This window comes from Aegilops tauschii, chromosome 6 (genome assembly GCF_002575655.3).
Source record: "Aegilops tauschii subsp. strangulata cultivar AL8/78 chromosome 6, Aet v6.0, whole genome shotgun sequence".
Lineage (NCBI taxonomy): Eukaryota > Viridiplantae > Streptophyta > Magnoliopsida > Poales > Poaceae > Aegilops > Aegilops tauschii.
In genome coordinates, this window is record NC_053040.3 from 39712080 (window position 1) to 39856258 (window position 144179).

General features: G+C 45.2%; 4 protein-coding genes across 6 annotated transcripts; 1 reads left to right on the top strand and 3 right to left on the bottom strand.

The window, feature by feature from the left end:
- The first annotated feature begins 2728 nt into the window (after window positions 1-2728).
- On the top strand, window positions 2729-117706 carry LOC109732056 (putative F-box/FBD/LRR-repeat protein At5g56810). The gene is made up of 5 exons (XM_020291251.4): window positions 2729-3244; window positions 115524-115742; window positions 115939-116859; window positions 116938-117072; window positions 117175-117706. Exons 1-5 carry the CDS (start codon window positions 2729-2731, stop codon window positions 117541-117543), a joined length of 2160 nt encoding a protein of 719 aa, XP_020146840.3. The 3' UTR covers window positions 117544-117706.
- A 6515-nt stretch (window positions 117707-124221) lies between these two features.
- Window positions 124222-126552, bottom strand: LOC109732061 (uncharacterized). The gene is made up of 2 exons (XM_040393341.2): window positions 125454-126552; window positions 124222-124449 (listed from the first exon to the last, which is right to left on the bottom strand). Exons 1-2 carry the CDS (start codon window positions 126550-126552, stop codon window positions 124403-124405), a joined length of 1146 nt encoding a protein of 381 aa, XP_040249275.1. The 3' UTR covers window positions 124222-124402.
- A 6315-nt stretch (window positions 126553-132867) lies between these two features.
- LOC109732070 (putative F-box protein At3g16210) lies at window positions 132868-134013 on the bottom strand. The gene has a single exon (XM_020291266.1). The coding sequence runs from the start codon at window positions 134011-134013 to the stop codon at window positions 132868-132870; it is 1146 nt and encodes a 381-aa protein (XP_020146855.1).
- Window positions 134014-136091: 2078 nt separating this feature from the next.
- LOC109732029 (putative F-box/kelch-repeat protein At3g17280) lies at window positions 136092-140712 on the bottom strand. 3 transcript variants are annotated; one of them, XR_012187095.1, is made up of 3 exons: window positions 139510-140711; window positions 138610-138894; window positions 136092-136416 (listed from the first exon to the last, which is right to left on the bottom strand). XR_012187095.1 is itself a non-coding variant. In XM_020291222.4 (3 exons), exons 1-2 carry the CDS (start codon window positions 140657-140659, stop codon window positions 138848-138850), a joined length of 1203 nt encoding a protein of 400 aa, XP_020146811.1. In that variant the 5' UTR covers window positions 140660-140712; the 3' UTR covers window positions 136092-136416; window positions 138801-138847. The 3 variants fall into 3 exon arrangements, 2 of the variants coding, with proteins under 2 accessions (XP_020146811.1, XP_020146815.1); XM_020291222.4 differs by having other exon boundaries at window positions 138801-138900; window positions 139510-140712; XM_020291226.4 differs by having other exon boundaries at window positions 138801-138894.
- Window positions 140713-144179: the final 3467 nt, after the last annotated feature.

The following is a 144179-nucleotide window of genomic DNA, read 5'->3' on the forward strand; positions in this document are numbered from 1 at the left end:
AGGCACCGGAAGAATCAAGGTGTTGGTTTTGAATGAAAGTTCAATGCCAATGGAGTTGAGTGGGAAGAAGATCAATACCCCAAGACGAAGTTTGTTCCTCAACAAGAGAAGTATGATCCTACTTCTTTCCAAGGGACACAAGCTCAAGACGATCTTCCACCACAGGACCACAAGCAAAAGGGCAAGGACAAGCTTCAAGAGGAGATTAATGCATTTGAAGAAGCTCCTAAGGCCTTGGTCAAGTGGGTTCCCAAGACTACATCAAGTTCTACTTCATCAAGTACGACTACAACTCTAAGGATTCCCATCAAGATGATGTGGATCCCGAAGAAGAAGAACTAGAGAGTTCTTGAGGGTGACTCCGCCAACATACTTCACTCATATCATCTTGGCGAGGACAAGTGCAAACAACTTCCACATCTTGCACTAGTTCAAGGAGTCACAAACCCTCTTCTTGGTAAGACAAGGGACAAGGTAACTTAATGCTTTCATGGACATCATCTTGTGTGAACATTATTGTATGTCTATGGATATCCTTGTTTGTTCCTTGTGGGACTAACCCGTGTAGGTATTGAAAGTTCAACTCACTCCAATGTATTGCTCCAAATGATCTACATCAATATTGAGCATCCACATCTTCGACATCTACATGAAGTCAACATCAACAAACCCAAGGTTAGTTCATCCCTCTTAGGGGGGATATCACATCTAGGGGGAGCTTTACTCTAAATATTGAGCTAAAGCAACTCTAATGGTGTGAACACAACAATGCTTTATGTAGAAGTGGTAACCCTGCTGCGCGAAAATGGGATATGCATTTGAATTGTGCTTAAACGATGAGTATGACCTATGATCAAATGTTCTCATTTGACTCCTAAGTCAATATACTCATATATAGATGACCTAGTCATCGCCAATTGCTTGATAGATGCTAGAGTGTTTGTGCATGCTTTGTCACATATTTCATTTGCCATTTTATTGTGTGAGCATGTTGGCTGCATATTTTACTCATTCGAGGACATCCATTTGTTTCTTTTCTTTTGCCAAATGGATGGACAAGAATGCCTAAGAACCTCCTCTAGCTATCTATGCTTTTCTCGTCTCAAACTCTATTCATGCTACATCACAAAGTTTGATCAAGTTAGATTCGAACCACTCTGTGTGAGGAGCACTCGGAGTCCCCGATTCGTCATAGACTTAAGCTTCCAAAACTTCTCTGTGCATTTCGGTCTGACCGATCCATCCACTTCGGTCAAACCGAGTTCACTGAGTTGATCTAGGTTTTCAATCTCGGTGCAACCCATTAGAACTTTTCGGTCACACCGAGTTGCAGTAACCGCTTGCGATTCTGCATCTCGGTGCTTGGAACAACGAACAGGGTCAGGATATATATACCGACCGGTTGAATTTTGGAAATTTCTCCAAAACCCTTCATCCCGCGCGTGTCCTGCTCTGCCGCCTCAGGTCTCTGGATCGTCTCCTCGTCGCATGTGACCTCCTGCCGCTGGTTTCCATTGCCGTCAACGGATTTCAACGCCGCCGTTGCCGCCATAGCGAACTCACCGCCGAACTAGGGTATGAGTTCGACTTTGTTTGCTAATTCCTTACTCCGATTCTTAGCACAATGCAATGACATGTTCTTTACCACGTATGAAATAAATCTACCCAGAGAAAACATCCCTTAGATTAGGTTTGATTCGAAAATTTAGGGTTAGGTTTCTGCCGAACTCATCTCGGACCGACCGAGTTGTGGAAATCGGTCTAACCGATTTGGCTTAGGCCATTGCACTTGCACTTTTCGGTCTGATCGAAAGTTGCAAATTGCTGTGACCGAGTTCGACTCTCTGTGAAACCCTAGCAATCTCGGAGCCACCGAACTGTGTCTCGGTCTGACCGGTTTCACTAGTTTAGACTCCAAAAGTTGCTTCGGTGTCACCGAGTTTAAGAAATCGGTAGCTCTGAAATGCTTTTTGTGGAAATATAAAACTAAGTTTTTGACTCATTTGTTTTGCAAAACCTCTGCACTTTGTGATGCTCATCCACTCTACCTCATCTATATCTATTCACAGGGTCTGCTGTCAGTTTGCTTTTCAAATATGTCTAACCAGAGTGATAGCCAGAACAAATCAGAAGATCAAGTAAACTTGAGTGAGGGCACTAGTCCCTCTAGCAGTTATGATGAGGGCGGCAGGAGCACTCCAAGAAATTTACCCAAGGCAGCCACTAGATCAAGGAAGAAGAGAACCTCAGACTCTGTGGATGAGGACTATGTGGCCACTGAGGAAGAAGTAAGCTCCAAGAAGAAAGTGCTGAAGAAGGAATATGGAACAGCTGCTGCAACAAAACCTGGATTGCACAAGAAGGCACCTGCCAAGAGAATTCATATGTCAAAAGCAAGAGCCTCCACTCAGGAAACCATGGAGTTCACACTTGAACCAAAGGAGGCTAGTGAAGGCAAGAAGAGGAAGGAGAGGGTCAATAAGACCACTGCTAGAGTTATTGGAAGATCCTCTATGATGAGGGATCCAGCAGAAGAGGAAGAGGAAGAGGATGTTGCACCAGCACCCAAGTCCCAAAAGCTGATGGGGGATGCTATTAAGTCTGGGGCTACCCCTTCAAAGCCCAAGACTGCCCCAAAGCTATTGCTCAAGCTCAAAAGACTTCAAAGCCCAAGAGGAGCACTAGGAACATTCCAGCTGCGGAGAAGAACAAGGCCCCAGTGCCTGAGATGGAAGAAGAAGATGCTGAAGCCCAAGTGCTAAGGAAACTTAAACCAAAGATTACAGATCATGATGACAGCCATCCAGTGGCAGAAGACATGAACATCTGGAAGGATGCAGGTCTAAGACTTTGGAGACAAAGTGACCCTTATGCGGTGAGGAGGAAGACTGTTGTGGACTACAGGTTCCACACCAAAGAGAAACAAGATTTCTATGAAACCATTCTGCTGGACAAGAAGCCTATAGTTTGTGACATGAAGTGGGCTGACTGGGAGTACATTGATGAGAATGAAGATTATTTCCCAGGTGTACATGAGAGCTTCAGAGCATGTGGTGTTGACGAGTTTGTGGGTCAAGAGCTGACCAAATGGAATGATGAACTCATCATGCAATTCTACTCTACAACTCATTTTTATCCAGATGGTAGAATTGTCTGGATGTTTGAGGGTACAAGGTACCAGTCAACTGTTGAGGAGTGGGCAAAGTTGATAAATGCCCCTGAAGAGCATGAAGATGACTTGGATGTCTATGCCAAGAAGAAGAAAGACCACAACTCTATGGCCAACATGTACAAAGAAAGATCCCAGACAAAGCTTTGGAAACACATAAGCTTGGATGTGTACATTACTTGTTGTCTGGTCTAGCTACAATCAACACTATATTGAGGCATACATTGTTGCCCAAATCTGGAGATCACAAGATGATCAGAGGCCATTCAATCAACTTGCTGCAGATATTTGATGTGCCTCGGAAATTCAAGGTCATGAGCCTGATTGTTCAAACAATCAAGAGGATAGCTGCTGATCAGAAGAGATCTTATGGGTATGCTCCACACATTCAGGTGCCCATCAACTCCAAGATGGGCACAGGCACTTATTTGTTGGACAAGGAGCATTTACCTTTGAGACTAGAATTTGAGGACAACACTGTTGTGATGAATGAGGATGATCCCACATCTGTGCAAGCATAAGAAAAGATAGAGAAGGCAAAGGCTGAGAAAGCTGCAAGGATGCCAAGTGTTGAGGAGGCATCTCAAGTATTTCTAAAGTCAAAACAAGATCAACTTGCTTATCTGATTCAAGAAACTTTGAGGATTGAGAAGGGCTTGGCCACCCTGACTCAAAATCAGGAGAGCTTGGAGAGGATCATTGAGACCAAATTCTATGATCTTGATCTTAAAGTGATAGAGATGCAGACAGTCGTTGAGCAGCTCTAGGAGGAAGCAAAGGAGAGGAAAGGGCAAGCTACCACAGATGCTTTTCAGAGAGTGCCTAGCGGTCAGAGGTCTGCTGCAGTGCCCATGGCTGACACTAGAGCAACTACTTCAGCACCAGCAGCAACAACTTCAGTGCCACCTCCAGTTGCCACTCCACCAGCTCCAACAACGTCTACAGATGCTTTCGTCCTTGGAGTCCTCTCTACACCACCTCTGGAAGATCAAGCCTAGAGAGACGCATACCACTATGCATTTCCAAACATTTTGGTAACTTGTTGCCAAAGGGGGGGAAATGTATAGATCTTAGGCTTCGAGAGAGAGTGTTTTTTGCTTCTTTGTCACTCTTGCTATTTGGTTGATACTTTTGTGTGTGCTCGTCTAATACTCTTTATGTCTGTGTGTGAGATACGTGTATGATCATGTGTTTGATCATATTCTACTTTAATGCTTGTTTGGATGATATTATCTTTTATATATGATCATTCACTTTGCTTGGTGATGAGTGCATGTTTTTAATTTCTATCATTTTGAGCGCTCCACCAAGATGTATGTGACATGGAAGAGTAACCCATGATCCTAATTGATTGTGCATTTGCATTCAAAAGCAAATTTTAAATAATGCACAAATTTAGGGGGGGCTCTTGCTTATCACATACTTCTCAAAGAGACGATGTATTTCAATCTTATAACTTTTTGTCGAAGCTTTGATCTATATGTTGTCATCAATTACCAAAAAGGGGGAGATTGAAAGTGCAACTATCCCTAGGTGGTTTTGGTAATTACTAACAACACATAGCTCATTGAACTAATGCTATTTCAAGATGATCATTTCAGAAAGTTCAATGATTGGCATGGCATGGATTAGGAATGTGGACCCCTCAAAATGCTAAGGACACATATTGGCTCAAGCTCAAGACTCTACATTTTCGTTTTAGTGATCCAAGATCACACTGAGTCCATAGCAAAAGCCAATACTATTAAAAGGGGATGAGGTGTTGCTTAATGGCTTGCTTGCTCAAAATGCTTAGTGATATGCTCCAAAAGCCCTCAACCACTTTCTCATATCCACATATGTCCCAAACCAAAAGTCAAACTCGGCCCTACCGAAATCATCTATCCGGCGCCACCGAGTTCACTTGACATAGCCACTGCTAGAAACCCTAGTCATTTCGGTCTCACCGATAGGGATCTCAGTCTAATCGAGATGGGATTGCAAACTCTCTCTTTCCCTTCGTAACGTTACGGTCCAACCGAGATGAGCGACTCAGTCCCACCGAGTTCGCAATGCAAACTCTCAGTTTCCCTTTCGTAACGTTTCGGTCTCACCGAAATGAGCGATCCGGTCCCACAAAGTTTGCCTGACCAACCCTCTGTTTGCCTATTACAGAAATCGGTCCCACCGAGTTTATGTGATCGGTCTCACCGAGATTATGTCATGCCCTAACCCTAATGAAATTGGTCCCACCGAGTTGACATGTCGGTCCCACCGAAAATCTTAACGTTCACATTTTGAACTAAATCGGTCCGACCGAGTTTCATGATTCGGTCCCACCGAGTATGGTAAATTGTGAGTAACGGTTAGATTCTGTGTGGAGGCTATATATACCCCTCCACCCACTCTTCATTCATGGAGAGAGCCATCAGAACATGCCTACACTTCCAACATACATTTTCTGAGAGAGAACCACCTACTCATGTGTTGAGACCAAGATATTCCATTCCAACCACAAGAATATTGATCTCTAGCCTTCCCCAAGTTGATTTCCACTCAAAGCAGCTTTCCACCAAATCCAAATCAGTTAGAGAGAGTGGAGTGTTGGGGAGACTATCATTTGAAGCACAAGAGCAAGGAGTTCATCATCAACACACCATTTATTACCTTCTGGAGAGTGGTGTCTCCTAGATTGGATAGGTGTCACTTGGGAACCTCCGTCAAAATTGTGGAGTTGAACCAAGGAGTTTGTACGGGCAAGGAGATTGCCTACTTCGTGAAGATCTACCCTAGTGAGGCAAGTCCTTCATGGGCGATGGCCACGGTGGGATAGACAAGGTTGCTTCTTTGTGGACCCTTCGTGGGTGGAGCCCTCCGTGGACTCGCGCAACCGTTACCCTTCGTGGGTTGAAGTCTCCATCATCGTGGATGTACGATAGCACCACCTATCGGAACCACGCCAAAAATCTCCGTGTCTACATTGCCTTTGCTCCCTCCAAACTCCTCCCTTTACCTTCATGTGCAATGTTTTACATTCCACTGCTATACTCTTAGACTTGCATGTGTAGGTTGATTGCTTGACTTGTTCTAAGTTGCTAAAATCTGCCAAGACTTAAAATTGGGGAAAGGATAGATTTTTATTTAGTCAAGTAGTCTAATCACCCGACTTGTTCTAAGTTGCTAAAATCTACCAAGACTTAAAATTGGGAAAAGGATAGATTTTTATTTAGTCAAGTAGTCTAATCACCCCCCTCTAGATATAGTTTCGATCCTACAACCAGCTATATCTTCGCACGCAAGGAGGTGCCTCCTTATTACGCACAAAAAAATGAGTACCCTCCTGCTAGCTGGGACCCACCGTAGTTGGAGGCTGACTTGTGGGCCTACTGACGCGGACGGAGGGCTTTATCCACTTAGTCAATATGAATGATTCTAGCTCTAGTGACCGTACGATGTCCATCCAACGGGCATAGTGCTTCTTCAACCTCTGGTCTTCTTGCTCCAGCCGCCCAAACCATCGTCGGTCTTGCCGCCTGCTCCTGCCTCCCGTGGCCGGTTGTACTGCCGCGGAGGCCTCATCGCCCCCTACTACTCCCACCGCTGGCCAGGCCCTGCGGCGACGGCAGCCTCACACCGCAGCCGAACCAGTGAATCCTCGTACTCCTCTCAGCGTGGGCATCCACTGCCGCGTCTTCACCGGCTCCGCGTCGTCCCCTTCCTAGGCCTCGCAGGCATCCACCGCCTTGGTGCTCTCGGCGCGGCATGGTTAATGTGGTCAAGGAACGACTTCCATCGGAAGAGTACTGTATGTGGAGAGGCTGACAGCTGGGTCCACGGCTGCAGCAAGGAAGTGCCTCCTTATTACGCGCAAAATAATGATTCCTCCACCTGACAGCAGGGACCCACCGGACGGGCCACTGTATTTCGCGAAAAAATGTTTCCCCCTGACTGCTGGGAACCACCAGCTACATCTTCGCACGCAAGGAAGTGCCTCCTTATCCTCCCTGATAGTTGGGACCCACCTGGTCGAAGCGTACGTAGCGTTGTCATTCTGGTCGTGAACGTGTACATACATACGATCGGTCTGTGTGTAGGCTGCAACGATGAACCGTGGCCGAGTAAGGAAGGGCACGTGTCATAGTAGAGGCGCGCACGTAGCATGTACACGTACGTGCAGCCAGGGTGCAAGGAAGTAAATATGGCCACGTACGTACATACGGGCGGTGTCTCGAATGCCTACTCGCGCATACATACGGCCAGGGCTCGTGTACATGGCTGGGTCGGAACAGAGAAACTGCGCGTGTTCATCAGGAGCCAACCGGCTTGAACGGAACAGCTGATCGAAGCGAGGCCTGGCGTACCGCAGAACAGAGGAAACGACCTTGTGTTCAACCGACCACGGTCGAAACGGGATCCTGTTCATCAGGAGGGGTCCGGGGTACCGAAAAATGGAGGAAATGGACTTCTCTTGGACCTTCTATGGTCAAAACGAGGTCCTGTTGATCGGGAGGGGTGTGGCGTGCCGCAAAACGGAGGAAACGGACATGTGTTGGAGCGCTACGGTCGAAACGGGGGTCCTATTAATCGGAAGGGGTGTGGCGTACCGCAAAACGGGACTCCACGGGCTACTGTTCATCTCCACCATCGACCTCCCCCAGCCTCCATGGGCTAGTGTTCATCCACCGTCGACCTCCTCCAGCCTCCACCTGCGACTGTTCATCGACGGGCTCCTGTTCATCCAGCCTCCACCGCTCCTCCATCGGCTACTGTTCAACCAGCCCTCTCCACGGGGTCCTGTTAAACCACCCATCCACGGGCTACTGTTCATCCAGCCCTCCACCGGCTACTGTTCAACCAGCCCTCAACGGGGTCCTGTTCATCCACCCCCAACCGGCTCGATCAGGGTCCTGTTCATCCAGCAGCAACGGCCTCTACTACCATGGGGTCCTGTTCATCCAACCCCCCCCCCAACAACGCTCAATGCTCATCAAGGGAAGGAGGCTGCAGATTCGATCGACTTTAATTAGCAGCAGTAGCGAAGGAATCACTCGGGTTCAGTTAACAGCAAGGGATCGATCGGGGTTCAGTTTCGTACCTAGTGCAATCACTCGGGTTCAGTTAGAGCCCAACGCCTCGCTCGGGTTCAGTTAGAGCGCAGCGCCTCGCACACACGCGCGTACGTGTATGAGAGAAACGCGCAAACCTCCGCGCATCGCTCGGCCCCGACCACCCACCGTAACCGGGAACTCCCCGAAATTCTCCTCGCCCACGCTTCTACCACGGTTTTTCCGTCGTGGACGGCCCAAAGAATGTCATCCAGCTGCGTCTCCGGCCCGCCCAGGACCAAAAGCCCATTTTCTGTCATGATTTTTTGCCATACAAGTAGGAGCCCACCACATCTATGATGATACCGGGTTTTGTCACATATATCGTCATAGAAGTGTCATAAGCATGACAGAATTTTTTTTCGTTCGGCCCAAAATGTCACGGATGTGTCTTTTTTTTGTAGTGCATACAATTACACAAGTGACTACACAAATAACATTTCCACACACCAAAGTAAGAAATTACATGCATACTAAACTAGGAGAAACGAGGTTTTCTAATAATCTACTTATTGTTGCGACGACGCTTGCCATTGCTCTGCTTCCGGCTGGATCCCTGGCCGTTTTGGGGAAGGAGCCTCATGTCAACGATCCACCTATACATGTCGTAGCTCGTGTACGCCTCCTTGGGCGCGTACACGACGTAAGCTTTGTCGAGTTTCTCCATCCAGGCCGAGTGCTAGGCATGCTTGTCCTTGTTGCACGAATCCTTCATGTCTCTATAGTAGGGGTCGATGATGGCCTCGGCGAGGTGAACCAGTGAGTCCTTCTCATGCTCCTTGCTGCCCCAGATCTTGTATTGGCCCTAGATGTCGACAAGATTCTAGCAGGCGATGCCCGAATTCTCGATCGCCTTTACATCATTGGTAATGTCCACCGTAGCGAACATGTAGTGGGGGTTGTTGACAAACCTGGCAAAACGCTCGCAAGGCCTTGTGACCAGGAAGTAGTGGTAGACGAGGTGGCGCACGCACATCTGGGCGACGACGACCTTGGGATGAGACCCGGCACGAGCGTGGGTGTACTTCAGGTCGAACCCAACCACCTTGTACTTCTCCTCTGCAAGCAACAGTTCCATGATGTGGATGGAGTGCTCCACCCAGACCGGGTCGTTGGTGTACACCACCGAGAAGTCCATGAACCTTCTGTGGGTGTCCACCAAGGTAGCATAGTGAACTGCTGCTTGTCATCGGCAGCCGCTCCGAGCGCCATTGGAGCCGGGTAGGATACCCTCTAAGAATTTCTCGTGGTGGGTGTGCTTCTTGCAATGGTGTTGCAATGGTGGGGCGCGATTGAAAGGTTAAAGAGACACAAGGGTTAAATGGCCGCTGTAATAAATGGAGGCCGGCCGGCCTGTAATCGTCATGTGTTGTCACGGCGATCATAGCGGAGGATTCTAGTGCACGCTTGACAACACCGCACCGCACGCGTTTCGATTGACCACGCGTGGGCTCAAAGAGGAGCCAAATGTATCATCGGTGAGCCTGTTCCCGCGGTATCACATAGTTTACCACGCAAGCTTCCCGCCCGGCTAGTTTGGCCACGCGTCGTCTAGAAGAGGGACAAATCGTGGGCATTTATCGGCAAAAAGCTTTGTAAAAATGAAGTGTGTGGAATGACTTTGGTCATAAGTTTACCCGTGGGTGATGAGGTCAAAGTTACACAGAAGGGTAATGATGGACATTCGAGTGCGATAACTAATTCTGCACTCTACAGGGCACACGGTGGAAGAAACCAACTATGTGCAATAATGTCGAAGATCGCAGTCGAGTTAGCTTTACAGATCGTGTGTTGTGAGATCGACAAGGTAAACAAATGTGAGAATGGTTAATAAAATGTAAGACCATTGCATATCAAGGTCAAAATAGTGCTACCAATATACGAGTCTCATACGATGCCATTTCAACCATTGTACCACAAAAGCGCGAAATATGACAAGGTTCAAATTCCATAGTTATATGGCTCAAATTCGAAGATTGCAAGGTTCAAACTGATATTAGAAATGAAATTCAGCTCATCAGCTGCAAACGCTCACGCTGATCCACTGAACATGGATATCAGAGAGGTTCAAACTAATATTACCACTTCTAAGTCTGGTTTCAAAACCTCACAATTTTTGCAAAGGGGTCGGCCACTGAGAAGTCATGTATGTGGTTGACACGATGACTTTCGATTACTCTGTCATCTGAAGTTCCAAAATGAAATTCAACATTTTTGGAGCCTATTCCGTTCTGCCACAGGCACCGGCGCTGATCAACAAACCATTCATTTTTGCGAAATAAATGTAGGGCAAACGTCATTACCTTCAGCACCCTTGCTCTGAAAACAAAGAACCTAGCGAATATAATCTCCGTTAAGGTCCCTCGGTAGGAGTTCAAAGTAATTTCCGAGAGATGCAGATCTAGGCATTCGACGTGATTGTTATATTGTATCACATTATCCACCACTGGGCCTAATCTTATCTACAAAAGAAGAAAATGTGTTAGTGCCTACATGCAGGTTTGAACACTACTACAGGCCTATTTGGTTTGCAGGATTTGTAAAATGCACTAATATGCCATCTTCGATCTGACATGATTAACATGGGCATTTGATTACATTCTAGAAAAATGTAGCCTTCTTCACAAGAGGTTGGAGTGGATGAAAAGTTCCCTAAGAAAACTAATATGGATGAATCCAAAGTAGAAATGCTTATTGATTGTAACCATATGGGTCAAGCAACCAATATGGGGGGGGACATGTAGGTACTGAAATCCTCCAAAAGAATCCTTCAGAAATCGTAGTACATTGTCATTGTAAACTTAGAAAAAGGTGTCACAAATTGAACTCCCTTATGGTTAACATTTACAGGAAAGGAACATCACCTCGATATATAGCTTCTCCAGGCACAGAAAGCATCTCAGGAAACTAACAACTTGCTCCAGGTTGGGGCCGATAGATTCTAGTGCCAAGACCTTCACTGTGCGCAGTTTCGGTGTCAAGCTTGTCGGAATCATTTTCTGCATGACAGACGAACAAACATCTTCAAAATTAGAAATAATGTTAATTTGTACAAGGAGAGGTAGAAGGCGGTTGTTGTACCTAAACGTGTGTGGATCCAATAACAAGTTCGGAGTATTTGTCAGACGAGTAGCCCACCACTGTCAATTTTGGCGCAGCAATGACATTGATTCTTGTTGGACCTTCTTGATCAACTACAAGTAATCTCTCAAGTGCAGGTGTGTCCTCAATGACCATACCGTGGTACACATCTTGTGATGTCTTCCTGCCACACCGGCAACACAAATAAATAGTCCAGAGAGTCATGGAGGTGATGTGGAAGGTACTCAACCCATTGATCGCCTGAAGACAAAGGTACTCGAGTGCAGTACAGCCATGGAGCAGGCGCTCCATGTCACCGTTTGAGAGGCAGACGACGACGAGCTCGAGGTGCTTCAGTCGTGGTAGAATAAGAGCGGGTGCGTCAATAAGGGGGGGGCGGAATGGCAGTTTCTGAACTTGGCGACGCGCAGCGTGGGCGCGAGGCGGAGCGTGGACGTCGTTGGCAGCGAGCGCATATGCACATCATCAAAAGTGAGCTCCTCGAGCTGATCTAGGGCGGGGGATCGGAACCAGTCATCAAGCTTGGCTCGGTCCTTGCCGTTGGAACGGAACTTGCCCATTCTTAGGCCCCTTGTTGGGCCAAGGTGAATGCCGAGGATCTTGGAGAATGCATCCAAGCTTTTGCGATAGCCATGGCAGAGCTCGACAGGGCTGGAGTTCCATAAGGGGCGCCACCGCCGGGAAAGGACGGTTGTCCGCGCCCCATATTTGATTGGGAGGAGGGAGATGATGACTGTCAGCATATCATCGGGGAGGCTGCTGATGAAGTCTAGGCCTGCTGGAGTTGCTTGCGGTTCTTGCTCGCCCCGCCTCCGCTTGTTGGTAGCCCCGTTCTCCACCTCTGGAGTCTCCCTGCCAGCGGCACTTTCTGATAGAAATGGGAGTATAGGGAATATTTAGTTAAAATAGGGCAATAGAAAAGTGTCTTGGTAACTAGAAGTTATTAGGTAGGAATATAGTAACAAAAGGGAATAACAGTTGGTTTCTTAAATACTACACAATTCATTTGATATTGCTGGGTATGTCAACATGCAGATAGTTGAAAAGAAAACTTACTTCGAACAAAGTCTGGACGGATGATATCGTCGGGGAAGTTAGCATATATCTCATGACCATGCCCTTTTATGTGCAGTGCAATTCTAGTGCCAGCTTCCAGTTCATAAAACTTAGAAATTTCTTTCTAAAAGACAGTGCAAAAATAGGAGTCACCATGTTCATCAAGTCTTATAGTAGCAACGATTGTAAATCCATTGTTTGTGTGCAGTATGACATCCCTGCAGTCTTGATTTATGTAAAGGGAAAGATTGTGCACTACAGATTCTGTTGCATAGCAAGGGACGCGCTGCAGAAAATGGTAGGATTGTTAAAGAAAATATGGTAACATGCAAATATGGGTCAAAATTGAAAGAACTGTACCGCAGTCGAAATCGAAGGACAAAAATCTATAATTAAACAGATAGGATAAACATGATGTCATGGAAATATGAGAGTAATCGAAAGAACAATACATCATTAATTTGCCCAATATAAAAAGAAGAGGGGAAAAATCCTCTTTGACGTATATGGTTCATGTGGCACCTTTCATCCAAATGTTGTAATATTTAGAATATGTTCAGGAAAGTAGGCCAAGCCAGCCGATTTAGGGTGAGACTAACACATATACCGTGCGTTGCAACGGGAAGATAATTTTTTTGCAACAAGTAGTGGGAGAGATAATTGATGTGTTCATCAAAAACGGTCTTCACGAGGTGGGTGACAGAGCGAGGAGCTGCGCTCTTCACACGGGTCATGTTTGGCCCACGAGATCTTGATAGTGGTGGGGTTGGTCGGTGTGGCGACGACCATCCAGCTGGTACCTTTTTTCCCCTCCGGGTCCACCTCCGTCTCGGAGTTGTGGTTGTGACCCATTTGGATGCTGCGCAACAACCTTCGGGGCAAGGTTGCTTAGACCACTTTCTCCTACGACGTAACCGGATGGATTACTAATTGCAACGCATAAACTATGTTTCATTAGCATAACTAGCGCACAAAACCAGCATATTCTCTTTTATTAGCATGTGCCCATATTTTTTCCATTATAGCCAACGAGCATATTGTCTTTTACTGGCACGTGCAACGTGCAACTTATCTCCGACAATAATTTGTGGAGTCCCTTGTTCTGCTCATAATTCTCAGGAGAACTTCCTTATTCTCACGGAACCTCCTTATTTCCAAACAACTTAGGGACATATAAAAACTGGTTTGGTTTAGTATAAAATTTCAAGCTCGGACGGTTCCTATCATAATTGCAAGCCAGCTGAGCTGGTTTTATCCATCGACACAACAGGGAAGGTCCATAGTTCAATCCCCTCATGCCCTTTATTTTTTGCAGCTCGTTCGTCCGACAGAAAAAAATACGTGGTAGGTCCAGTTTGGCCCACCCAGAGGATAACTGAAAAAAATTGAAGAGCTACGTGTGGAATGGATAGAACACAAACAAATAATTATATTTTTTTACTTTTCTTAGGGCAGCTGCGTGGGAGCTACTATATGACGCTAGTTGCTTCAAATAGCGTGTGAGACGCACAAAAGTTCGCGTCTAGGCCAGCCCACTGGCAGGCGCCAAAATAACATGTGTTTGCAAGGCACGAGGAATAATCCACAAAAAATGACTTGTTGAACGATCAAACACATGACCTTCAAGACCCGACAACGTGCCGCTAGCCACGGCAATAAACGCCCACTACTAACCAATGGCCAGCGCGAATATTTAAGAACGTAGTGCAACGTCGGATTAAAAACATTTTTTGAACTTTTTAAAAAATATGAATATCTGAATATTCTTGGAAACGTGAACATTTTTTAAAAATTACGAACAATGTTTTAAATATTCTGTCCATTTTGGAAAAAAAACATCAACACAATTTGAAACAAAATCATTTTTTGAAGACATGGACCTTTTATCAAAACACAAACATTTTTTAACTTGGGACCGAATTTTGAAAATGGAACATGTTTGAACAATCAGAAATAAAATGTGTTTTTAAAGGTGGACACTATTTTGAATCTGTGAATATTTTACAAAACTAAGAATATATTTCAAACATCAAATATTTTTTAAATACATGTTTTTAAATCACAAACAATTTCGGAATATTTCTGAATTTGAAAAAAAATCGGAACGAGAAAATTAATTAATTTTCCAAACATTTTTTAGAAGGTGAAGACAATATTGTAGTTCGAATATTTTTTGTAAATTTGAAAAAATTGAAATTCTAAACTTTTGTGAAAACTTTGAATTACGAAATAAGGTAAAAGTAAAATAAATTTGGACAAAAAAAACAAAACGGGCCGGCCCAGTATTGGCTGCTTTGTGTGAACTCCCACTATCTACTAGACAGGGCGAGAAATAGGATTTTTGAAGCTACATGGGCAGGCAAATAAGTGGGCTGGCTTCGCTAGGACACAGCATGTGCGGGCCGAGTACGAAATTATGGATTGTAAAAAGGCAGACTGACGCATAAAAATTTAGTATCACATCAGATAGAATAATAAATTTCGACGGTGAACGGATAAAAAAATCAGAGAAACGCACCTTACTTTATTATTAGGTGTAGATATAGATGTAGATATAGAAATAGCGCGCGCACGCACGAAAGTTCACGTCTAGGCCAGCCCACTGGCAGGCATCGAAATAACCTGTGTTTGCATGGCACGAGTAAGAATCCAAAAAAAACGACGTGTTGAACGATCGAACACATAACCTTAAAGACCCGACCACGTGCCGCTAGCCATGGCAACAAACGCCTACTACTAACCAATGTCCAACGCGAATATTTAAGAACATGGTGCAACATCAGATCTAAAACATTTTTTGAACTTTTTTAAGAAATATGAATTTCTGAATATTTTTTGAAACGTGAACATTTTTGAAATTATTAACAATGTTTTTAATATTTTTGTTCATTTTGGAAAAACCATCAACACAATTTGAACCAACATCATTTTTTGAAGACATGAACCTTTTATCAAAAATCCAAACAATTTTTAGTTTGTGACCGACTTTTGAAAATTAGACATGTTTTGAACATTCAGAACAATGAATGTGTCTTTAAAAGCGGACACTATTTTGAATATGTGAACATTTTACTAAAATAAGAATATACTGCAATTTGTTTTTTAAAACATGTTTTTTAAATGACAACCAATTTCGGAATATTTCTGAATTTTAAAAACAGAACCAGAAAATAAATTAGTTTTCCAAACATTTTTGAAAAGGTGAAGACAATATTGTAATTCAAACATTTTTCAGAAATTTGACAAAAATTCAAATTCTGGACGTTTTTGAAAACTTTGAATTGCAAAATAAGATAAAAATAAAAATAAATTTCGATAAAAAAACCCGGGAGAGACGCACAAAAATTTAGTGCCAACTCGGATAGAAAAATAAATTTCAACGGTGAACGGATGAAAAAATCGGAGAATATATATGGGTAGGTATAGGTATACGTATAGTTATAGATATAGAAATAGCGCCTGGGACGCACAAAAGTTCGCTTCTAGGCCAGTCCACCGGCAGGCACCGAAATAACTTGTGTTTGCAAGGCACGAGTAATAATCCATAAAATGACGTGTTGAACGATCGAACACATGATCTTTAAGACCCGACCACGTGCCTCTAGCCACGCCAACAAACGCCTACTACTAACCAATGGTCAGCGCGAATATTTAAGAACATAGTGTAACATTGGATTTCAATTTTTTTTTAAATATCAATTTCCCAATATTCTTAGAAATGTGAACATTTTTGGAATTACAAACAATGTTCTTAATATTCCGTCCATTTTGGAAAAAACATGAACACAATTTGAAACAACATCATTTTTTGAAGACATGAACCATTTATAAAAACCCAAAAAAAAATTAATTTGTGACCGACTTTTGAAAATGGAACATGTTTTCAACATTCAGAACAATTTTATGAAATGTGTTTATAGATGCACACACTATTTTGAATCTGTGAACATTTTACTAAAATAATAATATATTTCAAATTTCTAATATTTTTTAAAATACATCTATTTCAAATTACAAACAATTTCCGAATATTTCTGAATTTCGTAAAAAAAATCTGAATGCCAAATATAATTAATTTTTCAAATATTTATTAAAAGGTGAAGACAATATTGTAATTCGAACATTTTTTGGAAATTCGAGAAAAAAATCAAATTTGGAACTATTTTGAATTACGAAATAAGGTAAAAATAAAACTAAATTTGAACAAAAAAACTAAACGGGTCGGCCCAGTATTGGGTGCCCTGTGCGAACTCCAACTATCTCCGGCACAGGGCAAGAAATAGGCTTCTTGAAGCTACATGGGCAGGCCAATAAGTGGACTGGCTTCGCTGGGCCACAGCGTGTGCGGGCCGAATACGAAATTGTGGATTGTAAAAAAACCGACGGACGCACGAAAATTTTGTACCATCTCAAATAGAAAAATACATTTCGATGGTGAGCGGATGAAAAAAATCGGAGAACCGCACCTTGCTTTATTAGTAGGTATGGATATAGATTGAACATACCGCGCGCATCCTCAAGTCATCTGGTATGGTGAGATGGAATGTCTGGCGGAGGCCGCAAGGTCCTGATGTGTCCGCACATTGTACACTCTATGAACGGCAGAAAACCCTCAAATCAGTTCGAATAAAAATGAATTCACGGCGATTTCTGCCGGGTGATTAAAGGAGGCAGATGAACTGGGATAAGAGATGAGATAATATCTCATTAAATTAGTTAGCTTGTTGTCCATGAGAAAGAACCCTCAGTATGGAGATTCCCCAACCGAGCGAAGCTGGGTCGACCGCGAGCAGCATCGAGAAAGTCGATGGCGATAGGCGGCGGCAAGCGGAAGTGGCGAAATGCGGTGGGCTTTGCCGGCAGCCTGGCGGCGGCGGCAGGCGTCGAGCTAAGTGGTTACCGCCACGATAGGCGGTGCCAAGCATAGACGCGGAGGAGCTTGTGCAGGTGTGAACGGGGACCAAAAGGGGTGGCGGGCGGGGTGATGGTTTTTGTGACGTGGGGATGGTGAGGGTTTTTTTAATTGGGTGGTGAGGGTTTTCTGTCCCACAAAGAATTTTGGAGGGGCGGTTTGCTAGAGCCAACCGTGTGTGATTGACGTAACAGGCAAAATGAAAGTCATTGCACACGGTTCCAATTTTGGGAACCTTGTGTGGTTGACCTACTACCTCTGTCCTGGTTTATTGGTCCCCTTTGTAATTTTTACCAAATTTTGACCAAATATTTAACTAAGAAATGTTTATGCATGTCACAAAATATTATATCATTGAACACTATGCTCAAATACCGATCCAACGATATAATTTTTGCTGACCTGTACTAACATTTTGTCAGTTAAACCTTTGGTTAAAATTTAACACAAATTACAAAGGGGACCAATAAACCAAGACGGAGGTAGATTCCATCAACCGAACTGATTGCATCCATATCCCACGGTTAGACATAAATAAACATAGATTAAACATACTCAGACATAGATAATAAGCGTACACGTACACAAGCATAGTTCAACCGTCATTAAGCGTACTCAAGCGTACATAGTTTGATCCCACATCTCATCTCACATGCCGGCACGATCCTGAAGCTTCTTCAGGTACTCAGCATACGCGTCGTGCGCCACCCTGCGAGAATACTTCTGCTTGAAGGAGCCAATGGCCCGTCCTCTTGCATGCACCGGAACACTTAGATATGCGTCATTAAGCTTGTGGTTGCAAAATGGGCATCGATAGCCGCCGTTCCAGATCCTAATACGCCTGTTATGCTTTCCGGCATAAAGCTCCCTCAGGATTTGCATCTTGTACCTCCTCTGGCCATCATCATCCTCGTTGTCCACATCGTCAGACAACACCTATACAAATAGTAAAACAAATTTGGCATCAAATCAATGTTTACATGCCGTGAAGTAGGATTATGAATTTATGGCTATTTATTTATACATATACAGAGATTATGGTTCGATTTTTAAGCACAGTCATCTATTTACAGACAAATCTTGAAGAAAATAATGGCACAAATATATGTAGGTCATTCAAAATGAATTGTCAAGTCCTGGCTAGGAATTATTAGCACGAACACTAACTCTAGTCGGATTACTAGCAGAAATCATTTGCACAGATGAAACAACTAATCACTTATCACTTGTACCATTCAAACAATCAATACACTACACGGATCTAACGAAACTTACTAAGAATTCATGGATTGGGAGAACATAACCATTGGATTTCTACTCCAAAAAGGGGAGGCAGGAGTAACCAGAGAAACCCTATGATCTATTTGACACATAAATGTGTATAGATGACTAACCAGCTATCCGTCGTCGTCGGAGTCGTTTCCGGAGTGGTCGTCGGAGTCATCACCGGGGTCGTCACCAGAGTCGGTGTGCAACTCCGCCTCCAGCTATGGAAGCTCGACGCCGTCGACGACGTCAGGGTGCAGCGATAACTCGCCGGCGGTGACGGCAACCTCTGTCTCCATCTCCACGCCGTGCTCATGTGCTTTAGTAGGCCCGGCATCGCCACTCCATTCGATGGGGCGCTTCGGCGGCATCCTCATACACTGACGGTTTTGAGGACTGAGAGCGGCGTCGAGGATGCAAGCGGAGAGAGAGGATTGCGTGTGTAGCGAAGATGGGGGGTGCGGCCGCTCGGGCGCACCATTAATATGGAGTAGTGGGAGTAGCGTGAGAGAGGCGGGCGACGGTCAAACAGATGGCTCGCGTCCCGGTGAGCCTGCGCACCGAACTGCTGGCATGCCTACCGTCGATTCAAAAAGCTACTCGCACGCCTCCCAATGGCATTGTGCAGCGAGCACGCCTCCGTCAATTCACACACCTACACGCACGCCTCCCAGTCTGCCTGCGCAGCAGACTGCTCGCATGCGTCCTGTCAACTCACACCTGCTCGCATGACACACGGGTCACACGACGACACATATTGTTTTTCTATTTGGATGATTAATGATGCCGCTTTATTGCTTAACCAAAGCATGACACGTATCCATTGTTGGTCCAACGCTCACGGTTCGAATAAATAATGCATTTAGGATATTGGTTCCCAATTATTAATAATCTCCCGTTTATAATTAGATAATGATTACATCAAAACTGGTCTCAAATTTGACAAAAAAAGTACAATGCCACTTTGTATTGGTGTCCATATGACAACACGATAAGTTTCATGAACTTCAAATAAGTTTTAGATGTATTAGACTTTAAAAATCAAGATTCTCAATGTTTGAAATTTGTTGCACGGTGAGTAAACATGCACCCAGTGAGTACACATGTGTTTTTGCAATCCATTTAGGTGCACTGTCACGTGTGCATGTAGCTCAAATTTGAATTTTGCACATTATACCCGTAGAAAATCAATCAATTAATGTACTAAAATGTCTTAATGATCTCTGTTTATTTTTTGAAATTAAAAAGTCCCTCCTTTGGTAACATATGTTCACCACGGGATAATTAATTTAACATGCATCGCAGTTGCGGTGGATTCGCGGTGTGTGTGTGGGTGTGTGCGTCTGGGGGGTGGCGGGTGGCTCGCAGTACACTACGAGTTGTGGGCTACCATGTGGGTTGGCCGTTTTGTTAGGCAGGCTGGTGCCACATCAGAGTCGTGAATTCGTTATTTAAAACATTACACAACCTTTCATACATACATGTTTTGGCCACATGCAGTCGATGTTGTCCTACGCGACACTTGATACTCGCCTGTGACTGAAGGAAATATGCCCTAGAGGCAATAATAAAGTTATTATTTATTTCCTTATATCATTATAAATGTTTATTATTCATGGTAGAATTGTATTAACCGAAAACATAATACTTGTGTGAATATATAGACAAACAGAGTGTCACTAGTATGCCTCTACTTGACTAGCTCGTTGATCAAAGATGGTTATGTTTCCTAGCCATAGACATGAGTTGTCATTTGATTAACGGGATCACATCATTAGGAGAATGATGTGATTGACTTGACCCATTCCGTTAGCTTAGCACTCGATCGTTTAGTATGTTGCTATTGCTTTCTTCATGACTTATACATGTTCCTATGACTATGAGATTATGCAACTCCCGTTTACCGGAGGAACACTTTGTGTGCTACCAAACGTCACAATGTAACTGGGTGATTATAAAGGTGCTCTACAGGTGTCTCCAAAGGTACTTGTTGGGTTAGCGTATTTCGAGATTAGGATTTGTCACTCCGATTGTCGGAGAGGTATCTCTCGGCCCTCTCGGTAATGCACATCACTTAAGCCTTGCAAGCATTGCAACTAATGAGTTAGTTGTGGGATGATGTATTACGGAACAAGTAAAGAGACTTGCCGGATGATAAGACGATTCCCGAGCTCTTTGCAATGCTAAAGGCTGCGGAGGTAGAAATCAAAAAGGAGCATCAAGTATTGATGGTCAATAAGACCACCAGTTTCAAGAAAAAGGGCAAAGGGAAGAAGAAGGGGAACTTCAAGAAGAACAACAAGCAAGTTGCTGTTCAGGAGAAGAAACCCAAGTCTGGACCTAAGCCTGAGACTGAGTGCTTCTACTGCAAGCAGACTGGTCACTGGAAGCGGAACTGCCCCAGGTATTTGGCGGATAAGAAGGATGGCAAGGTGAACAAAGGTATATGTGATATACATGTTATTGATGTGTACCTTACTAATGCTCGCAGTAGCACCTGGGTATTTGATACTGGTTCTGTTGCTAATATTTGCAACTCGAAATAGGGGCTACGGATTAAGCGAAGATTGGCTAATGACGAGGTGACGGTGCGCGTGAGAAATGGTTCCAAAGTTGATGTAATCGCGGTCGGCACGCTACCTCTACATCTACCTTCGGGATTAGTTTTAGACCTAAATAATTGTTATTTGGTGCTAGCGTTAAGCATGAACATTATATCTGGATCTTGTTTGATGCGAGACGGTTATTCATTTAAATCAGAGAATAATGGTTGTTCTATTTATATGAATAATATCTTTTATGGTCACGCACCCTTGAAGAGTGGTCTATTTTTGTTGAATCTCGATAGTAGTGATACACATATTCATAGTATTGAAGCCAAAAGATGGAGAGTTGATAATGATAGTGCAACTTATTTGTGGCACTGCCGTTTAGGTCATATCTGTGTAAAGCGCATGAAGAAACTCCATACTGATGGACTTTTGGAACCACTTGATTATGAATCACTTGGTACTTGCGAACCGTGCCTCATGGGCAAGATAGCTAAAACGCCGTTCTTCGGAACTATGGAGAGAGCAACAGATTTGTTGGATATCATACATACAGATGTATGTGGTCCAATGAATGTTGAGGCTCGTGGCGGATATCGTTATTTTCTCTCCTTCACAGATGATTTAAGCAGATATGGGTATATCTAGTTAATGAAACATAAGTCTGAAACATTTGAAAAGTTCAAAGAATTTCAGAGTGAAGTTGAAAATCATCATAACAAGAAAATAAAGTTTCTACGATCTAATCGTGGAGGAGAATATTTGAGTTATGAGTTTGGTCTTCATTTGAAACAATGCGGAATAGTTTCGCAACTCACGCCACCCGGAACACCACAGCGTAATGGTGTGTCCGAACGTTGTAATCGTACTCTACTAGATGTGCTATCTATGATGTCTCTTACTGATTTACCGCTATCGTTTTGGGGATATGCTTTAGAGACGGCCGCATTCACATTAAATAGGGCACCATCAAAATCCGTTGAGACGACGCCTTATGAACTGTGGTTTGGCAAGAAACCAAAGTTGTCATTTCGTAAAGTTTGGGGCTGTGATGCTTATGTGAAAAAACTTCAACCTGATAAGCTCGAACCCAAATCGGAGAAATGTGTCTTCATAGGATACCCAAAGGAGACTGTTGGGTACACCTTCTATCACAGATCCGAAGGCAAGACTTTTGTTGCTAAATTCGGAATCTTTCTGGAGAAGGAGTTTCTCTCGAAAGAAGTGAGTGGGAGGAAAGTAGAACTTGATGAGGTAATTGTACCTGCTCCCTTATTGGAAAGTAGTTCATCACAGAAACCGGTTTCTGCGATGCCTACACCAATTAGTGAGGAAGCAAATGATGATGATCATGGAACTTCAGATCAAGTTGTTACTGAACCTCGTAGGTCAACCAGAGTAAGATCCGCACCAGAGTGGTACGGTAATCCTGTTCTGGAGGTTATGTTACTAGACCATGACGAACCTACGAACTATGAAGAAGCGATGGTGAGCCCAGATTCCGCAAAATGGCTTGAGGCCATGAAATCTGAGATGGGATCCATGTATGAGAACAAAGTGTGGACTTTGGTTGACTTGCCCGATGATCGGCAAGCCATTGAGAATAAATGGATCTTCAAGAAGAAGACTGACGCTGACGGTAATGTTACTGTCTATAAAGCTCGACTTGTTGCAAAAGGTTTTCGACAAGTTCAAGGGATTGACTACGATGAGACCTTCTCACCCGTAGCGATGCTTAAGTCTGTCCGAATCATGTAAGCAATTGCCGCATTTTATGATTATGAAATTTGGCAAATCGATGTCAAAACTGCATTCCTGAATGGATTTCTGGAAGAAGAGTTGTATATGATGCAACCGGAAGGTTTTGTCGATCCAAAGGGAGCTAACAAAGTGTGCAAGCTCTAGTGATCCATTTATGGACTGGTGCAAGCCTCTCGGAGTTGGAATAAACGCTTTGATAGTGTGATCAAAGCATTTGGTTTTGTACAGACTTTTGGAGAAGCCTGTATTTACAAGAAAGTGAGTGGGAGCTCTGTAGCATTTCTAATATTATATGTGGATGACATATTGCTGATTGGAAATGATATAGAATTTCTGAATAGCATAAAGGGATACTTGAATAAGTGTTTTTCAATGAAAGACCTTGGAGAAGCTGCGTATATATTGGGCATCAAGATCTATAGAGATAGATCAAGACGCTTAATTGGACTTTCACAAAGCACATACCTTGACAAAGTTTTGAAAAAGTTCAAAATGGATCAAGCAAAGAAAGGGTTCTTGCCTGTGTTACAAGGTGTGAAGTTGAGTAAGACTCAATGCCCGACCACTGCAGAAGATAGAGAGAAGATGAAAGATGTTCCCTATGCTTCAGCCATGGGCTCTATCATGTATGCAATGTTGTGTACCAGACCTGATGTGTGCCTTGCTATAAGTTTGGTAGGGAGGTACCAAAGTAATCCAGGAGTGGATCACTGGACATCGGTCAAGAAAATCCTGAAATACCTGAAAAGGACTAAGGATATGTTTCTCGTTTATGGAGGTGACAAAGAGCTCATCGTAAATGGTTACGTTGATGCAAGCTTTGACGCTGATCTAGACGATTCTAAATCGCAAACCGGATACGTGTTTACATTGAACGGTGGAGCTGTCAGTTGGTGCAGTTCTAAACAAAGCGTCGTGGCGGGATCTACATGTGAAGCGGAGTACATAGCTGCTTCGGAAGCAGCAAATGAAGGAGTCTGGATGAAGGAGTTCATATCCGATCTAGGTGTCATACCTAGTGCGTCGGGTCCAATGAAAATATTTTGTGACAATACTGGTGCAATTGCCTTCGCAAAGGAATCCAGATTTCACAAGAGAACCAAGCACATCAAGAGACGCTTCAATTCCATCCGGGATATAGTCCAGGTCGGAGACATAGAAATTTGCAAGATACATACGGATCTGAATATTGCAGACCCGTTGACTAAGCCTCTTCCACGAGCAAAACATGATTAGCACCAAGGCTCCATGGGTGTTAGAATCATTACTGTGTAATCTAGATTATTGACTCTAGTGCAAGTGGGAGACTGAAGGAAATATGCCATAGAGGAAATAATAAAGTTATTATTTATTTCCTTATGTCATGATAAATGTTTATTATTCATGCTAGAATTGTATTAACCGGAAACATAATACTTGTGTGAATACATAGACAAACAGAGTGTCACTAGTATGCCTCTACTTGACTAGCTCGTTGATCAAAGATGGTTATGTTTCCTAGCCATAGACATGATTTGTCATTTGATTAACGGGATCACATCATTAGGAGAATGATGTGATTGACTTGACCCATTCCGTTAGCTTAGCACTCGATCGTTTAGTATGTTGCTATTGCTTTCTTCATGACTTATACATGTTCCTATGACTATGAGATTATGAACTCCCGTTTACCGGGGGAACACTTTGTGTGCTACCAAACGTCACAACGTAACTGGGTGATTATAAAGGTGCTCTACAGGTGTCTCCAAAGGTACTTGTTGGGTTGGCATATTTCGAGATTAGGATTTGTCACTCCGATTGTCGGGGAGGTATCTCTGGGCCCTCTCGGTAATGCACATCACTTAAGCCTTGCAAGCATTGCAACTAATGACTTAGTTGTGGGATGATGTATTACGGAACGAGTAAGAACTAGGTATTGAGATACCGACGATCGAATCTCGGGCGTAACATACCGATGACAAAGGGAACAACGTATGTTGTTATGTGGTCTGACCGATAAAGATCTTCGTAGAATATGTGGGAGCCAATATGAGCATCCAGGTTCCGCTATTGGTTATTGACCAGAGACGTGTCTCGGTCATGTCTACATAGTTCTCGAACCCGTAGGGTCCGCACGCTTAACGTTTCGATGACAGTTATATTATGAGTTTATATGTTTTGATGTACCGAAGGTTGTTCGGAGTCCCGGATGTGATCACGGACATGCCGAGGAGTCTCGAAATGGTCGAGACATGAAGATTGATATATTGGATGACTATATTCGAACACCGGAATGGATCCGGGGGTTATCGGATATATACCGGAGTACCGGGGGGTTACCGGAACCCCCCCGGAGGCTATTGGGCCTCATGGGCCCAATTGGTGGAAGAGGAGAGGCGGCCAAGGGGCAGCCGCGCGTCCCTCCCCCCAAGTCCGAATTGGACAAGGAGGGGGGCGGCGCCCCCCCTTTCCTTTCCCCCTCTCTCCTTCCCTCTCCTCTCCTAGTCCAACAAGGAAGGGAGGGAGTCCTACTCCCGGTGGGAGTAGGACTCCTCCTGGCGCGCCTCCTCCTGGCCGGCCGCACCTCCCCCCTTGCTCCTTTATATACGGGGGCTGGGGGGCACCCTAGACACAACAATTGATCGTTTGATCTTTTAGCCGTGTGCGGTGCCCCCCTCCACCATAGTCCACCTCGATAATACTGTAGCGGTGCTTAGGCGAAGCCCTGCGTCGGTAGAACATCGTCATCGTCACCACGCCGTCGTGCTGACAAAACTCTCCCTCAACACTCAGCTGGATCGGAGTTCGAGGGACGTCATCGGGCTGAACGTGTGCTGAACTCGGAGGTGCCGTGCGTTCGGTACTTAATCGGTCGGATCGTGAAGACGTACGACTACATCAACCGCGTTGTGCTAACGCTTCGGCTTTCGGTCTACGAGGGTACATGGACAACACTCTCCCCTCTCGTTGCTATGCATCACCATGATCTTGCATGTGCATAGGATTTTTTTTGAAATTACTACGTTCCCCAACATTGAAGCTTTCTGTGGGCCTGCGAGGTCGTCATCCATCACTTTGACGAACAGCCGGCAGTGAGGTTAATTTGACCAGTAAGGTAGAATCTTTTTTGTTTGTGTTATGGTGGTATATAGTACGCGTCAAAGAGGTGGGAGAGGACTAGCATATATACTATACGTACGCGTCCGTGAACAAGTACACCTCATTCAGTGTCGAGACTTTTTGGTTTCCGAGACACGTGCCACATCAAAATTGTGAAATTGGTATTCAAACATCACACAACACCTCTTTGGGCCACATGCATGCAGGCGGTGGTTATCCTAGCTAGGACACTCATGTGTGATGCTTTCATCTGTGGGCCCACGAGGCCATCGTCGATGCATCACTGGTACATCGATGTGCTATACAAACGGGTTTTAACCCCTTTCCACGACGGCATTTGGAACCGCCGCCTAGTGAGTGTGGGCGATAGGGGGGGTCCTTCCTACAAGACTCAGAAACCGTCAGGATGTGCCCTCCTGGCACACACACTCGGCAAAATGAGGTCGTGTGCGACCGGCGAGCGACCAAATACGGTTATACGTACAGTAGTGCTAAAAAAATACAATTATATAAGCGAAATCATTTTCGGTCGTAAGTACATCCCACACAATCAGTCCCCGCTAAACGTTTCCATTCGTATATACATCCCAGACAGTCGCTCCAAGGAAAACGTTTATGTTCGCAAGTACATCACACACAATTTTTCTCCGGTAAATCGTTTGTGATAGCATTTCCATTGCACATGGTATTAAAAAAATTATCGTTTGCGTTATTGAATGCATCACACACAGTGCGTACAAGAAACTAAAGGAAATATGCCCTAGAGGCAATAATAAAGTTGTTATATATATTTCCTTATATCATGATAAATGTTTATTATTCATGCTAGAATTGTATTAACCGGAAACTTAGTACATGTGTGAATACATAGACAAACAGAGTGTCACTAGTATGCCTCGACTTCACTAGCTCGTTGAATCAAAGACGGTTAAGTTTCTAGCCATAGACATGAGTTGTCATTTGATTAACGGGATCGCATCATTAGAGAATGATGTGATTGACTTGACCCATTCCGTTAGCTTAGCACTTGATCGTTTAGTATATTGCTATTGCTTTCTTCATGACTTATAAATGTTCCTATGACTATGAGATTATGCAACTCCCGAATATCGGAGGAACAGTTTGTGTGCTACCAAACGTCACAATGTAACTGGGTGATTATAAAGGTGCTCTACAAGTGTCTCCGATGGTACTTGTTGAGTTGGCATAGATCAAGATTAGGATTTGTCACTCCGATTGTCGGAGAGCTATCTCTGGGCCCTCTCGGTAATGCACATCACTATAATCCTTGCAAGCAATGTGACCAATGAGTTAGTTGCGGGATGATGCATTATGGAACGAGTAAAGAGACTTGCCGGTAACGAGATTGAACTAGGTATTGAGATATCGACGATCGAATCTCCGGCAAGTAACATACCGATGACAAAGGAAACAACGTATGTTGTTATGCGGTTTGACCGATAAATATCTTTGTAGAATATGTGGGAGCCAATGTGAACATCCAGGTTCCGCTATTGGTTATTGACTGGAGACGTGTCTCGGTCATGTCTACATAATTCTCGAACCCGTAGGGTCCGCACGCTTAACGTTCGGTGACGAACGGTATTATGATTTATCTGTTTTGATGTACCGAAGATAGTTTGGAGTTCCTAATGTGATCACGGACATGACGAGGAGTCTCGAAATGGTCGAGACATAAAGATTGATATATTGGACGACTATATTCAGACACCGGAAGTGTTCCGGGGGTCACCGGATAATTATTGAAGTGCCGGGGGGTTATCGGAACCCCCGAGGGAACTAATGGGCCAACATGGGCCTTGTGAGAGAGAGAGAGGAGGGAGCCATGGGCTGGCCGCCCCCCCCTTGGGAGTCCGAATTGGACAAGAAGGGGGGCGCCCCCTCTTTCCTCCCTCTCTCCCTCTCCTTCCTTCCCCCTTCCCCCTTCCTAGTTGGACTAGGAAAGGGGGAGTCCTACTCCTACTAGGAGGAGGACTCCCCCCTCTCATTGGCGCGCCCCAAGGCCGGCCGGCCTCCCCCCTTGCCCCTTTATATACGGGGCAGGGGGCACCCTAGAACACACAAGTTGACTGTTTCCAGCCGTGTGCGGTGCCCCCCTCGACCATAATCCACCTCAGTCATATCATCGTAGTGCTTAGGCGAAGCCCTGCGCCGGTAGCTTCATCATGACCGTCATCACGCCGTCGTGCTGACGAAGCTCTCCCTCGACACTCTGCTGGATCGTGAGTTCGTGGGATGTCACCGAGCTGAACGTGTGTAGATCACGGAGGTGTCGTACTTTCGGTACTAGGATCGGTCGATCGTGAAGTCGTACGACTACATCAACCGCGTTGCCATAACGCTTCCACTTACGGTCTACGAGGGTACATGGACAACACTCTCCCCTCTCGTTGCTGTGCATCGCCATGATCTTGCGTGTGTTTAGGATTTTTTTTTGAAATTACTACGTTACCCAACAGTGGCATCCGAGCCAGGTTTATGCGTAGATGTTATATGCACGAGTAGAACACAAGTGAGTTGTGGGTGATAATAGTCATACTGCTTACCAGCATGTCATACTTTGATTCGGCGGTATTGTTGGATGAAGCGGCCCAGACCGACATTACGCGTACGCTTACGCGAGACTGGTTCTACCGATGTGCTTCGCACACAGGTGGCTGGCGGTTGTCAGTTTCTCCAACTTTAGTTGAATCGAGTGTTTACGCCCGGTCCTTGTTGAAGGTTAAAACAACACATACTTGATAAAAATCATTGTGGTTTTGATGCGTAGGTAAGAACGGTTCTGGCTCAGCCTGTAGCAGCCACATAAAACTTGCAACAACAAAGTAGAGGACGTCTAACTTGTTTTTGTAGGGCATGTTGTGATGTGATATGGTCAAGACATGATGCTAAATTTTATTGTATGAGATGATTATGTTTTGTAATGGAGTTATCAGCAACTTGCAGGAGCCATATGGTTGTCGGTTTATTGTATGAAATGCAATCGTCATGTAATTGCTTTACTTTAACACTAAGCGGTAGCGATAGTCGTAGAAGCAACAGTTGGCGAGATGACAATGATGCTACGATGGAGATCAAGGTGTCGCGCCGGTGATGATGGTGATCATGACGGTGCTTTGGAGATGGAGATCAAAGGCACAAGATGATGATGGCCATATCATATCACTTATATTGATTGCATGTGATGTTTATCCTTTATGCATCTTATTTTGCTTAGTTCGACGGTAGCATTATAAGATGATCCCTCACTAAATTTCAAGGTAGAAGTGTTCTCCCTGAGTATGCACCGTTGCGAAAGTTCGTCGTGCCGAGACACCACGTGATGATCGGGTGTGATAAGCTCTACGTTCACATGCAATGGGTGCAAGCCGGTTTTGCACACGCAGAATACTCGGGTTAAACTTGACGAGCCTAGCATATGCAGATATGGCCTCGGAACACTGAGACCGAAAGGTCGAGCATGAATCATATAGTAGATATGATCAACATAGTGATGTTCACCATTGAAAACTACTGCATCTCACATGATGATCGGACATGGTTTAGTTGATATGGATCACGTGATCACTTAGATAATTAGAGATATGTCTATCTAAGTGGGAGTTCTTTAGTAATATGATTAATTGAACTTTAATTTATCATGAACTTAGTGCCCGATAGTATTTTGCATGTCTATGTTGTTGTAGATAGATGGCCCATGCTGTTGTTCCGTTGAATTTTAATGCGTTCCTAGAGAAAGCTAAGTTGAAAGCTGATGGTAGCAACTACACGGACTGGGTCCGTAATTTGAGGATTATCCTCATCGCTGCATAGAAGAATTACGTTCTACAAGCACCGCTAGGTGCCAAACCCGCTGCAGGAGCAACGCCGGATGTTATGAACGTCTGGCAGAGAATAGCTGATGACAACTCGATAGTTCAGTGTGCCATGCTTTACGGCTTAGAACCGGGACTTCAACGACGTTTTGAACGTCATGGAGCATATGAGATGTTCCAGGATTTGAAGTTAATATTTCAAGCAAATGCCCGGATTGAGAGATATGAAGTCTCCAATAAGTTCTATAGCTGCATGATGGAGGGGAACAGTTCTGTCAGTAAACATATACTCAAAATGTCTGGGTATAATAATCACTTGATTCAACTGGGAGTTAATCTTCCTGATGATAGTGTCATTGACATAATTCTTCAATCACTGCCACCAAGCTACGAGAGCTTCGTGATGAACTATAATATGCAAGGGATGGATAAGACAATTCCTGAGCTCTTCGCAATGCTAAAGGCCGCGGAGGTAGAAATCAAGAAGGAGCATCAAGTGTTGATGGTCAACAAGACCACTAGTTTCAAGAAAAAGGGTAAAGGGAAGAAGGGGAACTTCAAGAAGAACGGCAAGCAAGTTGCTGCTCAAGTGAAGAAGCCCAAGTCTGGACCTAAGCCTGAGATTGAGTGCTTCTACCGCAAAGGAACTGGTCACTGGAAGCGGAACTGCCCCAAGTATTTGGTGGATAAGAAGGATGGCAAGGCGAACAAAGGTATATGTGATATACATGTTATTGATGTGTACCTTACTAATGCTCGCAGTCGCACCCGGGTATTTGATACTGGTTCTGTTGCTAATATTTGCAACTCGAAACAGGGACTCGGATTAAGCGAAGATTGGCTAAGGACGAGGTGACGATGCGCGTGGGAAATGGTTCCAAAGTCGATGTGATCGCGGTCGGCACGCTACCTCTACATCTACCTTCGGGATTAGTTTTAGACCTGAATAATTGTTATTTGGTGCCAACGTTAAGCATGAACATTATATCTGGATCTTGTTTGATGCGAGACGGTTATTCATTTAAATCGTAGAATAATGGTTGTTCTATTTATATGAGTAATATCTTTTATGGTCGTGCACCCTTGAAGAGTAGTCTATTTTTGTTGAATCTCGATAGTAGTGACACACATATTCATAATGTTGAAGCCAAAAGATGCAGAGTTGATAATGATAGTGCAACTTATTTGTGGCACTGCCGTTTGGGTCATATTGGTGTAAAGCGCATGAAGAAGCTCCATTCTGATGGACTTTTGGAATCACTTGATTATGAATCATTTGTTACTTGCGAACCATGCCTCATGGGCAAGATGACTAAAACTTCGTGCTCCAGAACAATGGAGCGAGCAACAGATATGTTGGAAATCATACATACTGATGTATGTGGTCTGATGAATGTTGAGGCTCCACTAGTAGAAAACTGGGCTTTGGTCACAGGGCAATATTCACATTAGACCCGGTTCAGTCACGAACCGGGACTAATGTGAGCATTGGTCCCGGTTCGTGCGGCCAGGGGCCCGCCGGGCCTCGTGGGGGCATTGCTCCCAGTTCGTCCGGACCCTTTGGTCCCGGTTGGTGGGACAAACCGGGACCAATGGGCCACGCTCCTGGCCCACCCCCCTTTAGTCCCTTCATACCGCAAACCGGGACTAAAGGGCTAGTCCTAGTTGCGGCCAGTGTTTAGTCCCACCTCGCCAACCGAAGGGCGCTCACACCAGTTTATAAGCCCGTCCCTCTCTGCCTTGTTGAGCTCCTCTTAAAGTGAAAATAGATGCCCTTATACAGGGAATTTGACCTAAATTCACAGTAAATTTCATAGAAATTTATTATGAATTTAGGTTGAATTTCCTCTACAAGCGCATCTATGTTCATTTTTTATAGTAAATAAAATAAAATAAACCTTAATAAAATAAAATAAAATAAACTATAGTAACTAAAATAAATAAACCTTAATAAATTAAATAAAAATAGCAGCAGTAAAATAAATAAAAATAGCAGTAGTAAAATAAATAAAAATAAAATAATTAAAGTAAAATACATAAGTAATTAGAAATAAAATAAATAAGTTTTCTGTTGTAAGTAGAAACAAAACAAAACAAATAAAGCAAAAGAGAAAACAAAAAACAGAGAAAAAAATTATGCCACCTAGTGGGCCACCACGGCCTGAATACGACTTGAAACCCATCCGTGGGCCAGGATTCAGGCCCGTAGAAGGCCCAGTAGGCCCCACAGGCAAAGAGAACGGTTAGGCCCGAAAGCCTGCAGTTGAGAGGAGCTCGAGAGGGTGGGCGCAGCAGCGCTTATAAACCACTCTCGAGCCCTCTCATCTAGCGAGGTGGGACTAAACTTTTGACGCGGGGCAGCACAAGGCCTTTGGTCCCGGTTGGTGCCACCAATCGGGACTAAAGGGGGCATTGGTCCCAGTTGGTGCCACGAACCGGGACCAAAGGCCTTTAGTCCCGGTTGGTGCCACGAACCGGGACCAAAGAGTTCCCTATATATACCCCATCGCCACAGCAGAGCACTCCACAGTGCTCTGTTTTTTCTGGCCGGCGAGGGGAGGGCATTTGGGTGCTCTAGCTCACCTCCTATGCACATGAGGTGTTCGATGAAATGTCTGAGCCACACTAGTTAATCTTTCTCCTCTCGAAACTCGACCTCCGAGCTCCATTTTCCCCGACATTTGTCTAGGTTTAGCGGTCCGTCACGTCTCGTCCCCGTCTTCACCGCCGTCGATCGCCCGCGCCGATCTCGTCGCCAGCACCACCGTGGTGAGCCTCTTGTTCTTCTTTCTGAAAGGAAAAAATTCTTACTTTAGATAGTTGCTTGTCTAATTTTGTTACTTTTATTATTCCTTCTTATTACGTAGTGCGATGGTTTTGGTATCCGCCCCCGTCGGCCCTCGTCCTGTCTATGATTCGGATGTGGTATATATTATCTTTTTATAACTATTTGGTTCATTTATTGTTTATGACAAATATATCGACCAACGTGACATAGATTTTATTTATCTAGGAGGTGGTTGAACCGGAAATTCTAACCAACCCTATTGTCGAGAGGTTAAATTTAGTTGAAGAAGAAAACAATTACTTGAAGGAAAAAATAAAAAAAATCGACGAGGAGAAGATGATATTGGAGTTGCATGTTGCGGATGTCGTCGATGATCACAAGATCAAGATGGATGCAATGCACTTGAAGATTAGAAAGATTAGAAAATATGCCATTCATACCGAGGCTTGGTATCATTATGCCGTTGGATCAATTGTTACCTTGGTTGCGATTATGATCGCATTTTTTTCGCATTGAAATGTTTTACATAGTTTCAATGTATGGTTTAATTAATTAGATGCTCTGGAGAGCTATATATATGTTGTTAGATGAGAACTATGTATGTACTTTGGTTTTAATGTGATGATGAACTTCTATTAATTTGGTCACTTAATTATCTATTCATGATGTTCTGTAATGGTTTTTGACACACTTAATTATATATAATGCACGCAGATGAACCGGCAATGGATGTATGGTGACAGACACACCTCCGAGTACATTAAGGGCGTGCATGATTTTCTCGAAGTGGCTGAGGCAAACAAGCAGAATAGTTTTATGTGTTGTCCATGCCCTATATGTGGGAATACGAAGTCTTACTCTGACCGGAAAATCCTTCACACCCACCTACTTTACAAGGGTTTCATGCCACACTATAATGTTTGGACGAGGCACGGAGAAATAGGTGTTATGATGGAAGACGGCGAAGATGAAGAGGACGATGACAACTATGTGCCCCCTGAATACGGTGATGGTGCAACGGGGGAAGCTGCTGAAGATCAAGAGGAACCAGACGATGTGCCCAATGATGCTGCAAGGGGGGAAGCTGCTGAAGATCAACAGGAACCAGTGCCCGATGATGATGATCTCCGCCGGGTCATTGTCGATGCAAGGACGCAATGCGAAAGTCAAAAGGAGAAGCTGAAGTTCGATCGCATGTTAGAGGATCACAAAAAAGGGTTGTACCCCAATTGCGAAGATGGCAACACAAAGCTCGGTACCATACTGGAATTGCTGCAGTGGAAGGCAGAGAATGCTGTGCCTGACAAAGGATTTGAGAAGCTATTGAAAATATTAAAGAAGAAGCTTCCAAAGGATAACGAATTGCCCGACAGTACATACGCATCAAAGAAGGTCGTATGCCCTCTAGGATTGGAGGTGCAGGAGATACATGCATGCCGTAATGACTACATCCTCTACCGCGGTGCGTACAAGGATCTGAACGCATGCCCGGTATGCGGTGCATTGCGGTATAAGATCAGACGAGATGACCCTGGTGATGTTGACGGCGAGCCCCCCAGGAAGAGGGTTCCTGCGAAGGTGATGTGGTATGCTCTTATAATACCACGGATGAAACGTCTGTTCAGAAACAAAGAGCATGCCAAGTTGATGCGATGGCACAGTGAGGACCGTAAGAAAGACGGGAAGTTGAGAGCACCCGCTGACGGGTCGCAGTGGAGAAAAATCGAGAGAAAGTACTGGGCTGAGTTTGCAGCTGACCCAAGGAACGTATGGTTTGGTTTAAGCGCGGATGGCATTAATCCTTTCGGGGAGCAGAGCAGCAATCACAGCACCTGGCCCGTGACTCTATGTATGTATAACCTTCCTCCTTGGATGTGCATGAAGCGGAAGTTCATTATGATGCCAGTTCTCATCCAAGGCCCTAAGCAACCCGGCAACGACATTGATGTGTACCTAAGGCCATTAGTTGAAGAACTTTTACAGCTGTGGAATGGACATGGTGTACGTACGTGGGATGAGCACAAATAGGAGGAATTTAACCTGCACGCGTTGCTGTTTGTAACCATCAACGATTGGCCCGCTCTCAGTAACATTTCAGGACAGACAAACAAGGGATACCACGCATGCACGCACTGTTTAGATGACACTGAAAGTATATACCTGGACAAATGGAGGAAGAATGTGTACCTGGGCCATCGTCGATTTCTTCCGACCAACTATCAATGTCGAAAGAAAGGCAAGCATTTCAAAGGCGAGGCAGATCACCGGAAGAAGCCCGCCATGCGTACCGGTGATCACGTACTTGCTATGGTCAATGATTTACACGTAATCTTTGGAAAGGGTCCCGGCGGACTAGCTGTTCCGAATGACGCTGAGGGATACGCACCCATGTGGAAGAAGAAATCTATATTTTGGGACCTACCCTACTGGAAAGAGCTAGAGGTCCGCTCTTCAATCGATGTGATGCACATGACGAAGAACCTTTGCGTGAACCTGCTAGGCTTCTTGGGCGTGTATGGGAAGACAAAAGATACACCTGAGGCACGGGAGGACCTGCAATGTTTGCAAGAAAAATACGGCATGCCTCCGAAGCAGTATGAAGGTCCTGCCAGCTACGCTCTTACGAAAGAAGAGAAAGAAATCTTCTTTGAATGCATGCTCAGTATGAAGGTCCCGACTGGCTTCTCGTCGAATATAAAGGGAATAATAAATATGCCAGAGAAAAAGTTCCAGAACCTAAAGTCTCATGACTGCCACGTGATTATGACGCAACTGCTTTCGGTTGCATTAAGGGGGCTTCTACCGGAAAACGTCCGATTAGCCATTGTGAAGCTATGTGCATTCCTCAATGCAATCTCTCAGAAGGTGATCGATCCAGAAATCATACCAAGGCTAAGGAGTGATGTGGCGCAATGTCTTGTCAGTTTCGAGCTGGTGTTCCCACCATCCTTCTTCAATATCATGACGCACGTCCTAGTTCATCTAGTCGACGAGATTGTCATTCTGGGGCCCGTATTTCTACACAATATGTTCCCCTTTGAGAGGTTCATGGGAGTCCTAAAGAAATATGTCCGTAACCGCGCTAGGCCAGAAGGAAGCATCTCCATGGGCCATCAAATAGAGGATGTCATTGGGTTTTGTGTTGACTTCATTCCTGGCCTTAAGAAGATAGGTCTCCCTAAATCGCGGTAGGAGGGGAGACTGACTGGAAAAGGCACGCTTGGAGGGGACTCAATAATATGTAGGGATGGATATTCTTGGTCTCAAGCACACTACACAGTTCTACAGAACTCTACCTTGGTGACCCCGTATGTCGATGAACACAAGAACAGTTTGCGCTCCAAACACCCGGAGCAGTGTGACGACTGGATTACATGTGAACACATCAGGACTTTCAGCAGTTGGTTGGAAACACGTCTCAGAGGTGACACCACTGTTTGTGATGAGTTGTACTCGTTGTCCAGGGGACCATCTTCGACTGTATTGACTTACAAAGGATACGAGATAAATGGGAATACATTTTACACGATCGCCCAAGATCAAAAGAGCACCAACCAAAACAGCGGTGTCCGCTTTGATGCAGCAACCGAGAGGGGAAAGGACACATATTATGGTTACATAATGGACATATGGGAACTTGACTACGGACATGATTTTAAGGTCCCTTTGTTTAAGTGCAAATGGGTCAATCTGTCAGGAGGCGGGGTACAGGTAGACCCACAGTACGGAATGACAACAGTGGATCTGAACAATCTTGGGTACACTGACGAACCGTTCGTCCTAGCCAATGATGTGGCACAGGTTATCTATGTGAAGGACATGTCTACCAGACCAAGGAAAATAAAAGATAAGGAAGCGAATACATCATACGATGAGCCAAAGCGCCACATAGTTCTTTCAGGAAAAAGGGACATTGTGGGAGTGGAGGGCAAGACAGACATGTCTGAAGATTATGAAAAGATTCATGAAATTCCTCCCTTCAAAGTCAAGGCTGACCCAAGCATCCTGATAAACGATGAAGATTATCCATGGTTACGGCGCAATAAGCAAATGACACAAGCGAAGAAAAAGTGAAGACTTTCTCCCGCAACTATTATGATGATACCATGCCAACTTTGTAACAGACAAGTATGATACCATTGTCCGTTTTGTACAAGAAGTGCATCTAGTTTTTGCCGTAACCCTCTCAAATTTCTTGCACATGCTATGTGGATGAAATGATGATACCATGCCAACTTTCAACCTTTTCAGAGTTCATTTGAAATGCTTTTCAATTTTAGGGTCTTATAGCTCAAAATAATTAGTAAATGCATGAAAAATAACAGGCCAAAAATTAAAAATTATGCCACCTACTGGGCCACCACGGCCTGAATACGATTAGAAACCCATCCATGGGCCAGGATTCAGGCCCGCAGAAGGCCCAGTAGGCCCACAGGCATGTATAGAGAGGTTAGGCCCGTAAGCCTGCTTTAGAGAGGAGCTCGACAGCTCAGGCGCACCGCACCTTATAAACAGGTGCGGCTCTCTCTCAGCTAGCGAGGTGGGCCTAAACTCACCACCACGCCACTGTGCAAGGCCGTTGGTCCTGGTTGGTGGCACGAACCGGGACCAATTCCACCCTTTGGTCCCTGTTGGTGCCACGAACCGGTACTAATGAGGCTGTGGCCCCACGAGCACCTTTAGTACCGGTTCGTGGCACGAACCGGTACTAGAGTTTCTTACTAAGCAGTTTTTTAGTCCCACCTCGCTAGCAGAGAGGCACTAGGAGCGGTTTATAAGCCTTGAGTGCAGAGACGATGAAGAAGAGGCGCAATGCTCACGTTGCTTAGCTTCAAGCCTTGAGGAATAAGGTAGACTGCATGGATCTATGTGCAGTGCAGTCTACACTATTCCGAAAGGCTTGAAACAAATCAACGAGCATTGCGCCTCTTTTTTATTTTTAATAACTTATTACAACTCCGGACTTCTTGTGTTCTGACAAAATAAAATAAACTAAAATCATATAAAATTGATGCAACTAAAATTATCGAAGTATTTTCTGTTCAAAATCATTAAAAGCAAAAAGAATTTTCTTAAAGAACTTTTTTGATAGAAACTTTAATAGCAAAAAGAATTATCATAAAGTAAAATAAATAAGTAAATAGAACCAAAATAAAATAAAATAAATAAGTTTTTCGTTGTAAGTAGAAACAAAACAAAATAAATAAAGCAAAAAAGAAAACAAAAAAACTAAATACAGCAAAAAGAATTTTCATAAAGAACTTTTTTTGATAGAAACTTTAATAGCAAAAAGAATTATCATAAAGTAAAATAAATAAGTAATTAGAAACAAAATAAAATAAAATAAATAAGTTTTTTGTTGTAAGTAGAAACAAAACAAAATAAATAAAGCAAAAAAGAAAACAAAAAAACTAAATACAGCAAAAAGAATTTTCATAAAGAACTTTTTTTGATAGAAACTTTAATAGCAAAAAGAATTATCATAAAGTAAAATAAATAAGTAATTAGAAACAAAATAAAATAAAATAAATAAGTTTTTTGTTGTATGTAGAAACAAAACAGAATAAATAAAGCAAAAAAGAAAACAAAAAAACTAAATACAGCAACAAAAATTGTTGGGGCGCTGTCCGCTGGGCCCTCCAACCCTCGGGTTTGCAAATACAGGCCCAGAAGGGCTAGAGGGCTCAACGGGCAGCGCGCCAAAGTTAGGCCCAGAAGCCTGCTATAGAGAGGAGTTCGAGACAGCAGCTGCAGCGGGGCTTATAAACCACTCCGAGCTCCTCTCAACTAGCGAGGTGGGACTTAACTTTTGGCCGCGACGCGGGCAGCAAGAGGCCTTTGGTCCCGGTTGGTGCCACCAACCGGGACTAAAGGGGTGCATTGGTACCGGTTCGTGGCACCAACCGGGACCAATGCCCCCTCTTTAGTCCCGGTTGGTGCCACCAACCGGGACCAAAGGCCGCCGCTTCCCGCCCTTTGCGCTGCTAAAAAGAGGGCTTTGGTCCCGGTTGGTGGCACCAACCGGGACTAATGCCTACCTTTAGTCCCGGTTGGTGCCACGAACCGGGACTAAAGGCTTTGCTATATAAGCAAACACTTAGGAAATTTTTCAGAGTTCATCTGCAGTTTGCCCCGACGACGCCGACGCCGCCAGGCTGCCCCGACGCCGCCCGCCGCCCCGACGCCGCCAGGCTGCCCCGAAGCTGCCCGCCGCCCCCGTCGTCACCGTCGCCCGTGCCCATCGTCGCCGTCGCCGTTGGCCGCGCCCTCGCCGTCAGCCGCGCCCCTGCCCCGACGCGCGCCGCCCCGGCCCGTCCCCGTCGTCGCCGTCGCCCTGCCCCGCCCTTTGCCGCCGTCGCCCCCTACCCCGAGCGCGCGCCCACAGCCCCGTCGCCATCCTCGCCGCCGACCCCGCGGTCCTCCTCACCTTGGTCCGGCCGGCGCCCTTTTTTCATATATATGCTGTTTTCATATATATGCTTGTTTTTTCATATATATGATGATATGTTCATGTATGAGTATATGTATGTATATATGTTCTCTATGTATATATATGTTCATGTATATATGCAAATGATAGATTTTTAGAAAAGTTAGGATTTTTTTTCTATTCATAGATCTTTTTGGGGATATTAATTATTGTAGAATAGGCAAATGTTTGTATATTCATATGAACAATGCATTAGGCAAAACCTTTACTTTTTTCGAAATTTTCTATTTGAACATTTTTTTATGAATGAGAGGAAAAAGGAAAATAAGAAGAGGAAGAAAGGAGAAGAAGAGGAGAGGAAGAAGAGGAGAAATAAATAAGAAGAGGAAAAAAGAAGAAAAAGAAGAGGAGAAGAAGAAAGGAATAGAGGAGAGAAAAAGAAAAAATAGAATTTTTTCTATTTTTTCTTCTTCTCTTCTATTCCTTTCTTCTTCTCCTCTTTTTTTCTTCTTCTTTTTTTCTTCGATCTTCTCCTCTATTCCTTTTCTTCTTCTCCTCTTTTTATTTCTTCTTTGTTTTCTTATGTTTTATCGGGTCTGTCGTCGTCGATATATCCCTCTCCCGATAACTTCAACACGAGGGGGGTCGATATACCCCCTCCCCGATAATATTATTTTCCCATGTACGTATGTCGTCGTTGTCGATATAACCCCCTCCCGATAACTTCAACACGTGGGGGGGGGTCGATATACCCCCTCCCCGATAACATTATTTTCCCATGTATGTATGTCGTCGTGGTCGATATATATAACTCCCTCCCAGATAACTTCGACATGATGGACGGTCGATAATTATACACCCTCTCGACCGTGATAACTTATACCACGGGAGCACCCCCCGGCCCTCTCGCTCGACCAAAACTCTCGAGGACACCCAAACCCTAGAAAAAAACGATGTCGGTCTCCTACCCCCTCCCGCCGCGCCCCTACCCTTGAAGCGTTGCCGAGGCCACCCCAAACCCGGAATAAGCTAGGTCTACGTTTGCACTAATATATCCACCTGCTGTCATGTTTGTGTAATAATTGCCATGTTGTAATATTTGCAGAAACAATGGAGCACGGACGAGACGAGCAAGCAGAAGAGGTGTTGGGGGACATAATCTTAGCCGGAGGTGATATCTTGTCGTATCTTAACGACAATGATGGTCTGGAAGAACTGGGTGAAGAAGCAGGCTACGGTGATCGAAGAGTGGAGGAGGAAAGACATGATTATGATGGCTCCGGTGACCGAACAGAGTCCGGCCAGGTAAATATATTAGTTAAGCCTGTGCTGACTAGCTAATTGATGCATTCATTGTTTTGGTATGTACACATATTAATTAACACTCGTCTTTCTTCTTTTTTCTAGCCCTCCGGATCAAGCACAACTGCGGTAAAGAGACGAGGCCCGAAGAGAAAGTTGTGCTCGGATGAAAGGTTTGAGATCACAGCAATCGCGCGCGACGACCAACCGATTGAACCCATCCGGACAAAGGATGCATTTGCTGCTCAGTGCGGGGTTCTAGTTAGGGACAAGATCCCGATCAGCATCCATCAATGGTATAAGCCTAAGAAGGAAGACCCTGAGGTGTCTTATGTCAATGATATGCAGAAAGATGATCTTTGGACTAAGCTGAAGGCAAATTTCACCCTACCGCCAGAGGAGGATCCGGAGAAGCCAGTTAAAGAGCAATTAATCAAGTCTCATGCTCTTAAGAAGATGGCAGACCTATTCAGGAGGTGGAAGAATGAGCTGAAAACGTTTGTGGACAAAGAAGATACACCAGAATTCATCGGCCGGTATGAGAAGATCAGAGATCACTGGCCCGCATTTGTGGCCCACAAGACATCGGAAAAGAGTAAGAAGATGTCAGCGACAAACAAGAAGAATGCTGCGAAGAAGAAGCATCACCATCGCACGGGGTCAGGTGGCTACCTCAAGGCCCGACCTAAGTGGGCCAAGGCTGAGAATGATCTGCTTGAAAAAGGGATCGAACCACAGACAATGAACTGGACAGACCGTTGCCGGACTTGGTTCTTTGGGGCTGGCGGAACCTTGGACCCTGTATCCGGGAGGTGCGTTTGGACGAACGAGCTTTTGAGAATACCAGTCAAGAAGATTCAGCAATGTATCGATGCAGCGCAGGAAGGGACGTTCGTTCCAGACAGAGAGAACGACGAGCTCACAATGGCCCTCGAGAATCCTGAGCACCCTGGACGGACACGAGGCACGCCAGGCTCCGTTCCGTGGAAGGCTGGTTTTCCGGACGCGGGCGGTTACAAAAGCCAGGAGAGGAGGAAAAAAGTGGAGCAGATCCAAATTTAGAAGTTGCACGAAAGGGTTCAAGCGCTAGAGGAACGAGACGGCAATCGACATGCCGAAACTGCCCCCGAAGCTACACCGCCATCTCAGCGGAGAAGCAGCGTGGCTTCCACCGAGCTGCTTCAGCTGGAGCATGCGGCTCCTGCTAGCTACCCCGTGGATCCTATCACGGAGTCTCAACATTGCCACCTTATGGCGGAATGGCAGAACTTCAAAGTCAAGGCGGCTGTTGGCTCTGTTTTACCTCCTGAACCCGGCGCAACCTACCACCGCCGGCCGATTCCAGAAGGATATGCTAGGGTGATGGTGGATGAAATAACGGAGGGATTTGAGGAGCTCCAGCTTGACCACGCTACCGGTGAAGGGGAGACTCGGCTGGGTTCTGCTCTGAAGACTCCATGCCTATGGTGGAAGGAGCTCAACAAGCTTCCAAACTGGACGGCTCCGGCGAGTAAGGGCACTCCGCCTCCTCCTCCGCCTCCTCCTCCGGCGAGTGATTAGGGCACTCAGCCTCCTTCTCTGGCGCGTGGCGGCACTCCGCCTCCTCCTCTGCCTCCTCCTCCAGCGAGTGATCAGGGCACTCAGCCTCCTTCTCCGGCGCGTGGCGGCACTCCGCCTCCTTCTCCGCCTGCGCCGGCGCGCCAGGGCAGCCAGCCTCCTCCTCTCCGCCTCGTCAGCAAGGGCGGAAGAGACCCGCCGCCGCTGTGGCTGCTCCGGCGCGTCGTAGTCCTTCTCCTCCGCCTCGTAAGCAAGGAGAGAAGACAGCCGCAGCCGCTCCATCTGCTCTACCGGCGTCTAGCAGTACAGCTGCCAGAGGCGGGAGGCAATACAGATTCGGTCCTTCTCTGAAGACTCCAGAGAAGTTACCATACGAGAGGACCGAGGAGGAAACCAGGAAGATCGTGCGAGCCGAAGTGACAAACTTCTATGAAGGGGTGAAAGCAAAGAAACATCCACCTCCGGAGGAGAAGGTAGATCCGGTGAAAGCAAAGCGCACTCTGGCTGCCCTGACAAAACCACCAAAGTCTCCGCCGAGAGGCAACTATGAGCGCATTCTTGCAAAGACATATGCCGAAGCGGAGCGGTCGGGAAGTACTGTCAGTGATCAAAGGTTAAAAGAACGACGAGCTGGGAAAAAAATTGCCCAGCTCGGTGAACAAGCGAACCAATCGTGCCCCCCGCTCAAGGTGTCAAAAGACATCATCGCTAATGATCCGAGGATGGTGCCCGGTTATAGCAATCTTGGAGATTACCTGCCTGATGATGTACATTATGAAATCATGGAGGTGGACGAACACAAATACCATTACGGGAAGCCTCTCATCAAAGATGAAAGATCTCTAATAACGATGATGCGAAGATTACATGATTGGTACATGAAAACCTGCAGAGAGTCTGATGGGATGAGTACTTTGACGCTGAGAGTTAAACCGGAGCATGACCTCGTTGGAATTGAACTGCTGAATGTTCCATTTGAGGATTTCTTCCAGTTTTACAATCAAAAGGCCCTCGATAAAACAACGATCACTTGCTACTGTCTGTAAGTAGTACTACTTCTGTCATTAAGTCTCTCTATATAGGTCAACTCTTTCATTGCATGTATTTATAATTATCCTCACTATATTATGCAGATTGAAGATCGCCGAATTTAAGAAAAGACAAATCGGTGATATTGGGTTCATTAACACAAATCTCATAGATGCATATACGGTTGAAAAACATCCCAAAGAAGCCGAGGCCAACTTGCTACAATCGTTGGTATTAAATCAAAACAAAGATATAATACTCTTTCCTTACAACTTCAAGTGAGTGTTACTGTCTTGTGCATATTCGGTTTCCCTTATTAGTCCAGGTTATGGTAATGTAATTGATGACTTATGCATGCATGCGCAGCTTCCACTCTATTCTCCTAGAGATTAAGCTTGAGCAGGGAGTAGTAACCGTCTTAGACTCGAGACGAAAAGATCCCCAAGACTATGGGAACATGACTCAAATGCTAAAGAAGTAAGTTAAATCGATCATTATCCACCATATCAGCAACTTTGTTCATTTCCTGATATCAAGTCATTGTTTTCTTTGTCTGGCAGGGTTTGGAGAAAATTCACCACAAAAGCTCTGGGACTGCCGAAGAAGCTGCAATTTAAACACCCGAAAGTAAGTACTATAGTAGCATGTTCCGCGCATCTCCTAGTGATTCAAGCGCTATTTTCATCAATACCATTTAGCATGCTTGCTTATCAGTTTGATTGACCTCTATTTCTTGTAAAGTGGTTGTGGCAGGAACCCGGGAATAATTACTGTGGATACTACGTTTGCGAGTCCATCCTCTACACGACCTGTGAGCGGGGCTACACTGAAGAACAATATGAAGTGCGTAAGCAATAATATTCACAATTTTATTTTATTACCATCATTTGTGTTGAGTTTCATTTATTCATATATATATATGTATTGACCCCCTTCTTCAAATTAGATGTTTGGGAAGCGGGATGAACTCCTAGCACCAGATCGTATGCGAGGAATTCAAGAGGAATTGGCGGCATTCTTCCTTGACCACGTGATCGCTGAAAACGGAGAATACTATGTGGACCCTGTGTTCTTACAATTTAATTAGGAGATTGCATTGTAAGAGATAATTATTGTATATATGTAGCCGGTAGTGTCGGATAGATATACGAGAACTTGTTGTTCGACCAATCTCTCGAAGAAGGACAGGTGGTCGATATCACTTCTCTCTGTATGCATATGTTCATGACGATCTTCTGTTTCCTTCATTTGATTACTAGCTAGCGTGTCTAGTCCTCTCCATACGTATATAGTACGTAGCGTCGACCAAGCACGGAGATAAGAGAGGACACTTCTCTCTATTAATTAGCTAGCTAACACAATATATGAAACACCTAAATTAACCCCCCAACACCCCCTTTCAAAAAAAACAAAAACCCCAGCCCCTGAAATGCTGACGCGTGGATGCCTATTGGTCCCGGTTGGTGACACCAACCGGGACAAAAGGCCCTGCCTATTGGTCCCGGTTGGTGGCACCAACCGGGACCAAAGGCCCCCCTGCCTGGGCTGGCAGCAGCGGCCACGTGGAGGACCTTCTGTCCCGGTTCGTGTAAGAACCGGGACTAAAGGGTTAGGGCTTTAGTAACGACCCTTTAGTCCCGGTTCGAAAACCGGGACAAAAGGCCCTTACAAACCGGGGTAAAAGCCCCTTTTCCTACTAGTGCTCGCGGCGGGTATCATTATTTTCTCACATTCACAGATGATTTGAGCAGATATGGGTATATCTACTTCATGAAGCATAAGTCTGAAACATTTGAAAAGATCAAAGAATTTCAGAGTGAAGTGGAAAATCATCGTAACAAAAAAAATAAAGTTTCTACGATCTGCTCGTGGAGGAGAATATTTGAGTTACGAGTTTGGTCTTCATTTGAAACAATGCGGAATAGTTTCGCAACTCACGCCACCCGGAACACCACAGCGTAATGGTGTGTCCGAACGTCGTAATCGTACTTTACTAGATATGGTACGATCTATGATGTCTCTTACTGATTTACCGCTATTGTTTTGGGTTATGCTTTAGAGACGGCTGCATTCACGTTAAATAGGGCACCATCAAAATCCGTTGAGACGACTCCTTATGAACTATGTGTTGACACCAGTTTTTGGCATGGTCAAAAACATAATTAAGATGGACTCAAATGGAAAAGTGTCAAAGTGAGGAAGTTCCGTATCATCAAAAGAATAAACTTTGATATTTGGGCCATAGCTATTCGAACTCATCTCTAAGGCCGAAGTTGTGTTTGAAGTACTGAGATTTTGTATTCAGAACACTATTCGGCTGATTACACCCCCAGGACGGCCTCGTATGGAAAACTGATCTACACGATTTGTCTTCGTCTCGTCGAAACGATCGATTTTCATATAAAACTCGTCCAAATCCGAGTCCATATGCAAAAGTTACAGCAATCGGAGTGCAGCCCTGTCATGAGGCGAGATGTGGCGCGCCCTACCAGACGCATGTTTGATGGGTAGCGCGAGGGAACAAGTGTTTTGCACGAGCGATTTGGCCCTCAAGATGACCTTTGATCAAAAAACATTTAACATGAAAGTTGTTCGTCTTGTCGAAACGGTCAAGATTGCTTTTAGGCTCATTTTCATCCGACGTCGTTTACCACCTCAAAAATTACCCGCAAGGTACAGCCAGTTTAAACCAAACAATTTTGGAAAGTTCGGACAAAACCAATCCGAATTTGACTAGGGTTTTGGACGTGAATCCAAGCCTTTTTCTTGCACGGGAAGTCCAGCCGCCTCTTATATACCTAAGGGGTGATGGCCAATTGAACAACACAGAATCGATCAACTCATCTACCATTTTTTATCTTTTATCTTTTCTCCTTAATCCTAGTTCTTCTTCTTCCTCGTTCTTCGTCTGTTTTTCTTGTTGCAGGGCGGCGAACCTCGAGGCCCTAGGGGCGATCAGGTCGACCTAGGGCAGCCCATAGCCGCTGCGCGCCCTGACGGGGCCCCTCCCGGGCGTGTAGGGTTTCGGGTTATCAAAAGCACCCGCTGGATTGCCTGCGTACCGCACTTCCGGCCGGGTCTCCTTCGACGTGAGCTGCGGTTCATCACCCCCGGCGTCGAGGGTACACGGTGACGTGTTCGTGTGCGAACACACTTTTTGGCGACTCCGCTGGGGACGAAGCTTTGAACGGTCTCGGGCCCGTTCTTACTACGAAGAGATCGTCATCTAGGGTTTGCAATCTACAAAGTTAATATGAACACCCAATTCACATATGTAGATGCAAATAATGCGGATGTTGTTGCTAGATCATCTAATGAGCATAATGTATCGGCTAGCCGTAGCTTTATCAATCATGCATATAATTATGTGCAAGGGCCGATGCAACAAAATCTCCATGACTCTACTTCATATAATTTTAGCAACATGCAACATATGTATCCCAACTCCCATGCATCGGCAACCCCACAAATTTATATGCCGATGAATAACATGATGAGTTCGGTTAATCAAGTTGAGACGCCCTATGTAGGAACTTCCAATGGTATGCAACAAGGTGTTTCAAGCTTTTATTCATCGGCAAATAATTTGCAGTACGTTAATCCAAACGTGCCGGTGGATAGGGGAATTGGCCATGTTACTACTAGTTATTTGGCCAATTACCCTCAAACATCATATGCTACCTAATGCTACTAATTTTTTGGCACCATACGCAACTGTTGATGTCCATAATTCGGCTCCGCACCTTCATGGTCATGGCCGAATAAGTGAAACTTCTGCAGGAGCACAAATGCCTTCACCTACTACCGTGGCATATCATGTACCCCCTACACAATTACAGAATTTCGGCAACACACCATTGCCGAAAGCATCTCAAAGTATTGGGGGGCAATCCGATGAAGATTGGGCAGAAATTGGTCGAAAAAAGCTTAAAGATAGCCTAGCTGCTATGTTTGCTGAATTTAGACAAGAACAAGCAACCTTGCGAATCAAAGAAAGAAAGAGTGGTGATTCGGATAACAAAGTTAATTCGGTTATTAAAAAAGCTGAATCAAATAGTATGTGTACTGAATTTATTGAAGAAAAAGAGGACGCCAAGGCATTGGAGAGTCATTTAAAAGTGGAGCAAAGTATTATTCAAGTATCACAACCATCATGCTCTCCCAGCGTGTATGAAGAGATATGTCTAGCAAGTGATTTGCCTATTTTCAGATTTGATCACAGCTTTATTGTTGATGCATCTATTAGGAAAAATCTCGTAAGTAATTTGGAAAGACCAATGATGAAGGGTAATTTACTTGTTAGCCATAAAATTGTTACAAAGCATATCGGTCAATACATTGTACCATTCAGAGAGACTGATAGCAATAAAATTGTTACAAAGCATATTAGTCAATACATTGTACCGTTCGAAGAGACCGATAGTGACTTATTATTGGAGCCAAAGCTTATCCCATTGCTTTATTTAAAGTTCGTATCTAATTGGGTAGCTTTGCTTGCTTCATACTTGGCTTACGCATGGTCTCAATTGAGACATGTGTGTTTTAACTATTTTCGTTTCAGAAATATAAAGCCAAGGTTAAATTATTTTGAGAAATCCGATGCTAATTTTATATCTTATCCAAAGACATCGGAGATAGAGTGCAAAACACAATGTATAGCCGAATGGGAAGATTCTAAATCTGAACCATTCATTTGCTTACCTCCAAAGCCGTTCGCACACCAAGATCGGCTAGAAAACAAAACGTATACCTTCGATTCAAACATGTGTGATCAAATCTTTGATTTATTGTTGAAAAATAATTACATAAGAATCCTTGATCACCATGTCAAGCCATCTATCCAAGGACGAATTTATTGTAAGTTGCATGATTCGTTCAAGCATAGTATTGAGGATTGCAACATGTTTCGTCAAATAGTTAAATCGGCCATTGATAAAGGACGATTGAAATTTGTTGAGACACCAAGAGATGAAGAGTATATTCCAATTGGTCCCGATGGTAAAATGTTTTTGCATCGGCTGCTTCAAGTCGATCCATTTAAAGAGAAGGTAAAAACTGCAGGTGATGGGATCAAGCTTTCAAGTAAAGAAGTTGTTGAAGAGCATAATGAACATAATCTTGAGGGCGAGAATTCCATCCAAGCTAAAATGAAGACGCCAAGGACTGGGGGGCAACAAAAAAATCCAAAGATCGATGCAAGCACAGCCAAAGAAAACAAAAGCCGACGTAAGCACAAAGGTAAAAAGCCGAAAGTCACTTTCGCGCAACTATTGGAAAAATATCAGATGATAAGTGAGGAGAGCAGTGCTTATCGGCCAACTAATGCAAAAGCATCAAGATCACCCCCTAGGCGCAAATCCAAGGATCGATATTGGCAAGAAGAGAATTTGAATGCAACTTATTCATATCCTTATTTTGGGCCGTCAATGCCAATGTCGTGGATGCCTCCCTATGCTCACGCAAATCCATATCCATCATGGGACAAGTATAATACAAGGGACATTCTCCATATTATTATAAACCATCTCGCCAATATTATGCAACTCCAAGAAGACCAACAATCAATGAGCAGTCATATGTTCAAGACCGTTTAAATAAAAAAGAATCGGTCCGAAACACGAGGAAGAATAAGGAGGTGGTTGAGCAAGTCTACCGCGTCAAAAGAGATGGTCGTAAGAGTGCCACTTCAGCTATGATCTCAAATGATAAAGAGTCAATTAAATTATTGACATTGGCTATAAAAGGCAATGAGGCAAGCCAATCAAGTGCCAAATCTGAAGGGAAGAAGAGAGTGCACAAGGTAAAACAAGAATTGCCATTACTTCAAACAAAATCGCAGCCGGGGTGCCCACTCGGCTTATCGTATTGGCAAAAGAAGAAGTTGCAAAAGCTTAGTGCACAAGAACTTGAAACGAGAAACATGGCATGGGTTCCAAAAGGAAGTATTCAAAATAAGGATTATGTGCGAGCTTCCTTTACAAGGAGTGCGGCAAAGGTGAAGGAAAATAGTGAAAACTATGAAGGACCAAGCCGAAGGTTTCAACATCTTCGGTCTATACATTATCCATATTCCTCAACTATGCTGTTGATGTCTATGCCATGAAATTTGTCATCAGGTATGATTGGTTACCCTCAATGGGCTTATTTTAATCCATGGATGCAATATAATTTCTTACATCATGAAAGGGTATTACCAAATCATCATATGTTCGATTAGCTTCACTTTTGTTGCTAATCTAAATGGCCGGTATATACCTATCGTCCTAAGCACGTACAAATGGCTGATGGAGTGTTTACATCATTCTTAGAAAAACTTCGTGCAAATTATTTTTCGGCTCACAAGTTTTGCCGAAAAACAGGGGGGCATGTGTTGACACCATTTTTTGGCATGGTCAAAAACATAATTAAGATGGCCTCAAATGGAAAAGTGCTCAAAGTGAGGAACTTCCGTATCATCAAAAGAAGAAACTTTGATATTTGGTCCATAGCCATCCGAACTCATCTCTAAGGCCGAAGAGGTGTTTGAAGTACTGAGATTTTGTACTCAGAACACTATTCGGCTGATTACACCCCCAGGACGGCCTCGTATGGAAAAATGATCTACACGATTTGTCTTCGTCTTGTCGAAACGATCGATTTTGATATAAAAATCGTCCAAATCCGAGTCCGTATGAAAAAGTTAAAGCAATCGGAGTGCAGCCCTGTCATGAGGCGAGATGTGGCACGCCCTACCACACGCATGTCTGATGGGTAGCGCGAGGGAACAGGTATTTTGCGCGAGCGATTTGATCCTCAAGATGACCTCTGATCAAAAAACGTTCAACATGAAAGTTGTTCGTCTTGTCGAAACGGTCAAGATTGTTTTTAGGATCATTTTCATCCAAGGTCGTTTATCACCTCAAAAATTACCCGCAAGGTGCAGCTAGTTTAAACCGAACAGTTTTGGAAAGTTCGGACAAAATCAATCCGAATTTGACTAGGGTTTTGGACGTGAATCCAAGCCTTTTCCTTGCACCGAAAGTCCATCCGCCTCTTATATATCTAAGGGATGACGGCCGATTGAACAACACACAATCGATCAATTCATCTACCACTTTTTATCTTTTATCTTTTCTCCTTAATCCTAGTTCTTCTTCTTCCTCGTTCTTCGTCTGTTCTTCTTGTTGCAGGGCGGTGAACCTCGAGGCCCTAGGGGCGATCAGGTCGACCTAGGGCAGCCCATATCCGCTGCGCGCCCTGACGGGGCCCCTCCCGGGCATGTGGGGTTTCGGGTCATCAAAAGCATCCGCCGGATTGCCTGCGTACCGCGCTTCCGGCCGGGTCTCCTTCGACGTGAGCTGCGGTGCATCACCCCCGGCGTCGAGGGTACACGGTGACGTGTTCATGTGCGAACACTATGGTTTGGCAAGAAACCAAAGTTGTCGTTTCTTGAAGTTTGGGGCTGCGATGCTTATGTGAGAAAGCTTCAACCTGATAAGCTTGAACCCAAATCGGAGAAATGTGTCTTCATAGGATACCCAAAAGAGACTGTAGGGTACACCTTCTATCACAGATTCGAAGGCAAGACATTCGTTCCTAAGAATGGATCCTTTCTAGAGAAGGAGTTTCTCTCGAAAGAAGTGAGTGGGAGGAAAGTAGAACTTGATGAGGTAACTGTACCTGCTCCCTTATTGAAAAGTAGTTCATCACAGAAATCTGTTCTTGTGACTCCTACACCAATTAGTGAAGAAGCTAATGATGATGATCATGTAACTTCAGATCAAGTTACTACCCAACCTCGTAGGTCAACCAAAGTAAGATCCGCACCAGAGTGGTACGGTAATCCTGTTCTGGAGGTCATGTTACTTGACCATGACGAACCTACGAACTATGAGGAAGCGATGATGAGCCCAGATTCCGCAAAATGGCTTGAGGCCATGAAATCTGAGATGGGATCCATGTATGAGAACAAAGTATGGACTTTGGTTGACTTGCCCGATGATCGGCAAGCGATGGAGAATAAATGGATCTTCAAGAAGAAGACTGACACTGATGGTAACATTACTGTCTACAAAGCTCGACTTGTTGCGAAAGGTTTTCGACAAGTTCAAGGAGTTGACTACAATGAGACCTTCTCACCCGTAGCAATGCTTAAGTCCGTCAGAATCATGTTAGCAATTGCTGCATTTTATGATTATGAAATTTGGCAAATGGATGTAAAGATTGCATTCCTGAATGGATTTCTGTAAGAAGAGTTGTATATGATGCAACTTGAAGGTTTTATCGATCCAAAGGATGCTAACAAAGTATGCAAACTCCAGCGATCCATTTATGGACTGGTGCAAGGATCTCGGAGTTGGAATAAACATTTTGATAGTGTGATCAGAGCATATAGTTTTATACAGACTTTTGGAGAAGCTTGTATTTACAAGAAAGTGAGTGGGAGCTCTGTAGCATTTCTAATATTATATTTGGATGACATATTTTTGATTGGAAATGATACAGAATTTCCGGATAGCATAAAAGGATACTTGAACAAAAGTTTTTCAATGAAAGACCTCAGTGAAGCTGCTTATATATTGGGCATCAAGATCTATAGAGATAGATCGAGACGCTTAAATGGACTTTCACAAAGCACATACCTTGATAAAGTTTTGAAGAATTTCAAAATGGATCAGGCAAAGAAAGGGTTCTTGCCTGTGTTACAAGGTGTGAAGTTGAGTCAGACTCAATGCCCGACCACTGCAGAAGATAGAGAGAAAATGAAAGGTGTTCCCTATGCTTCAGCCATAGGCTCTATCATGTATGCAGTGTTGTGTACCAGACCTGATGTGTTCCTTGCTATCAGTTTAGCAGGGAGGTACCAAAGTAATCTAGGAGTGGATCACTGGACAGCGGTCAAGAACATCCTGAAATACCTGAACAGGACAAAGGGTATGTTTCTTGTTTATGGAGGTGACAAAGAGCTCATCGTAAATGGTTACGTCGATGCAAGCTTTGACACTGATCCGGATGACTCTAAGTCACAAACCGGATACGTGTTTATATTGAACGGTGGAGCTCTCAGTTGGTGCAGTTCTAAGCAAAGCATTGTGGCGGGATCTACGTGTGAAGCGGAGTACATAGTTGCTTCGGAAGCAGCAAATGAAGGAGTCTGGATGAAGGAGTTCATATCCGATCTAAGTGTCATACCTAGTGCATCGGGTCCAATGAAAATCTTTTGTGACAATACTGGTGCAATTACCTTGGCAAAGGAATCCAGATTTCACAAGAGAACCAAGCACATCAAGAGACGCTTCAATACCATCCGCGATCAAGTCAAGGAGGGAGACATAGAGATTTGCAAGATACATACGGATCTGAATGTTGCAGACCCGTTGACTAAGCCTCTCTCACGAGCAAAATATGATCAGCACCAAGACTCCATGGGTGTTAGAATCATTACTGTGTAATCTAGATTACTGACTCTAGTGCAAGTGGGAGACTGAAGGAAATATGCCCTAGAGGCAATAATAAAGTTGTTATTTATATTTCCTTATATCATGATAAATGTTTATTATTCATGCTAGAATTGTATTGACCGGAAACTTAGTACATGTGTGAATACATAGACAAACAGAGTGTCACTAGTATGCCTCTACTTGACTAGCTCGTTGAATCAAAGATGGTTAAGTTTCCTAGCCATAGACATGAGTTGTCATTTGATTAACGGGATCACATCATTAGAGAATGATGTGATTGACTTGACACATTCTGTTAGCTTAGCACTTGATCGTTTAGTATATTGCTATTGCTTTCTTCATGACTTATACATGTTCCTATGACTATGAGACTATGCAACTCCCGAATACCGGAGGAACAATTTTTGTGCTACCAAACGTCACAACGTAACTGGGTGATTATAAAGGTGCTCTACAGGTGTCTCCGATGGTACTTGTTGAGTTGGCATAGATCAAGATTAGGATTTGTCACTCCGATTGTCGGAGAGGTATCTCTGGGCCCTCTCGGTAATGCACATCACTATAAGCCTTCCAAGCAATGTGACTAATGAGTTAGTTGTGGGATGATGCATTACGGAACGAGTAAAGAGACTTGCCGGTAACGGGATTGAACTAGGTATTGAGATACCGACGATCGAATCTCGGGCAAGTAACATACCGATGACAAAGGGAACAACGCACGTTGTTATGCGGTTTGACCGATAAAGATCTTTGTCGAATATGTGGGAGCCAATATGAACATCGAGGTTCCGCTATTGGTTATTTCCCGGAGACGTGTCTCGGTCGTGTCTACATAGTTCTCGAACCTGTAGGGTCCGCACGCTTAACGTTCGGTGACGATCGGTATTATGAGTTTATGTGTTTTGATGTACTGAAGATAGTTCGGAGTCCCAGATGTGATCACGGACATGACAAGGAGTCTCGAAATGGTTGAGACATAAAGATTGATATATTGGACGACTATATTCGGACACCGGAAGTGTTCCAGGGGTCACCGGATAATTATCGGAGTGCCGGGGGGGTTAGCGGAACCCCCGGGGGAACTAATGGGCCAACATGGGCCTTGTGAGAGACAGAGGAGGGAGCCATGGGCTGGCCGCGCGCCCCCCTTGGGATTCTGAATTGGACAAGGAGGGGGGCGGCGCCCCCTCTTTCCTCCCTCTCTCCCTCTCCTTCCTTCCCCCTCCCCCTTCCTAGTTGGACTATGATACGTCTCCAACGTATCTATATTTTTTGATTGTTCCATGCTATTATATTATCAACCTTGGATGTTTTATATGCTATTTTATATGATTTTGGGACTAACCTATTAACCTAGAGCCCAGTGCCAGTTTCCGTTTTTTCCTTGTTTTGAAGTATCGCAGAAAACGAAAATCAAACAGAGTCCAATTGACCTGAAATTTCACGGACATCATTTTTGGACCAGAAGAAGCCCACGGAGTACCGGAGGTGGGTGAGAAGAGTCCTGAGGCCACCACGAGGGTGGGGGCGCGCCCTACCACCCTGGGCGCGCCCCTGCCTCGTGGCCGCCTCGGGGACCCCCCTGACTTGTTCCCGACTCCAACACCTCTTATATAACCCAAAACTTCCAGAAAGAAACCTAGATCGGAAGTTCCGCCGCTGCAAGCCTCTGTAGCCACCGAAAACCAATCTAGACCCGTTCCGGCACCCTGCCGGAGGGGGAATCCCTCTCCGGTGGGCATCTTCATCATCTTGGCGCTCTCCATGACGACGAGGGAGTAGTTCACCCTCAGGGCGCAGGGTATGTACCAGTATCTATGTGTTTGATCTCTCTCTCTCTCTCTCTCTCGTGTTCTTGATTCGAAACGATCTTGATGTATCGCGAGCATTCCTATTATAGTTGGATCTTATGATGTTTCTCCCCCTCTACTCTCTTGTAATGGATTGAGTTTTACCTTTGAAGTTATCTTATCGGATTGAGTCTTTAAGGATTTGAGAACACTTGATGTATGTCTTGCATGTGCTTATCTGTGGTGACAATGGGATATCACGTGATCCACTTGATGTATGTTTTGGTGATCAACTTGCGAGTTCCGTGACCTCGTGAACTTATGCATAGGGGTTGCCACACGTTTTCGTCTTGACTCTCCGGTAGAAACTTTGGGGCACTCTTTGAAGTTCTTTGTGTTGGTTGAATAGATGAATCTGAGATTGTGTGATGCATATCGTATAATCATACCCATGGATACTTGAGGTGACATTGGAGTATCTTGGTTACATTAGGGTTTTGGTTGATTTGTGTCTTAAGGTGTTATTCTAGTACGGACTCTAGGATAGATCAAACGGAAAGAATAGCTTTGTGTTATTTTACAGCAGACTCTTGAATAGATCGATCAGAAAGAATAACTTTGAGGTGGTTTCGTACCCTACAATAATCTCTTCGTTTGTTCTCCGCTATTAGTGACTTTGGAGTGACTTTTTGTTGCATGTTGAGGGATAGTTATATGATCCAGTTATGTTAATATTGTTGAGTGAACTTGCACTAGTGAAAGTATGAACCCTAGTCCTTGTTTCAACGCATTGCAATACCGTTTGTGCTCACATTTACCACTTGTTACCTTGCTTTTTTTATAATTTCAGATTACAAAAACCTATATCTACCATCCATATTGCACTTGTATCACCATCTCTTCGCCGAACTAGGGCACCTATACAATTTACCATTGTATTGGGTGTGTTGGGGACACAAGAGACTCTTTGTTATTTGGTTGTAGGGTTGTTTGAGAGAGACCATCTTCATCCTACGCCTCCCACGGATTGATAAACCTTAGGTCATCCACTTGAGGGAAATTTGCTACTGTCCTACAAACCTCTGCACTTGGAGGCCCAACAACGTCTACAAGAAGAAGGTTGTGTAGTAGACATCAAGCAGTTTCTGGCGCCGTTGCCGGGGAGGTTAGCGCTTGAAGGTATATATTATATCTTGCAATCGAATCTTTTAGTTTCTAGTTTTATCACTAGTTTAGTCTATAAAAGAAAACTGCAAAAAATGGCAGGGTGCCTCATATGCTTCATCTTTTCAATATCTTTCATGAAAATAAGGATTCCGATAATTGTGCGAAAATCTTAGAAGAAGAATGCATTAGAATGTTTGGCACTAAATATTTGAATGATGAGCATGATTGTAATGTTGTTAGTATGAATTATTTGAATATCCATAGTACTAATGATGATTGCACTAGTCATGATGAAAATGTCTCTTATAAGCATGTCAACTTTTGTGGAATACATAGAGCTTGCAAGTACACACCAAATAGGGAAGATAGATTTTGCAAGAGGCATAAGTATTTGGAAACTAAATGGTTGCAAGAAAGGCTAGATGATTGTGCTAAAAGATTCAATATTTATTGCCATCCTTGTGAACTTTGCAATGAACATAGTCATTTAAAGCTCCAATGCTATTTGTTTCATGATCAAATCGTGTCCAAAAATTGTGATAACTTGATTACCCTTGAGCATCATAAAGAGCTTAGTCTTATTTTGGGGTATGAAGAAATGAAACGTATAACTGAGGGTATTCCAAAATCTAATCTTGATAGATTTCTTGATTTTGATCTAGAAGAAATTTTTATGTATTGTGCGGTGAATTGCATTGAAAATCCTTATATTGCCAATTACATAAAGACAAGAAAACAAATAGAAGATGAAGAGAATACTAATGAAAGGGAAGAGACTTCCCAATATCTTCCTATTATTTCTTATGATGAATCAGGTAACGAGGAGGAGCCTTCTATTCAACCAATCTCATTAATAAGGAGCTCCAAAAAGAGGATTAAACCCACACACAATGTGAAGAAGAAAAAGAAAAGACGGAGAAGCAAAGGTGAAAAGGTATCCCTCCCAAATGATGTTGCTCCTATTACTCATTGCGATGATAATTGCTATACTATTGGTGCTATCCATACTATTAATGATGAGAATGACATGTTTGATAATTTATTTGCGGCAATCAATGTTTGTCCCAAGCTTGGGGACGCTATGTTGAATGAAGATGATATTTTAGCCTCCAAAGTTTTGATGAGCAAATTTATTATGATGATAGCATGCCTCCTATTTATGATGGTTATATTGATGAAAGTGGGTTTGGAAGAGTGTCAACTTTAGGAAGTAACGATCCCACTATTTTGGAGGGTGTTGATTCTTACTGTGACAATTATGATAGTGGATTTGGACAGGTCATGACTTTATTTAGTAATGATTCCACTATCTTGGAAGAGGTTTCAATCGCTTATGATGAGAACAAAGTTGCTACTTATGATGATTATTGTGATGACACTTATGCTATAAAAAGTAGTGATGATTATATTTATAAAACTTTTCATGATTATGATTACACTTTTTCTGAACATTACTCTTTTAATGTGGAAACAATTTATAGTATTCGAGTTTCTTATGATACTCCCACTATTCTGAACGAGAAGAATTTTGCTTATGTGGAGAGTAATAAAATTTCTATGCTTGTAGATCATGAAAAGAATGCTTTAGGTGCTGGTTATATTGTTGAATTCATTCATGATGCTACTGAAAATTATTATGAAGGAGCAATATATGCTTGTAGGAATTGCAATAATATCAAGTTTCCTCTCTATGTGCTTAAAGTTTTGAAGTTATGCTTGTTTTGCCTTCCTATGCTAGTTGATTATTGTTCCCATAAGTTGTTTGCTCACAAAATCACTATGCTTAGGAAGTGGGTTAGACTTAAATGTGCTAGTCATATTCTTCATGATGCTCTCTTTATGTTTCAATTCTTATCTTTTATGTGAGCATGATTGAAATCATCATGCCTAGCTAGGGGCGTTAAACGTGAGCGCTTGTTGGGAGGCAACCCAATTTTATTTTTGTTCCTTGCTTTTTGCTCCGATTTAGCATTAAATAATCTATCTAGCCTCTGGTTAAATGTGGTTTTATGTTTTAATTAGTGTTTGTGCCAAGTAGAACCTTTGGGAAGACTTGGGTGAAGTCTTTATGATCATGCTGTAAAAAACAGAAACTTTAGCGCTCACGAGATTAGCTGCCATTTTTTACTGGAGAGTGATTTTAGGTTGATTCTTTTTTAAGATGATTAATAGACAAATTCTCCAGGTCCACCAATTTATTTAAGAATTTTTAGAGTTCCAGAATTATACGTTTGATACAGATTACTACAGACTGTTCTGTTTTTGACAGATTCTGTTTTCTATGTGTTGTTTGCTTATTTTGATGAATCTATGAGTAGTATCGGAGGGTATGAACCATAGAGAAGTTGGAATACAGTAGATACTACACCAATATGAATTTAGAATGAGTTCACAACATTACCTAAGTGGTGATTTATTTTCTTATACTAACGGAGTTTACGAGTTTTCTGTTGAGTTTTGTGTTGTGAAGTTTTCAAGTTTTGGGTAAAGATTCGATGGACGGAATAAGGAGTGGCAAGAGCCTAATCTTGGGGATGCCCAAGGCACCCCAAGGTAATATTAAAGGACAACCAAGAGCCTAAGCTTGGGGATGCCCCGGATGGCATCCCCTCTTTTGTCTTCGTTCATCGGTAACTTTACTTGGAGCTATATTTTTATTCACCACATGATATGTGTTTTACTTGGAGCGTCATTTTCTTTTTCTTTTTTTTGCTTGCTGTTTGAATAAAATACCAAGATCTGAAATTATTAAATGCTAGAGAGTCTTCACATAGTTGCATAATTATTCGGCTACTCATTGATCTTCACTTATATCTTTTGGAGTAGTTTGTCATTTGCTCTAGTGCTTCACTTATATCCTTTTAGAGCACGGCGGTGGTTTTATTTTGAAGAAATAGATGAACTCTAATGCTTCACTTATATTATTTTGAGAGTCCTTTAGAACATCATGGTAATTTGCTTTGGTTATGAAGTTAGTCCTAATATGATGGGCATCCAAGAGGGATATAATAAAAACTTTCATATAAAGTGCATTGAATACTATGAGAAGTTTGATTCCTTATGATTGTTTTGAGATATAAAGATGGTGATATTAGAGTCATGCTAGTTGAGTAATTATGAATTTGAGAAATACTTGTGTTGAAGTTTGCAAGTCCCGTAGCATGCACATATGGTAACCGTTGTGTGACAAATTTGAAGCATGAGGTGTTCTTTGATTGCCTTCCTTATGAGTGGCGGTCGGGGACGAGCGATGGTCTTTTCCTACCAATCTATCCCCCTAGGAGCATGCGTGTAGTGCTTGGTTTTTGATGACTTGTAGATTTTTGCAATAAGTATGTGAGTTCTTTATGACTAATGTTGAGTCCATGGATTATACGCACTCTCACCCTTCCATCATTGCTAGCCTCTTCCGTACCGTGCATTGCCCTTTCTCACCTTGAGAGTTGGTGCAAACTTCGCCGGTACATCCAAACCCCGTGATATGATACGCTCTATCACACATAAACCTCCTTATATCTTCCTCAAAACAGCCACCATACCTACCTATTATGGCATTTCCATAGCCATTCCAAGATATATTGCCATGCAACTTTCCACCATTCCATTTATTATGACACGCTTCATCATTGTCATATTGCCTTGCATGATCATGTAGTTGACATCGTATTTGTGGCAAAGCCACCATGCATAATATTTCATACATGTCACTCTTGATTCATTTCCCATCCCGGTACACTGCCGGAGGCATTCATATAGAGTCATATTTTGTTCTAGTATCGAGTTGTGATCATTGAGTTGTAAATAAATAGAAGTGTGATGATCATCATTAATAGAGCATTGTCCCATAAAAAAGAGAAAGGCCAAAAAAAGAAAAAAGAAAGGCCAAATAAAAAAGAAAAAAAAAGAAAGGCCAAATAAAAAAAGGGAAGGCCTAAAAAAAGGGACAATGCTACTATCCTTTTTCCACACTTGTGCTTCAAAGTAGCACCATGATCTTCATGATAGAGAGTCTCTTATTTTATCACTTTCATATACTAGTGGGAATTTTTCATTATAGAACTTGGCTTGTATATTCCAACAATGGGCTTCCTCAAATGCCCTAGGTCTTCGTGAGTAAGCAAGTTGGATGCACACCCACTTAGTTTCTTTTGTTGAGCTTTCATACATTTATAGATCTAGTGCATCCATTGCATGGCAATCCCTACTCCTTGCATTGACATCAATTGATGGGCATCTCCCTAGCCTGTTGATTAGCCGCATCAATGTGAGACTTTCTCCTTTTTTTGTCTTCTCCACACAACCCCCATCATTATATTCTATTCCACCCATAGTGCTATATCCATGGCTCACACTCATGTATTGCGTGAAAGTTAAAAAAGTTTGAGCAATACTAAAGTATGAAACAATTGCTTGGCTTGTCATCGGGGTTGTGCATGATGAGAGCATTTTTGTGTGATGAAAATGAAGCATGGCCAAACTATATGATTTTGTAGGGATGAGCTTTCTTTGGCTATGTTATTTTGAGAAGATATAATTGCTTGGTTAGTATGCTTGAAGTATTATTATTTTTATGTCAATATTAAACTTTTATCTCGAATCTTTCGGATCTGAATATTCTTGCCACAACAAAGAAGATTACATTGATAATTATGTTGGTAGCATTCCACATCAAAAATTCCGTTTTTATCATTTACCTACTCGAGGACGAACAGGAATTAAGCTTGGGGATGCTTGATACGTCTCCAACGTATCTATAATTTTTGATTGTTCCATGCTATTATATTATCAACCTTGGATGTTTTATATGCATTTATATGCTATTTTATATGATTGTTGGGACTAACCTATTAACCTAGAGCCCAGTGCCAGTTTCTGTTTTTTCCTTGATTTTAAGTATCGCAGAAAAGGAAAATCAAACGGAGTCCAATTGACCTGAAATTTCACGGAGATCATTTTTGGAACAGAAGAAGCCCACGGAGTACCGGAGGTGGGCGAGAAGAGTCCCGAGGCCACCACGAGGCTAGGGGGCGCGCCCTACCCCCCTGCCTCGTGGTTGCCTCGGGGACCCCCCTGACTTGTTCCCGACTCCAACACCTCTTATATAACCCAAAACTTCCAGAAAGAAACCTAGATCGGGAGTTCTGCCGCCGCAAGCCTCTGTAGCCATCGAAAACCAATCTAGACCCGTTTCGGCACCCTGCCGGAGGGGGAATCCCTCTCCAGTGGGCATCTTCATCATCTTGGCGCTCTCCATGACGAGGAGGGAGTAGTTCACCCTCGGGGCTGAGGGTATGTACCAGTAGCTATGTGTTTGATCTCTCTCTCTCTCTCTCTCTCTCTCTCTCTCGTGTTCTTGATTCGAAACGATCTTGATGTACCGCGAGTTTTGCTATTATAGTTGGATCTTATGATGTTTCTCCCCCTCTACTCTCTTGTAATGGATTGAGTTTTCCCTTTGAAGTTATCTTATCGGATTGAGTCTTTAAGGATTTGAGAACACTTGATGTATGTCTTGCATGTGCTTATCTGTGGTGATAATGGGATATCACGTGATCCACTTGATGTATGTTTTGGTGATCAACTTGTGAGTTCCGTGACCTCGTGAACTTATGCATAGGGGTTGGCACACGTTTTCGTCTTGACTCTCCGGTAGAAAATTTGGGGCACTCTTTGAAGTTCTTTGTGTTGGTTGAATAGATGAATCTGAGATTGTGTGATGCATATCGTATAATCATACCCACGGATACTTGAGGTGACATTGGAGTATCTAGGTGACATTAGGGTTTTGGTTGATTTGTGTCTTAAGGTGTTATTCTAGTACGAACTCTAGGATAGATCAAACAGAAAGAATAGCTTCGTGTTATTTTACTACGGACTCTTGAATAGATCGATCAGAAAGAATAACTTTGAGGTGGTTTCGTACCCTACAATAATCTCTTCGTTTGTTCTTCGCTATTAGTGACTTTGGAGTGACTTTTTGTTGCATGTTGAGGGATAGTTATATGATCCAATTATGTTATTATTGTTGAGTGAGCTTGCACTAGTGAAAGTATGAACCCTAGGCCTTGCTTCAACGCATTGCAACATCGTTTGTGCTCACTTTTATCACTTGTTACCTTGCTTTTTTATAATTTCAGATTACGAAAACCTATATCTACCATCCATATTGCACTTGTATCACCATCTCTTCGCCGAACTAGTGCACCTATACAATTTACCATTGTATTGGGTGTGTTGGGGACACAAGAGACTCTTTGTTATTTGGTTGTAGGGTTGTTTGAGAGAGACCATCTTCATCCTATGCCTCCCACGGATTGATAAACCTTAGGTCATCCACTTGAGGGAAATTTTCTACTATCCTACAAACCTCTGCACTTGGAGGCCCAACAACGTCTACAAGAAGAAGGTTGTGTAGTAGACATCAGACTAGGAAAGGGGGAGTCCTACTCCTACTAGGAGGAGGACTCTCCCCTCTCCTTGGCGCGCCCCAAGGCCGGCCGACCTCCCCCCTTGCTCCTTTATATACGGGGGCAGGGGGCACCATAGAACACACAAGTTGATAGTTTCCAGCCGTGTGCGGTGCCCCCCTCCACCATAATCCACCTCGGTCATATCGTCGTAGTGCTTAGGCGAAGCCCTGCGCCGGTAGCTTCATCATCACCGTCATCATGCCGTCGTGCTGACGAAGCTCTCCCTCGACAGTCTGCTGGATCGTGAGTTCGTGGGACGTCACCGAGCTGAACGTGTGCAGATCACGGAGGTGCCGTACTTTCGGTACTAGGATCAGTCAATCGTGAAGACGTATGACTACATCAACCGCGTTGTCATAACGCTTCCGCTTACGGTCTACGAGGGTACATTGACAACACTCTCCCCTCTCGTTGCTGTGCATCACCATGATCTTGCGTCTGCATAGGAATTTTTTTGAAATTACTACGTTACTCAACAGAAACTGTGTGGCAAAGGTTGTCCATCACACACAGTTTTTATGTCGTAAACATTTACGCCAGGTAGCCTAACGCAAAAAGTTTTCAAGAGGATGTCGTGTGTGATTATTCATTAATCTAACATGGTTTATTCCTAGAAACTGTGTGCGTTATTGAATGCATCACACACAGTGTTTTCTCAATAACCATTTACAATAGAAAAACCCAATTAGCAGGCTAATTATCAGATTAATAATAATCCATTTATTAATCTAATTGACATTTCATATTAAGCACACAATATAGTTCATTTTCATAATTGAAATACATCAGAGTACAACATCATATAGCTTCAGCACTCAGCTACCCCATTACACAACTACACCAGCACCAAGTTTCACATGCAACATCTACAACCTTTCGAAATTAGCATCATAGACGGTACATAGACAGATGTATCTCATCTGGAAAACTGCTGAAGCAGAAGGCGGATATTGAGCCTTCATTGATGTTGAATGTCTTTGTAACTTTAGACCAGTGCATGTGGATGATTGACCGTCTATACTTCGTCCTCTTCAGGAACACTTCAATATTGAACCGTGGGTGTTGTATGAATACCTTCCTCGCCTCCTGACCATACAGGTGGTTTGAGAGGTAATCATTATTGAACTGCATTGAAAAGGCCTGAAAACAAGGATGTGCATAAATATCTTCCCTATATTGGCAATGGGGAAAGGAATAAAAAAGGCAAGGTATAATAGTTAGTACCATCATGTAGTGAACTGATGTCTTCTTCATTGTGCAGACAAAGATCTTGTTGTTTTTTGTCGCTAATTTCTTTATCCTAACATTCTTTTTGAGTTTCTTGACTTGATTGATATTCATGGAAAACTCATTTCCCCATATGCAAAAAGGGTCGAACGGTGGGTCAAAACCTCTGACAGCAGGACCTACATGTGCAAGACCAAATTGTTAAAAACCTAAATATTAGAATGATTCCTGCAATTGCACAATAATGTGCTATTAAACAACGGACCATGCACGTGCTAACCTCGATTGTAAAACTTAGTGCTTCCCATTGTTTCCCTACAACACATATAAGGTAGTTAGTCATGAAGTTAAGTAAGGTTCGCATGCTATCAGTAAAATATGTTGATGAAAAATAAGCACATTGCAGATTCATCAGATTAATTCAATCCACATGGAAAACACATTTATCCAAACCAAGCATTATTAAGAACTAGCAAATATAGCACTTGTATATGTTTCTCATGTATTAAGTGCAGCCAAATTCGATTTATTCCTCACATGCACAGCAATACAAAATTCTACCCACGACAATTGGACATTGCATTGCAGAATTGAACCAAGCAGTTAACTAAACACCACAACAAATGAACCAAACATTAACTGGGCACCACATTGCACAATATAACATACTCCTAATAGAAGATCAGACAGTTAACCAAACCAAGCATGCTTAACAACTTGGCAATATAGCAATTGTATTTGTTTCTCATGTATTTACTACAGCCAAATTCAATTTATTCCTCACATGGTATACAATAACAGAATGCACCCACAACTATTGAACATGGCATTGCAGAATTGAACCAAACAGTTAACTAAACACCACAACAAATGAACCAAACGTTAACTGGGCACCACATTGCACAATATAACATACTCCTAATATGAGATCAGACAGTTAACCAAACCAAGCATGCTTAACAACTTGGAAATATAGCAATTTTATATGTTTCTCATGTATTTAGTATAGCCAAATTCGATTTATTTTTTCACATGGTATACAATAACAGAATACACCCACAACAATTGAACATCGCATTGCAGACTTGAACCAGCCAACCGCGTCGCGTCGTCGGCGCGCGAGGCATCGACGGTGGCCTCGACGGTGAGGTGCTCCTCCAAGATCTGGGGGTCGATGCGAATGGCAGCCATCGCGACCTCATCCTCGCGTGCGGCCGTGATATGCTTCTCCGCTGCCAAATGCTCCTTGGGATCCGGGCTATACTGCGTGCACCATGGCTTAGGGCAACGCTTATTTGGTGGAGGATTCGGTGATTTGGGTGGAAGGTGTCGCGCCGGCGGTCGGGGCATGTGGGATGTGGAAGGAGGAGGAGGATGGGGGTCGGGTGTGGATTACCTCCCTGGATAGGCGAGGCCGAGCAGCGTGAAGGAGGGTCGCCAGCAAGAAGGCGGTGCTGCAAGCAAGGAGTGAAGGTTTCAACTTGGAAATGAAGGAGGAAACAGGGTAAATGTGGCTTTTGCTAAGGGGGAGGGGGCGGGGAGGTAGATATTTCCACGGAAGCCGAAAATTTGGAATCGCTTCAGCGAAAAAACTGGCGCGCAAAGTGTCATCAGACATGGTCCCTTATTCAGAACTGTGTACGATATGTAAACATCACAAACGATTCAGATAGCTTAACCCGTGTGTGATGAGTTTGAACGTCAAAAATTTTGGTTCGAATTTCCCTGGTTACAGTGGTCATCCACGTCATTGAATAATTTGGGTACACAAAGGAGACTACAACACACCCACACTTCTTAATCGAGCAAGTTCAGCAATTAAAGCTAGTTGACCTAAACATTACTCTAACAAATTAAAGACCGTCGCTCTTAATTAAACAAAACAAAGAGTACTACTACGGCTGGTGCTCGTCGATCTCCGCCGCCGCCTCCATGTCCAGCTCACGCCCGATGGTCTCCTGGGAAAGGGGCTCCATGGCATCAATCGCACCATACTCGACAAGCATCTCGCCATCCGCGTCCGCCATATCTTTGGAAGAGGCCGCCACAAGCTGGGCGTGGGCGGCCGCGATCTGGACTTTGGCGGGCTCCGTCGTGGCAAGGTATGCCGCGCAGGAACGGATGGCTGCTCGAACTCTCTCGGCGATTGCCAACTCTTCGGCCGTGGGTTGCCGACATGTTGTCGGAGAAGATTTGTTCGATTTGTGTGGTGATCGCCACGAGCTGGTGTCACGACCGATTTTTCAATAAAAATATTTATTGAGAAACCGATCCCTTTTACGGACCAGTAGAGAAGAATCCTTCTCACTGGTAGACAATTTCTTGATCACAGAAGAAAAACCAGGATAACTAAATATAATACAAGGTTGAGCGGAGATGCTCAACAATTTATTACAAACACGCCGATATTACACATAAAGGCGGATAGGGTGGCATAACTACTGAATCACAATAAAAGTGGTGGTGGATATGTCACAGTGAAGTGGGTGACATGACTCCTGAATCTAACAGCTCTTCGAGCGTCAGAGTGAGGCTCGAGGATTCTTATTGCGGGTGGCGGAAGCGTATATAATACAAGTGACCAATATCCAGGATCGCACGGGACTGACTGGGACTCCTCTAGGCGTCGGACTCACTATCAAACTCTTCATCCATGAGATCGCCTTCGTCAACATCTGGCCAAATCAACAAGCCAGGTGAGTACTATGAATGTACTCGCAAGACAGTTCGGACATAAGATATAACAAATGTAAACATGATGCATATGAACAGATTAATAGTGCGCACTCAGACAATGGGATAGCAATGCATGGGAAAACACAAGGGAAGTCGGGCGGTAGTCCTCCCGAAATCCCAAAGTAATACTGAGGGCCAATCGAGTGTCTGAATGACTCCTCGAAAGGATACAAATGAAATAACAATGCCGCAGTCGGGCGTCGAGGCGACACCACATAAAGGGCTTATCATGGAATATAAATGATAGTGCGTGCCACAGTCGGACGTCTGAGCGACATCACGTAAAGGGCTTATATCAAAAGGAAACAACGAGCGTGCCATAGTCGGACGTCTGAGCGACATCACATAAAGGGCTTATATCAAAAGTAAATGACAAGAGTGCCACAGTCGGACGTCTGAGCGACATCACATAAAGGGCTTATATCGAAAGTAAATGACAAGAGTGCCACAGTCGGACGTCTGAGCGACATCACATAAAGGGCTTATATCGAAAGTAAATGACAAGAGTGCCATAGTCGGACGTCTGAGCGACATCACATAAAGGGCTTATATTTCATAACTTGATATTTCAGTAGCGCATGAATTTAAATCATTTCAAGGGAATATTCAGTTACGAGATAAATAAAGGGTTAGTCCATCCACAGGAATAACGTTCAACCGGGTTTACCACTCAAGCCTGTTCACCAGGGATTCCCACGAAGACTGACACGGGGACTGACATGGATATGGATATACTGGCCACGGTCCTTGACCATGGACACGATGACTCGGAAGGATTTGACTCTGCAGAGTTTGTACTCTTAACCACAGCCAACGGATTTCAGTAGTCACAAGGGACTAGTTCCGTTTACGGTGTTTTAGGAGAAACACATCTAACCAGTACACACCCATTCAACATTCCGATGCCAGGAATCACCCTCGGCAACGTTCAAGAAAAACTTTGAGACGGGGAGGCTACAACCTCGCGTAGCATGGGATCAAATTTATACCGCGCGCTCTAAGGGGTGCCCCCCTCTCGGTCCCAACCGGAAACACCCATACCCCCTGACCGGATGACTGGCTTTAATCCAGGGCCATGGAACCCTCATCCCGGCCCCTCTATTTGGTGTGTACAAGGAAAGAGGTTAACAACTTACTAAACCGTATTCTTTGCAGAAAACATGTGGCAGCACGAAAGGGGAGGAACGGTAACGTGGCTCAGTCCACGTTAACGTCGGAGTTTAACGGATGACGTAAGACTGGCATGCTACAACAATACCATCTTACTACCTTTCATGTCACCACATGATCAGGTCATCTCTCAACAAAGATCACAGTAACTTCGGAATACACGGTTAGTTGCCTTACATGCAACGTAATACTCACCGATGCTCATATGCCATGCACAAACCATTCAAGCAAACACGCAAAACACCTATCATATCAAAGGTTCAAACATGCTTTCCTGGTTCGGAGAAGTCGGAGTCTAGCTCGGCGAAGTTCGCGGCTCCGTCACCTCCTCCGGAACCTACGGTGTAACAAAACCGTATACTAACGTGAAAATCGTTGCGTGCATAAAACATTTTCCAAAAAATTTCCAAATAAATACTAGACAAAAACTAGACAAAAATATAAGACTGACAAAAAAGAATCAATCAAAAATCATCTTTTATTAAAAAGATATAAGGGTTTTAGTCCAAGGACTGATCTGTGATGAAACAGAAAAGATACAGGGACTTGTTTGAGAAAACAGAAAATGGTTCGGTAGGAAATACGCCAGCCCAGAGAGAAAACGCGTTTTGCCCGAAGGCGCTTTCAGAGAAACGGTTCGAGGGGAAAAGAAGAGAGGCTGACGGGGGGGTCCCACCCGTCAGGTTTAAAACTCCAACGGAGCTCGCCGGCGCCCGAAGGCTCCGGTGGTCGCCGGCGTTGAACCACGGCGAGGCAGAGAGATCGGAGGGTACCAAGAGATTCAGGGTGTTCTTCCGCGTCGGTGGGTGGTGGACTTGGCCGTCGGAGAGCACCACGTCAACGGCGACACTTTCTCCGGCGGACGGTGGTTCGGGCGATGGTGGAGTACTCCGGTGGGTGCTGCAAACTCCAAATTGATACGCGGGTCAGAAGAGTGGATGTACTAGGAGACTACTGGCATGAGCTGAGAGGTAGAGGTGCACGCACGGGGGTGAATCGAGCTGGGTCCCAAAGCGGGTCGAGGCGGCCGGAGTTGGGGAAGAAGACTCCCTTGGGGGCTGCCCAGTGGCTTGGCGTGGTACTGGTAGTGTGTGGAGGTGGTGCGGGTTCGAGTTCGAGCTCGGGGCCTCCTTTTATAGGCGATCCGAGGGGGTGGCCGTGAACGGGATAGCTCCGGCGAGCAATTACGGCGAGGCAGAGGTTGTGCAGGGGGTTTAGGAGGCTAGGCATCAACAGGGAGGGTCACTGGTGCCATTCCTCCGCTAAACCTCGGTCGGGCTCGGTGTAATACGCCGGTCCTCGACGGAACGGCCGTACGGGCACGGCGGCGGCAGGGAGCGCGCTCCGCGCCTAGCAGTTCACGACGACGGACGGCAGCGTGCACGGGTGAGTGGATGGCCACGCGGTGGCCTCTGGTGGTTTGGGCGGTGCTGGACGGCGCTGTCCAACGCTGCGCCTCTCTGGCAGCTGCAAAGGCCGCTGCTGCCGTCGCTCACGGGGTGGCGCACCTCCTCCTGCTCGTCGCCGACGCCCGCAAGCCTCCAGGCGATCGTGCGGCGCATGGATAAGAAGGAAGCACAGGGCGCACGGTGCCACCGCGGCCACTGGCGAGATCGAAAAGGGGCTCTGAAGAAAACGACAGTGGTTCACTGAAACTGTTTACTGAACTTCTGAACTTGACAGAAACAGTGCCCTTCAGGTGCTCGACAAAAAGATTTGGCATGAAGAAAAAAAAATCTGGAGCTGGGGCTTGGTGAGGTGACCTCTCAATGCATCCAGAGGCTGCCTGAATTTTCTCAGATTTTTAGGAGGAGAAAACAATTGAATTTCATCAAATTTGGCAAATATGGTCCAAACTTGCAACAAGTTCAATTTGAAATATTTGAACTGGAGACCAGTGGATCTTCATGGATCTTGGTTGAGGGCTCTAAGGACTAGCCAAGGAAATTTGTTTGGAGGCCAAACTCAAAGTAGAAATGGTAGTTCCTTTGTAAACCTCCAAGGATCAAAATAGAAGGCAGAAAATATTTTTGATAAGAAATAAATGGAAACAAAAACATGGGGGAATTCAACTTGCTGGATTTGAAGTATATCTTGACACAAAGATGGGGAATGGCTTTTGGGAGGGGATTTCCAGTTAGGTCATGGCAAGAGGAGATTTTGAAAAGGGGAAAAGATCACTCCAAATGCCATAGGGCTATTTAAAAGATTTTCAAAAGCTTAATTTCCCAAATGAAAAACATTTGGTGTTGAGTCCACATAAGATGGAAAAACCTCCAAGACCAAAAATAATGTCTTGGGTGAAACCAAACAAAATATTTGTCATAAAAGAAAATTTTCAGAGGGAGAGTTCTTTAGAAGAAAAATTTAAAAACCCTCCTTCAAATCAAACGAAGATTTTGATAAAACCAAAATTAAAATTTTTGGGTGTCACAACACCTACCCCCTTAGGAAAAATCTCGTCCCCGAGATTTCTGCTGATCCTCAAATAGATGTGGGTACTCTGCCTGAAGAAAATCTTCTCTTTCCCATGTAGCCTCATCCTCGGTGTGATTGCTCCACTGAACCTTGAAAAATTTAGTTGTTTTCTGACGGGTCCTCCTTTCAGACTCTTCCAATATCTTTACTGGCCGCTCTCTGTAGGTGAGGTCTGGTTGCACATCAATGCTCTCATGAGATACATGCTTCTCCGGGTTGCTCACACATTTCCTCAACTGTGAGACGTGGAACACGTCATGGACGTCTGATAGCTCTTTGGGTAGGTCTAGCTGGTAGGCTATTGTGCCTCTTCGTGCAACTATACAGAAGGGTCCAATAAATCTCGGGGCTAGCTTCCCTTTAATTTTGAACTGTTGCAGGCCTCTCATAGGAGACACTCGTAGGTATACATATTCACCGGGTTCAAAGCTGACCTCACGATGTTTTCGATCGTAATAGCTCTTTTGTCGTCTTTGAGCGGTCTTGAGTCTGTCCCTGATCTGTTTAACTTTCTCCTCGGCCTCCTTGAGCATGTCTGGGCCAAAGATACGACTGTCACCTGTCTCTGACCAATTTAGTGGGGTACGACACCTCCATCCGTACAGTGCTTCAAAAGGTGCCATTTGTAAGCTGGCTTGGTAACTGTTGTTGTATGCGAACTCGGCATACGGCAAACTTTCTTCCCAACTGGATCCATAGGTGAGAACACAGGCTCGCAGCATGTCCTCTAGGATTTGGTTCACGCGTTCAGTTTGTCCATCAGTCTGGGGGTGGTACGCTGTACTGAATGCTAGTTGAGTGCACAGAGCTTGTTGTAAGTGATCCCAAAATTTGGAGACAAATTGAGTGCCTCGGTCGGATATTATAGTCTTTGGGACTCCATGCAGACAAACTATACGCGAGAGATAAAGCTTGGCAAGTCTTTGAGTGGAGTAGGTCGTCTTCACGGGAATGAAATGTGCTACCTTGGTTAGCCTATCTGTGATGACCCATATGGCGTCATTTCCGCGTTGTGATCGAGGTAGTCCGACGATGAAGTCCATTCCAATTTCATCCCATTTCCACTCAGGTATCCGGTTTGGCTGTAGCAGCCCTGCTGGCTTTTGATGCTCGGCTTTAATGCGCTGACATGAATCGCAACAAGCAATGAATGTGGCTATATCCCTTTTCATACCGTGCCACCAAAATCTTTCCTGAATGTCTTTCTACATTTTGGTTCCTCCAGGGTGGATCGAGTATGGAGCGGTGTGGCTTTCTGTTAGGATTTGATGCTTGAGTTCCTCAATGTTTGGTACGCAAAGTCTGTCCCCGTACCATAATATTCCCTCATTGTCTGTGACGAACTCTGAAGCCTTGCCAAGGCTCATTTTTCTCTTTATACCTTCGATGCTGGGATGTCCCTGCTGAGCCTTCTTAATTTGTTCCAATAGGGTGGGCTGTATCTCCAGATTTGATACGTTGCCCTCAGAGACTAACACCATGTTGAGTCTAGCGAACTCCTGCTGAAACTCAGGCCTCAAGCTCTGTGGACTGTCGTTGCCCGGGCTGGGGTTCCGACTAAGAGCATCTGCCACTACATTTGCCTTCCCTGGATGTTAGTGAATGCCGACATCATAGTCCTTGACCAATTCCAACCAGCGTCGTTGTCGTAAATTTAGCTCTGGTTGTGTGAAAATATATTTAAGGCTCTTATGGTCCGTATATATTTCACAATGATTTCCCAGTAGAAAGTGCCTCCACTCTTTGAGTGCATGGATGACTGCGGCTAGCTCCAAGTCATGAGTAGGATAATTTCCTCATGCTTCCGTAGTTGCCTGGAAGCATACACGACAACTTTGCCATCCTGCATCAGTACGCACCCGAGGCCCCTCCGGGATGCGTCATAATACACTTCAAAACTCTTGTGTATGTCTGGCACGATCAAAACCGGTGCTGTTGTTAGTTTCTTCTTGAGCTCTTGGAAGCTTTTCTCGCACGCTTCAGTCCATACAAATTTCTTGTCTTTCTTGAGCAACTGTGTCATTGGTTTTGCCACAGTGGAGATGTCGGGTGGTTGGTGCGACATATGCCAACGGATGGCTTATCATTGTGGGTGCCAATAAGACGTCGCCGGTGGCTAGAAACGGGATGAGGCGAAGACATGCACGCCGGTGGATCTTACCCAGGTTCGGGGCTCTCCGATGAGATAACACCCCTAGTCCTGCTCTGCGGGGTCTCACTAGATCAGGAATGGTAGCTACAATCGCTCCTAGAGCTGTTGGGCGCAAGGGAGAAGAAGAACAAAGCTAGCTCTCACTTCTCTCCCGCTATGGTGTGTGCGCTGTGCTCAGAAGCTAACCCTTTGCATGGGTGCTCCGGGGGGTTTATATAGGCCTACCCCCCGGGGGTACAATGGTAATCCGGCTGGGCACTGGTCCCAGCCATCAGTGTCTACGCTTGCCGGCTTCTCCGCCGGCTGTTGGGTCCCGCCGACTGGTGGGTCCTGCCGGCTGCCGGCTTCTTGGTCGACAGGCCGGCCCCACCGCCTAGGGTCTTGTCGGCGGCTGTTTACTGTAGCCTCGCCTCTGATTACGAGGGCTTTGTCGAGGTAAGCGTGGCTACAGTGGGCCGCCTCGGGGGCTCTCACTGTAGCCTTACCTCGTCTTGTCTCCTTAATGGGGCTCCTGCTTCGAGGAAGGGGGTAGCCGGCTTCTGGGGACCGGCTACGCCCTCGGCCGACTGGGGGAGGCCGGCCGCCTCCGCGCCTCTCTCTGGCGGAAGGGGCTCGCCGCCTGCGGGCCGTACAGGAGTCGGTCGTGGATGACGTTGAGGCTGGTATGGCTACAGTGCCGAGCCGAACAGGAGACGGTCATCCCGTACGGCCTCCTGTGGCCATGCCTGCCTCGGGCCTCGGGGGTAGTGGGCCGCACTATGGCCACACCCCGTCTTGTCACCGTTATGTGGGTGTAGCTTTGGTGGTTGTGGTCTCGGCCGACCGCTTGGAGTCGGCGCTCTTCTTGCCGGCTCCCTGGAGTCGGCCACCCCGTAGTTGTCCTGGGGGGAGGTCGTTGAGGCTGGGTCGCCTTCCGGGAGTCGGCTTCAGAGGTAGCCGGCCAGGGAAGGCGGCCCAATGCGTGGAGTGCTTGGAGGCCCGAAGGCCTGATAATTATTTCGGAAGAACCAGGGGCAGTCGGTTAGGCTACCCGTGGCCGTTTACTCCGACAGGAGAATCCTTCAATAAACCTCCGGTAATATCCAGCCATTCCTAGGAAACTCCGTACATCAGTTACGTTGGCTGGTGGTTTCTAGTCAAGTATGGCTTTGACCTTTTCTGGGTCTACGGCCACGCCTTCTTGGGTTAATATATGGCCTAGGAAACCAACTTGTCTTAGCCAAAATTCACACTTGCTAAATTTGGCGTACAATTGATGTTTCCTTAATTCTCCCAATACAATTCTGAGATGTTCAGCATGTTCTTCTGGTGTCCTTGAGTATACCAGAATATCATCAATGAACACCACAACAAATTTGTCCATAAATTTCATAAACACTTTGTTCATGAGGTGGACGAAATATGCGGGGGCGTTCGTCAGTCCAAACGGCATTACTGTGAACTCATATAATTCGTATCTGGAGGTGAGTGCTGTCTTAGGGATATCTTTTGTCTGTACTTTTAATTGGTGATACCCCGATCTTAAATCATTTTTTGATAACACCTTGGCTTGTGCGAGCTGGTCGAACAAATCATTTATCCGTGGCATCGGATATTTGTTTTTGATGGTGACCATATTGAGAGCTCGATAGTCTATACACAATCTTAGTGTCCCATCCTTTTTCTTGGCGAATAATACTGGCGAACCCCAAGGTGAGGAGCTGGCTCGAATAAATCCTTTGTCCAGTAATTCCTTTATTTGCTTCTTCAACTCTACCAACTCTGAGGGTGCCATTCTATAAGGTTTCTTATAGATGGGGGTGGTGCCAGGTGCTAGTTCAATGCTGAACTCTATCTCTCGGTCTGGTGGCATGCCTGGTAGTTCTTCAGGAAATACGTCGGGAAACTCGCATACCACTGGAACTTTTCTCAATTCTGAAATGTCCACTTTGTTTAACTTTGGTTGCCATGACCGTGGTCTCTCTTGAGCTGTAACCTTTATTGTCTTGCCGTGTTGGTGAGTGAGAATCACAGTCCGATTGAAACAGTCAATAAATCCCTTGTTGGTGGTCAACCAGTCCATCCCTAGGATAACATCCAGTCCTTTATTTTCCAACACGATGAGATTAGCCTGAAACTTTAGTCCTTCGAATTCAATAATCACTCCTTGGTAGTAACTCTGAGTGATCTGCTTATTCCCGGGGGACTTGATGATCATAGATTTTTCCAAAGGAAGTATCGGAAAACCATGTTGCAAAACGAAACTCTTCGAAATGAACGAGTGAGAAGCTCCAGAATCAAACAAAACCGTGGCGGGTATTGTGTTGACAGGGAACGTACCGAGTACGATGTCTGGGGCATTCTGTGCTTCTTCCTTGGTCACATGGTTCAGGTGACCCTTCCTGTGATTGTTGTTGGGATTGAAATTGTTGCGCTTGGGGGCTGGATTGCTCCCACCATCGTTCGGCTTGGGGGCCGAGTTCCTTGCTTTTGGGCACTGTTTGGCATAGTGCCCTTCTTCACCACAAGCATAGCAAGTGACCCCTGGACGGTATGTAAAGTCCTTGTCCCTTGAATGAAACTGTCTGGTTTGCCTTAGAGCAGTAGTCGTGGATTTTCTTGCTTCATTCCTCTGAACATCAGTCTTGCTCCGGTTGTTGCGAGCAAGAGTCGTCTTGTCCCTTTTTCGCTTACGAATATCCTCCAGACTGCGGCGCTCATTCTCCAACGTAATGGCCTTGTCAACCAGAGTTTTGAAATCTGGGAAAGTGTGTACGACCAGTTGGCATTTTAGTGCTGGCGCCAGGCCGTCCAAAAATTTTTCCATCCTTTTGTTCTCAGTCATATGCTCATCGTAGGCATAACGGGATAGCTGGGTAAATTGACTGTTGTATTCCGTCACTGTCATGCCTCTCTACTTGAGGTCATCAAATTCTCTTTTCTTGATTTTTATGATGCTCCTGGGGATGTGTGCCCCACGAAAGCCTTCCTTAAACTCCTCCCAGGTGATGTTATGTTCACTGGGATGCATGTGTAGGAAGTTCTCCCACCATGCTGCAGCTGCTCCAGTGAGGTAGTGAGGTGCATAAAGCACCTTCTCATGATCAGAACATTGAGCAACAATCAACTTTCTTTCGATGTCTCGAAGCCAATCATCGGCTTCAAGCGGCCTATCAGTGTGAGCAAACGTTGGAGGGCGTGTCTTCTGCAATTCAGACAACTTCGAGTGCGGTTGGTATGGCTCACGGTGGTTTCCCATATTGATGACGTCGTTCATCATCTCTTGGTGTTTTTTTGGCTTTGTTCGAAGAGGCGGCATACTTGAGATAAGGCTGCCTCGCTGTCCTGTTGACTAGACTGCCCCTGTGTGAAGTTGTTGCTAGTCTGTGTTCCATAAACTTCTTCGGGTGGATTTGGCATGGAACGAGTCCACGGACGAGACATTTTCCACTCTGGGGTATTATTTTGCAAAAATCATGAGAAGAACTGTGTGGCACAAGGAAAATCTTGCAAAGACAAAAAATTTAAAAGACCTCAAGATTTTCCAAGAAAATATTTGACTGCGCACGGAGAAGGACTGCTTAGCACATATCTTACACGCAATACGCAAACATACGATACATCACTCAGGATGTGCGTACACACTCCTGACATGTTATTTAGGCTAGCACACTCCTCCGGAATGAAGCGCATACAACTACTACAAACTTAAGTACATATAAAACATATCATACATGCAGACACATCGCGCGGCTACTAGGCGCACTCAGTCGGAGATGGTGAAGATGTCCTTCCCCTTGCCGAGGGTAAGCCCCAGGGGTGCAGGAGACTCAACCTCCACCTCCTCCCTAATAGGCTCCAGGCGCGCAGCACTGCGCTGAGGAGATGGCGCGGGTGCGACAGGCGGCAGTGTGGGTGCCGCAGGCGGTGCAGCTCTGACTAGAGTAGGAGCAATGACCTGGTCGAACTCCTCAGTGGTAGGCAGACGGCGAGCAGTGGCCAAAACAGCAGGTGAATAGGATGCTGAGGACGAGACGAAAGTCAGTGGCGGTGCCATGTGGAGAAGCTCCCTCCTGTTGGCAGAACAGCCCCGAACTAAGTCCATGCGGGCAGCCACAAGATCGTCCACGAGGTTGTCGAAAGCTCCCTCTAGAGCTTTGAGATACTCAACAAGCATCTCGATAGCTTCATCTCGCTCTCCCCTATGGCAGGCGAATGCATAGTGACAAGTATATGGCACATGGCATGGGAGGTAGCGGTAGCGACGAGTCTTCATCGAAGGAAGAATGTCCCGAAGGCGAGCTATCGCCTCACGGGCAGCCATCTGCATGGCATGCCTCTCCGTAGGCATGGCCCTTCCGACAAAACGGAAGTGGCGAGACGCAGAACGTCCTCCCTTGAATTGCACCATGGCCTGGTGCACAGACACGTCGTCGCTGAGCTTGTGCTGGTAAAGCATGAACTCCGGACGAGTCGCTGGCCCGATCGCGAGCTTGGTGATGGAGACGAGGAGTTTGACAAACCCCTCGGGCACATTAGTGAACACCCGAGTCTCGCAGTTGCTGCCAGCCATCTACAAAAGTAGGCAAAAATTCTGAGTAGTCAAATCATAAATTTATGATGACCAACAGAAAATAGCTACATTTGCAAAATGCTGAAATAGCACTAAAAATGCTAATAACCGATTAGCGATCGCACCTAGGGGCTTCCTACAGTCAGCCTGGCTCTGATACCAAGCTTGTCACGACCGATTTTTCAATAAAAATATTTATTGAGAAACCGATCCCTTTTACGGACCAGTAGAGAAGTATCCTTCTCACTGGTAGACAATTTCTTGATCACAGAAAAAAACCAGGAGTACTAAATATAATACAAGGTTGAGCAGAGACTGCTCAACAATTTATTACAAACACGCCGATATTACACATAAAGGCGGATAGGGTGGCATAACTACTGACTCACAATAAAAGTGGTGGTGGATATGTCACAGTGAAGTGGGTGACATGACTCCTGAATCTAACAGCTCTTCGAGCGTCGGAGTGAGGCTCGAGGATTCTTATTGCGGGTGGCGGAAGCGTATATAATACAAGTGACCAATATCCAGGATCGCACGGGACTGACTGGGACTCCTCTAGGCGTCGGACTCACTATCAAACTCTTCATCCATGAGATCGCCTTCGTCAACATCTGGCCAAATCAACAAGCCAGGTGAGTACTATGAAAGTACTCGCAAGACAGTTCGGACATAAGATATAACAAATGTAAACATGATGCATATGAACAGATTAATAGTGCGCACTCAGACAATGGGATAGCAATGCATGGGAAAACAAAAGGGAAGTCGGGCGGTAGTCCTCCCGAAATCCCAAAGTAATACTGAGGGCCAATCGAGTGTCTGAATGACTCCTCGAAAGGATACAAATGAAATAACAATGCCGCAGTCAGGCGTCGAGGCGACACCACATAAAGGGCTTATCATGGAATATAAATGACAGTGCGTGCCACAGTCGGACGTCTGAGCGACATCACGTAAAGGGCTTATATCAAAAGTAAACAACGAGCGTGCCACAGTCGGACGTCTGAGCGACATCACATAAAGGGCTTATATCAAAAGTAAATGACAAGAGTGCCACAGCCGGACGTCTGAGCGACATCACATAAAGGGCTTATATTTAAAGTAAATGACAAGAGTGCCACAGTCGGACGTCTGAGCGACATCACATAAAGGGCTTATATCGAAAGTAAATGACAAGAGTGTCACAGTCGGACGTCTGAGCGACATCACATAAAGGGCTTATATTTCATAACTTGATATTTCAGTAGCGCATGAATTTAAATCATTTCAAGGGAATATTCAGTTACGAGATAAATAAAGGGTTAGTCCATCCACAGGAATAACGTTCAACCGGGTTTACCACTCAAGCCTGTTCACCGGGGATTCCCACGAAAACTGACACAGGGACTGACATGGATATGGATATACTGGCCACGGTCCTTGACCATGGACACGATGACTTGGAAGGATTTGACTCTGCAGAGTTTGTACTCTTAACCACAGCCAACGGATTTCAGTAGTCACAAGGGACTAGTTCCGTTTACGGTGTTTTAGGAGAAACACATCTAACCAGTACACACCCATTCAACATTCCGATGCCAGGAATCACCCTCGGCAACGTTCAAGAAAAACTTTGAGACGGGGAGGCTACAACCTCGCGTAGCATGGGATCAAATTTATACCGTGCGCTCTAAGGGGTGCCCCCCTCTCGGTCCCAACCGGAAACACCCATGCCCCCTGACCGGATGACTGGCTTTAATCCAGGGCCATGGAACCCTCATCCCGGCCCCTCTATTTGGCGTGTACAAGGAAAGAGGTTAACAACTTACTAAACCGTATTCTTTGCAGAAAACATGTGGCAGCACGAAAGGGGAGGAACGGTAACGTGGCTCAGTCCACGTTAACGTCGGAGTTTAATGGATGACGTAAGACTGGCATGCTACAACAATACCATCTTACTACCTTTCATGTCACCACATGATCAGGTCATCTCTCAACAAAGATCACAGTAACTTCGGAATACACGGTTAGTTGCCTTACATGCAACGTAATACTCACCGATGCCCATACGCCATGCACAAACCATTCAAGCAAACACGCAAAACACCTATCATATCAAAGGTTCAAACATGCTTGCCTGGTTCGAAGAAGTCGGAGTCTAGCTCGGCGAAGTTTGCGGCTCCGTCACCTCCTCCGGAACCTACGGTGTAACGAAACCGTATACTAACGTGAAAATCGTTGCGTGCATAAATTTTTTTCCAAATAAATACTATAAAAAAACTAGACAAAAATATAAGACTGACAAAAAAAGAATCAATCAAAAATCATCTTTTATTAAAAAGATGTAAGGGTTTTAGTCCAAGGACTGATCTGTGATGAAACAGAAAAGATCCAGGGACTTGTTTGAGAAAACAGAAAACAGTTCGGTAGGAAATACGCCAGCCCAGAGAGAAAACACGTTTTGCCCGAAGGCGCTTTCAGAGAAACGGTTCGAGGGGAAAAGAAGAGAGCCTGACGGGGGGGGTCCCACCCGTCAGGTTTAAAACTCCAACGGAGCTCGCCGGCGCCCGAAGGCTGCGGTGGTCGCCGGCGTTGAACCACGGCGAGGCAGAGAGATCGGAGGGTACCAAGAGGTTCAGGGTGTTCTTCCGCGTCGGTGGGTGGTGGACTTGGCTGTCGGAGAGCACCACGTCGACGGCGACACTTTCTCCGGCGGACGGTGGTTCGGGCGATGGTGGAGTACTCCGGTGGGTGCTGCAAACTCCAAATTGATGTGTGGGTCAGAAGAGTGGATGTACTAGGAGACTACTGGCATGAGCTGAGAGGTAGAGGTGCACGCACGGGGGTGAATCGAGCTAGGTCCCGAAGCGGGTCGAGGCGGCCGGAGTTGGGGAAGAAGACTCCCTTGGGGGCTGCCCAGTGGCTTGGCGTGGTACTGGTAGTGTGTGGAGGTGGTGCGGGTTCGAGTTCGAGCTCGGGGCCTCCTTTTATAGGCGATCCGAGGGGGTGGCCGTGAACGGGATAGCTCCGGCGAGCAATTACGGTGAGGCAGAGGTTGTGCGGGGGGTTTAGGAGGCTAGGCATCAACAGGGAGGGTCACTGGTGCCATTCCTCCGCTAAACCTCGGTCGGGCTCGGTATAATACGCCGGTCCTCGACGGAACGGCCATACGGGCACGGCGGCGGGAGGGAGCGCGCTCCGCGCCTATCAGTTCACGACGACGGACGGCAGCATGCACGGGTGGGTGGATGGCCACGCGGTGGCCTTTGGTGGTTTGGGCGGCGCTGGACGGCGCTGTCCAACGCTGCGCCTCTCTGGCAGCCGCAAAGGCCACTGCTGCCGTCGCTCACGGGGTGGCGCACCTCCTCCTGCTCGTCGCCGACCCCCGCATGCCTCCAGGCGATCGTGTGGCGCAGTGATAAGAAGGAAGCACAGGGCGCACGGCACCACCGCGGCCACTGGCAAGATCAAGAAGGGGCTCTGAAGAAAACGACAGTGGTTCACTGAAACTGTTTACTGAACTTCTGAACTTGGCAGAAACAGTGCCCTTCAGGTGCTCGACGAAAAGATTTGGCATGAAGAAAAAAATTCTGGAGCTGGGGCTTGGTGAGGTGACCTCTCAATGCATCCAGAGGCTGCCTGAATTTTATCAGATTTTTAGGAGGAGAAAACAATTGAATTTCATCAAATTTGGCAAATATGGTCCAAACTTGCAGCAAGTTCAATTTGAAATATTTGAACTGGAGACCAGTGGATCTTCATGGATCTTGGTTGAGGGCTCTAAGGACTAGCCAGGGAAATTTGTTTGGAGGCCAAACTCAAAGTAGAAATGGTAGTTCCTTTGTAAACCTCCAAGGATCAAAATAGAAGGCGGAAAATATTTTTGATAAGAAATAAATGGAAACAAAAACATGGGGGAATTCAACTTGCTGGATTTGAAGTATATCTTGACACAAAGATGGGGAATGGCTTTTGGGAGGGGATTTCCACTTAGGTCATGGCAAGAGGAGATTTTGAAAAGGGGAAAAGATCACTCCAAATGCCATAGGGCTATTTAAAAGATTTTCAAAAGCTTAATTTCCCAAATGAAAAACATTTGGTGTTGAGTACACATAAGATGGAAAAACCACCAAAACCAAAAATAAAGTCTTGGGTGAAACCAAACAAAATATTTGTCATAAAAGAAAATTTTGAGAGGGAGAGTTCTTTAGAAGAAAAATTTAAAAACCCTCCTTCAAATCAAACGAAGATTTTGATAAAACGAAAAATAAATTTTTTGGGTGTCACAGCTGGGCGTGGACGGCCTCGACATGGTCATGGGCGGCCTTCATCAGGGCTAAGGCTGCCGCTACAGAACGGACAGCTGTTGTGCCACTCTCGCCAGTTGCTATCCCTGAGGCAGATGTTGCAGGTGCAGCCTGAGAAGCAACAGTGGCCGTTTGGGCTGCCTTGGCCGCCCGGGTGCAGATTGCGGTCACCCTCACGAAGCTTGTTAGCACACGCCTGGCGGCTGCGGCCGCGCTCTCGCCGGTGTGGGCCGCCGAAGTTTCCCTCATGATGCAGGTCCACGTCCCCATCTTTCACCGGTGACGATTGAACAGTGAAATGATATTTGAGGAGCGGCTAGTGTGCTTGACACTCCGACGGTGCTCCAAGATATTTTGTGTTGCATCTCACACGGTTGGTGATAATAAACTGTGTGCGATCTACTTGATTTTTCGTCTTGATTTGAATTACGTAATGGGGTCACAGATGCAAAGGATGGTGTTTGAATTGCTAGAACTTTTATCTGCAGTGAACATGCAACTATAGGTGTGTCATCAAAAAAATTGGAATTATTCAGGGTTCATTTGGACGTTTTTATACATTAACTTGGTTTTGTAGGCATTTCAGGTGCATAATTCAAATTTGAACTACATGCACATGCTTCAGTGCATATAAACGGGTTGAAAAATAAAATCTGTGTCCTTGGTTGCATGCTTAAATCCCATGCAAGAAATGGGAATGAATGTCAAACACCCAGCCACCGTCACTCGGCCGCAAACATTGAGATGCCTAGTTTTAAAATTCTAGTAAATCCAAAACTCATCTGAAATTCATGAAACTTGGCATGCTATCATGGAGCGGCATCAACATGCCGTGGTAAAAATTTTGTCCCATTTGGGGTAGGTTTGGATATAAGCTTCTCCCAAACCAGAGCTTCTCACAACAAGCGTGATGGTTTCGGTAGGGAACGTGCCACCTTTGGGGACGAAATGATATCCGTTGCCGATTATTGCTTTCAAAAAATTTCTAGTGTCAACATAGAACAACATGAGTGTTGTGTTTAATTTTGAAATTTTTCGGGGTTTGTTTGGACATTTTTATACATTAATTGGGTCTTCCAGGCATTTTATGTGCATAATTCAAATTTGAAGTACATGCACATGCTCTAGTGCATATAAATTGGTTGAAAAATCAAATATGTGTCCTTCGGTGCATGCATAGGTCCCATGCAAGAAATGAGAATGAATTTCAAACACACTGCCACCGTCACTCGGCCGCAAACATTGAGATACTTGGTTTTAAAATTCTAGTAAATCCAAAACTCGTCTGAAATTCATGAAACTTGGCATGATGGTTTTGGTCCATTTGGGGCAGGTTCGGGTATAAGCTTCTCACATAAGCGTGATGGTTTCGGTAGGGAAAGTGTCACCTTTGGGGACGAAACAATATCCGTTGCCTCTTATTGCTTTCAAAAATATTCTAGTGTCAACATAGAATAACAAGAGTGTTGTGTTTACTTTTGGAATTTTTCAGGGTTTGTTTGGACATTTTCATACATTAACTGGGTTTTCTAGGCATTTTATGTGCATAATTCAAATTTGAACTACATGCACATGCTCAAGTGCATATAAATTGGCTGAAAAATCAAATCTGTGTCCTTTGGTGCATGCTTAGGTCCCATGCAAGAAATGTGAATGAATTTCAAACACCCTGCCACTGTCACTCGGTCACAAACATTGAGATACTTGGTTTTTAAATTCTAGTAAATCCAAAACTCGTCTGAAATTCATAAAACTTGGCATGCTATCATGGAGTGGCATCAACATGTCGTGGTAAAATTTTTGTCCCATTTGGGGCAAATTTTGGTATAAGCTTCTCATAAACCAGAGCTTCTCACAACAAGCGTGATGGTTTCGGTAGGGAACGTGCCACCGTTGGGGACAAAACGATATCCGTTGCCTCTTATTGCTTTCAAAAAAATTCTGGTGTCAATATAGAACAACAGGAGTGTTGTGTTTAATTTTGGAATTTCTCGGGGTTCGTTTGGACATTTTTATACATTAACTGGGTTTTCTAGGCATTTTATGTGCATAATTCAAATTTGAACTAAATGGACATGCTCTAGTGCATATAAATTGGTTGAAAAATCATATATGTGTCCTTCGGTGCATGCTTAGGTCCCATGCATGAAATGGGAATGAATTTCAAACACCAGGGCACTGTTGATTGCTGGCAAAACGTTGAGATACTTTGTTTTTGAATTCTAGTAAATCCGAAACTCGTCTGAAATTCATGAAACTTGGCATGCTATAATGGAATGGCAGCCAACATGTTGTGGTATTTTTCCTGTCCATTTTGAGAGAAGGCGCACTCGGATAACAGCGAACAAAGGCATTTTGAAACAAATAGCTGCCACTGTAACATCTCAAATGTTTTGTATAATTTAAATTGTGTGCGTTCTGTTAACCATTCTCGTGACGCGACGCATCACTCTTTTAATGGCTGGGAGGTGCCGTGCGGACATGTGCTTGAGTTCTTGACTCAACGGGAGGCGTGTGAGCTGTACTCCAATGCGGAGGCTCACCAGGAAGCGTGCGAGCTGTACGCCGCGCAGGCTCACCGGGAAGCGAGCCTTTGACTTCCATGGTCGCCCGCCTTGCTCGCATCCTCTCCATTAATGGCGCCCAAGCCGCAGTTTAATGCGGTTTTTAAATATAAAACACTCATCGCAACTGTTTTAGTTAGAACACCCGTCTGCAAAACCGACAACTTCCCCGGGAAGCCAAGGGAAAATGTGCCTAGCAGGATTTGTGCAGCTCTTGATCGCAAATGTTTTAGTTAGAACACCCGTATGCAAACCGACAGCTTCCCCAGGAAGCCAAGAGAAAATGTGCCGAGCAGGATTTCGGCGGCTCTTGATCACAAACGTTTTAGATAGAACACACGTATGCAAAGTGAGAGCTATGGTCTTCCCCCTTAAGTCGGGGGAAAATTCGCGGCGCAGGATTTGTGCATCCCTTCAACGCGAACAGTTGTTTTGGATGACCCGTGTGCAACCATGTACAAACAATTTGGTAAGATTTGCATCTGTCATATTGGGTATGTTGCCATTTGTCAAACTGGAAAGATTGACATTTGTTGATCTAGTAACATTTCCATTTGTCAATCCTTGTAACACTACGATTTGTCAAAATATGCAGCTAAAAATCACTAGCACTATCTAATTTTTGCAACTAAAATTCAGTAATTAAGCATAGATTTCATTCATAGATTAAGCAGTCGTTCTTAATTTATACAAACAGTTCAACTCGACAGCTGAACCGACCAAACTTTTCCCCAATTGTTGCCAACCACATACTGAAATAGCTAGTTCAACTATATATACTAGCTAATTTTAAGTACGTTGTACAGTTCCACCACACATCTATAGTCAGATGAACTGAAAAAAATAGCCCCTAAATACTACTACTACGGAGGGGCTTTGTGCTACTTCCGGCAGCCTCTCCTCTGCCGAGCGCACTCAGTAAGAGGCAGAGGAGGAGGAGGAGCCTACCGACGAGCTGGACAAATGCAATATGGTGCATGCCGTTGTTGCACGTTCAGCGATGCTCGCCAGCTCGAACGCCCACTACCGCTCCAGACGATCCCTCTCGAAGCGGCCGTACTTCTCGTAGATCTCCTGATTCCTCGCCTCTATGTCGGCGTGTGTTGCGGCCACGGCTGTGGTAAGGCTCTTCGCGTGCTCGATGAGGCGCTCCTCGTCCTCCCGCGGGAACTCGATGTAGCGTGCAAGGTCGCTGACGCATGTGCGGGCCTCCACCTCCGCCTCCCTCCTTCGGGCGGCGGTGGCAGAGCGGGTGATGATCCTGGCGGTCGACGGTGGGCTGGCGGCCACGGCGGCCGACGATGGAGTGGCAGCCACGACGGCCACCTCCCGCCTTCGGGCCGCGCTAGCGGAGCGGGTGATGGCCGGCAGTGGGGTGGCGGCAACGACAGCCACCTCCCACCTTCGGGCCGCGGTGGCGGAGCGGGTGATGGCCGGCAGTGGGGTGGCGGCCACGACGGGCACCTCCCACCTTCGGGCTGCAGCGGCGGAGCGGGCGATGGCCCTGGCTTTCGACGGTTGTGTGGCGGCAACGACGGCCGGCAACAGCTGCCGACGGGCACCGGCGGCGGGGCGTGTGGTGAGTGTTCCGCGCACACCCAACAGGGATGCCACGTGCACTACACTACGCCGGGGACTGAGCCGCCACTGCGATGTGGCCTCCCAGCTGGAGTTGTCCTCTGATGAAGGCGGAGTGGCTGAGCAACGACGACAGACTGGTGCCATTGGCGATTGTGGGAGAAGCAGACGAGATAAGCTACATGGAGGGAGGGGAAAATGCGACGCAAGACTCGCGGGCCGTGAGGGTTTATATAGCAGGCGGGTAAGCATTGAGATTTGGAGAATTTCACCGAGTCGGGCGGGAAGCTTGCACGGGAACCTGCGAGGTTGCACGGGAACGGGCTCACTGACGATTCATTGGCGCCACTTCAAGCCACCGTTTGGCTAAAAGAACGCCCCTGCGCGCTGCACAAGCTTGCGCTGTAAGCCTTCTGCGGCAGCGGGGTGACAAGACGTGCGAGAGGAGGACGAAAGGACACGTAAACATACGGTTAATACAAAAAAATGTATGCAATTTAATTACCTAATGTACCCCCATCCTGCTTTATAAGTAGGATTTAACTAGTAAAATAAGAATGCATGTCGCCAAAGATTATATCGTTGGATTCGTATTTGAACATAGTTTCCAGTTATACAATTTTTGTAACATGCATTAATACTTTTTTGGTTAAATTTAAGGTTATATACCAGCAAGCGTTTGCCCGCAACACACGGCTTATTCCATCACAAACAGCTCGGATGGATCAACTGTATGCCACGTATCGCACACGCAACTCTAATCTGATTCGTGCTTGATGTCTCCGACATCGCTCGCACAGTTCGTCTTATTTGCCATGTATCACTATGCCGGCCTCTGCTCGCATCCCTCGGCAAGCTCTGATCGCTATTAGGCACCGCAGCGCGCTGTGCTCGCCGTTAGGCGCCGCGGCGCGCTCTACTCGCGTCCGTTGGCACACTCGGCTTGTGGACAGCTTTTCCTTGCGTGTTCAACTGCTATATGCATATATATATATATATATATATATATATATATATATATATATATATGTTTGCTCGCTGTTGAGGCGACCGCGGAGCGCTCTACTCGCGTCCCTCCGCGCGCACTCTGCCAGCGGTTGGGCGTGCGCACGATCACGTCGGGGGCGCCATATGCATGCGGTTGCGGCGCGAGCGTTGCCACGCAATGCAGTTACGTGGGGCATGATGGAGTTACGCGCCGCAAATTAGAACTGCCATCAGGGCCTGCCGATATTCCTGGCTGTCCGGCTTCCCCTTTAATTCCCACGGCCATTATAACCTTAGTCTCTTCAACCTCTCGATCGCACCCCACAACACAACAAGCACACCCACGACGACACATAGAGAGGGGATGTCTAGCGGCGCTACAATGGAGTTCGGCGAGCATAGAGTGGAGACCCACGCGAGGGAGACGGATGTCTCGGTGGTGTACACTGTCGACCCAGCCGTGGTGGACGACTACATCAACGGCGTTGAGCAGATGCTAGCTCGAGACAAGTACAAGGTGGTCAGCATCGACCTCCAGTACACCGTCGGTCGTCCCGGCATAGATCGGAAGGTTGCCGTCGCCCAGTTGTGCGTGCGCCATCACGTCCTCATCTTCCACTACTGCATGGCCGCAGATCCTTGCGACCGTTTCAACAGGTTTGTCAATAGCATCGACTACAAGTTCGCCACAGTGGAAACCACCGACGATGTAAAAGCACTCAGTGTTACGGGCTTGGCCTGCAAGAACCTTGTCGAAATGCGTGACCACTACAGGGTCTGGGGCAGCATGAAGAAGGACTCCCTGGTTGAACTCGCCTCGGCCATCATCGACCCCTACTATGAAAAGATGAAGCAGGATGCCCAGAGAACAAGTCATGTATCCTGGCACAGGGCCTGGATGTGGCAACTGGATGAACCTCACCTCAGGTTCACGGCCAAGAGCGTGTACACATGCTACGAGATGCACAGGCGGATCGTTGACATGAGGAAGTGCCTTGTTACCCAAATCGATGAGCCCGGATCGAGCCACAAGCAGAGCAAGCGTCACAAGAAGTAGATGATGATCAAATGATAGTTTATGCTAGTTAATCAAGCATTTAATATATAGTTTACTTTATTGGTTTGTGGAAATGTCATGTGTGTAGTAGCCACCTATGTAATTATGCATGTAATAGTTTACTTTGGTGTGTGCAAATGCCATGGTTGTAGTAGCCACCTATGTAAGTGGATGTTTAATTTGGTTATGCAACCATGTCCTTATAAGTGTGTATATATATATATGTTGTTGTTCTATATGTAATCCCATCACACAACACACACGTCTTATTAGCAGCAACCGTCTGTGTTATTATCGGTCTTCCCACACATTTCTGATTACAGACCTGTTTCCCGCGTATCACACACATCTTGTTAAGTTGAACCGTTTATGTTCTCTTGTCTCAACACAAGCAGTTCATCCGAGTGAACCACATGCCGTATATCTCACACACCTTGATCTGGCTCACCGTTTCTTTTGTGTTGCCTAATCACAGACAGATCATCCGAGTGAACCATATGCTGTACATCGCGCACACCTTCATCTGGCTGCCCGTTTCTTTTGTTCCTCCTCATCGCAAACAGTTAATTGAACTGAACTATATGCCCTGCATCGCACATGCAACTAAAATTTGAACCGTGTTTGATGCATCCTCTATCGCAAACGTCTTGCACCTTTTCTGACGGGTTTTTTACACCACCGTTTGCGATTATTGCATCGCACACAGTTTCGTTGAAGGGTCTCTGATCGTAGTGCTGCGTTAGCGGCATCCTGCAGTAGTGCAATTTGAATAAACGGCATGCTAAATGAAGTGAATTTATTGAGTCTTTCCCTTATGTGATCAAGTATATTAAAGGCAAAGAAAATGTTGTGGCGGATGCTCTTTCCCGCATATGGATGCTTGTTACTCAACATGAGTTAAATGTTATTGGCTTTGAGCATATTAAAGATCTTTATGTGAATGATACTTCCTTTGCACTTCCTTATGCAATGTGTAACTCAAACTTGTTGGGAGAACTTTTATCTCAAGGATGGCTACCTTATGTGTGCTAACAAACTTTGTATACCCGAGTCTTCTCTTCGTTTGTTGCTTTTGCAAGAGACTCACGGAGGTGGACTCATTGGACATTTCGGGCACGACAAGACTTCCGCCACACTCTCCTTCAAGTACTTTTGGCCAAAGATGTTCCGCGATGTCGCGCGCTTCACCAACAAATGTTGTACATGCCGCAAAGCTAAGTCCAAAGCCCAGTCTCATGGTTTACATATGCCACTTCCAATTCCATATCAACCATGGGAAGATATTAGTATGGACTTCGTGCATGGTTTGCCTAGAACTCGTAATGGAAAGGATTCTGTATTTGTTGTTGTGGACCGTTTCTCAAAAATGGCACATTTCATACCATGCAACAAGATAGACGATGCTTCACATGTTGCTAATCTTTTTTGTAGGGAAATCTTGAGGTTGCATGGAGTACCAAGGACCATTGTTTCGGACCGCGACGTCAAGTTCTTAAGCTACTTTTGGAAGACCATATGCACCAAGTTAGGCATCAAGCTTCTATTCTCCACGGCCTATCATCCCCAAACCGATTGCCAAATGGAAGTCATCAACTGAACGCTATCTACTCTCCTACGTGTGTTGATCAAGAACGACATCAAGGAGTGGGAGGAGTGCTTACCCATCGCCGAGTATGCCTACAATCGAGCTCGACACACTACTATCGGAAAGTCCCCCTTTGAGGTTGTCTACGGCTTCAACCCGTTGTCCCCATTGGACATTCTACCTCTTCCGCTCCAAGAATGAGCAAACATGGATGCAAGTGCAAGGGCAAGCTTTCTCAAGAAGATGCATGAAGATACAAGGGCAACGATCGAGCGTCAAGTACATCGCATCACCACAAAGCTCAACATCAATAAGACACCAATGGTGTTCCAACCGGGAGATCTTGTGTGGCTTCATCTTCGAAAGGACCGCTTCCCCCACGAGTGCAAGTCAAAGCTACTTCCATGAGCCGACTGACCTTTCAAGGTGCTAGCACGCTACAATGACAATGCTTACAAGATTGACATCCCATGCGACAAGTACATCGTGATCCGTCCATGGAGCGACATTTTCAACGTCAAAGACTTGACCAAGTACCATGGTGATGAAGATCAGATCCGTGGATGGATCTCTCCCAAGGGGGTGGGGGAGATGATGCGGAGCATACTTCCATCATCCCCATGGACTCTACACCAACCCATCAAGCACCACGTGGACCCATGACAAGAGATAGAGCACATGCAATGGAAACTGAGGTGAACTCCTTCCTAGTTGACATGCATATGGATACAAGTGGAACTTGGTTGCTACCTCACCAAAATACTCTATGCCTCATTAGGTACGAGGAGGGACCCTTCCAAGAAGCTGAGGAGCACCACCAAGTCCAAGGAGATGCGACCCAAGTCACCAAGGATGAAGAACGAGCTGGACAGCAACTGGACAGGAAGTCCCAGGCGACCCCGTGCGCACGGGCCCCCGAGACCCCGTGCCCATGGACTACACAGGGAGCTATGGATGTAGCACCCCGTGAGCACGGGCATGTACTGTGCACACGGGACCCCCATGCACACGGGCACTACAGGATGGCCGGCTGATGCGGGTTGTTGGGCCTCCACTTCATCTCCTACCTACCCAAGCCTATAAAATTCGTACCTAGGGATATGTTTAGGGTTAGCAAAGACATAGATGAGAATTTGAGAGCTTTGCTCCTTCTACCATCTCCATTGGAGATCAAGGCCTCTTTGGAGAGGATCCACTTGTGGATTTCAAGACATCCATCTTGGAGAAGACTACCATCATCAAGACCTCATCTCCTAGGAGTGGGAAGAACTCTACCATTGTATCTTTCCTTTTATTGTGTTTGTGAGCTTCTGGATATTGTGTTGCTATCTAGTGGGTGTGTAATTGGATATTGTTGGAGTGATTTCCTCTTTGTGTTCTTGGTGTTCATCTCATTCTCCCCCTCCAAGTGTGAAAAGATCCATCTTAGGGTTCCACCCTACAACAATCTCCATAAAAGTACCACCCGCGGCGGAATCTAAAAAATTTCTAGAAACAAAATTCAACCCCGCATAATTTTTTTTGTATAAACATCCAAAGATTTAAACCATGAGTAGGATAATTTATTAGCATCAATTTCATTCTTTCCCAAGATTGTGGAACATGTTCATGCTCAAGTTGCTTAAAATTCATGATTTGAGCTCTAAGGGAAATATTTTTTGTGGGTGGAGAATACTTAGTAATAAAAGCATCTTTGCACTTATACCAAGAATCGATACTATTGCGAAGCAAAGAAGAAAACCAATTTTTTGCACGATCCCTCAAAGAGAAAGGAAATAATTTCAACTTCACAATATCATTGTCCACATCTTTTTTCTGTTGCATATCACACAATTCTACGAATGTGTTTGGATGGGATGTGGCATCCTCATTCAGAGTACCGGAAAATTGATCTTTCATAACAAGATTCAACAAAGCGGCATTAACATCACAAGATTCCACACTAGTGGCGGGAGGAGCAATCGGAGTACTAATAAAATCATTATTATTGGTATTGGACAAATCACACAATTTGGTATTTTCTTGAGACATCGTGACTACGCAAACAAAATTGCAAGTAGACATAAGATTTGATGAGAAAAAGGTGAACGAAAAAGAGAAGCCAAATAAAAAGGCAATTTTTTGTGAAGTGGGGGAGATGAAAACGAAAGACAAATGGTGAAAAATGTAAATTGCAAGTAGATGAGATTTGTGATCAGGAACCTGATAGATGTTGATGATGTCTCCCCGGCAACGGTGCCAGAAATTCCTTTGACGTGGCTTGAGACTGCATCGGTATTTCCCCAAAGAGGAAGTGATGATGCAGCACAACTACGGTAATTATTTCCCTCAGTTATGAAACCAAGGTTATCAATCCAGTAGGAGAACCAAGCAACACTATGTCAATGGTACCTGCTCATAAAGAAGAAATACTTGCAACCCGACGTGTAAGAGGGGTTGTCAATCCCTCCTCGGTAAAATGATAGATTAAATTGTATGAGATTGGATAAATAGATCTAGCAAGAACGCGAAATAAAATAAGTAAAGAGAAGTGCAGCAAGGTATTTTTGGGTTTTTGGAATGATAGATCTGAAAACAATATGATAAAATATAGATCTGAAAGCAATATGATGAATGATAGACCGGGGGCCGTAGATTTCACTAGTGGCTTCTCTCAAAAAAATAGCATACAGTGGGTAAACAAATTACTGTTGGGCAATTGATAGAAGAGCAAATAATTATGACGATATACAAGTCAATGATCATGTATATAGGCATCACGTCCAAGATTAGTAGATCGACTTCTGCCTGCATCTACTACTATTACTCCACACATTGACCGCTATCCAGCATGCATCTAGTATATTTAGTTCATGGAAAACGGAGTAATGCAATAAGAACGATGACATGATGTAGACAAGATCTATTCATGTAGGAATAGAGCCCATCTTTTTATCCTTAATAGCAACGATATGCATGCCTCGCTACCCCTTCTGTCACTGGGTGAGGACACCGCAAGATCGAACCCATCACACACATCTTCCCATTGCAAGAAAAATCAACCTAGTTGTCCTAACTAAACCAAAGATTCTGAGAAGAAATAGGAGGCTACAAAAATCAGGCATATAAGAGATCAAAGAAAACTCGAATAATATTCATAGATAGATATGATCATAAACTCGCACTTCATCGGCTCCCAAGTTGTCTTCTGGTCCAAAAAAATCTCCAAAAAGTTTCGCTGCGTTTGGACTCCGTTTGATAGGGATATTCTGCGAAGTAAAAACAAGCAAAAAAATAGCAACTGGCACTGGGCACTATGTCAATAGGTTAGTCCCAAAAAATGATATAAAGTTGCTATAAAATGATTGTAAAACATCCAAGAATGATAATATAACAGTATGAAACAATTAAAAATTATAGATACGTTGGAGACATATCAATTACCAAGGTATATCACGAGGAGAGGAGGAGGAAGCGGCCCCGACGACAACAGTCGGGATCCTTGATTCAAGAACATTAATCTATCACATAAGGAGCCCCAACATACTAAAATTCAACCCTAAGCATCAATCAATTAACATTACATATATTGAGTAATGACATAAAAAATGGCCTATGTTTTGCCAAAATGTCATCTAATTCCTGTTCTGGCAAATCCCAGGATCTCGATATGTCCTACTTTCTAGCACAAGTCATGCCGAAATTCACAGAATTTTTTGGCATGAACTTTGCTAAAAATAGGACATATCGAGTGCTTGAAATTTGTCAGAACAGAAATTAATCAACATTCCAGCAAAACATAGGCCACTCGGAGTTTTCCTGCAAACAAGAACACCAAGAAACAAGCTCTCCATGTTCAGCATCGACATTCACAACACATCATCATCAACATCAACGACAAGGATATTTTGCCGGGCTCACCTCGAGGTCGGAGGGGGCTGGTGATGGGGACGGTAGCGGCGACGAGGCAGGGGCAAATACTTGATTTCTGCCGAAATAAAATATAAATATAAATATGTTGGGGAACATAGTATTTCAAAAAAATTCCTACGATCACGCAAGATCTATCTAGGAGAAGCATAGCAATGAGCGGGGAGAGTGTGTCCACGTACCCTCGTAGACCGAAACCGGAAGTGTCGGGGATATACCCCGCGGTATGACCCGGCCGGAAGTATGACCCGGCCGGACTTGGCGCTTCACCGTGACCCGCCAGAGGACTGGTGACTCACGGGTCTGGCGGCTCACTGTCAGACGACTCACGAGCCTGACGACTCACGGATGACCCCGACGGCGGGTCAGATAGAAGACTAGGCCCAAGGCCCAGATGGCCGGCTCATATGATGGTGGGCCGGTTTAAGAAGAAAGGGATGACGAATATTTCCTTTACGAGGAAGCAAGACCCGGACTTGTGATTAACTTGTAAGAAAAGATAGACTAGTCCTAGTCCTACTAGGACTCCACATGTAACCCGCCTCTCCAACTTATATAAGGAGGGGCAGGGCACCCCAAAGAGGGACGAGCAACAAGAAACAATCTCTAGGGCTAGACACAAAGAGTCGGCTTACCGGCGACTCTCATAAGCATAATGAGACCTAGCCTCAAACAGCACGTAGGGTTGTTACCGAATGATGTTTCCCGGGGCCCGAAGCTGTCTAAACCCTTGTCTTGTGCGTTGATCCGCCCTACGTCTCTCATCCCAATCAACCCCTCTCAAGCTTCTACATAGATGCGCTGGCCTCACGACTAAGTCCTTACACCTAGGACATCTGACGTGTTAATTCCACGACAGTTGGCGCCCACCGTGGGGCTAGGCGCACGGTGGTGTTGAGTTCTTGGAGGGATCTCTTCAGGGATCGAAGAGCTCGTGAGTAGACAGATGAAGGTTTACGTTCCAGAAGATTAAGAGTGCGTCGGATGTACTATCGCCGCCGCAAGTTAGAGATGTGTTCGAGATCAAGCAATGCAAGGATCACGTCACAGGGGCCAGCAGGAGTGCAAGAGAAATTTTTTGCAATATGATTGGGGAGCAGTTGAATCGCAAGTCGCCAGGCCGTGTTTTCCTGTTACAACACGTTTTTTTTGACGCACCCAGACCCGAGGTGTTTTGCCGCTACAGGCGACTTCCAAGTCATAGAACGTCCATCAATCGTGCCAACTACTGCTGCATGTTATCGTACAAAGGACAAAATAGGATCTATGCTGCTCACGTGGGTTGAGTGCTAGTTTAATTCTCAGAATTGCTATCTCGGATAGCTATACATACATGGAGGCAGGCTGTACAAGGAAATATGAGCAGAGCCGTCCAATCAACAGCGCTGCACTCGAGAAAGAAAGAAAAGGGTGTGGGGTTGCCGAGTCAAAGTACGACCCGGAGAAAGACAGGGACGTGGCCGCAGATTCGGCCCTGTCCTACGATGCTCAAGCTTCTGCCTGTGAGCCGGCCGAGCGGACATCTGACTCGCCCGCGCCAAATCACCGCCTTCACCATTAGCCGGGGCTGCCTCCGATGTGCCTCCTCTGCCTCGGCCCACACCTCGACGCTGCTCCATGGCTGTGCTGCTACCTCGAGACGGCCAAGCTGCTGTTTGCCTGCACGCCTCGCCGTTGCTGCTCCTTCTACGAGCGCTACAGTTGCACCTCCACTATGATCTGCCGCTGCTGCTTTGTGCATAAAGACCAAAATCTAGTCATCAACTACTACTCCATCATCCACTATGACGTACGAAGGCACTAGTCAAACTGATGGGTCAAACCCAGCATGACCCGGAGGAGACCTCGGTCGCATGGAGTCGGCCTCGCCTCCTAGCGATCATTAAGATATCGTCGCGCCTCCGGACTGGGTCCTGCCGTCGTCGCTGCTGCACTTCTGAACCATCGCTGCACTGGGTCATCTTCTACCACCGTCATCGACCCTAGGGTGCCGCCGCTGCTGCTTTGAGCCGCCGGCCCCCAAACCTCCCAAACACCCGGCCTCCAAGTGTTGCGAGCCGCCCCGACCGAGTTGCCATTGAGCCACCCCGGCCAAAGCGACTTCATCTACGGCCTTCACACCTCTGAACCGGCCAAAGAGTATACTACAATTTGCACGCAGTGAAGATTATACAAACTGCGGCGAACTCTCGCAAGGCCTTTGAGAGGATCAACACAAAAATTCTTGGTTATCTACGGATGCCATATGGTGATCATCTGTCACCTAAAATCAGGTGATATTTATCTTACATATATTGTTAGGTACATGTTGATTTCCTTCGACAAAAAACTACTCCGCCCTGTTGTATGTTTTGTATGCAGGACAATTGTGGTTTATACCATGGGTACAGAGCACGTACTTGCAACATTGCGCCCGGTGTTCGTCCGTGCCTCGTTTCCCGGTAAATGGACGCGCAAGCCGCCACCCTTGCGGCTCGGACTACTTCAACTCATCGGAACTGTCCCTGTGATTGACTCGCCCGTCCGCACCGCCTTACAACGCCGCGGACGACTTGCCCGTCCGCCCTCGCGGCCGGTTCACGCATCCGCGCCGGCTTACAACGCGGAGGACAACTTGCTCGTCCGCACCGGCTCACAAACACCGTGGCCGGTTTATCTGTCTGCTCCCGTGGCCGATTCACCCGTGAAGGATTCCAGTTTCACCTAGGGATCATCAACTTCATGGCGGGTTATCTTCGGCCTAAACACATCAGGTGATATCCATCTAAAATATATTTTTAGTACATATTATTTCTGTCAAGGAATAGTTTATCTTTGCCTTCGTCTGCAATATTGCTTATATAGGGCAATTATTTATGACAAAAAGTGATATTATACTGCGGAGATGGAGGCACGCCAACATCTTTTGGCACAGGTGGTCTTCGTTATTCAACGGACCCTCGCACCGGCTTACAACGCCGTGGCCGTCTCTCGCGACCGCGCCGGCTTACCACGCCGTGGCCGTCTCTCGCGACCATGCCGGCTTACAACAAGGAGGAAAACTCACCCGTCCGCACCGGTTTACAATGCCACGGCCGACTCATCTGTCTGTGCCGCCTCTGATGTTACGGTCGTCTTTATCGTCCGTCTCTCGCGGCCTGATCTACATCAACACACCAGGCCGCACTTGTCTGGATGAGTTGTTTATTGATTATGAACAAGTCACTACTTGGGAAGCCCGGTTTTCTTCCAACAAACTGGAGGCAAATTATCATACATTATCAGCCGCCGTCTGCACTGGATGGTTCAATGGGCAGGCGCACGAGTCGCCGTCACTACAGTTTGGTTAAACTTCAAACAGCTAGTTGGAAGGAACCATTGGCCGAGTTGCTGACACGGCTCATACGGGATCATTTATAACCCGCCGCAGTCACCTTAACCTTATGTGGATACACATCGTATTATCAACACCAATGATATACAAGTTATGCCGGCTTATATCACGGTTAAATATGGAGAATCTCAAGCCAACTCCTCGAGTCATCTTGAGACTCGGGGGCTACAATGGCATGACTCGGGAACCCCGAGTCGTTGAAGGGAATGATAACCCGGTTTCGGAGGCTGCTACCATATTGATGAAACTTTAAAGGCCGTCAGAAAATTGCCGGTTCAAATAAAGATTCCGGTTTAAAATCCGGTTCAAGAGATATCTTTCTCCCGCAAAGTTTTGAAGTTCTCAAATCCGGTTCAAACGTCCGGCTCAAGGTAAATTTATATCTTATAAAGCTTTGAAGCTCTTAATATCCGGTTTACAAATTTCCGGTTCAAAAAGAGGTTATCTCTCGCAAAGTTCGAGTTCTCAGGAAAATTAAATGGACCAAAGAGAGTTTGTTACAAAGCACAACTCAAATATAGGTAGCCTGCTTTAAGGACCATTGGGAGCTGATCGTATTTGAATTTAGCTTAACCCTTTTGGTGTGGCCCTGATCGTATTCGAATCAGAGTCGTTAAATATTCTCATGATCACTAGGGGGCTTCCTGTTCAAACATAGGTCGTATTCGAACCAAAGAGAACATAGCTGTCGATACCCTTTTGATCGGCACACTGCCGAGCTCATTGGGGAGTTTCTTGGTCATATTTGAACCATAGCTCAACCCCCTTTGGGAACCGACATGGATCGTATTCAAATCAGCGTCGTTAAACAACTCTCAAGGTCATTTGGGGGCTTCCTGTTCAAACATAGGTCGTATTCGAACCAAAGAGAACATAGCTGTCGGTACCCTCTTGATCGGCAACGCCAAAGCCACTGGGGGCTATATGATCGTATTCGAATCTTAGCTTAACCCCTTTGGAACGGTTTTCTGGTCGTATTCGAATCAGAAGCCTCAAAAATTTTGAAGTCTTTTTTTGCAAACAATTATTGGATTTTATTTGAAGCTCTTTTTCATATCTAAAGTGTATATGAGTGGTTGTTATTTAACCCGGCTTGATTTTCAATGGTAAATCGCCAGCTTATGAAAATCATCATCTATGTGGAAGCATTGGCTTCTAAGGATTGGGTTATCACCCTTACTGCACAGGTCATATAAACCGGCAGTACAAAATCAATATCACAGTGGTTATATGTGAGATATTATGACCCGCCCTGCGGTAAACCGCCAAGGTGTCTTGTGATCTACTTGTGTGCAGGATAAGACTACATTTGGGTGGTTACCCGCCCTGGCTTTTGACGTTAAGTCGTCAGGGCATATGTTGTTTAAACTCTATGCAGGATTTGCAGAACTATGACTTATATAAAGGTTTAAGTCCAAGCCCGTCATCGAAAGATTGACATTGGTGTCTCAAAAGGGTTATCAATTCTTGATTTTCTCGAAAGGCTATAAATAGCCGGGTTATAAAATTTCCGGCTTACAATGGAGGCGTAATAAATCGCCATCGGCCAAGAGCCGCCGGGTATTTAAAACTCTGGATTTACTTGTCAACAGATAAGAAACTAATATTATGGTTGAGGTTTTCAAAGTCGCTTCAGCGCAATTATTTTATCAATGGATATGATTTATTCTACAACGGAAGGAATAGTCCCGAGTCGCTGCAGGCTTACAACCCGGCACTTGGGGGCTACATTATTCAAGTTGAGATTACATCAAATATGCAAGTCCCATGTCACTGCTAGCATGCACCATGGCACTTGGGGGCTAATGCAAAGTCATTTTTTGCTCAACTTATTGAAGACCCGACTCATCACATTCTAAATTAGCCGGCCCTTGGGGGCTACCAATTGGTCCTGTCAAAAATTGAAGGTACACAAGCATTAATCCATTATATTGAACGGTCCACTACTCAGTTGGTAGAGTACAAAGCTCTTAACCTTGTGGACGTGGGTTCGAGCCCCATGGTGGAGATTATATTATATGATGTTATTATCAATAAATTATATACAAAGTCCCAGCTTAGTATTATCTTACTAAGCCGGCACTTGGGGGCTACGAGTGATATATATAAGGGGGGAAATCTTCAAAATTCTCAGTTTGGAGAAGATCAAGTTGACCCGGTGTTTGCAACAATCATGATCCGGTGTCACCAAATAATTATGACCCGGCGTCAGTAACAGTTATGACCCGGTGCTCAATATTTACAAACCGGCAATTTTGGTTATGATAAACCGGCAATTTTTACCTCTTCAAGCCGGCTGAAAGTCAGTTGAGTATTTCAAGACCAATATCTTTTAAAGCCGGTTCTTTGGAAACCGATTCAAGTGGATTATCTCTTACAATATTTCTCAACAAAACACCAATGTCAGCAAATTGACACTGAAGCTGGCCTGTTGACCCGGATTTTTTCAAAGGAAGTATCTGGATTTTTTGCATTGGCAAAATTTGAGCATATCCGCTAAAGAGATTTGCTATGAGATTATGGATACATATCAAGAAGGAAGATGACAAGGACTTAAGGATGATCAAGTGCCGGCTTACAAAGAATATTTAACCCGGAACACAACCTGTCAAATTTGTTCTTGTGTTTATATTGCAGATTAGTTTAACATGGATGAATCCAAATTAAACTGGGGGCCAATGTCGGGGATATACCCCGCGGTATGACCCGGCCGGAAGTATGACCCGGCCGGACTTGGCGCTTCACCGTGACCCGCCAGAGGACTGGCGACTCACGGGTCTGGCGGCTCACTGTCAGACGACTCACGAGCCTGACGACTCACGGATGACCCCGACGGCGGGTCAGATAGAAGACTAGGCCCAAGGCCCAGATGGCCGGCTCATATGATGGTGGGCCGGTTTAAGAAGAAAGGGATGACGAATATTTCCTTTACGAGGAAGCAAGACCCGGACTTGTAATTAACTTGTAAGAAAAGATAGACTAGTCCTAGTCCTACTAGGACTCCACATGTAACCCGCCTCTCCAACTTATATAAGGAGGGGCAGGGCACCCCAAAGAGGGACGAGCAACAAGAAACAATCTCTAGGGCTAGACACAAAGAGTCGGCTTACCGGCGACTCTCATAAGCATAATGAGACCTAGCCTCAAACAGCACGTAGGGTTGTTACCGGATGATGTTTCCCGGGGCCCGAAGCTGTCTAAACCCTTGTCTTGTGCGTTGATCCGCCCTACGTCTCTCATCCCAATCAACCCCTCTCAAGCTACTACATAGATGCGCTGGCCTCACGACTAAGTCCTTACACCTAGGACATCTGACGTGTTAATTCCACGACAGGAAGTGTTTAGTAACGCGGTTGATGTAGTCAAACGTCTTCGCGATCCAACCGATCAAGTACCGAACGCATGGCACCTCTATGATCTGCACACGTTCAGCTCCGTGACGTCCCTCAAACCCTAGATCCAGCTGAGGCCGAGGGATAGTTTCGTCAGCACGACGGCGTGGTGATGGAGATGATTAAGTGAGGGCTTCGCCTAAGCACTACGACAATATGACCGAGGTGGAAAACTGTGGAGGGGGGCACCACACACGGCTAAGAAATCAACTTGTGTGTCTATGGGGTGCCCCCTCCTCCGTATATAAAGGAGGGGAGGAGGGGGCAGCCGGCCTCAAGGGGCGCGCCAAAGGGGGGGAATCCTACTCCTACTAGGAGTAGGTTCCCCCCCCTTTCCAACAAGGAGGGGAAGGAAGGAGGAAGGGGAGAGAAGAAAGGAGGGGGGCGCCGCCGGCCCCCACCCCTTGTCCAATTTGGCCTGGGGGGTCGCGCGCCACCTCCTGGCCGGCCCTCTCTCCTCTAAGGCCCATGGTGGCCCATTAACTTCCCGGGGGGTTCCGATAACCCTCGGGCACTCCGGTTTTATCCGAAACTCTCCGGAACACTTCCGGTGTCCGAACAACATGGTCCAATATATCAATCTTTATGTCTTGACCATTTCAAGACTCCTCGTCATGTCCGTGATCTCATCCGGGACTCCGAACAACCTTCGGTACATCAAATCACATAAACTAATAATACCAATCGTCATTGAACGTTAAGCGTGCGGACCCTACGGGTTCGAGAACGATGTAGACATGACCGAGACACTTCTCCAGTCAATAACCAACAGCGGAACCTGGATGCTCATATTGGTTCCTACATATTCTACGAAGAACTTTATTGGTCAAACCGCACAACAACATACGTTGTTCCCTTTGTCATCGGTATGTTACTTGTCCGAGATTCGATCATCGGTATCATCATACCTAGTTCAATCCCGTTACTGGCAAGTCTCTTTACTCGTTCCGTAATGCATCATCCCGCAACTAACTCATTAGTCACATTGCTTGGAAAGCTTATAGTGATGTGCATTACCGAGAGGGCCCAGAGATACCTCTCCGACAATCGGAGTGAAAAATCCTAATCTCGATCTATGCCAACTCAACAAACACCATCGGAGACACCTGTAGAGCATCTTTATAATCACCCAGTTACGTTGTGACGTTTGATAGCACACTAAGTGTTCCTCCGGTATTCGGGAGTTGCATAATCTCATAGCACTAGGAACATGTATAAGCCATGAAGAAAGCAATAGCAATAAACTAAACGATCATAGTGCTAAGCTAACAGATGGGTCATGTCAATCACATCATTCTCTAATGATGTGATCCCGTTCATCAAATGACAACTCATGTCTATGGCTAGGAAACTTAACCATCTTTGATTAACGAGCTAGTCAAGTACAGGCATACTAGTGACACTCTGTTTGTCTATGTATTCACACATGTACTAAGTTTCCGGTTAATACAATTCTAGCATGAATAATAAACATTTATCATGATATAAGGAAATATAAATAACAACTTTATTATTGCCTCTAGGGCATATTTCCTTCAGTCTCCCACTTGCACTAGAGTCAATAATCTAGATTACATAGTAATGATTCTAACACCCATGGAGTCTTGGTGTTGATCATGTTTTGCTCGTAAGAGAGGCTTAGTCAACGGGTCTGCAACATTCAGATCCGTATGTATTTTGCAACTCTCTATGTCTCCCTCCTTGACTTGATCTTGGATGGAATTCAAGCGTCTCTTGATGTGCTTGGTTCTCTTATGAAATCTGGATTCCTTTGCGAAGGCAATTGCACTAGTATTGTCACAAAAGATTTTCACTGGACCCGATGCCTAGGTATGACACCTAGATCGAATATGAACTCCTTCATCCAGACTCCTTCATTTGCTGCTTCTAAAGTAGCTATGCACTCCGCTTCACACGTAGATCCCGCCACGACGCTCTGCTTGGAACTGCACCAACTTACAGCTCCTCCATTTAATATAAATATGTATCCGGTTTGTGACTTAGAGTCATCCGGATCAGTGTCAAAGCTTGCATCGGCGTAACCATTTACGACAAGCTCTTTGTCACCTCCATAAACAAGAAACATATCCTTAGTCCTTTTCAGGTATTCAGGATGTTCTTGACCGCTGTCCAGTGATCCACTCCTGGATTACTTTGGTACCTCCCTGCTAAACTAATAGCAAGGCACACATCAGGTGTGGTACATAGCATTGCATACATGATAGAACCTATGGCTGAAGCATAGGGAATGACTTTCATTTTCATTCTATCTTCTGCAGTGGTCGGGCATTGAGTCTGACTCAACTTCACACCTGGTAACACAGGCAAGAACCCTTTCTTTGCTTCATCCGTTTTGAACTTCTTCAAAACTTTATCAAGGTATGTGATTTGTGAAAGTCCAATTAAGCGTCTTGATCTATCTCTATAGATCTTGATGCCCAATATATAAGCAGCTTCACCGAGGTCTTTCATTGAAAAAATATTATTCAAGTATCCTTTTATGCTATTCAGAAATTCAGGATCATTTCCGATCAGTAATATGTCATCTACATATAATATCAGAAATGCTACAGAGCTCCCACTCACTTTCTTGTAAATACAGGCTTCTCCAAATGTCTGTATAAAACCATATGCTTTGATCACACTATCAAAGCATAAATTCCAACTCCGAGAGGCTTGCACCAGTCCATAAATGGATCGCTGGAGCTTGCACACTTTGTTAGCACCTTTGGGATCGACAAAACCTTCTGGTTCCATCATATACAACTCTTCTTTAAGATATCCATTAAGGAATGCAATCTTGACATCCATTTGCCAAATTTCATCAGAAAATGCGGCAATTGCTAACATGATTCGAACAGACTTAAGCATCGCTACGGGTGAGAAGGTCTCATCGTAGTCAACTCCTTGAACTTGTCGAAAACCTTTCGCAACAAGTCGAGCTTTGTAGACAGTAACATTACCGTCAGCGTCAGTCTTCTTCTTGAAGATCCATTTATTCTCTCTGGCTTGCCAATCATCAGGCAAGTCAACCAAAGTCCACACTTTGTTCTCATACATGGATCCCATCTCAGATTTCATGGCCTCAAGCCATTTCGCGGAATCTGGGCTCATCATCGCTTCCTCATAGTTCGTAGGTTCGTCATGGTCAAGTAACATGACCTGCAGAACAGGATTACCGTACCACTCTGGTGCGGATCTTACTCTGGTTGACGTACGAGATTCGGTAGTGACTTGATCAGAAGTTTCATGATCATCATCATTAGCTTCCTCACTAATTGGTCTAGGAATCACTGGAACTGATTTCTGTGATGAACTACTTTCCAATAAGGGAGCAGGTACAGTTACCTCATCAAGTTCTACTTTCCTCCCACTCACTTCTTTCGAGAGAAACTCCTTCTCTAGAAAGGATCCACTCTTAGCAACGAATATCTTGCCTTCGGATCTGTGATAGAAGGTGTACCCAACAGTCTCCTTTGGGTATCCTATGAAGACACATTTCTCTAATTTGGTTAGAGCTTGTCAGGTTGAAGCATTTTCACATAAGCATCGCAGCCCCAAACTTTAAGAAACGACAACTTGGGTTTCTTGCCAAACCACAGTTCATATGGTGTCCTCTCAGCGGATTTAGATGGTGCCCTATTTAACGTGAATGTAGCCGTCTCTAAAGCATAACCCCAAAACGGTAGCGGTAAATCAGTAAGAGACATCATAGATCACGCCATATCTAATAAAGTGCGGTTACGACATTCGGACACACCATTACGCAGTGGTGTTCCAGGTGGCGTGAGTTGCGAAACTATTCCGCATTGTTTCAAATGAAGACCAAACTCGTAACTCAAATATTCACCTCCACGATCAGATCATAGAAACTTTATTTTCTTGTTACGATGATTTTCCACTTCACTCTGAAATTCTTTGAACATTTCAAATGTTTCATACTTATGTTTCATCAAGTAGATATACCCATATCTGCTCAAATCATCTGTGAAGGTCAGAAAATAACGATACCCGCCGTGAGCATCGACACTCATTGGACCGCATACATCAGTATGTATTATTTCCAACAAGTCTGTTGCTCGCTCCATTGTTCCGGAGAATGGAGTCTTAGTAATCTAGCCCATGAGGCATGGTTCGCACGCATCAAGTGATTCCAAAAGCCCATCAGCATGGAGTTTCTTCATGCGCTTTACACCAATATGACCTAAACGGCAGTGCCACAAATAAGTTGCACTATCATTATTAAACTTATATATTTTGGCTTCAATACTATGAATATGTGTATCACTACTATCGAGATTCAATAAAAATAGACCACTCATCAAGGGTGCATGACCATAAAAGATATTACTCATATAAATAGAACAATCGTTATTCTCTGGTTTAAATGAATAATCGTCTCGCATCAAACAAGATCCAGATATAATGTTCATGCTTAACGCTGACACCAAATAACAATTATTCAGGTCTAAAACTAATCCCGAAGGTAGATGTAGAGGTAGCGTGCCAACGGCGATCACATCGACTTTGGAACCATTTCCCACGCACGTCGTCACCTCATCCTTAGCCAATCTTCGCTTAATCCGTAGCCCATGTTTCGAGTTGCAAATATGAGCAACAGAACCAGTATCAAATACCCAGGCGCTACTACGAGCACTAGTAAGGTACACATCAATAAAATGTATATCAAATATACCTTTCACTTTGCCATCCTTCTTATCCGCTAAATACTTGGGGCAGCTCCGATTCCAGTGACCAGTCCATTTGTAGTAGAAGCACTCAGTCTCAAGCTTAGGTCCAGACTTGGGCTTCTTCACTTGAGCAGAAACTTGCTTGCCTTTCTTCTTGAAGTTCCCCTTCTTCCCTTTGCCCTTCTTCTTGAAACTAGTGGTCTTGTTGACCATCAACACTTGATGCTCCTTCTTGATTTCTACCTCCGCAACCTTTAGCATTGCGAAGAGCTCGGGAATTGTCTTATCCATCCCTTGCATATTATAGTTCATCACCAAGCTTTTGTAGCTTGGTGGCAGTGATTGAAGAACTCTCTCAATGACACTATCAACTGGAAGATTAACTCCCAGCTGAGTCAAGTGATTGTGGTACCCAGACATTCTGAGTATATGTTCACTGACAGAACTATTCTCCTCCATTCTGCAGCTGTAGAACTTATTGGAGACTTCATATCTCTCAATCCGGGCATTTGCTTGAAATATTAACTTCAACTCCTGGAACATCTCAAATGCTCCATGACGTTCAAAACGTCGTTGAAGGCCCGGCTCTAAGCCGTAAAGCATGGCACACTGAACTATCGAGTAGTCATCAGCTTTGCTCTGCCAGATGTTCATAACATCTGGTGTTGCTCCTGCAGCGGGTTTGTGTCACGACCGGTTTTTCAATAAAATATTTATTGAGAGACCAATCCCTTTTATGGACCAGTAAAGAAGAATTCCTTCTCACTGGTAGACAATATCTTGGTCACAGAAGAAAAATACCAGGAGTACTGAATATGATACAAGGTTGAGCGGAGACTGCTCAACAATTTATTACAAACACGCCGATAAAACATAACGGTGGATAGGGTGGCATAACTGCTAACTCCCGATAACAACGGTGGTGGAAAATATCACAGCGGAGTGGGTGATATGACTCCTGAAAACTACAGCTCTTCGAGCGTCGGAGTGAGGCTCGAGGAGACTTATTGCGGGTGGCGGAAGCGTAAATAAAACAAGTGACCAAAATCCAGGATCGCACAGGGCTGACTGGGACTCCTCTAGGCGTCGGACTCACTATCAAACTCTTCATCCAAGAGATCGCCTTCGTCAACATCTAGCCAAATCAACAAGCCAGGTGAGTACTATGAAAGTACTCGCAAGACAGTTCGGACATAAGATATAACCGATGTAAACATGAAGCATATGAACAGATTAACAAGTGCGTTCAGGCATAGAAACAATAATGCATGGAAAAATAACCGAGAAGTCGGGCGGTAGTCCTCCCGAAATCCCAAAATAAATACTGGGTGCCAAACGAGGGTCTGAATGACTCCTCGAGAGGAAACTGCAAGAATAATAATACCGGTGCCAAACGAGGGTCTGAATGACTCCTCGAGAGGAAACTGCAAGAATAATAATGCCGCAGTCGGGCGTCGGGGCGACACCACATAAAGGGCTTATGATAGAAAATAAAAGACAGTGCGTGCCACAGTCGGACGTCTGAGCGACATCACATAAAGGGCTTATATTAAAAGTAAAAGACAAACATGCCACAGTCGGATGTCTGAGCGACATCACATAAAGGGCTTATATTCATAACTTAGTAGCTCATGAATTTTAAACCATATCAAGAGAAATAATCAGGCATGAGATAAATAACAGGGTTAGTTCATCCACAGGAGTAACGTTCAGCCAGGTCTACTACTCATGCTCACTTACCGAAAAAGAGAACAAACCACGAAGACATGACATAGATATGGATACACTGATCACGATACTTGACCACGGATACGACGACTCGAAAGGATTTGACTCTGCAGAGTTTGTACTTTAACCACAGCCAACGGATTTCAGTAGTCACGGGGACTAGTTCCGTCTACGGTATTTTGGAAGAAACACGTCTAACCAGTACACACCCATTCAACATTCCGAAGCCAAAGAAAAACCTTGAGACGGGGAGGCTACAACCTCGCGTAGCATGGGATCAAATTTCTATACGCGCGCTCTAAGGGGGTGCCCCCCCTCTCGGTCCCAACCGGAAACACCCATGCCCCCTGACCGGATGACTGGCTTTAATCCAGGGCCATGGAACCATCATCCCGGCCCCTCTGTTTGGTGTGTACACGGAAAGAGGTTACCAACTTACTAAACCGCATCCTGGCAAAAGAAACATGTGGTGGTACGGAAGGGAAAAGAACGATAACGTGACTCCGTCCACGTTAACGTCGGAATTTGTCGGATGACGCAAGGCTGGTATGCTACAACAGTACCACCTTGCTGCCCTTCATGTCACCACACAATTAGGCCATCTCTCACCAGAGATCATCGCAACTTTGGAACATGCGGGTAGTTGCCTCACAAGCAACGAAGTACTCACCGACACTCATATGCCACGCACAAACTCTCACGCAAACATGCAAAGCATCTATCATATCAAAGGTTCAAACATGCTTGCCTGGTTCGGAGAATTCGGAGTCTAGCTCGGCGAAGTTCGCGGCTCCGTCACCTCTCCCGGAACCTATGGTATAGCGAAAAATGCATACTAACGTGAAAACCAACGCGTGCATAAAAGTTGTTCCAAACATTTTCCAAATAAATCCCATAAAAAACTAGACAAAATTTTAAGACTGTCAGAAAAAGAATCACTCAAAAATCACTTTTTATTAAAAAGTTATAAAGGTTTCTGTCCAGGGACTCATCTGTAATGAAACAGAAAAGTTTCAGGGCTTAACTGAGAAAACAGAAAACGCTTCGGAAAGAAACGCGCCAGCTCAAAGGGAAGACGTATTTGCCCGAAGGCGCCAACAGAAAACGTTTCGAGGGGGAAAAGAATAGAGGCTGGCAGGGGGGTCCACATGTCAGGTTTGAAAAGCTCGCCGGCGCCCGAAGACTGCGGTGGTCGCCGGCGTCGAACCACGGCGAGACAGGGAGATCGGAGTGTACCAAGAGATTCAGCGTGTCCTTCCGCGTCGATGGGTGGTGGACTCGACCGACGGAGAGCACCACGTCGACGGCGACACTTTCTCCGGCGGACGGCGGCTCGGGTGATGGTGGAGAACTCCGGTGGGTGCTGCAAACTCCGAATTGAAGCGCGGGTCAGGAGAGTGGATGCATAGGGAAGCTACTGGCAAGAGTTGGGGTTTAGAGGTGCACGCAGGGGAGCGAATCGAGCTGGATCCCGTGGCGGGTCGCGGCGGCCGGAGTTGAGGAAGGAGACTTCCTCGGGGCCCTTCAAGTGGCTAGGCATGCTCTAGGTGGAGTGCAGAGATGGTGTGGGTTCGAGTTGAAGCTCGGGGCCTCTATTTATAGGCGGATCGAGGGGGTGGCCGTGAACGGAGAATCTCCGGCGAGCAATTATGGCGAGGCAGTGGATTGGCAGGGGGTTTAGGTGGCCAGGCAGCATCAGTGGGAGTTACTGGTCCCGTTCCACTGCTAAACTCGGTCGGTCTTGGCGTAATGGCGCCGGTCCACGGTGGGGTGGCCGCACGGGCACGACGGCGGCAGAGAGCGCGCTCCGCGCCCAGCGGTTCACGACGAGAGTAGCAGCGCGCACGGGGGAGTGGGTGGCCACGCGGCGGCCTCCGGTGGCTTGGGCGGCGCTGGGTGGCGCCGTCTACGCTGCGCCTCTCTCTGGCGGCCGCAAAGCCGCCGCTGGCGTCGGTCACGGGGCGGCGCACCTCCTCCAGCACGTCGCCGACGCCCGCAAACATCCAGGCGCTCGTGCGGTGCAGGAACAAGGGGGAGGGGACGGGGAGCAAGGCGCCAACGCGGCACTGTCGAGATCAACAACAGGTTCTGAAGAAAACGACCGCAACACTGAACTGTATTTCTGAATCTCTGAACTTGACATTGACAATGCTCTGCAGGTGTTCGACAGAATGATTTGGCGTGAAGAAAAATTTTCCTGGGGCTGGGACTTGGTGAGGTGACCTCTCAATGCACCCAGGGGCTGCCTGATTTTACTCAGAATTTTTGGAGAAGGATTTGAATGAATTTCATCAAATTTGACAAATCTGGTCCAAACTTGCAGCCAGTATAGTTTGAAAATTTTGAACTGAAGACCAGTGGATCTTCATGGATCTTGGTTGAGGGTTCAAAGGACTAGGAAGGGAAAAAGGTTTGGGGGCAAAAATCAAAGCAGAAAGAGTAGTTCCTTTGCAAACCTCCAAGGGCTAGAATAGAGGGCAGAAAATGTTTTGATAAGATTAAATGGAAAATAATCATATAGGGAGGTCCAACTTGCTGGATTTGATGCAAATCATGATCCAAAGATGAGGGAAGGTTTAGGAGAGTGGATTTGCACTAAGGCCATGGCAAGAGGGATTTGTTGAAAGTGGTAAAGGATTATTCCAAAAGCCATAGTGCATTTTCAAAGAGATTTTCAAAAAGGCAATTTTCCCAAGTGAAAAGCATTTTGGCTTGAGTCAAAAATAAAAAGCAAGAACCTCCAAGACTAAAAACAAGTCTTGGGTGAATCCAAATAAAACTCTTGCCATAAAAAAAATATTTTGAAAGGGAGGGTTCTTTTGAAGAAAAATTTTAAAACACCTCCCTCAAGTCAACTAAAAAATTTTGAAAAATCCGAATGAAAATTTTGGGTGTCACAGTTTGGCACCTAGCGGTCCTTCCAGGACATAATTCTTCTCTGCAGCAATGAGGATAATCCTCAAGTTACGGACCTAGTCCGTGTAGTTGCTACCATCATCTTTCAACTTAGCTTTCTCTAGGAACGCATTAAAATTCAACGGAACAGTAGCACAGGCCATTTATCTACAACAACATAGACATGCAAAATACTATCAGGTACTAAGTTCATGATAAATTAAAGTTCAATTAATCATATTACTTAAGAACTCCACTTAGATAGACATCCCGCTAATCATCTAAGTTATCACGTGATCCATATCAACTAAACCATGTCCGATAATCACATGAGATGGAGTAGTTTTTAAAGGTAAACATCACTATGTTGATCATATCTACTATATGATTCATGCTCGACCTTTCGGTCTCAGTGTTCCGAGGCCATATCAGCATATGCTAGGCCAGTCAAGATTAACTCAAGTATTCTGCGTGTGCAAAACTGGCTTGCACCCATTGTATGTGAACGTAGAGCTTATCACACCCGATCATCACGTGGTGTCTCGGCACGACGAACTGCCGCAACGGTGCATACTCAGGGAGAACACTTGTTCCTTGAAATTTAAAGAGAGATCATCTTATAATGCTACCGCCGTACTAAGCAAAATAAGATGCATAAAGGATAAACATCACATGCAATCAATATAAGTGATATGGTATGGCCATCATCATCTTGTGCCTTTGATCTCCATCTCCAAAGCACCATCATGATCACCATCGTCGCCGGCTTGACACCTTGATCTCCATCGAAGCATCATTGTTGTCTCGCCAACTATTGCTACTACGACTATCGCTACCACTTAGTGATAAAGTAAAGCAATTACATGGCGATTACATTTCATACAATAAAGCGACAACCATATGGCTCCTGCCAGTTGCCGATAACTGTTACAAAACATGATCATCTCATACAACAAATTATATATCATCACGTTTTGACCATATCACATCACAGCAAGCCCTGCAAAAACAAGTTAGACGTCCTCTACTTTGTTGTTGCCAGTTTTTCGTGGCTGCTACGGGCTTCTAGCAAGAACCGTTCTTACCTACGCATCAAAACCACAACGATTTTTCATCAAGTGTGCTATTTAAACCTTCAACAAGGACCGGGCGTACTCACACTTGATTCAACTAAAGTTGGAGAAACAGACACCCACTAGCCACTTGTGTGTGAAGCACGGCGGTAGAACCAGTCTCATGAACGCGGTCATGTAATGTTGGTCTGGGCCGCTTCATCCAATAATACCGCCGAATCAAAGTATGACATGCTGGTAAGCAGTATGACTATTATCGCCCACAACTCTTTGTGTTCTACTCGTGCATATAACATCTACACATAGACCTGGCTCGGATGCCACTATTGGGGAACGTAGTATTTCAAAAAAATTCCTACGATCACGCAAGATCTATCTAGGAGAAGCATAGCAACGAGCGGGGAGAGTGTGTCCACGTACCCTCATAGACCGAAAGCAGGAGCGTTTAGTAACGCGGTTGATGTAGTCGAACGTCTTCTCGATCCAACCGATCAAGTACCGAACGCACGACACCTCCGTGATCTGCACACATTCAGCTCGGTGACGTCCCTCGAACTCTAGATCCAGCTGAGGCCGAGGGAGAGTTTCGTCAGCACGACGGCATGGTGATGGTGATGATGAAGTTACCGACGCAGGGCTTCGCCTAAGCACTACGACAATATGACCGAGGTGGAAAACCGTGGAGGGGGGCACCGCACACGGCTAAGAAATCAACTGTGTGTCTATGGGGTGCCCCCTCCTCCGTATATAAACGAGGGGAGGAGGGGCCAGCCGGCCTCAAGGGGCGCGCCCAAGGGGGGGAATCCTACTCCTACTAGGAGTAGGTTCCCCCCTTTCCTAGTCCAACAAGGAGGGGAAGGAAGGAGGAAGGGGAGAGAAGGAAGGAGGGGCGCCGCCCCCACCCCTTGTCCAATTCGGACAGGGGGAGCGCGCCACCTCCTGGCCGGCCCTCTCTCCTCTAAGGCCCATGGTGGCCCATTAACTTCCCAGGGGGGTTCTGGCACTCCGGTTTTATCCGAAACTCTCTGGAACACTTCCGGTGTCCGAACAACATGGTCCCATATATCAATCTTTATGTCTCGACCATTTTGAGACTCATTGTCATGTCCGTGATCTCATCCGGGACTCCGAACAACCTTCGGTACATCAAATCACATAAACTCATAATACCAATCGTCATCGAACGTTAAGCGTGCGGACCCTACGGGTTCGAGAACTATGTAGACATGACCGAGACACTTCTTCGGTCAATAACCAACAGTGGAACCTGGATGCTCATATTGGTTCCTACATATTCTACGAAGATCTTTATCGGTCAAACCGCACAACAACATACGTTGTTCCCTTTGTCATCGGTATGTTACTTGCCCGAGATTCGATCGTCGGTATCATCATACCTAGTTCAATCTCGTTACCGGCAAGTATCCTTACTCGTTCCGTAATGCATCATCCCGCAACTAACTCATTAGTCACATTGCTTGCAAGGCTTATAGTGATGTGCATTACCGAGAGGGCCCAGAGATACCTCTCCGACAACCGGAGTGACAAATCCTAATCTCGATCTATGCCAACTCAACAAACACCATCGGAGACACCTGTAGAGCATCTTTATAATCACCCAGTTACGTTGTGACGTTTGATAGCACACTAGGTGTTCCTCCGGTATTCGGGAGTTGCATAATCTCATAGTCATAGGAACATGTATAAGTCATGAAGAAAGCAATAACAATAAACTAAACAATCATAGTGCTAAGCTAACGGATGGGTCATGTCAATCACATCATTCTCTAATGATGTGATCCCGTTCATCAAATGACAACTCATGTCTATGGCTAGGAAACTTAACCATCTTTCATTAATGAGCTAGTCAAGTAGAGGCATACTAGTGACACTCTGTTTGTCTATGTATTCACACATGTACTAAGTTTCCGGTTAATACAATTCTAGCATGAATAACAAACATTTATCATGATATAAGGAAATATAGATAACAACTTTATTATTGCCTCTAGGGCATATTTCCTTCAAAATATTATCATGCTACAAAAGTTAACATGTCATAAATGGGCATGACATGAAAGTTCACATGATGTAGTTCAAAACTCATGTAGGAATTAACCAAGTGTCAACAGAGAGCAATATTATCATAGATACTTTATATGCTCAAAACAGTGTGTTAAAGATTTTTAGAGATGATGAAAAGGACATGGGCAGATAATACACATAACACGAAAATCATATAATCCCTATGTTCCTAAATATAAGTCCTTTTAGAGATTATAACAAACTACGTACAGAGCAAAATGAGCGAATCTACACTCTAAAATATGTCTATATACATCCGCATGTAGTCCTTATTAAAATCTCTAAAAAAAACTTATATTTAGAAACGGAGGGGGTATATGGCATGAATTTATTTGATACATGGTTATTTAGCAATGAAGTTACAAAATGCCAAGTTTTACTGAAATGAGTGAAAATTATAGATTAACATTAAGTTGCCTACTTTGAGCAGATAATATAGTGGCTAAAAAAGATGATCAAATCATGCAATTGGAATGTAGATGTAGTATTCACAGAGCTTAACAAAACATCTTTAGCACATGCATCCAAAAGAGCAATAGATAATTCACAAATTCCACCACAAAAGGGCTAAACGGATTTAGATTCAGACTTAGCAAAAAGGGAGGAGGGAGGAAGCAGAAAAGAGGAGGGAGGAGGGAGGAAGCATAAAATAGGAGGAGGAAGGAAGGAGGGAGGAGGCCTACGGTGGTGACGGCAGCCACGACAGGAATGTGGCGATGACAGGAGCAGGACGGTGAGGGAGGGAGAGTGTGGTGAGTAAGAGAGTGAGGTGAGGGAGAGATTGACGAAGGCCGTGGGGGAGGATAGGGGTGGCTTACCAGTAGCGCAGGGCATGGGCCCGCGCTACTGCTAAGCCCATTAGGTGTAGCGTGCGTTATAAACCCAATGCTGCTACAAGGGAGGCTCGGGAGCTGGGCCCGTGTATTCACAGTAGCAATGCAGGTTGTAGAGCCCACGCTACTGCTATATCGTTAGTTGTAGCGCGGGTTTTATACCCGCACTGCTACTGTTGCCAGCCCTGGGAGGCACTGTGGGGACGGCTTAGTAGTAGCGCCGGTGTGGTAAACCTGCGCTACTGCTAATACTCACCTGCAGCGCTGGGTTTGGCCTGCACCACTGTTAAGCGTCTGCCTATATGGTTTTTCCTAGTAGTGCATGGTACCTACCGTTGTCCGCCATTTCCAATGGTTGGGGGAGGGGGAGGTGCGGCGAGGCTGCAGGCGGCTAAAGCAGGCGGCTAGGCCGGCGGCGGCGCGACGGTTCGAAGGAAGAAGATGAACGGGAGGGCGCAGGAGGTTGAAGAAGGTCATCCAACCATTCATTTTGGATTTGATGGTTGGTAACAATCGATTGACCCAAATTCAAAAATCGGGCGATTTACATCTAGCCATTCCCTAGTTGAAAAGGATGGTAATACTTCTTTTTGCATCGATTGTAAAATTGTGTTTGATATATCGATCTATACTTAATCTTGTCTTTTTGCACTTGCCCTCGTTTTACTCTACGTTAAGGATACCGAAAAAGGCTTTCGCCCCACTTTATATATAAAGCGACGATCATCAACAAGCCGGTACATACGCATGCCACCACAACACGCGCCCACACCCAAGGCAGGATACATAGCCCTGAGCGCAGCAACACCACCCCTAGCAATACCACTTCAAAGAGATGAAGCCATATAAGACGAACCGTGGGCTCCAAGGAGGCGCCTTTAGGAAGGATACGACACCGGAGCGCCGCCACCGCCCGATCCGAGGATCAGAGTTTCCACTGGAGTCGCACGACGGGCAATGAGAGCCGCGAGGACGCCTTCAAGAAGAGAACGAGCTATGCCGCCGCCGGTCCGTCCGAAGATGGAACATGTTTTCACCCCGGCTAACACTAATCGCCACTAAATGCCACACCGCGGCTACCACACCGCCCACATGACAATGGCCGTCGGGCAGCACCAAGCCACGGGCTCTGCCCATGAGCACCACGCTACCACCACCAGGGCCGCCGCCCCGGCAACCAAGGCCTTGACACCGCCTCACCACAGACCTGCCGCTATCCCAACCAAAGAGACGAGCGGAAAGGTCCCACCTTTCGCACCGCTGGGCGACCCCAGCGCCGAGACCCAATAGACCGGACAGAAATGGCTTCCATCGACCCGTCCTGCAGCACCGGGCGCTAGACAAGCTCGGTCATGCAGCATCGTGAGAAAGACGAGGTCGGTCCTGCTGCACCGTGGGCGAGATGAGCTCGGTCCTGCTGCACCGTGCATGAGACAGGCTCGGTCCTGCCGCACCGGGCGCGAGACGAGCGATGGACCGTAGCTGGGAGAATGCCGGCCCTATGATGAAAGAAGCGATTGGAAGACGAGGAGAAGGGTCGAAGGCCGACACAAGCCACGTACGGACGAGCCGACGCTAAAACATGTCAGCCGCCACAGCCGACCTGCCAAGCCATCGTGGAGCCATCCACGGCCAGAGCAGCCGCCACACCGGGTCACTGCTCAACCCGCGCCGCCCGCCGAGCTCGAAGCGTCGGAACTGCCAGGCACGCACTTCCCGCATCCGGTGAGCCAACCCGAACACGCCGGACCAAGCTACCATGGGCCAGCACGCCGGAGCCACCACCACGTCAGAACCTCCACCATGCCGGGACAAAGCAGAAGCGGCCAACCCGCGCCGCCCATGGCCCTCGCCGCAAGGGGCGGCCGTGGGCAGATCTGGCCGAGACCATCCGCCACCACTGGCACCCTGCACACGCCTCCAACCAGCCCGCCACTCCAAGCATGACAGCACGCCAACACCCGCCAGCACCTGTGCGCCGCTGCGCCGCGACGCCCAGAGTCCACGCTGCGCCCACACCAGACAGAGCCGCGTCGCGCCGACCCCAGCTCGAGGGGGGACAAGAGAATCCCTACCGCCGCCTCCAGTCGGGCTTTGCCCGGCCGAGCCCCATGGCGGCGGCGAGGGAGGGGGAGGGCAGGTGGGGGGACCTGACAGCGGCGGCCTAGCCCCCCTCCCCCCCTCGCTGCGCGGGGGCGACTCGGGAGGAGATGAGGGAGGAAAGGCAGGACGTATCTTCGTCTCCAGATTAGACCTGGAGCTAATTCTTTAAGGAAGCAGATTCTGAATTTATATTGGCCCCGCCGAAAAAATAATGGCTTAGTAGTTGTGTGCATCATCAAAGTGGCCGCTGCTACCAATCAGCCAGCTGATTTTAGCCAAAATTAAGTCGCCTGGAGAGACGTTGGATAAGAAGCTCCCTGCCGCACGATCAGGCGCTCCCACAGTCCCACAGCAGCCCCATGGCAGCAGCGTGCAGTATTGACGGCCTTCCATTGCAGCGCCGACGATGCTTCATTGCAACTCCGGAGAAGCTTCAACGGCTCCGGCAGCGATTCATTGCAACTCCGGCGAGGCTTCATTGCAGCTCCGGTGACGCTTCATTGCAACCCCGGTGAACTCCGACGACCCCGCGACGCTTCATTGCAGCTTCGGCAGTCCCGGCAATGCTTCAGCGCAACGCCGACGAGTCCCTCCCTGCTTCGCCAGCTGCTGCAGCCCGCCGGCCAGCCTGCAGCACAGCACCGCCGCGCGTTGAGCTCGTTGATGTCGCGCAACTCCTCGCCTCGGCCTCCCATTGCAGCATCTGCAGCAAGCGGGCACCATCTTGCGACAACATCAACGGCTACAGGACCCTCGCGGCCCACACCATGTGAAAAACCAGCATGTGCGGCGAGCGCCGCCGCCTTGCATCACCGCCCACGGCTGCAGTACCGACGGCCTCGTAGCAGCAGCAGCTCTGTTGACCGGGATGGAGAGGTCATGGACAGCAAGGTTTTGGTTATCGAATGAGGCAATTTTACCGAGGGGGCGGATAAATGTGGTTACCACGGTTACTGAGAAATACCGAGAATATTTCTAGCGAATTTTATAGTTGAATTTTGAATTCAAATAAGTGAATGAACGAATATTCGAACCAGAGGCCTCTCAAAATAGGAACTAGGTTGATACCAACATGCCAGAACCAACTCTCATGGCATTAATTAGATCCTGCGTACTTTACTGTAAATCGAGTGTTTAAATTCAAAAATTTCAAAAAAAATGGTATTTTTTGCTCGGCGGTTTACCGAGGGGTACGAAAATACGCGGTAACCATGGAAAATCTTGAAATTTCGACCGGTAACCAAAACCTTGATGGACAGAGAGGGGAGGCGCTCGCGGCGAGAACAGAGCTGGGCTGCAGGGGTTGGATGGAGAATTGCTGCGTTGCCCCTCTGAGGGTGGTTCAGGTGGTGGCCGGCGGCAACCCCTCTCCATCTCCCAACTGCTGTGGTGGTGTCGCCGTGGGAGCCTCTCCTCTTGCCATGCGTGAAGAACGAGAAAAGGGAAGCTTTGTCGCTGCAGAGATCAAAGAGACAAACGTGTGGAGGAGAGCTTTCATAAAAAGATAAGGTTGGAGTCCGGTTGGAGGAGTGGTGGGAGGGCCACGTGGAGTGCACAGGAGGCGGTTTACGAGAGAAAGAAATCAGTCGGGTGATTTTAAGAGTTTTCCATCATCAAATTAATGCGAAATTTGATAAGCTGTACCGCAACTGACTAACTTCTCCAAATTCAAAGCTACCGAGTCTCTCAATTCCCCAAACGCCCAAACCCTACCAGAAGGAGGCTGCGGGAGAACGGAGTAAATCCAGTGGAATCACGCGGAAGCGGGCACGGAGTGGGGACGTGACCGCCGCCGATCTCATCAGCCGCCAACCGGACGCCATCCTCTGCACTATCATCTCTTTACTCCCCACCAAGGACGGCGGCCGCACGCCGGCCCTCTCCCGCCGATGGCGCCACCTCTGGCGCTCCGCACCTCTCAACCTCGAGGTCATCACGTCCCTCCCGGTCTTCCTTCGCCACGCCGTCCCGCCCTCCGCCGTGTCCAAGATAATCTCCCTACACCCTGGCCCCGCCCGCCGATTCTCCTTCCTCTTCCTCCGGGCCGGCGATCTCTACGCTCAGGTGGAGAGCTGGTTCGACTCCCGAGCCCTCTGCAACCTCGAGGAGCTCGATATCGGCTATGAGTACCTCTCTGCACGTAAGACCAGCTACCCGCTGCCGCAATCCATGCTCCGCTCCTCCTCATCCACCCTACTCGTTGCCAAGATCAGCTATTGTGATTTCCCTAAGATAATCGCACCGTCCATGAATTTTCCCCTCCTCAAGGAGCTCTCCTTGAGGTACGTTTCCATCAGGGGGGATGTATTCCATGGCTTGCTCTCCGGCTGCCATGCCTTGGAGAGCTTATACATGCTCCAAGTTCAGGCTGCTGGTTGCCTCCGTGTTAGTTCGCCAACTATTAGGAGCATTGGCTTCCGTGATAACTCTGGTGAAAAAGCAGAGCTGGTCATCGAGGATGCTCCTCGCCTTGAAAGGTTATTGTTACCATATTGTCACCGGGATGATTGTGTGACTATCCAGGTTATTAGCGCACCTAAACTGGTGATATTGGGGCCATTATCACCAGACTTCTGCAAACTCCTGGACTTGCAGGTAGCAGCAACATCCATCATCAGCATTCTTACATATAGATTATAGATTATTATTATTTATATTGGTTGTCTTATTCAGGAAATGAACCCAGTCAGCTTGGCAAACTCGATATGCACCGTGAAGGTTTTGGCCCTTGGGTGTTCTAATCATCAATTGAATGCAGTTCTTGACATCCTCAGGATGTTCCCCTGTTTGGAAAAGCTCTATGTCACTGTGAGTATTCTCTTTGCTCACTTTAACTTTATGCTTTGATTGACATATTAACTAGTCTATTTAGCAACCCTTTAACATATGCCTATTTTTTCTGTTATGCAGTCTCACTCACACGGTAGCATGCTTGAGCAAAATGAGGATCAGTATGACCCACCATATCCAGTGGAGTGCCTTGAGACCCACCTAAAGGAAGTGGTGTTCAAGTTATTCATAGGCTATGAGCAACAAGTTAACTTTGCCAGGTTCTTTGTTTTGAATGCAAAAGTGCTAAACAAAATTGAATTTCAAGGATGTGGGGACTACAACAATGAAATGGTGGCTCGTCAACACAGGCTGCTCCAAGTCGAAAACAGAGCTTCTCGAGATGCTCATTTTGAATTCAGAAATATTTATTTTTGTATTGATGAACATGTCGAGAAGCATGTCCATAATTTGTCACTGGCCGACCCCTTCTCAGACAGCCATAGATAGGGTTGATGCCCGAAGATTGCACTGCCTTCTGCATAAGCATGTTCAATTTCTAGTCTGAAGTTCCTCTGTAGTTCCGGTACATAAGTTACCCTGTTAAAACTGCAAAAGATGCTTTTGGATTCAAATAACAGTACACTGTAGAGAAATTCCAAAGGGGAGGGATGAAACAAAAGTATTGCCATTAACTGGCCTGTATTGGAAGCTTAATTGTCTTTTCAGTTCTATACAGAAACGTCTGAAGTTATTTGCTGATTTGATTTTTCGCGTACGTGTGACATTTGTTCGATGCTTAGGAAAGGTTGGTTAGGCCCGTATGCTTCTGTAACTAGGAAGGGAACGTTTCTGTAAATTCTATCAAGGTGGAGATTGAAGCCTGCCTGTTGTCTGTGGTCTGGGTGCCCAGCCCTATGTGTGTGTGTGTGTGTGTGTGTGTGTGTGTGTGTTTCTGCTCCGCTTTTGCTGTAACTCGCTTCCCCTCCCTTCTTAATAAAGTTCGACCTCCGGCCCTTTGAAGGGAACTTTGGGAAACTAGTAAGTAGGACAAGGGGAACTTTGGGAAACTGGTAGCATCAATCAGGAATCCAAGATAACATTTCGACTAGACAGTAGGTGTGGAGTGGGGCCATCACCGGTCTAGAAGATTAGTCGGGTTATTCGATGGGCTTTTGCAATTATATAAACATGTCCAATTCATATCAATGGTTGTGTGCATCGCTCGATGCAGAGGCCGGAGGTTATCCTCCTTTTCAAAAAAAAAATCCAATTCATATCCATTAGGTGTGGCTCTCTATCCTCTTCTCCTCCACTCTCTTGAGTCCGATCTGCTGCTCCTTGTGGAAATGGGCCAAAGGTAAACGGCGACGCATGTTTATCGCTTTCTTATAAGCCTGGACCCCGATGTTTTCTCTCCTTGGTTGGCCATGAAGATATGACCAGACGGCTTCCCTCATCCTAATCACCCCCTGTGTACTTCCTTGTGTTGTTTCTCAAGTGTATCTTCTCACATATGGCCAAACTGGCGCCGCGAATTGCGTATCTGAAAGCCAGGGTTGATGTTAGTTTCTTTTTTCTTTGTTCATATTTTGTTAGGAGTACTTTGTTTCACCTAATCATCTGGAACAAAACTGGCCTGCCAATGTGGACCCCCGCATCTCAATCGTCAAAGGGCCAAAATTTAACTCTGCTTCCATTACAAGCTAGTCTCGTTACAGCTGCCAAGATCATAAACTTGTTTCAGATGATTTGTCCTTTTTTTATGTTTTTGAGGTAATGTCATCATTGCTGCCTTTATTAACTGCAAAACATGGATACATCATCTACGAGCTTATTCACCAGTCAATCTGGAGGCGCGTCTATCCAGCTACTAGATAATTTGTTACAGTAAGGAAAGCTAGCTAGCACATCGCCGCTGGATTAGCTGAACCATAATAATGCTTAACATTGACCTTCCCATTGAAAACACCGATATCAACACATTTTGGAAAGATCACTGCTGCTGCATCCCACCATCTATTTTTCCCTGTACAAAAATTGATCACGTTTTGGGAATCAGATTCTGCCTCCACACATTGGAACCCCAAGTTGTTTGCCATTGCCTCTGTTGTCACCACATCTGCAGCATGAGTAACAAGTGTGCATTGTGCTGTTAAGAAAGTACCTCTTTCATCTCTGATTACCGCAGCTGTAGCACCCATGCCTTCATCCTCAAAATGAGCTGTACAAATTTGGGGTCTGGCCTAGACCACCTTGGTTCAGTCAATTCATTTTTCCTCAAGAATGCTTTATGGTAATTGCTCGTAATGGCTAAAGCAGACAAGGGCCATCTTACCGGAGGCGGACAAGTTTCATTATGTGTGATCCGATGTCATGTCCACTGTAAGTACCAGCAACCCACCACTACAATTTACATCTAGCAATGGCATCAGTTGTAAAGGATCGTTTGGGAACAATAGTATGTGTTCCATTACTGCTGATGCAGATGGGTCAATCATAGCTGCAGTGCTAATGAATTCCGCTAAATCGTGTCTTCTAGTAGTATTTTGCTTCTGTCACAATGTGTGTATATGTTGTATATTCTTGAATGTTCGCTTTCTGGTGAAACTTTACGAATTTTTTAATGTGCTCACTCATGTACTACAAAGTACAAACGCACCATCTTGAAAGTTTTTAGAGATTATGAAGAGTATAAAGCTACTGATCGAGAACATCCAACTGAATTTGAAGGATATAACGACTCAACAGTGTATCGGTGCCTTATCAACACAAGCTGCTATCAGTGCAGAACAGAGCTTCTGGAGATGCAGTTTAAATTCAGCAGATATATTTGTACTGGGCAGCATCTTGAAGAGCACATCCATGATTTGTCAGTGGCCGACCCCTCATTTTGCAGACGTTATTCATGCCTGAAGACTGCATCGTTCTAGTCTAAAATTCCTCTGTAATTCCGGTAGCTTATGAAGTCAAGTTACCCCTGGTGAAACTGCGAAAGATGTTTTTTTTATTCAAATAATAGTGCACTGTGGAGATATTCAAATGGGGAGGGAAGCAAAAAAGTAACTACCAAACGTTGTAACCAGGAGGGAGCTGGTAACCCCATCTAGAAACACCTCTTACCTTGTGAATTTATTTATGGCTTTGTTCTTTTTTTTTTGGTACGATGGCTCAAGAAGAGCCCGGCTTTGAATTAACAAAGCCATCAACCGGCCAGGATTACAGGACTGCCACTTACAACAAGAAAACAAAGAGCGGAAATAAAGATACATTGTGCTCAGTAGAACAACTCGAAGGCAAAATGCCATCGAACGACGCTATGCCAAAACCATGGTTAGCTACGGGAGGAAGGCACCACCATGCATGTTTTGTGTCACTAACTGCCACCAGAGGGAAACAGGGGCAACACATGACCTGACTCCGCCGCCGCAAAGGGCCTCTACCCTTTCACCCGGGATCGACGGGTGCCGCACCGGCGGCCTGCAGAGTGGTTCACCCTAGAACCCATATCAAAGTTCCCAAGCTGCGAAAGGAGAGGCACCGATACACTGTTGAATCGTTATATCCTTCATGAAACGGGGAGTCGAACACCCAATCACCGTCGCCGGCAGCTGCAAGGCAGAGCACCAGACGAGAGTTGACGAAACAAAGGCGCTGAAAACCCCGGAGAAGGCCAAGAGGATACAGAACCATGCATCGGTCAAGGATATGAGTCTCCATAGCCCATGGCATATCACTGGCACCAAGAATGGGATCCCGATCCCCTCGCATCAGCGGCTGAAGCCCTCCACACCTGTACCCGAGCAAGCTGCCAAAGATGAGATCAGACCAAAACAATCCATTGTCGAACCACCACCAACTCCACCACCACTTGAGCACTTCCCTGACAACGCCTTCAAGAAGGGTCACACTACCCAGGTGCCGTCGTCGCCATGAATCGAGGAACTGAGGCTTTCACCTGAGCTACTTGCTGGGGTGGGAGGTACAGGAAGCCCACCGGAGCCTTCAGCAAGGGAAACGGCGCCCAAAGGCGACGTCTTTAGTGTGGCCGCCGCGCCGGCCCGGGGTTTCCCCCGGATCCGCACCCAACCACCAGATCCGCACACCCGACATTCGGAAATGGCGACCGGAGCCACCAGGGACAGGGGGCGGCGCATATCAGAGCAGATCGAGGTTGAGGACGACGATTCTCCAAGGTACAGCCAACCTACGGGAAGCCGCTGCAGCCGCCGACGCCTGCCACCTCCACGCCGCCCACGCGACCAGGAAGAAAGCCCACCTGCACCCTGCGGCGCCGCCCACCGCACAGGTCAGGCCGCTGGCCACCGCCCGGGGCCCGCCGCTCTGGAAGCCGAGGCTCTCCACGCAGGGTGGAGCCGCCGAGGTCCCCACCGCCACCTTCATGGGTGCCGAGCGGCCGCGCCGATGGCCACCTCTGGCGGTGGCGGAGGGAGGGAGGGGGCGGGGGGACGAGGTGACGACGGCTAGGGTTGGCCCCCGAGTCGCCTCGGAGGAGACGACCCGGGGGGGGGGGGGGGGGGGGGGGCTCCGTCCTTGTCTTTTGGCTTTGTTCTGCCTAAGTTGGCCTATAAACACATGCTTGTGTTGGAAATTTAATTGTCTTTTCATCTGCGTATATAGAAATATTAGAAGTTTAGATGCCGATTTTTTTCCGCGCACATATTCACCATTTCGCCATGTGTCTCTCGACTGCCGCTGGAACATGCTGCGGTTGCCTATTAGTTGATCTTGTTAGTAAAGTTTGAATTTACTCAAATCAAATTGATTGCAACCTTGTACAAATTCGCAAGTAATTGTAGTAACGTTCTATTGGGCTAAGTGTTGCAAGTCTACTACTTCTAAACCTGTTTTCGACATTACTACAAGATAACTAGTAATTCTGAAACTTCTTTGTTGCTTGCAACATTACTACCGGTAGATAAGTGGTAATTCTAAAACATTACTATTCTACATGTCTGTTTTGTAGGCCTACCATTCGGCATGTATCTTTTGTAGTGGTCAGCCGACTCTATTCGGATCTTCGTGCATGCAGGGTATGTTCTGTATGGTAACATGAGCAAAAGAAACAAAATGGATAGAGGGTGTGCTTGGCTGGCAGCCAATATTTGGCAAGTAACAAGTGTTTCTCCTTGGACGGGCAGTACAATTTTGTTTCTGTCAACTGACAATTTTTGGCAAGTAATAGGCAAATCCACATTCATCTTTCACTTTTTCTATTTCTTTTTGGCTTTCATTTACCTATTCCTGTCTGGATCACAGGGACTCATAAAATAATTCAAGCATTACAAAACTCATCAGAAAGCAGAAAATTTTAAAATTCAGTTGTGAGATAAAAGTTCAACACACAAAATGGATCATGGGACTAGTTTATCAATTCTTGCCGGTTGACTAACTAATACAGAAAAGTCACGAGTTAACAGAATTTTGAAATTAATCCCTACAAATCCACTTCACCACGGACTGGTGCATGGCGCAGAAAACAGGTTACTAGTTATCTTGTAGTAATGTTGCAAGCAACAAAGATGTTTCAGAATTAATTTTAACCCCTCCAGTTCGCTCGCCTTTGATCATATACCCCTTTCTTCGTTTGCCTCCCTCTGAAGCCCCTCGGTTTTGTCTACTTCTTGTTGATTGCGCCCCTTGGCGTTGTTATCTATTTAATTAGCCAATAATGAACGAAATCTGGACTAATACGTCCTCGTGCAGTTTCCTCAACACGCGATACAGACAGAGGAGGGCTGGCCCTCCATTGGTGCACCAAGGTAAGGGACTTTGTGTGGTTCCAGTTGTACGATTGTCTAAATCTTAGAAACCCTTGGTGCTGAGGGAGATTGATATACTAATAAATTTGTTAACAATGCCTACAAATCCACAAAAAAATTGAAATTAATCCCTACAAATCCACTTCACCACGGACCGGTGCATGGCGCAAGTCATTTCTGCATCTCAGCCACAAAAATATAACTCTAGATATGCGCAGAGCAACCACTGCCATCCGCCAATCGCCCAAACCAATCTGTAACATTCATTCATGGAAAAGCCGTTAAATTTGTCTCACAATTAGGTGCGACCCAGGCAGTAAGCATTAGCTTTATCATTGGGGAAAGGGAATAATGTTGAACGATCAAGGTTGAATCATCTCAGCATTACTGGACAAAACCAATAATAGAAATAGCAAACATAAATAAGAAGATAGTCGGTTCGTAAAAAACTGAATAAGAAGACAGCTTTTAGCTTCTATTGTCAGTTTGTCACCATATTCTCATGTTTGAAGACAGACTTTAACTTCTCTTGTTAACATATTCTCAAGTTTCTTGCTCTGGTTATGTAGAAGCAACTAGATGAGTTGTGTAAATACCACCCTTGCACAATTATGATGGGCATACGAGGGTCCATGGAGTAGAAAACAGAAACGTCTGGTTTTTAGCTCATGGGCATACATTATTGATACTCCCTTGGCCCCAAAACAAAGTCAGTTTTTTATAACTCTGTACACCAAAACTAACAATTACCTTTGATGATAATAGGATATAAAATATGAAAAAAGGACATACCCAGTGCTAGAAGCTGCAACACCAAGTGGGGCCTTGGGGAGGATTATATGAGGAAAAACTAAATTTGTGTTGAAAGTCAATTTTTTGTGATGAATCTAGCCATCTAATTTTCTTCATCATGTGTTTGGTAAAAAAAAATTAAGCATCCACGGTAACTAAAATAGAAGAAATCAGACTACACAAAAACCATTGGATATGCGGGAGTTAGATTGAAAAACTGATTTATGTTGAGAAAATATTCAAGCAAACCGGCTAAGAGTTGCATAGTTGTCCATAAAAGTTTAATGACTGAAAGCAAATTAATAAATAGTAGTATACGAGGACATGCTCATCGAGTATTGTGACAGTATAAAAATAAGCACTTGTACTATAGAAGGAACTAGAGGAGTATTAAGGAGGAAGTAAACTGGCAACAAGACAGTGCAAGAGAAGGGAGAGCAAGCGAAAGATCACATGTTCAGTTGAGAGGGGAGATAACATATGCAAAAGTAGCTGGGTGAAGGCATCACGAAGGAAATGGAATACGAAGGGATGGGAAGCAAGGCATACATAAGAGGCACAGTAACATGACAGCATGATGGGAGGTCTCCGGGTGAGTAACAACTTAGCAAAGGGTCAAAATAGAGAATCTTGGAATCCTCACTTTCCATTTGGTACTTCAGAAAGAGTAAAAAGGAAAACAATATCTTTTACAACAACAAAAATTCAGATACCTCAATTACAATTACATGCAGAAAATAAACTTACCTGATCAGCCAATACATCATAATAGCACATTTGACCAGGCAGTCATCTTATGCATTGTGAAAAAGGTCAGCTCCACCATGTTCACCGCCAATGTCTGTTTCAAAAAGGATAAGAATCAAACAACCAATGAGACAGAACACCAAGATTGAGCTATATATTTGACATCCTAGTTTTTCATGTAGTTGTCTTCAACTTCCACCTATTATGCATCCCTTCTCAAGAAAAACCTGCAGTGTGACTTAGCACTAGCACAACCATACACAGTTCTTGCATATTTTAATAGGTAAGCAACAATGACATTTAATTCAATCTTTATACAAATAACTTGCTAACCTTGGTGTTAACTATTTTATTGTATACACAGCAATACGTAGCCCAGTGGGAAGGATCTTGATGATGACGTGTGAACTATTTTTTTCGATTGTATTGGTCATTCATGTACTAACTAATAAGAGGGAGACATATAGACAATCTGCCATGTAATACAATGGAGATAAAAACAACATTGCTACATAATTTTTTGACAAAGATACAGCCCCCAACCCACCCCCCCCCCCCCCCCCCCGGCATGCTTCAATCATATAAACCACTGACACAGTAGAACAATGTAAACCCAAGAATATCAGTTCAGCTTTCTCCATCCCTTAGGAGTCCATGAAGATCCCTCTTTCCGCTACTTCTAAAGTGACCTCCATTGGCACTCTTTAATTCTGGGGTGGATTTGGCAAAGTTCGACGTTGCGGTCCGTGTCCGGGAAATCATATTGCTTGCCACGAGCATTCAACTTAGAACTCACACGAGCACTGGTTAGATGCATAGGACAGGGAGCTTGCACCTAACTACATAAGAACTAGCTTACAACCATTACAAAAAATAATCTGGTCGTGTATGAATAGAGATGGCCTCCACTGAAGCATCGTCACCAAACGTCATAGAACAATATGTTCATCTTGGAGAGATCATCATTCAGGCAAATGAGTAATTCATAGCACACTACTTTGTCGGCTTAGTACCGAAGGATATGAACAACATTTGATCAACCAATTATAAAAATAACTCATATTTATTATATCCACATTGTAAGGCATATGCTATTACCTGCGTTGTAGACACTTTCAAATGGAAGGCAGTATGATCCGATGTTGGTTTGGGGTAGTTTTTTGAACTCCAATGTCTGAAGCTGGACCGCGAAGAGGCCGACCACTGTCAACAGGAACACCACATTATTGTCCTGAGCAAAGCATATCATTGAGTACCATCTGTTCTCTGAATTCATGGAAAGTAATTTGTCGAGTTCAATGGTTCTTCCAAGCTCCCATGAAGCAACACCTTCGCAATCAGTCTTCCTCTGCCATAACTGTGCGGTTAAGCTGGATACATGGAGGAAGCCCAACACACCACTATCTGTCCTTCTAAACGTGAAGTGTTCTTCATACACATGAACGGGAAGCTGTATCACCGCTAACTTGTGCTTCCAGAGATCAAATTCAAGAATTTCATCCGAACCCGCGGTAACAAACCAGTAAAGGGCATCCCCAGCCAGCACAGCAGGGTGAGCCGTAGAAATTGTGTTGTCAAATGGGCTCAACCATGGAAGGGGTGTTGAGATGAGGTCACTCCATAAGCTCATCTCTGACGAGTAAACGCAGGCGACCGCTGCTTGTCCATGTCGTATGTCGTCGTAGCGTACAAAGACCACCTCGAAGTGTTGGACGTCTCCCCCGGCACGAAGCACCGCCCCGCTGATCTCGTTCGTTTCCGAATCGAAACCCGCCGGGATGGCTAGATGGTGCTGCTCGCCGGTGATGGGGTCCCACACAAGGAACTTGCACCGTGTCTGGTTGTGGACGAGCACGAGATCATGGCGGCAGTCGAGGAGCCCGAAACGGTCGCCTTCCTCGAACCGTAAGGAGAAGCGCCCCGGCGGGACACGATTGGGGGCCTCCAGAGTTGGTTCGAAGGAGATGCCGTGGGCTCGCTCCACGAAGCAACCGAGGATGGGAGCGCTGCGGCGGTGGTGGATGCGGAAGCGGTGGAGGAAACCGGGGTCGGAGGCGAGGCGGCGCCAGCGCTTGTTTACGAGGGAGGCGCGTGGGAGGGAGGAGGGCTGCGGTGGGAGGTGAAGGAGGATCTCGAAGAGCAGGTCGTCGTCGTCCAGCGCCGCCGGGGACGGCGAGCGGTGGCGGCGGCTCGTCATCTGGCGACTCGCCCTCGCTGATGCGGCCCGGCCCCTTCTCAATGATGTGGACGCAAGCCCACAATGGGTGCAGTCTTTTTTCTTTTCTTTTGAACACCACGATGGGTCCAGTCGTGTATACATACCATACACACGATGGGGCTTTAAAAAATACACACGATGGGGCATTGAATCAAGTTTTGTAGGGTTGCTGTTCTGCTGACATGCAATGCAAGGAGACTTTCCCTAAAAAAAAGTACTACCTTTGTTCCAAAATATATGTCAATTCTAGTAGGCTCTAGTTTAGCCTACTAAAACCAACCAACGACATATAATTTTTTAGAAAAGGAGGATGTCTCCCGGCCTCTGCATTTGTGAGATGCATGCGGTCATTTTATTAATTATTCTTGAGAACCTTATAAAGTAGAACAACAATATGACTGAACCCGTCATCTTGGCAACATCTGTCGCTACTCCTATCCAAATGACGAAGGGGTGCAAGCTGGGCCACATACCCAGACATCTCACCTATGCCTAACATCTAAAGCCGGAGGCCCCGACCGAGCCATCTGCCAGGTCCGGGGCTTAAACCGGTCCGACGCACTCACATGTGTCGTCGCCGCTGTCTTCCGCTGGTCCATCTTCAGAGCAGATTGAGGTGACAACCTTGGCAGGTCCTCCACCATCGACGCCACCACGACGCCAAACGACGACCTCCACCTACGCGAGCCTTGGCAGGTCCTCCGCCATTGACGCCAGCCGACGACCTCGACCTACGCGAGTCCATCTCCAAGCAACGGACGTAAATCCATGCTAGGATAGGGCCGCACCACCGCCGTCACCCACCACCCACAAGCGCCACCCAACCCCAAGGTTCCCAAAGCGGCGCCTTCAAGAAGGGAACGGCGCCGTGAGCGCCGCCGCCGCCCAACAAAGTTAGGGCTTTCGCCCGAGAGACCTAGGGAAAGGTGAAGTGAGGAGATCAGTCCATACCGACGCCTCCAAGGAGGGGAACGGCGCCCTCAGCGCCGCCATCGGCGCTGCCGGTCATGGTCGGTCAGGGATTTCACCCGAACAAGATCTTCGCCACCACCAGTGCCTCCTGTACCGAACCGGTGACCAAGAGGAAGCGCGGACCGACCAGGCTAGCCCGCACGCCGTACAGGGGAGGAGGGGAGGCGCCAGATCGCGCGCACCGGCCGCCACAGAAGCCGCCAACGACCACCGGATCCCGCTGCCCACGCGGCCGGGACACCAGATCCACCACCCACACGACATCTAGCCCGCCGTGCCTTGCCAATGAAGCCGTCACTCCAGATCCGAGGTTCCCCACGCAGAAGTAGGACAACCGAGGCCCCGCCGCCATCATCCTTGCCGCCCCGGGCTTGCCCGGCGGCTGCCTCAGGCGGCGGCGAGGAGGTGGGACGAGGTGGGGAGGGGCCGCGGCGGCATGGCTAGGGTTCCCCCGTCACTGCCGGGGGAGGCGAAGCGGGGGTCACGGGAGGAGTTGGTCGCGAGAGGAGGTCGCGGGGGTCGTGACGACATATATTTTGGAACGGGGATATATTAAGGACGCTAATTTACAATACCCTTTGCTCTGTATGCATGTTTTGTTTTTTGCAGGGAGGCTAATTTGGCATACCCGACTGGATCGAAATTAACAACAACCAAACAAGCTTGTATGTTTTTATTTTATTTTTCTCTATAAGCTACACCCGCTGTTTTCAAATATAAGATCTCCCATTCGTTTAATTTAAACCGTCAAATCGTCTTAGATGTAGAAACGGAGGTAGTAACTCGTAAAAGGATTTAAACCGAATCTTAGCAAAACTCATGATAGCCTTGGCTACACCTCAGAGAAAGAGAAGGGCAATATTGCTCCATGAAAGAGTCCTGGAGATGTTTTGCTCCGTTTTGTTTCAATACTGGATCTTAACACTGATGGATGGAGGAGTGGGTCTCTCAGTCTGCATGAACCATAGAATATACTCCTATGTTTTTTTCCACAGAGGAATCACTTGTTCTAAAGATTATTTGCTATTTGCACATGCGGCATGTGTGTGTGAAATGCAACAAGAGACAAGGCGTGTTCCACTTTGGCGTGCCAGTTCTACAGTAAGTATAGGCAGTCATCGATGCGCAGGGGCGGTTTGTTGATATTATGTATGCTTCACTCGCAGAAGAATTCAGACATCAGCAAACACATCCAGTTCCCCACATATCAAAGGTATTTCAACATTCATTAGTCATACACACACAAAGGGGACATCAAGTATATAGGAAGAAAATATAAACAAGCGCACACGGTGCAAGCAAGACCAACTGAAAGGTACTCCCTCCGTTCCAAAATACTTGACTTCCATTTGTCAAAAATGAATGTACCTATATATTAAAACATGTCTAGATACATCTGGATTTTGACAAATGGAAGGCATGTATTGTGGAACGGAGGGAGTACTGATCAACTGAAGCTAGTCCTTGCCAGTTGGCTCAACAAAATAAGTGATTATTTCCTACAAGTCCAGTTCATCACTGAGCGCTGACTGGTGCATGCTACACAACATGTAAGAGCCTACAGCAAACAAGCTATTTCTGCACCTCTCGTCCAGATACCTGCGGAGCAACAAATGCCATGAGTTAAACCAAATATCAGTTCATGGAAAAGCCACTAAATTCGTCTCATAATTTACAATTTTGTAAGAACTAGACAGTAGACATAAGCTTAACCATTGTGGAAGTTGCGCCAATAGCTCAAAGTTGAATCATCTCAGCGTTATTGGAAAAAACTAACAGAAAACATCAATATGAAGACAATCAATGGGTGGCGGCATGCCTTTCAAGTTCTGTTGCTAACATATTCTGAATTTTTATGCTCTGTGTTCTTGGTGGAAGTTACATGATCAGTGGTTTAAATAATTCCCTTAGAGAAACTCTAGCAAAGTCGCCATATGGGGGCTCCATATGGATTTGGAGGTTGCCCAGGTGACGTGCAAACCCAGAGTCACCATATCTCAGCCTCCATATTTCCCCTTTCCACGTGGGGTCCATTTCAACCTCCATGTTTTCCCTTTTCACATGGCATCCATTTGCTACCTACTTCCTAGTAGGTGAGGACTCAATTCTCACCTACCATGAAATTTCCCTCTTGCAATGTTCCCACCATATCAAGGAATTATGGAGTGCACTTCATCTGTGCCCCAAATATGGAGGCTGCGAGGCCGGATATGGAGGGCGCTTCATAAATGATGACGATCTGACGGGTATGGCGACTCTGTTAGAGTGATTTTTTTGCCAGAATCGCAATATTGGCAGTTATTATGGCGATTGGCCAGTATGGCAACTGATCTGCTAAAGTTGTTGTTAGAGGTGAATACTAAACAATTGAGCTTATTAGATCATTTGAACTATTATTTTTTATCATGAGTATATCATGGGCTCATGGTGTAGAAAACAAAACATCAGGTTTCTAGCTCATAGGCATATATGTTATAATGTTGATACTCCATTGGTCCAAAATAGAAGTCAATCTTAAAACCTTTGCACCACATAAGGAACATAATGTCAAGTAATGATAATTTGAGGTATGGAATATTAAACAAGAACTGCAGTTGTGTTGAAAGTAAATTTTCTTGTGGATTTAATCATGTAATCTTGTATCACGCGCCCAATACAAATTATGAAGCATATATGGTAACTAACATAGAAGAAATTAGACCGCACACAAACCATTGACCAGTAGATATATACGTTGAGAAAATATTTAAGCAAACCGACTAGGAATAGAAAGATTGTCCACTAAAATTTAAACTGCAAGAAAACAAATAGTGACTTGAGCACAATTATCCACCAAAATTGAAGAAATCGGACTTCACGCAAACCGGCTAAGGTATTAAGATATGATGAGGACATGCTCTTCTAGTACTATGACAATCTAAAATGTAGCACTGGATTATATATAAAACAGGGTGGAAGCATTTTTTGGTAGCACTGGGTATTATAATGATCCCAGATCAGCAACAATGTTTAATGGAATAGCTATAAGCTCATATAACCAAAGGAATTTGTAACAAAATACTAATTAATTTTCAGCTATCAATTGTTTGTGTAGAGCGACAACATTCAAACTTGATAGATCTATAACCACATAAAAAATCAAAGGCTGCAATTTGTGTTGAATCTAGTTATGTATTTTTTAGCATGTTTGCAATATAAATTATTAATTAATCATCTATGGTAACTGCAATAGAAGAAACTAGTCGCCGCCCCGAATGCGGCAACGGCAAATGTAAGGTCCTGCTGGGATCTTTCACAAGAGTTATGTTCTTGTCCATGACAAGATCATCCTAAGAGAGGTTGCAGATGTCTTTCTTTCAGATAAACTCCTACTGAAGTACTTGTTTCATCATTTCCCTTGGCATATAATTCCCAATAATTTTATGGCTACAATATCATTTTAAAAGTGGAGTGGTTTAAATTGGTTGTAAGACTAGAGGTCAATTTAAGACTAAAAATGGAATTACACCGGACAGAAACCACTACCACATTTAGTTTGGATAAGACAAGCTATAATATAGGAAAATCGCCACAATGACCCATTACATATGTGAGGGTTGGACGGGCAAACTGATATATGATGAGAAAATCATTAAGTGAACCGCCTAGGAATACCATAATGTCCATAAAAGTTTAATAACTAGAAGTAAAATGATAAATAGTACTATAATATCTGATCAGCACATGCTCCTCAAGCATTATATATGAAAATCCAAAATGTAGCACTACGTATTACAATGGTCCCATATGAAGCACAAAGTGAAAATGCATAGCTATAAGCCCTGGGCTAAGTAAAAGAAATTCAAAGCCCTATGTGCATGTGTTGTTAGTTATCAATGAGTTACTTGTGTTGAGGAACAATGCAAATCACACTATGACTTGATAGACCCATAACCACACAAAAAAATCATATCCATGGCAACCAGTAAATAAGACTGACAAATATTTGCAAATCACATCAAGTTAGTATGACAACATTCTCATATATGAGTAGTCACGAACATATACAAAAATAGGGAATTGGGAAGGGCCCCAAGTCATCGAGCCGTCTGAGAAGCTATAGGGAAAAGGCTTGCACTACAGAAAAGAACCCAAGACGCAGACGGCTATGAAAACACGATTGGAGACAACCATATGAGCAAGTTTTATGAAGGGTCATAGATAGAATCTTGGGGTCCGCTATTGATATTTTGTACTTGAGAAATGAAGAAAACCAAATCAATTTTTTAAACATTTCAGATGCCTCAACTTACATGCAAAAGATAAGCTTACCTCGTCAAAGTCATCTTATGCATATCTATCCAGACCTTGCGTATTGCTAAAAAAGTTTAGCTCTATCACGTTCACCGCCAATATCTGTTTTTGAAACGATAAGAAGTCAAACAACTGGTGAAATTTCTATAGAAAGCCAGCTATATATGAGAAGGCATCAAAGAGATATTCAGCTAAACTTTAAGCTGGGGTTTTATTGGAAAACATAAGTATAGAACCAGGCAGGTTTTGATCTAAAAAATATGCAGCTAAACCTACGGTTGTATTTTAGAGAAAAAAACTCAGGGTTGGTACAACATTAGTAATAGATACACAAAACCAAACCTATTGTCAAATTCAAAGTATATCCCTCAAAAGACTTTGTATTCATTAATACCCTAAAAATGAAGAACAAGTAGCACACTCTGACTATTAGCTAATCAGAAGAGAGAATTTAGCTAGAATTATTCTTAAACTTGTTTCATGCCATATCCAAAAGTAAGTATATATGTCCATACTAATCCTACTTCCTAGCAACAGAAGTGATCATGACATTTCAGATTGAGATTATTTTTATATATATGTGTCCGAAAAATATGAATGAACTCCATGTATTATAAAATCCCGAACCAAATGGACTTGATAGTTGATACTAGCCTTAGGACTCCCCTCCACGTGATAAATGAGATTGTTTCATAGAAATTAAAGCAAAATTGTTATTAATTTACTATTATCAAAAGATCAACGGAGATAACTATCAAATGACAACAATATATTTAGCTTTAAACTTTCAAATGAGCGTATGGAGCTATCTATTTGTCAGTTAGTTATTCCAGTCTAGGTTTAGTTGTCTTCAACTTGCAATTGTCATGTATCCCATCTAAAGAGAGAAATGTCTTGCAACTTTGCACTAGCACATCATATACAAAGTCCTGCATATGTAAATAGGCAGACAACAATGGCATTTAGTTCAATCTTTATACAAAGGATATAAACAACATTCTATAAACTAATTATAAAAAATGACTTGTTTTAAATATACCCACTGTAAGGCATGCTATTACCTCCGGTATAAACACTTTCAAATGGATGGACGTATGATCTGACATCGGTTTGGGGTAGATTATTGAACTGTAATGACTGAAGCTGGACCGAAAAGATGTCGCCCATTGCCGTCCCCAGGAACACCACATTGTTGTCCTCGGCAAAGCCTCGTATTATTGGGTACAATTTCATTGGATGCAGGGAAAGTAGTTTGTCCAGTTCAATGGTTCTTCCAAGCTCCCATGAAGGAACACCATCGTAATCGGGCTTCCTCTCCCATAACCGCGCGGTGAAGTTCGATACGTGGAGGAAACCCAGGGCGCCACTATATGTCCTTATAACTGTCAACTGATCCCGATACACATCCACAGGATACTGTATCACAGCTAAGCTGTTTTTCTCAAAATCAAATTCAAGAATTCCCTCTGAACCCCCGGTAAGCAACCAGTAAAGGGCATCCCCAACCAGCACAGCAGGCTGATCCCAAGAAATTCTGGTGTCAAATATGGTCAACCGTGGAATCGGTGTTGAGATGAGCTCACCCCATGAGCTGGTCTCTGAGTAGTAAACGTAGGCTAGAGCTGCTTGTACGTCGTCGTAGCATGTTGCCACACAAACCACCTTGAAGTGTTGGACGTCTTTCCCAGCACGAAGCACCGCCCCGCTGACCTCGGTCGTCTTCAAAAGGAAGTTATGGAACACCACGGGGATGGCTACGTGGTGCTGGTCGCCGGTGATGGGGTCCCACACAAGGAGCCTGCGCCGTGTCCGGTTGTAGATGAGAACGAGGCCATGGCGGCAGTTGAGTAGCCTGAAGTGGTCTTCGTTGGCGGGCTGGAAAGAGAGGCGCCTGGGAGGGACACGATTGGGGGCCTCCATTGTAGGTAGGAAGGAGACGCCGTGGACTCCCTCCACGAAGCAACCGAGGAGGGGAGGGCTGCGGCGGTGGTGGATCCGGAAGCAACGGAGGAAGCCGGGGTCGGAGGCGAGGCTGCGCCAGCGCTTGCAGACGAGCGAGGCACGGGGCAGGGAGGAGGGCTGCGGCGGGAGGCGTAGGAGGATCTCCAAGAGCAGGTCGTCGTCGTCGAGCGCTGCCGGGGTCAGCGAGCGGCGGCGGCGGCGGCAGCTGGTCATCTCGCAACTCGGCTTCGCTGATGCGGCCCGGCCCCTTGTCAATGATGGGAACGCAGAGCCCACGAGTTGGTGCCCTCGTCATCACAACAGGTTCATTGTCTGAGCCCGGCCCCTTTGTCAATGATGGTATCGGATTGTTTGTTTGTCTTGCTATATATACATAACCTGCAGGCAAGCTTGCCTCAAAAAAAAAACCTGCAGGCAAGCACATAATACGAAGAATATTTTGTTTACAACAATGGCAGGCTCTTACGCAAGGTCCAGTTGGTCGGACCTCCCGACGGATCTCCTCCTCGGAATCCTCCAACGCCTCCAGCTCCTGGAATCCCTCGCTTTCGCGTCAGTCTGCGCATCATGGCGCCGGGCCGCGGCGGCCGCCGGCGTCCCATCTTCTTGCAGACCGTGGGTCATGTCTTGGACCCATCTCGTGGAGGAGGAGAGCCAAACCAACAAGAAAAACTGCAGCTCGGCCGCGACATGCAAGTTCCGCCTTCTCGTGGACGTCAACAGGTCTTACGATGTCGATTTTCCCAAGGGTTGTTTCGTTGCATGTGCCGGAGCTTCCCATGGATGGCTGATTTTGGTGAACCAACTCTCCAATCTACTTCTCTTCAACCCCGTCACCTCGGACATGGTCCCTACCGCCGATCACCGATTTCTCATTTGTGGAGGCAGTATATGATAGTCAAGGATACATAGAAGGTTATCGCCTTTTTGACGATAAATTCTATGACGATGCGAAATATCTGGCAACATGGTTCTACCTCCATCCAAAGGTGGTGACTACATTGTCATGATCATTCATTATGATACTAGCAATTGGCTCTCTTTTGTTAGGGCGGGAGAGGGCAGGTGGCAGGTGATCTCAAATATAGCTACAACTACAAGGGAACTAGATCGATATGCGGGCTGCGCATACCACAATGGGAGGTTTTACACTGTGACGTACCATGGAATAGTAGAGAAATATCATCTTGATGGATCGAGTGGACCCACAAAGGAGGCGATCATTGCGCATAGGACCTATTCAAGTGTTCTTACCAGGCACTTGGTGTCCACGCCATGGGGTGATCTCTTGCAAGTCCGGGCCATTTCTGCAAAGCGTGTGGATCGTGTTAGATTTCTAATTGGCAAGGTTCATCCCGAAGGATGCAAGAAGGTATCGCCCGACAACTTGGTGGAGCACACAATATTTGTTGGACTGAATCACTCGGCGTGCTTACCCTCAAAGAAATTCCCTGGTTTGAGACCGAAATGCGTCTATTTCTCATCTCCCTGGATGACAGCGACGTTTGATTTAGTTGCCCGTTGTCGTGGATGGGGAGGTGTAAGGTCATATGACATGGAAACAGGGGTCTTCGAGCATGCTTTTTCCTTTGAAGGGGTGCCTAAAAATTGGAGAGTGCATGTTCCTTCAGAGGTATGGATCACACCGAATATGTAATACTCCCGCAAATGCAAGGGATTGTAGATTCTCTACCAAACACATCTGACACCATGATGCAAAATCCATTCATCTTCATAGTTCATAGAGATATTGTGGCTCCACTATATAGAGATACATATGAAGCTACAGCCGAATTTCAGAATATAGTCCACTAGGGACTTGAAATTTTGTGCCGGACCAATCTCCCAATGGGTAACGTCGACCCAATAGGTAACGGCTTAATGTACAAATTGGATGCTCCATGCTTCTGCTTAAGATATCTCTTGGATGTAAGTAATTAAACGAGTTGTGCATGCACATAAACAATCAATTGGTTTGGTACATAATTTGTATTGTCAGCTCTGAATATGCATCAGAGCTGAAAGTTAACTACTCTGAATGTTTCAGACTTACCTGTCCTTACAAAAGGATGCTCAGAGGAGAGGATTGTCAACCAAAATTTCGCCAGTAACAAGGGTTTCAGCTGGGACGGGCACTGCAACTTTTATCCCAGAATCTCAAAAATACATGCGGTTATCAATGTGCAGAAGCTAATCCATATTTTTCCTTTCATTTACCTCTTCCAGTCTGGATCACAATGACTCTAAAATAGTTCAATCATAACAAAACGCATCTGATTCCACATGTCTGAAGAAAGAAAGCAGAATAACTGAACATTCATTACTGACACTGTGAGAAGCAGATAAAAATTCAGCTCACACACACATGAGACATCATGGATCTAATTAATCCAAGAAAGTCACTACGTCTTCGTGCCAATTGACTAGCTTTTACAGAAAATACATGGCATGCGTGAATTAACACAATTTTCAAATTACATTATAGTCATGAGCAAACAAAATGTTGAAATTAATTCCTACAAGACAACTACAGCGCTGATCAGTACATGGTGCATAGAACCTACAGCAAACAAGCCGTTTCTGCATCTCAGCCACCAAAACGGCTACTTCAGGTACCTGCAGAGCAAACAACGTCATCAACCAAACACCGAGCCCAATATGTAAATTTTTAGTGAAGCTGCTACAGCGGGCAAAAGGCGGCCTAAAAGATTATCACTTTCGTAAAACAAGATTGAGATACAACACAGCAGCTACAGCAGGTAGCACCCAACATACACAAGTGACAGGGAACAGCAGAAGAACAACCAGAAACGACCTATGACAAGCAGCCAACACCAAGAACTTAGCACCCATCACCACTGGGCAGATCGAGAAGAGTGGGAACCACCATGACAAATAGAGGAACCAGAGCACTATGCAATGCAACAATACCTCAGGCGCCTTCAAAGGGCACTAAACACCGAGATCTCACCACCGTCATAAGACCCCAAGAGATAGGTCATCCATCAGCACCAGGATGACCAAGGCACCGGTCGCCGCCACAGATCATTCCACCGCCACCACCGAACACTCCAACAACTGCTCCAAACCCAAACATCAGGTCACCAGCTGCGGATCCATGGCTCCAAAACAACGCACCGGGGGGGGGGGGGACAACATCGAAGATGCCACCGTCGTCTGATCAACAGAAGGATCTGAGGCTTTTGCCCGGAGCACAGGAAAGAGCGGGCAACGGTAGCTCCCCAATGACACCTCCATGAAGGGAAGCGGCACCCGAAGGCGTCGCCATCATCGTTGCTGACGAGGTTGGCACTAGGCTATCGCCTGAGACATCCCATCCTAGTCATCTCACAACTTTGGTATGACTCAGGCAGTTAGCATTCCTTAATTATCATTGTGGAACTAGTGCCAAAAGCTCAAAGCTGAATCTTCTCAGCATTACTTGACAAAACCAACAATAGAAATTGCAAACATCAATAAGACAGTGGTTTGTTGAAAATAAATAAGTACTCCCTCCGTCTCAAAATAAGTGTCTCAACTTTGTACTAAGTTTAGTACAAAATTGTAATAAGGTTGAGACAATTATTGTGGGACGGAGGGTGTAAATTTGTACTGGTATGCCTTCTATTGTTAACATATCCTCAAGTTTCTTGCTTTGACTAAAGGAGAAGCTACATGATCAGTGGCCTTGGAGTCAAACACTGAACAGCCTACCTTATGAGATAGTTTGAAACATTATGTTATGATGTGCATGTGCATATTACTACGAGGGGCTCATGTAATAGTAAACAGAAACATTTGATTTTTAGCTGATGGGCATATACGTTGATACTACTTTGGTCCAAGTAGAAGTCCATTTTTATAAGACTATGCACAACACAAAAGTCAAAACTTTAACCATTACTCTTGATGATAATATGATATAAAACATGACGAAGTGCAATTTTGTTGAAAGCACTTTTGGTGATGAATCTAGCCATGTAATTTTTATATCATGTGTTCAATAAAATTTATTAAGCACCTGTGGTAACTAAAACAGAAGAAAAAGACTGCACATAAACCATGTAATAATCTGTTTGGATCAGACAAGCTACATTGTAGGCTAATGGCCAAATGACCAATTACATGTGCGCAGTTAGACAGACAAACTAACATATGTTGAGAAAATATTTAAGCAAACCAGCTAAATAGCATAATTGTCCATAAGAAATTAGTAATGCAGGCAAAACAACAAATAGTAGTATAAGATCTAATGAGGACATGCTCTTGGTGTATTGTGACAGTGTAAAATGTAGCACTAGGCATTATAACAATCCCAAATGAGCAGCCAGGTTAAATGGCATAGCTATAAGCCTGCATAACCAAAGAAATTCGAAACCAAATGCTAAGAGATTTTTTAGTTATCAATTACTTGTGTAGAGGGATAACATAAAAATCAAAATAGAGGACTTGATAGATCCATAACCACAAACAAATAATCGAAGGCAATGTACCAACCAGAAAATGTTGAAAAGGCATAGTAAAGGGAAGTATTTAATTCTGCTACTACTTAGCATTGCATTCTCATCTATGAGGTGGCACGAACACAGCAGTAAGGAATGGGAAAGGGTCCCGAGTCAACTGTCATCTGGGAAGCTAGAGGGAGAGAAGCGCTTGAAGGAACTGGAGAACTAAGGATGAAATAAACTCGCAACAATGCAGTATGATAGAAGGGAGGGCAAGCTAAAGAGCAAATCCAGTAGCTGGGTAAAGGCACATTACGAACGGGGTGGAAAGCTGCTGGGGAAGGGATGAGGAAGCAACACGTACAGAAGAGATCCAGGAAGCAGACTGCCATGAGAGCATGACGGGAGGTAGCCAGGTGAGCAACGGTTTAGCAAAGGCTCGTATAGAGAATCTTGGGAGTCCTCTCTTTACATTTGGTACTCGTAGAAGTAGCCTCTTTTACAACAAAAATAACATTTCAGACACCTCAACTTACATGCAGAAGATAAGCTTACCTGATCAACCAATATATCATGATAGTGTATCTGATCAGCCAGTCACCTTATGCATTGTTCAAAAGTTCAGCTCGACCATGTTCACCACCAACATCTGTTTCTAGAACGATAATAAGTCAAATAACCAATTATGTTCCAAAAGAAAACAAGTAGATATGAGAAGGCACCAAGGAGATATTCAGATAAGCCTATGGGTGTAATTTTAGAAAGGAAGAAAAAATCTTAGGGCTGAAACAACATTAGGAATGGGTAGACAAAACCACACTTCTAGTCAACTTTGAGGAATAACCCTCAAAACAGCATATCAAACACAACAGATATGCTCATACTATTAGCTAATCAGAAAAGAGAAGTTATCTAGAATTATTCTAAGCTCATTTCACGCCATATCACACACAACAGATATGCTCATACTAATCTATCCTATCAACAGAATTGATCATGAAAATTCAGATTAAGATTATATTAGTAAATGAATCTAGGCTGAAAATATGAAATGAACTCAGTTTCTTTTCTTAAATGCTGGTGCCAATAGACTTGCAACTCACAGCAAGACTCTCCTCCAACTCACTGCAATATAAATAACCGATATGACGCTGCTTAGAATTGTTAGCTTAGTACCAAAGGATGTGAACAACATTCCATCAACCAGTTATCCAAAAAATAACCTGTTTTGTTCATAGCCAAATTGTGAAAGGCATGCTATTACCTGCAGTATACACACTTTCAATTGGATGGCAATGAGATATGCTTTTGGTTTCGGTCCTTTCGGATAGCTTTTTGAACTGCAATGAGTGAAGCTGGAGTGCAAAGAGGCCGATAAATGTCCCCAGGAACACCATCTTGTTTTCCTCAGCAAACCCAAGTATCATAATGCTGCCCTTCTCTGGATTAAGGGAAAGTAGCTTGTCCAGTTCAACAGTTTTTTCCAGCCCCCATGAGGCAACACCATCGCAATCAATCTTCCGCTTCCATAATTGCAGGGTGAAGTCTGTCAGCATGAGGAAACCCAGCCCACCACTATCTGCCCTTATAACCGTGATGTGACCTTCATACTTATACACATCCTTGGGCATCCGCATTACAGCCAGACTCTGCCTCAGAAGATCAAATTCAAGGATGCTTGATGAATCATCAGTAAGAGTCCAGTAAAGAGAGTCCCCGAGAAGCATTGCGGGCGCTTCCATAATTGTGATGCCGAATAAGTAGAGATGAAGGCTTGACTGGGAGTCGAGGTCGGACTGAATGGGCGTCGAGATGAGGTTACCCCAAGCGCCGGTCTCCGACGAGTAAACGCAGGCGAGCGCTGCTTGTCGACGATGCAGATCGAGTCTGCGTGTTGCTACACAGACCACCTGGAAGTGATGGGTGTCTCCCGCAGCACGAAGCATCGCCCCGTTGACCAGCACCACCTCTTCCGTGTCGAACAGCGCGGGGACGGCTAGGTGGTACTGGTCGCCGGTGATGGTGTCCCACACGAGGAATTGGTGGTGCCGCGTCTTGTCGGCGATGAGCACGAGGCCATGGCGGCAGTTGAGTAGCTTAAAGCGGTTATTGTAGCCGGACTGGAAAGAGAGGCGGCAGGCAGGAAGACGGTTGGGGGCCTCGAGAGCAGGCAGGAAGGAGATACCGTGAGGTTCTTCGACGAAGCAACCGAGGAGGGGAGGGCTGCGGCGGTGGTGGATCCGGAAGCGGCGGAGGAAGCCGGGGTCGGAGACGAGGCCGCGCCAGCGCTTGCAGACGAGTGAGGCGCGGGGGAGGGAGGAGGGCTGCGGCGGGAGGCGGAGGAGGATCTCGGGGAGTAGGTTTTCGTCATCCAGCGGCGCCGCCGACGGCGAGCGGTGGCGGCGGCTGCTCATCTCGCCCTAGTCACTGACGCGATGCGGGATCTGGTGAAATGAAGAGCAGGCCGTGTAACAGAGAAGAAGAAGTCGTCAAGGGCCCAGAACTGGGCTGGACATAAAAGCCCATGTTGGGTGCTAATTTATGATTTCGAGCCCAGTAGCCGAACGTATAAAAGAAACACGTCTTAAACTGGTTTCGGAGGGCTGTTTTGCAGACGGCAAATAATTTCTTTGATTCTTTTGTTGCTGCCTCTCACCACATGCTTCTTTCTTCGCACATTTTCTCTTTTTATATGTTTCTTCTTATGACACAGAGGAAAGAAGAATCATTCTGATGACTGTGCAGCAACACAGAGATAATTGCATCTATAGTCCTCGTACTTGCTGGCCACCTCCAACTCAGTCCTGAAACTTGCGAATTGCTTCAATACGGTCCCGGTACATAAAAATGCGTGATCAATACGGTCCCTGAGGTTGAAACGTCAGTCCTGACTCTACACGCCGCATATCTCGTATTTCTATAGTGAAGGCCACGTCTGTATGCGGCCCATATGCCAGTGGGCCGAGAAATAAAATGAAAAAAAAGGAAAAGGGGGGATTCGAACCCACTAGCTCTGCCCAAACCACTGCTCGAGCCGGCCACCAGGCCAAGTGCGTATTCTTGTTTGACATGGGGATGCACCATATATTATAAGCATATCACTGTTTCTTTAAAAAATTATACGTGAATTTTAAAATATTCATGAGTTTTTATTTTTAAAAACGTTCATTGATTCACAAAATGTTCATGATTATAAAGTAAAACGTTGTGTCTACAACAAATGTATGTAAATTTTAAAAAATAATCAACACAGTGCTTGGGAATTTAAAAAATATAATTCGAAGATTTTAAAAAATGTTCACTGATTCAAAAATGTATTGATGGATTCAAAAAATTTCGTCACAAAAAAAAATCTGACTTTCAAAAGGTTTTCAAGAAATATTTTGCCTATGAAATAAAACTTGTTGACGAGTTCAAAAAACATGTGCGCAATTTCAAAAAAAATTCACTAACTTGTAAAGAGCTCATGAATTTAGAAAATGTTCACAACTTCAAAAATATGGTGAATATTTTGGGAGTGCATCTCCTCACATATATATAGGGAGCGCAACTTAGAAAACTCCAAAAACATGTTCACAACTTGTACAATAGACTAAATATATATGCATCTCGTCACATATCGCACACACACACACTTAGTATTCATGAATTGATTCTTTTATGTTGAATTCATGAATTGATTCTTTTATGTTCATTGATACAAAAAATGTTCACGATTCAAAAGTAAAAGTTTGTATATACAAAAAAATACTTGAATTTATGAAAATATTCAAGAAAATGGTTGGGATTTAGAAAAATATATTTCATAAATTTTGAAAAAAAAATGTTCACTGATTCAAAAAAATATTGATGAATTAAAAAATTGTTCATCACAGACAGAATGTTTCTTAATTCCAAAAGCTATTCAAGAATTAAACAAAAATGTTCACCTTTGCAAAAAAAACTTGATCACGAGTTCCAAAAAACATGTAAGCCATTTCAAAAATTATTCACGAATTTGTTAAAAGTTCATGAATTAAGAAAATTTTCGTAACTTCAAAAATATGGTCAGCCCAATTCGATCAAAAAATTTGAATTCAAAAAACGTTCAGCCCAATTTTTAAAAAGGTGGACCGCCTTTGGAAAAATAATGAATTAAAAAATATTCGCAATTTCAAAACTTCTGTATGCAATTGGCTGGGGGGGGGGGGGGGGGGTACGCACCAGGTTGCTCACGCCAAATAGGAGACTGCAAAAAAATGAACACAAACAAAAAAATAGAACACACAGAAGATAGCTGGGCCTTAGCTATAAAACAAAAGAAACAGGCCCGTACAGCCCAAAGAAATACTGTGAATACCTAATTATATTTCTTCTAAAACATAAATAGATTTCTTATAAAAATGACTACATATATAGGGTCTGCATCTCATCATAGGTCGTGTGGATACACTCAGTCTAGTGGCTAGCGCTTGCTTCTACGGCCCACATGTTGCGGGTTCGAACCACCTGCCTGCGTGCATTTTTTTTCTTTTGTTTCTCAATATCCTACTAACATATGGGTCCAACCTGATGAGCGGGGCCAGTCTGATATGGCATATGGCGGAATACACAGTACGTATACAATATGTAGAGCCAGGACTGGCGTTTCAACCTCCGGGATCGTATTGACCACGTATTTTCATGTACCGGGACCGTATTGAAGCAATACGCAAGTTTCAGGACTGAGTTGGACGTCGCCGACGAGTACGAGGACTATAGATGCAATTATCTCCAACAACACACAATGAGAAATGAAGTTATGATTGTTGGAAATTATATAGGCTATCCTCTAGTTTCTTTGTTTTTCCATGGTATCGTTCACAATGCATAATGAGGCTAGTGAGCACGGACATATTTACGGACTCTATTTTTAGTTTTTTTTTAATTATTACCATCAGTTCTCGAAAAATTCATATTATTCCTGAGCAATGTCACCAACCACAATCAGGCATGCGAGTTTTCAAGTCTAGCACATATGTGTAAGTCATATATGCCCTGATAAGATTGTATGTATAAGATCAATTTTCAATGTAATCATGTGGTCAACAGCCTGCAAAACAAACCCAACTCTTTCGTCATGTGCTGTCTCAGGAAAAACACAGCGCCTATAAAACATTTCAGTAGACTCGACCATAATAAATTCCTCTAGTTGTATTCTAGCATAGTCGTCCTTAGCACATGAAGTATTCCTTCCTCGAGTGAAACTCCACATCAACGATTCCCCTTCACATACATCAATAATAAGAATAATTCTACATTGAGTTAAGTGAGAAGGCTAGTATTATTTTACCAGCATTGCTCAATATTGAGCAATGTTTTAAATAGCACTTTGTAGTGTTTGGAGGGGCATGTGTGTTATAGGACAATTTAGCGCATAAACGCTTCCGCCACTATTTGGCATACCCACTATTTACATCTTCGACATTGGGAAAATATATTGGTGGAGTTGGCCTGAAACCGTTGTTAGGGTTTCAAGTGACAGAGAGAGTGCATGGAGCGATTTCTAATCTCCCATGATGCGTTGTTGTTTTTCTTGCCCATGTATTCCATCGTTGCTCTCATCCTTCAATCGTTGGAGCGTTGAATGGAGAGAAGGTTTAGGGTTTGGAGAGATAGGCGAAGATGATGAGTTCCTGTAATCCAGGAAAGAAGAAAGAGAGGGTAGAGAAGGTAGAAATAATGAATCTGACCAAGAGGGGGAGCCAAAATTGGTCGTGGATGACATAGAAGGGGAGGGTTCCAAGCTGTGTGTGTAAGTGCATCTAGTGCCCCTTAGTGATTTTGGTGTATTGAAGACTTATAGGTTAAGGGACTAATGAGTTTGTGAGTATGCACAGGTCTATAAGTCTATGAGGAGCTTGATATTTATAGAGAAAGTCGACCTCTAAAAATGAATGTCTTCGACTGAAGACT

Bases quoted from the DNA above. Each gene is read 5' to 3' on its own strand.
- LOC109732061 (XM_040393341.2), bottom strand. From the start codon at position 126,552: ATGACGAGCCGCCGCCACCGCTCGCCGTCCCCGGCGGCGCTGGACGAC. The intron at 124,450-125,453 runs GTAATAGCATAT...TTTTTGAAACAG, and splicing joins TGAAAGTGTCTACAACGCAG to ACATTGGCGGTGAACATGGT.
- LOC109732056 (XM_020291251.4), top strand. From the start codon at position 2,729: ATGGAAGAAGAAGATGCTGAAGCCCAAGTGCTAAGGAAACTTAAACCA. The intron at 3,245-115,523 runs GTCTATGCCAAG...CTTGATGGACAG, and splicing joins AGCATGAAGATGACTTGGAT to AGAGGGGAGGCGCTCGCGGC. The intron at 116,860-116,937 runs GTAGCAGCAACA...TGTCTTATTCAG, and splicing joins GCAAACTCCTGGACTTGCAG to GAAATGAACCCAGTCAGCTT.
- LOC109732029 (XM_020291222.4), bottom strand. From the start codon at position 140,659: ATGAGCAGCCGCCGCCACCGCTCGCCGTCGGCGGCGCCGCTGGATGAC. The intron at 138,901-139,509 runs GTAATAGCATGC...TTATCGTTCTAG, and splicing joins TGAAAGTGTGTATACTGCAG to AAACAGATGTTGGTGGTGAA.
- LOC109732070 (XM_020291266.1), bottom strand. From the start codon at position 134,013: ATGACCAGCTGCCGCCGCCGCCGCCGCTCGCTGACCCCGGCAGCGCTC.